The sequence below is a fragment of the Lygodium microphyllum genome, chromosome 14, assembly GCF_053477565.2.
Source record: "Lygodium microphyllum isolate KBCC chromosome 14, Lygodium_microphyllum_v1.1.10, whole genome shotgun sequence".
Classification (NCBI taxonomy): Eukaryota; Viridiplantae; Streptophyta; class Polypodiopsida; order Schizaeales; family Lygodiaceae; genus Lygodium; species Lygodium microphyllum.
In genome coordinates, this window is record NC_141148.1 from 141,304,327 (window position 1) to 141,448,505 (window position 144,179).

The 144,179-nt window shown below is 41.6% G+C and overlaps 1 protein-coding gene across 6 annotated transcripts; it reads left to right on the plus strand.

Annotated features, from left to right (window-relative positions):
- Positions 1 to 33,471: 33,471 nt before the first annotated feature.
- Positions 33,472 to 104,433, plus strand: LOC148026174 (DHHC-type zinc finger family protein). Of its 6 annotated transcripts, none has more exons than XM_087693456.1 (6): positions 33,476 to 33,781; positions 49,765 to 49,901; positions 77,713 to 77,776; positions 103,146 to 103,380; positions 103,476 to 103,774; positions 103,912 to 104,433. In XM_087693456.1, exons 3-6 carry the CDS (start codon positions 77,753 to 77,755, stop codon positions 104,404 to 104,406), a joined length of 1,053 nt encoding a protein of 350 aa, XP_087549582.1. In that variant the 5' UTR covers positions 33,476 to 33,781; positions 49,765 to 49,901; positions 77,713 to 77,752; the 3' UTR covers positions 104,407 to 104,433. The 6 variants fall into 6 exon arrangements, with proteins under 6 accessions (XP_087549585.1, XP_087549579.1, XP_087549582.1 ...); XM_087693457.1 differs by lacking the exon at positions 49,765 to 49,901 and adding an exon at positions 77,265 to 77,424; XM_087693454.1 differs by lacking the exon at positions 49,765 to 49,901 and adding an exon at positions 78,148 to 78,227 and having other exon boundaries at positions 33,715 to 33,781.
- The last annotated feature ends 39,746 nt before the right edge of the window (positions 104,434 to 144,179 follow it).

A 144,179-nucleotide genomic window follows, 5' to 3' on the forward strand; every position in this document is an offset into this window, starting at 1 on the left:
AGAAGAAATTGCTACCTCAGAGAGTTGTGGACCTCGATGGCGAGAGATCACTACATATAAAATCCTTGGGCAAGAGGAGTTGAGGGTGCCAAGAGGGTGTGCCAATAAACTCTTAGACTCCTAGGAACCGTCCAAACTCCTGTGTGACACAATATGGATTTTATGAGACCCCCATACTAGTTAGAGGTAGAAATCTTAGAGAAATAAAGGCCTTCGTGCCATTCTTCCATATGGGCGGAAGGTGAATATTTTTATAATAAATTTTTATTAAATAAATAATTGTCTTTCAAGAGGTTTGTTTCATTGTGTGTGTGTTGTGATTTTTATTTTACACAAATGAACACTATGATTAAAAGGATTAATTAAGGAAACTGATTTTATGTGATGACTTAAATGTGCTAGGTAAGCAAATAAGTAAAACTACCCAACCAAAGAAAGCGAGAGGGGATGATCCTGAATGGATCTGTCCTAAGGCAAGGTAGTCTCTCGGTAAGTCAATAGCTCTCTTCACAAATTCGTAGAGTAGAATGGATCTGAAGTAGAGTAGAAGAGGTGAAGAAGAAGAGAGGAGAAGGGAGAAGAGAACAGAGGAGGAGAGTAAAAGAGGTGAAGAAGAAGAGAAGAGAAGGAAGGGAAGAGAGATAGCAAAGAGGAAGAAGGGAAGAGATAGGATAACAAGGAGAGAAGAATAGAGAAGAGGAAGAGAGTGGGGAAAGAGGGAGAGTGAGACGAAGGAGCAAAAGGAGATCATTCCCAATCACGAAGAGGAGCGCCACTCTAACCCACAACAACCTCACCCACCTTTGTATCCTTCACACATTAACACGAGTCCTTCCTTCCCTAGGGAAGTCTTAAGCTGCAAGGAGCCACCAAATCATCTAAAGTTCAAGACTGTTAGAGCATTAGAGCCAGTACCGCGAACATCTTCTCAGGATGGCCTTAAAAAGGAAATATTCTAGGGCGAGGAGCGTGGGAGCTACCAACGTGGTGTGGTCGACATTCCATCATGCACGACACACAAGACCAGGGTCTTTTGCAAAAATTAATGTTCATTCAATACATGGCTAGGAATATAAATAAAGAGGTTGCAATATGGTAAAGAAATCATAGCAAAAAAAAGTGATAGGATAAGTAAAAACCACTAAATTAATATGGTCTAATATGAAGTTAGGATAAACTACATAGCATTGCCTTAAATAAATTGTCTTAAGTTGTTTATACGTAATCAATTGTATTAATAATAGTTCTTTTTGCATTTATAAATCATGTAAACATTAAAAAGATGAGAGTTGCATCAAGGATAATCCTCTTTTGCATTTATAAATTATGTAAACATTAATATAAGTGAATTTACATTAAGAATAATTCTTTTTACATTTACAAATCATGTAAACATTAATATAAGTGAAGTTACATTAAGAATAATTCTTTTTGCATTTACAAATCATGTAAACATTAGAAATATGAAAGTTGCAACAACAATAATTCTTTAATTTGCATTTAAAGTCATGTAAACGTTGGAAAGATGAAAATTGCATTAAGAGAAATTCTTTTTTTGTATTTATAAATTACATGAATGTCAGGAAATGTAAATGTTGCATTAAGAATAATTCTTTTTGCATTTTAAAGTCACATGAATGTTAGGAAAGATAGAAATTGCATTAAGAATAATTATATTTGTATTTATAGATTATGTGAATGTAAGGGAAGGTTAAAACTGTATCAAATATATTTCTCTTTGCGCTTAGAAAATTCTTGAATATCAAAAAATATTCCCTTAATACTTATAAGCATAGGAAAAATAGCTTTATCTTGGTATTTAAAGCAAGCTAAGATAATTAAAATACATGATCAAGATTATTAGTTAGGAATACTCTTAAGGGAGAAGAATCCCGCTATAAATTCCAAAGATCCAATAAATTCCCACAATTTGGATAATCTCTAGATTCTTAGTGAGGTTAAGCGACCAATCCTTGATAAGGACTATATTTAAAAGATTGCAAACAAAGACCAACCAAAACTAAGAAAAAGACCTAAAGAAGAAAGGTTAATCAAAGTTTTTTAAAATGAGAATCTATAAAGATCAAATTTGAAGGAAATTTAGAAAAAACCCAAGAGTTAAAAAAGAATCGAGTTGGAAGGAATTGCCTCTAAGTTAAGATCTCGCTCAATTGCATCTTTATTTGTTAGGAATATTGCCTAAAAGAAATTGCTTATATTTGTAGCAATGCATACAAGTTTGACTTGATGCACTTAGGAAATTGATGAAATAATCAAAAGTTCTAATACACTAAGTCTTCACAACAACAGGATAAAATGGAAAGCATGCTAGACCTCCCCCAAGGCTAGTTGCAGGTCCCTTTTCCAAGGGGGAAGAAATTGACAAATTGGAGAGTTGTGGACCGACCCTAATGGCAAGAGGTCACTCCATAGGAAATCATTGGATAAGAGGAGTTAAGGGTACCAAGGGAGCTATGGCATGTAAACTCTTAAGACTCCTAGGAACTGTCTCCAAACTCCTACGTGACTCAAAATGAATTTTTTGAAGCCATGGTACTAGTTAGGGATGAAAATCTTAGAGAAATAAAGACCCTCGTGTCATTCCTCCGTATGGATGGAAGGTAAACACTTGTATAAGAAATTTCTATTAAAAAGAATTATCTTTCAAAAGTTTTATTTTCTTATTTGTGTGTTGTGATTTTTAAATCATGCAAATAAACGCTATGATTAAAAGGATTAATTAAGAAAGCTGATTTTATGTGTGCAACTTAAATGTGCTAGATAAATAGATGACTAAAACTACCCAATCGAGGAAAGTAGGAGGGCGTGATCCCTAATAGAACTGCCCTAAGGCAAGAGTACCGAGTGGCATTGCCTAGAACAATCATCTCAATGGACTACTAAATCATGCTGCCAAGATGTCTTAAGCGGGCATGCCACACATAGTATTAGACGCCATCACACACAGCATAAGACCAAGTTCCTTCACAAAAATTAATGTTCATTCAATATATGGCTAAGAACATAAATAAAGAAGTTGCAATATGGTAAAGAAATTATAGAGAAAAGAAGCGATAGAACAAGTAAAGACTACTAAATTAAAAGTGTATAATTTCAAATTATGATAAACTCCATGGCATCATCTGAACTAGATTATATTAACTTGTTTATACATAATAAATTGCACTAAAATTTATTCTTTTTGCATTTATAAATCATGTAAACGTTGGAGAGATGAGAGTTGCATCAATGATAATTCTCTTTTGCATTATAAGTTATGTAAACATTAGGATAAGTGAACTTGTATTGAGAATAATTCTTTTTACATTTATAAATCATGTAAATGTTGGAAAGATGAAATTTGCATTAAGAATAGTTCTTTTGCATTTATAAGTCATGTAAACATTAGAAAGATGAAAATTGGATTAAGAAAAAATTATTTTATATTTATGAATTATGTAAATGTTAAGAAATGTGAAAGTTGCATTAAGCATAATTCTTTTTACATTTATAAGTCATGTAATTATGTGAATTTAAGGGAAGGTGAAATTTGTATCAAAGTTATTTCTTTTTTCACTTATAAAATTCTTGAATATCAAAAAATATTCCCTTAGTACTTATGAACGTAGAAAAAATAACATTATCTTGGTATTTAAAGCAAACTAGGATAATTAAAATAGATGATTAACATTATCAATTAGGAGTACTTTTGAGGAAGAAGAATCCCATTATAAATTCCAAAGACTAATAAATTTTCCCAATTTCGGATAATCTCTAGATTCTTAATGTTATAGAATCCGAGATACACGCTCGACTTTCTTATATACTTAAAATATATATGGCGAATATTATGTTAGCACAGAGGGAGGATAGATGAGAGAAAAGAAAGATGTAGAGAGAGAGGTAGAGAAATTGGCAACACACTAGGGACTAGCTAGTCCCCTTCCTTGTGGAGTTATATTATTGACAAGGAGCAAGCTCCTCCATTACACATAAGCCAATTCTTACTTGTAGATCTTGGAAACAAGATCACGGTTCCTTGCACAATATACAACCGGCTAACACTTGCACAACTTGGAAGTTAGCATCTTTTGATCCTTCTTGAGTCTCCTTCTCTCCTACACAATATGTGTAGGGCTCTCCTCTTGGTGCTTGATTTCAGCAGAGCTTCCGCAGTACTTGCACCTTCTCTTCTTCTCTTGGAACTTGATTCCAGCAGAGCTTCCGCAGCACTTGCACCTTCTCTTCTCCTCTTGGAACTTGATTTCATCAGAGCTTCCGCAGCACTTGATTTCAGCAGGGCTTCCGTAGCACTTGCACCTTCTCTTCTCCTCTTGGATACATGCAAACTGATACTTCCTTCACCTCTCCCTTACACCCAAGGAGAGCCTCCTCTTTTATAGGCTTTCAAGAGCTTCTCTTCTTGGAGAAAGAGTTGAAATGATCTTCATGCAAGATGTGGTTATTCCACTCTGCAACACTAATTTCGAGATATCTTTGTGCATTGTTTGGATTAAAAAACATCCAACACAAAAGTTGTAGATCTCACTGTTTTCGATAACCCGTGCAACCCGTTTTTAGAGATCGTTTTTCTATTGCGAGATATTTTAAAAATGGATTTTTCAAAAAATAACTTTTTAAACTATACTCTTAACTTGTGGTCCATGCAACCACCTTGAGTCATAGATAAGGAGAGTTCATTAGATTGCCTTGGGCCTCAACCTTAAGATTGAATTGCACACAAAAGCTTGTGTCATTTTAGACCTTAGAAAGAGAAAATCACTTTTCTCCTCACTTCCAGAGGATCACGTCTCTCGTCTTTCTTAGTGAGAGAATTCCCTCTCTCGTCTTTCTTAATGAAAGAAAAGACCTTAAACCTTGACTTGTAGGGGAGAGGATGACCCCAAATGAATGCAATGCTCATTACATACAAGTAAACATTCCCAGGCATCCTTGGATGCACACATAAATACATATACACAATGCTAATGCACTTCCTCTTCTTAGAACTCAATCCATCTTCATTTATGTGTAACTCCTTGGTTCTTGTGTACACTCTTACACTTGGCAGACACTTCTTTTCCACTTCATAAGTTGTATTGCCTGTACCAGATATCCCCGTCACAGTGCTCTGATCACCCCATTAAGTGATGCACTAGGAATACTGGTCTCTAAATGGTCTCATGCTAGATCATCATCAACACTTAAAGAAAAGTGAGTCATTAATTTATTGACCTGAATTTATTAAATAGAGAATGCATAATAAGCAATCAATTAAGTGGCATCCCTCTTGCTTCTAAACAGTTGACCTCAACTGTAGAAGGGATACATAGTCCTTAAGAAGATCTGGACAGTCTTGTAGTTCTCTCTCACTCATAGACTGAGCGTCCAATGGGGGATAATTCTTAAACTTAACCAGATACTTCTGTAATACCTTACCTGACCTTAGAGTATTGTCCTGATGGTGTAAAATTCTTTCAGGCACAAGGAACTCTTTTGTTTCTTTTATGTTAGGTAAATCTTCCTTGATTGGTTCCGTTGGAGGTTCTCCAATATAGGGATATAGCACACTTATATGGAAAGCATTATGAATGTTCCAATGACTTGGTAGATCCAAACAAAAAGTCACATCGTTTATCTTATCTGTGATCTTGAAAGGGCCATAATAGCAATTAGAAAGCTTAACCACTTTACCCTTTTGACCTTTCTGCTTATTTAAGCGAGCCTTCTCAAACTTAAGAAGAACATATTGTCCCAACTTGAGATCTAACTTATGATTATGCTTAGTTTCTTCACGTTTATGCTTCTCTTGTGTCCTTCGGATAGCAGTTTTTACTTGAGTGAAAGTTGTATCAATGTCTCTAACAAACTCATCAGTACTAGAGTGCACTGTATTATTGTATGCAAACTCTACTAAAGGCAAATACTTTAACCATTCTCTTTGATTATCAAAGACATAGGATTTCAAAAGGTCCAAAACAATAGAGTTAGCACTTTCACTCTGCCCATCCATTTGAGGATGATAAGAGGATGAAAAGTTTAACTTTGTCCCGAGGTTCTCGAAGAGAGATTGCCAAAAGAGGTTGTTCATGTGGGGATCTTGATCACTTATAATGGACTTAGGCATGCCATGATGCTTGAAAATATGAGCAATGAATAGCTTAGCCATATGATTGGCTTTGATTGTCTTTTGCACAGGTATAAAGTGAGCTTGCTTAATGAATCTATCAATGATAGTCCAGATTGCATCATTGTCTGCTTGTGTACAAGGAAGCTCCATGATAAAGTCCATGGCTATACTTTCCCAAGGCTCATTGGGAATAGGTAATGGCTTCAGTAGACCAAGTGGTTTATGCATGTCATACTTTACTTTTTGGCATATCTTGCACTCGGGGACATATCTTTCAATGTCAACTCTAAGAATGGGCCAAAAGAAATATATTTCCAATGCTTGAGTAGTGGGTAGAATACCCCTATGTCCAGCATATGGAGATGCATGTGCTTCGTCCATTACCTTGTGTCGCAATGGTAATGCTACACAAATTGCTTGATGATGATACAAATAACCATCTCGAATCGAGTAAGGTGTAATCGACAAGCTGATCCCATATGGTTGAGAAGTCAGAATCAGTTGCATACATTTTGGGTAAATCCATGAACTCATTATGGTAAACAGTTGTGATTGCATTCACTCGAGGTCACCGTGATAGAGCATCTATTACCACATTCTTAGTTCCAGATGTGTGAAGGATTTGAAAATGATACATAGATAAGAAATTTGCCCAACGCACCTGTTTCTCTGAGAGCTTCTTCTAAGTGAGGAAGTATCTTAAACTTTGGTGATCTATTTTAATAACAAAATCTGCACCAAGTAAATAGTGTTTCCATACTTGAAGAGCATGTACCACCACCATAAGCTCTTTCTCATATACTAGAGCATGTAGCTCATGGTCCTTGAGGTGTCGGCTCTCAAATGATGATCTTGGTAAAAGTATAGCTTAATGCAATCCCCAGAAGCATCGCAGTGAACTTCAAAAGGTTTTTGAAGATCCAAAACTATGAGAACTGGTTCTTGAGTCACAAGAAACTTAATTCTTTCAAAGGCTTGTAGTTGCCTTGATCCCCAGCAAAAAGGCATTCGCTTCTTAGTAAGGTCATGTAGAGGAGATGCAACATATGCAAAACCTAGTATGAACCTCCTATAGTATGAACATAGGCCCAAGAAAACTTCTAACTTCATGTACAGAATTAGGTGTAGGCCATTCAACAATGGCTCAAATCTTCTCAAGATCCATTCTCACCAAATTGTGAGAAATAATATGGCCTAAGTAATGAATTTCCGAAAGGAAATTTTCACTCTTCTTAGCATTGACCTGAAGTCTATGCTTGCCAAGCTCTTGAAAAACAATAGATATATTTTTTCTATGCTCTTCTTCAGACCGTGAAAACATTAGAATGTCATCAAAGAAGACACATGTGAACTTTGAGTGAGGTCTGAAAATTCTCTCCATCATTCGATTGAATGTGACGGGTGCATTAGTCAAACCAAATGGCATGACTAAGAACTCGTATAGTCCAAATGTCATACGAAAAGTTTTCTTATGAATATATTTAGGTGCTATCTGTATCTACTGATAGCCGCTCTTGAGATCAATGCGACTAAAGATACTAGCCCCTTGTAACTTATCCAAGATATCATCTATCCTTGGGATAGGAAAACGATTCTTGATTGTGAAGATCTGTAGTCTATGCACATATGGAAAGAACCATCTTTCTTTTGAACAAGTAAGACTGGAGAGAAGTATGGAGAAGCGCTAGGTTGAACTAACCCTTTTTCCAACAATTCATTTACTTGTGTTAGGATCTCCTCTTGCTGACTTGCACTTACTCGATAAGGCAATTGGTTAGGTGGTGAACTGCCTGGGATAAGATCAATTGTGTGATCTTCCTAGCGCTTAGGAGGTAACTCTCCTGCGAGTGATCATTAAAACAATCTTCATATTGTTTAACAAAATCATGTCTAGCTTGATCAATTAAAGAGAGGGGTTCTTTTAAAGTCTGAGACTTAGAAGCATTAGTTGGTATTGTGTGTTCATTAGAGGCACCAAGTGCCCTTGAATCATTAGTTTCTTTTGACTCTCTCACAAAAATCATGTACGCAGAAATAACTTTCATCATTTCTTTAGAAATGCTAACATGACTAACCATTGGCACAGGCCAATCTCCAGCATTAGCAATGCATACTATGTTCTGACCCTTGAATTGAAATACAAGGGTCTTCTTAAAAAAATCAGGAAGAGGTCTAATCTTATAATGCCAAGGCATGCCTAAGATAACATCACAATTACCTATGGGTGCAAGTAGAAAAGATTCTTGGTCACGGTAATCCCCAATTCTAAGATTCAACTTCCCTTGAATAGGAGTAGAATTGGTTGTAAGTCCTTCAAATGCCGAACTTGATCCAATTGGTGTTCCCAATCGATCCAATGGAATTTGTAGCCTTTCAACAGTATCTACTAACATAAAATTATCTGTGGACCCTAGATCAAAGAGTATCAAAACTCATTGATTGTTGAATGTCCCTGAGCCCGGTCATTTCAAAAGGCAATGTCCCAAGCTTGGAGGAGGACATTGCCAAGCACCTTTCCAAGGAACTGGATGTGGTCAGGGAGTCGCTACCCGAGGCAGAGGAAGAACCGCCTATGTTGCCAACAGGGAGATGTGCGAAGAAGAAGATCCGACCATGGAAGCAGAGTTTGAAAGGGCAACAGTCCATGCCGCTCTTCACAAGAAAGGGCCGAATCGCCAGTTCTCGATGATTCAAACACCGTCGGACTATCAAGGTAAAGGTTTCAAGACCTTGATTGATTGTGGTAGTACACATTCCTTTATCTCACTAGCTTGTGTAAAAATATTAGGAATAGCCACAGTAGAAGCACCTATCTTGCTTGTGGAATTGGCAAATGGTCGTGAGGTTACTTGTACCAAGAGTTGTCTTTTCTTCTCATTTGAATGAGTGTTAGCTTGCACATCTGGAATAGAATTTGAGGATGGAGGAGGAGGATCTTTAACCACATTTGCTTCCTTCCTTTTGTGAGGACAATCAGGCTTCATATGCCCTAACTCACCACAAAGAAAGCACCTTCCTTCCTCTTTGCACTTTTGTATCTTAGAGGGTGAGAGATACTTGCGCTTCTTCTTGTTACCCTCTAGCTTTGAATATTGGTCATGGTAAAGGTAGATCTTCTTCAATTAATCCTATCTCTTGCTTGATCATAGAGCTAGTCTTGTCTAGCTCTATAAGAACTCATCTCCAACTTTCGAGATGTACCAGGTGTATACAAACTTTCAGATATGATGGCAGACTCCATCTTACGAGATAAGGTTTCATGTGGATACACCTTCATGGTTCTGTGTAGATGAGGGAGTAGGCCAACTTCAAACTTCATTTTCTTCTCTTCATTGCTGATCTCCATGAAAGGAGTAACCTTGAGAAGAGTAGACCAAAACTTGTCCACATAACTAGTGACCTTTTCATGCTCTTTCTGGCCTAGCCAATCCTACTCCTTCTTGACATCATTCTCAAAATTAGGAGGCAAGAACTAAGCATAAAACTTCATCTTGAACTTTTCCCAAGTCGTAGGTTTTCTTCCCTCCAAAATGAGAGTCAACCACCAATTGCTAGCTGTGTCTTTCAAGTGTATGCCTACATGCCTTAGCTTGGACTTTTTTGAGAAATTACCATCAGAAAAAGCAACTTCAAATTGCCTAACAAAGGCTAACGCCTTAGCAGGATCTCTCTTACTGGAGTAAGAGTCAAACTTTATGTCCTTATCCCCAGACTTCAAAGTCTTAGTCTTCTTAAGCATGCTCCTCTTATGGTCCCCCTTTGTCCGCTTGCGGATTGTACGAGACTTAGAACCAAGAGAGTAGAAACTAGAAGATGATGAGGAGGAGGAGGAACTTGAGTAATCAGGGGAGTAGCTGGTTGCTGAGGGAGATGACTCCCTCCTTATCCGCCTCACTCGAGGTGAGGTCTTTTTACTCTTCTTGACTTGAGAATCCTTCTTCCTTCTAGTAAGCTTCTCAGCAGTTGGATACTTTGCATCTTCACCATCAACTGGTGCAATGGTGTGTTGGGGTAAAAGGCCTCTGGGCCTGCTCATGTACATTGTGACCGCCCATTCTTTATTCATATATAATATGATAGTGCAATAAGGCTGTTAGTTTAGTTGGACAGTCCCTACATTGTGTGTGCTCTTCTCTCTCGCGTCTCTTGCATCCCTTTCAACTGGTATCAGAGCAGGTCCTTCACGAGTGCTTCCATCCTACCCCGACATCTACACGAGGTATGAGAGCTTGCTTCTCATTCAGTTCTCAGCCATTCTCTGACATGAACAGTAGGGTTTCATGAAGAGGCAGCCACAGCTTCCATCATTAAAGCTTGTTCTCTTCACCTCTTGCTTAGACTTGTCCTAGGCTTGTGTAAGCCTATTATAGGCCTTCATTGGGCTCTTTCTAATCCCCTACCCACCCTGATTTGGCCCCTCAAGTACAACAGCATGCTCACGTTTTATTTGCACCTGTTTGCAAAAATGGCTAAAAAATCACTCTTTTTGTCATATCTCGGGCATTTGGAACCCGATTCAGGCAAGGTAAGAGTCTAAGTTGGGGTTTTGGCACGCTCCAAACGTGATGGTGATGTCGAGTTTGCCAAATTTTGATAACAGAATATTCTGCAACAGATCTCAGGTCTGAGATAGCATGTATTTGTATGCCTATGGCTTATGTAATGCTTCTACTGATGTCTATTGATACCGGATCACTTGTGGATGTTATGCCTCTTATGTGAGACGCATTTGGAGCTGATTTAGCTCAGCCATTAACTATTTTAAATAGTCCCAAATCTGTCTAAAATAGGGCAGCCACCTATTACTTCAATTTTATACTTACAGGTCTTGGCATTTGATTCCCGATTATGCCCGATTGGTGCCTATACATACGGGAATGTATGCCTATGGTTTGCCTATGGATTTGAGCTTGGATTGAGCACTGATTTACTCAGTTTACAGAGATTATATGCTGCTGGAAACTTCAGGATTGAAGCTATTTAATGATTTGCCAGGTTATGCCTATTGCGTACTGGGTGCTCCCGGCTACTTGGATTGATGTATTCACGCACTCGGATGATGCCACATGGTTCTTCTATGCTACGAAATTTTTTTGAGCTGAGATTAGAGCTCAATTTTATGGTTCATTATCACTTCCTTGTAGCAGGCATTTCACTATCGTGACATGGTTTATGCCTAGGCTACCCAGTGCGGGTTATTATGTCTTGGTGAATGCTTTTGGTTGGTTGTGGATGGCAGTTGTTTGAACCTCATCTTGACACTCATTTGAGTATCCCCTTGAGCAGTTGGACATTGACTCTGCTTTTTCCATTATGACATTGGATGCTATATAGGATTTGATGCTCCGATTATGGATCTTGGCTATTACTTGGATGCACTTACAGGTATTGAGCAATGAACTACTCCCTTGTTTTGGCAGTTGCCTATTGAGCTGTGATTGCTCGTTTGCATTTGATATGCGGGATACTTGCTAATCAATGGACTTGGATAGTGCTTGGGATTTACAGTTATGGCCATCTTGCTTCTCTGTTGTATGGCATCTATTCTATTTGGGCTGCTATTGCCGTGTATATCAAGGAGCAATTGATCTTTATGGCCACCCTGTATGCACACGGTTTGCTGCTATGTATTTTAAAGAGCCTCTTACCTGGATGCTTTTACACAGATATTTGGGCTTTTATTGGCGCTTGATTCTTGCAGGTCTATTTGCCACCTGTCGTTCTTGGCTGGACATGTTATGTATACTCCTATGTTTCGAGGATGCTTATACATTTATGGATCCGAGGCATGCTTATGCTTTTATGGCTGTGAGCTATAGTGGTTGGATATGTTATGCTTTTGTCTACTAGGCTTGTCCGTGTGGGAGCTTTTACATCCGTGGTTGATGCCTTTGTGTTCTCCCCTTCTGGTTTGGATGAGTCCCCTTTGCAGTATGCTATGATAACTTCCAGCTCTTCTAGTCATGCAGACAGTCCTCTTGATGAGCCTATTCTCTCTTATGAGAGTTCCCCTAATTCTTTGAGCTCCTTGGATGTATTGGATAGCCCTACTCATGCTCTTACAGTGTAGTTATCCTCTTCTACAGGTTTTACAGGTTCTCTTTGCTTTCATTGTGGAAAGACAGGGCATGTGAAGCGTAAATGCTTCAAGTGGATTAGAGAGCAGAAAAGATTGTGCCGCACTAGACATGAGAGCAGAGTCAGTGATACAGTAGGTGAGACCATTGTTGATAGTGGTATGGTGCATGTAGTTACCCATGATGATGCAGTTGAGCCTAGACTCTTGGCATCGTGTTACCCTACAAATTACTTGCTTAGTGATACGCCTACAGATTACTTGCTTAGTGATACACCTATACCTTTGATTGGCTTTTAGACAGTATGGCATCTTGTCATGTTACTCCACATAGAGCTTGGTTCTCTTACAGGGAGGTTGACGAATGTATTTCTTTGGGCCTTGAGCAGGATTGTCATGTTATTGGTACAGGGGATATACACTTGGCTTTGCCAAATGGGTCTTCTCTTATGCTCCGTGATGTCTTGCATATACCTACGCTTAGTAAGAGCGTAGGTATATGTCTCTCTTCGGGATACTTCATGGAAAATCCATCATGGTTGCTTGGTATTGGCCAGAGGTGCTAGATATGGCAGTGATAATGTAGTGCATGTCTCTCATGTGGGAGATTCTATGGTTTCAGTTACGCAAATACCACATAATTGTTATGCCATTGTCACCTAGGCCATGTACGACACACTGAGATAGATGCTTTATGCGATATGGGCTTATTTGCCTAGCTGAGACAGTATGGCATTGCCCCCTTGCTCTTCCCCATGCTCTCCATATACTCATGGTCCATGCAGAGCCTCTTTGACTTATGGCAATCATGTGAGGCATGCTCCTCTAGATCTAGTCCATGTTACAGTATATGGACCTATGCCTTCCCAGTCACTTGGTGGAGCGTCGTGTTTTGTGACCTTCATGGATCATGCTACCCACTGTGTTTGGGCTTACCCTTTGGTATGGATTGAGGATGTTTTTACTATGCTTGACAGGTTTATGGATTCTGCTAATAGCAGGCCTAGATGCTTGCAAATGGATTATGAGAGTCATGCTATCTCTCCCAGCTTACGGATCTCTTGTCAGCAATATGTCATTGATTTCTTATGCCCACGGTATTATGGGATTGTTCATGGCATGTGCCTGATTTTACAGGCAAAGATTGCTTCTATGCTTACCACAACTAGGTTGTCTTATGGCTTTTGGGCTGAGGCCCTTATGATGGCAGACTACTTGGTTAATTGGACGTCGTTTTTCTCTTTGGATGTTATTACTCTGCATGAGGCATAGAGTGGCATGAGACCCTCCTATGATCACTTCAGGATGTTTGGCTCTGCAAAGCATCTGTCAGTATGTCACCTGAGCATATGTCATGCAGATGCATACTCCTTGGTTATGGAGATGGTGACTTTATAGCCTACAGATTATGGGATTTGGATGCCCAACAGGTCATACACAGCCATCATGTTGTCTTCTATGAGGGGCAGACACCTCTCATGCCTCTTGATGAGCGTTCAGTACGCTTTATGGCTGATTATACAGCAGCTATAGTGCCATTACAACAAGTTGTTTATGCTGAAAATGAGACACTTATTGGCTCAAATGACATAGATATGCATAGTAGTCAAGGTCAGGATATTGGAGGTCAGTTGCTAGACCCCTTGTAGGCTCATGAGAGCCGTTTTCTTGTAGTTTTGCAGGCTGGATAGCCAGCCATATGTCAGTCTTCCGCTTCGCTGAGGCCACATGTAGTCTTGAGACCCTGTTGGGCGAGTGTCCATGATGTTGGCTCTCTTTTAGTGATTGAATCTAGAGACGCGAAGCATTCTTGGATTGCTCCATTGTATGGAGCTAGGGATCGCTTATCTCTTGGATGTCATGGACTCGGGGATGCTTGACTCTTCTTCTACACAGGTTCTCGACACTTCTTGCACAGCTCGCTTTTTGATTGGGCGTTGGGTGAGATGTCATAATTCCTCACCTTATCTTTTTTTTCTTTTCTTTGTTTTCACTCCCTAGCCACATTGGCCTTTTAGTGGGAGGTTGTTGGGGTAAAAAGCCTCTGGGCCTGCCCGTGTACATTGTGACCACCCATTCTTTATTCATATATAATATGATAGTGCAATAAGAGTGTTAGTTCAGTTGGACAACACCTACATTGTGTGTGCTCTTCTCTCCCGCGTCTCCTGCATCCCTTTCATGGTGTTTCCTCTAGTATCACCATCTTTTGGAGGATTCAGTCCTTCATAAGTAGCTTCTTCCCTTTCCCTTAAGGTGTCAATCAATTGGTGTACTTTAGGAATCTCCAACAAGCTACGATACTCTGTCAATTGAGCCTGTAATTGCTCACTTGTAGGTGCTTCATCAATTGCCATCTTTACCTTCTTCTTGCAAGGACCGCCTTTACTTTGAGAAAAGTAAAGAGACCTACTCTGATACAACCGGCTAACACTTGCACAACTTGGAAGTTGGCACCTTTTGATCCTTCTTGGATCTCCTTCTCTCCTACACAATATGTGTAGGGCTCTCCTCTTCATGCTTGATTTCAGCAGAGCTTCCGCAGCACTTGCACCTTCTCTTCTCCTCTTGGAACTTGATTTCAGCAGAGCTTCCGCAGCACTTGATTTCAGCAGGGCTTCCACGGCACTTGCACCTTCTCTTCTCCTCTTGGATACATGCAAATTGATGCTTCCTTCACCTCTCCCTTACACCCAAGGAGAGCCTCCTCTTTTATAGGCTTTCAAGAGCTTCTCTTCTTGGAGAGAGAGTTGAAATGATCTTCATGCAAGATGTGGTTATTCCACTCTGCAGCACTAATTTTGAGATATCTTTGTGCATTGTTTGGATTAAAAAAACATCCAACACAAAAGTTGTAGATCTCGTTGTTTTCGATAACTCATGCGGCCCGTTTTTAGAGATCGTTTTTCTATTGCGAGATATTTTAAAAATGGATTTTCCAAAAAACAGCTTTTTAAACTGTACTCTGAACTTGTCCATGCAACCACTTGAGACATAGATAAGGAGAGTTCATTAGATTGCCTTGGGCCTCAACCTTAAGATTGAATTCCACACAGAAGCTTGTGTCATTTTAGACCTTAGAAAGAGAAAATCACTTCTCTCCTCACTTCCAGAGGATCACATCTCTCGTCTTTCTTAGTGAGAGAATTCCCTCTCTCGTCTTTCTTAATGAAAGAAAAGACCTTAAACCTTGACTTGTAGGGGAGAGGATGACCCCAAATGAATGCAATGCTCATTACACACAAGTAAACATTCCCATGCGTCCTTGGATGCACACATAAATACATATACACAATGCTAATGCACTTCCTCTTCTTAGAACTCAATCCATCTTCATTTATGTGTAACTCCTTGGTTCTTGTGTACACTCTTACACTTGATAAACACTTCTTTTCCACTTCATAAGTTGTATTGCCTGTACCAGATATCCCCGTCACAGTGCTTTGATCACCCCATTAAGTGATGCATTAGGAATACTGGTCTCTAAATGGTCTCATGGCTATGCTAGATCATCATCAACACTTAAAGAAAAGTGAGTCATTAATTTATCGACCTGAATTTATTAAATAGAGAATGTGTAATAAGCAATCAATTTAGTGACACTTACAGAGGTCAAGCAACCAATCCTTGATGACTATAATCGAAAGATCACAAACAAAGACCAATAACAACTAAGGAAAAAACAAAGTCTACGTAAATGCTAATCGAAGGTTCACAAAAAAAGGGGATCTAAAAGATAAAATCAGAAGGGAAGTTTAGAAAAACCCAAGAGTTAAAAGAGAATCGAGTCAAAAGGAATTGCCTCTAAGTTAAGATGATCTCACTTAATTGCCTCTTTATTTATTAGGAATATTGCTTGAAAGATATTGCTTGTGTTTGTAGCAATGCATACAAGTTTGACTTGATGCACTTAGGAAATTGATGTAATAAGTCCTAATAACACTATTTTAAGAAATTTGAAAATTCCCATGCACTTTGGGAACCCCCAATACCTTTATTATTTCACTACATGGTCAAATCTTGTTGTCTTACTTAAAGGCGGAGCCCACCCTAAATGCTATATAAGCTACCTTTTCAAACCTCACTTTCAAATATGGATCAATATTTAGCCACGTGGTCAAATATTTATCACTTATTTGAAATTAAAACTTGAAAACTTTTCAAATTCTCTAATATGGTGGTTAATACACTAAGTTTGCAATAGGATTAAAAGGAAAGCGTGCTAAACCTCTCCCAATGCTAGTTGCACGTCCCTTTTCCAAGGGAGAAGAAATTGCTACCTCAAAGAGTTGTGAATCGACCTCGATGGCAAGAGGTCATAGAAAATCCTTGGGCAAGAGGAGTTGAGGGTGCTGGGGGGCTCTGGCTGGTAAACTCTTAGACTCTTAGAAGCTGTCCAAACTTTTACATGACTTAGGATGGATTTCCTAAGGCCCCAGTACTAGTTAAGGGCGAAAATCTTGGAGAAATAAAGGCATTCGTTCCGTTCTTTTGTATGGGCAGAAGGTAAATGCTTTTATAAGAAATTTCTATTAACTAAATAATTATTTTTCAAAAGATTTGTTTTCATTGTTTGTGTGTTGTGATTTTTTAATTACGTAAATGAACACTGTGATAAAAGGATTAATTAAGGAAGCTAATTTTATGTGTACAACTTCAATGTGCTAGATAAGTATATAACTAAAACTACCCTACCAAGGGAAGTGGGAGGGCATAATTCCATTAGCAAATCCACCCTAAGGCAAGGTAGTCCCAGCAAGCTAAGAGCTTATCACAAATTTGTTGCATTAGAGTATAGGAAAAATTGACCCTTGAATCAACTAAGACCTTTGACTTCATATCATTTTAGGGGAATGGAGTGAGACTTTGCCTTATGGGTAGGGGGGTTGACGTATTCATACTCCCCCTTGTTTCTTACTCTCCTTGAACCAAGTGCAATACGAGTCAGCTTCAGTTCTTGAGCAATTTAGCACAATCAATTGCTCAAAGACCAATGTTGATTAACTCTAAATAGGAGACCTTATCTTACCTAAAAATCAAAACTCTGGTCAATTCTCGTGGTGGGAATGACTAGGACCTTCCATTGCGAAGTGAACTTGAGAGAGTTTGGGTAGCAAATCTCATGTTATTCAGAAGAGTATCGAGTGGCATTACGTAGAACAATCATCTTGATGGACTACTAAATCGTGATGCCAAGGATGTCTCAAGCTGGTATGCCACAACATGAATATCAAGTCTTGTTGACCACATCATTCCCAAAGGGGATTTCTTGCCATATTTTGGTAATGATATGTGTGAATACATTTAGGACCACCAAGCACATTTTTCCCTCTTTAGGAGTTTTTTTCCCCTAGCCTTGTATATATGCCTATTCACTTATGGGGCATACTTAGTCTTATAGAAATTCTCTATTGATACTTCTGAATACACTTTAAGGTGTGCTCTCTCAAGCTTCTTCTTCTCCAACCTGTATACTTGCATTTTTGCAACCCTAAATATAACGTTGAATATGACCTCCAAAAACCCATGGCTCTTCCCTTAATAAATCTGATCCATTAAGCCATCACTACTATTATTGAGAATACTTATCAAACTAAGAGTATGCTTCCATTGCTTTTGGAGGCTTTCATTTGAAAAACATAATGACAACCTTAGTATTGAATCTGATGACATTTGCATGAACTTTGTTTGAGTCAAGTGTGATTTTTTCTATTGGGCCCTCAAGCTTTTCATCCATGTTCTTTTGTAGAGTAGATGCCAAGATTTCTATAATGAGCTAAGGTTTTGGTTCAAGTTGAAGCCTGTGGGTCTTCTTTGGAATTGACAAGATTTTGATTCAATTGCTCCACTTGCACCTACTCAGCATTCTACTTTGTTTCCATTTCTCACTCATGCTTTCTAATATGACCGCATCCCCTCCCTCTATAGTATTTTTTCCATTTTTATCCTCGTGTAAATGGGAATCAAGGGCATTAAAATTTAAAAATTAAAAAAATTATTTATTTTTGTTACATTAACCTTATCTTTCAAGTTGGACTGGTTGTCGCTTGCTAGTCTGTGGGACACCCATCTCTCTAGCCCATTGCCATCTCCATCAAAGTCGTTGCCTCCTCCCAACTCATGGAAGATTTTTGCAGCTCCCTCCCCCATGTGAATGAGGGAGGGGTACCTTCCCCTCTCCCCGCCTCTCCTAAGGCTATATAAGCCTTAATTCATTGGGCATATACATACATACATACATACATACATACATACATACATATATAAAACCATAGTCTCAAAGGCACACGCGAAACCACGAAAGTAAGGAATTGAATGAGCAAAGATGGAACGCAAGAGAATCAAAGAGCCAAAGAGTGGAGAATAGAGTAAGATTTATTGTTGAAATGCCACCCTTCCCTTCTCATAAATGAGCAAGCATATTTATAGTGTTATAAAGGCTACCGCAAGTGCGATCTGTGTTGGCTTCCACTTCTAAGTGGAAATAAAACTTTTAGTACAATGCCAAGTGCATGCACACCGAATAAAGGTATGCAAGACAAAGTATATGGCTACAATATAGCGAAGTGCTGAGTGGCTCTGGTACAAAGTGTCAAGGTGATTGATAAGATCTAGATAGTAGATCTGCACAAGGACATTGCCTTTTTTGGGCATGTATTCAAAGAGATGATGTCTAGCTCATCAAAAAAGAGTGATCATCGTAGGAGCCTTTTCTTGCAAATTTCTGTAGGAGCTTTCTTGGTGAGATAACCATGCACATGTTGCAAGTCAATGCGTGCAATAAAAGTTTCAAATTCCACAAACAAACAGAAAGCCTTAATAGCTTTGATGATGGCCAAGATTTCCCATTGATAGAATGGATAATTTTTTTCAGTGGAAGAAAAAACTCCTAACACATATTGACAGATTTGGAGATGCTTTGGGGATGCTCTAGTTGATGGAGAGGTATTTTCACATAGAGCAACGGCCCAACCATTGTCAGATGCATTAGTATAGATTACAAGTGGGTATCCAATAGGTAAATGTAAAGGTCAAAGCTTCTGGATGACAGCCTTAATTTGTTGTATTGCAGTAGTGCGAATGGCTTTCTAGTGCAAACCATTTTTGATATAGATCTTGTCTATATAAGGCGAGATTGGATATTGAGGAGTTGATCCAGTTAAGGCATCCTAAAAGTTGTTGTAACATTTTTACATTTGGAAGCTCATCAGAAAAAATTAATATATTTTTAAATACAAATTCCACCATACCAAGATGAATATTAAGGCCTAGGAAATCAACTTGAGTGACAAACATTATAGATATAGTATGAGATAGGACCATGCTAGCCTCTTCTACAACAAGCATAAATTGTGTGAGATTATCTAAGTGTTCCTTAATGGTTTCAAAAAAAACTAAAATGTCATCAATATAAACAAGGCAAAAAGGGAATTTAGAAAAGATGGAATCAATCCAACCTAAAAAACAAGTAGGAGAGATTTTAATCCCAAAAGGAAGAGCCATCCATTGATAGTGTACATGAGGGACACAAAATGTTGTCTTATATCGATCCTTAGTCTTGATTTGACAGTTGCTAGAACTGTGATTTAAGATCAAACTTACTAAAAAAAATTGCCTTTTTAATCTGTTTGATCAAAATATCCTTAAGAGGAATGGGGTGACCATGGCCTAGGAGATATTTGTTTAGGGATCTATAATTGATCTCCATACGCTTCTTTTCCCTCTTTTGTTCAAAATGCTATGGTGCACAAATTGGATGTTGGATGCATACATAGCGAGTGCCGGAAGGTCCCCAAGAACAAAAAAACTCTATTAAAGCTCATAAAACAAGAAGATAGATTTGCACGACATGAAGAAAAGAGATAAATTGGGTACAATCTCGCCCCATGCCTTGTGTGAGCGCTTCACAAGGCATGTATTTATCAATATATTCATGTCAAAGCTCAAAAATAGCCCAATTTTACAATTAGCATGCTTTGGCTTTTGTGTTTGCTTTTGTCCAAATAAAGAATAAAGCGGTTGGGTGCCCCAAAAGTCGGCAGGTTGTGCCCAAATATAATGTCCAATAATGAAATATTTAAACCAAGCACACATGCGCATACAAAATAATAAATGTTTGTCAAGTGCTTCATTGAATAAGCATGCGTAAATAATATATTAGTGCCATGCCTTTAATGATAAGGCACGCGCCCATCAAAAATGATAATTTCTTCTAGGTAATTTGAATACACACTATCGCCCAGTGCTTCTCAACGACACCGGCGCCTGCTCCACACATAAACTAAAGCATTCACAATTGTTAGAAAATAATAAAATTAAACCGAAAAAAGTGAATACCTAGCAGTCTTCAGCTACAAAATAAATAAATAGGTTGGAACTCTGTCCTAACCTTAATTTAATACAAGTGCACTCTAAACTCATAAACGTCCATTGATTTAAATATGTATTTTGCAGAATCACCCATTGTGAAATCACCCACGTGCACATTAAATTAACATGACGCCGAAAAAGGACAGGTGTCCCCGTCAACTTCTCGCACAAGGAATCCACCTTGTATATGAGCCCCAGCAAATAAATATAGTTTTACGGAATCCACTGCAAAACCTCAAGAAATCCACCGTAGAATAAAAAACTCACAAAATCCACCGTGGTCTCACAAAATCCACCGTGGAATATGTCTCCTGGCATCATACCCTCGAGGGATAGCACAAAGCATGCTAATTGTAAAATTGGGCTATTTTTGAGCTTTGAGACGAATAAATTGATAAATACATGCCTTGTGAAGCGCTCACACAAGGCATGGGGGGAGATTGTACCCAATTTGTCTCTTTTCTTCATGTCGTGAAAATCTATCTTCTTGTTTTATGAGCTTTAGTAGAGTTCTTTTGTTCTTGGGGACCTTCCGGCGCTCGCTATGTACGCATCCATCATCCGATTTCCACACCAGCTTATTCACATAAAATGCTTGGCATGCCCACTCAAATGTAGTGGGTTCAATTAATTGCTTGTGGAGAAGTTTTGCAATTTCAGCTTTACACAAAGCAAAATTCACTTCCTTCGTACCTTTATGAACTGCCTTTGTTGGGACAACACTCTCCTCAAGGGGTAATCCAATAGCAAATCCTTGCCTCTTTTCTTTAAACATTAGAGGATCTTCATGAATAAACCTTTGCATTCTCTTGGTAATCTCTTGAATTTTTGTTTGGTATTTTTTCATTTCTTGCTGAAGCTCGTCCTCAGTTTGTTGGACCTTGTGCGAGAAGGAGGAGGAGCTATGGAGTATACACTCCTACCAAATTTTCCAAGAGGGGTACTTGAGTCTTTTCTCCTTGATAGGAGAATATAATATGGTCCTGCCAAAAAGTATAGGGGGATCAAATGCTGCAAGATGTCAGTGCATATGAGTAGGTCATACCTCATTTGGCGCATCAACTAAATCTCAATAAGCAACTTAAATCTCACCCAAATAGAGAAAGGCTTTGATGATTTTGGTTAAAGTTAGCATTTTGTTGTTAGATAGCTCCACTGTGATACGACTGCTTTCTTGTATGAGGTCTGGAGCAAAAAGCTCATAAGGAGCTATTGTGAGGCTCAAACTTGTGTCAATTAAGGCATTAAGGAAAAACTAATTTTTTTAGTAGAACGAAGTTTGACACAGATTGTAGGGATTGATCCACCATCATCAAGGAGATTGAGAGTATGAGCATGAACAATATGTCTGGATCTGGTGGCTCGAAAGGGATTAATAGGATTAATTAGCTTACAAGAGGAATCTAAAGTTGGAGAAGAAGGAAGGAGTTATCCAATTCTTTAAGCACATCAATAGTTGCTTGAGCAATATGTTTTTGTGCTTTGATTGTGCACTTAAGACTTTTACACAAAGAATGCATTTGCACTTGCATGGCTTGGAAAGCACTGGCCATTTCTGCCATTTTATCTGTAGTAGAAGTAGTTGTTTTAGTCAAGTCATCCACAAATTATTGAACAATCCTGGGAATGTGGATTTTCTCAAGTTTATGAGGGATAAAAATATTAGCCTTTTTGAGAGTCTTTGTACTCAAAGTCCCATGATGAGGAAAATCATGTGGATTAGAGAAAAGCTCAGCTTTGAGTTTCTCCTTTTGTTTCTTTTTATGCTTTGAAGAAGAGGTTCCAGATTCAGAGGAAGAATATTGATTTTGTGCTTTATCTTCTTCAAAGGACAAAGATTTATGATGCTACTTACCCTTTCCTTTGTGAGATATATGTTTGAATGTTGAGGGTCCAAGAAAATATTCATCTTTATCCTTTGACAAAAAGGAAGAGGGAATAGTATGGGCATTTATTGTTTGCACATGCGAGATAGAGTCATCTTAGTGGTTACATTTTTCAAGGTTTGCTTGTTTAGGATCAGGATCAAAATCAATAAAATAATCATCACCTGATACAGACTAATGCCAATCACTTAGAGAAGAGTCGTAAGATGAAGAATTAGATTCAGTAGAAGTCAAGGATTCAGTATCGCTGTCTAAAGTATAGACTTCTATAGATGTGTCAGAGTCAATGGGAAAGTCATAAGAAGAATAAGTAGCTGTGTCAGATAAATAATGATGCATATTGGCAACTTTGAGTTTGTCATCCTTCCTAGGTTGATTTTTCTCTCTCTCTTTCTATGGACATTTGTTAGCCTGATGATTTGTACTACCATAGATATATCATTTAAGTGTCTTTTTATGAGAAAACCTTCCAAAACTTCAAGATTTGTAATGATCGTAGTTGTTTCTGGATTCATGAGGATATCCATTAGATTTTATGGAGTGTTGTCTCGAGTGTCTTCTAGAGTGTCGATGGTATCTATGTCTAGAAAAAGAGGTCCTCCACCAAGTAGGTGTCGAATTGTTCCAAGGGAAACAACAACATTTTTCATAGCCAAAATATTTATAATATTTCATGTTGTGCTTAGATACCTCAAAAGGAAATTGAAAGGTGAGAAGGATCGAAGCTTGCTTGGAAGAGCTATGGGAGGAGATCAACAGCAAGAAAGAGAGAGAGACTAAATGGGAACTCCAACAATCACAATGCGTGACCGGGCCTTCATTTATTCAATTTGTCTCTAAAAGAATAAAGAATAAAGTGATGGTGACGGGCGCCCGCCACCTATAGTGTGCAATGGCGGTACTCTCAGTGTAGTAATACACGAGAGGCTAGGCAGAGGCGCCTTTACCCCCAACAACCTCTCACTTAAAGGTGAATCTGCCTCAGTGAGGAGTCAAAAGAAAAAGAAAAAGAAAGACAGTACAATGTACACATGTACAACAAGATGAGGAAAAACGTCATCTCATCCAACGCCCATCAATCTCCTAAGGAAGGCAAAGCGCTCAGCAATGAGGCTTTTTGTGAGCAGATCTGCAGGATTTTCGTCAGTGGAGATCTTGACAAGGTCAACAGACTTGTCTTCCACTATCCCACGTATGAAGTGATACCTCAACTCAATGTGTTTCATCTTCGCATGGAAGATCGGATTCTTGGCTAGCTGAATAGCACTCATAGAATCCGAATGCAACATAGGTATAGAATCAATTCCAAGGTCATGAACCAAACGGTTTAACCATATGGCCTCCTTGCAAGCCTCACTGCAACATACTTGGCCTCAGTGGTAGAGAGAGTTGTACACTTCTAAACCCTGGACATCCAAGAGACAACACCTCCAGCGTAGGTGAATACATGGCCAGAAGTGGACTTCCTACTATCTGCATGTCCTACATAATCGGAGTTTGTGTACCCCACAACTCTTGTATCCTGGATGCCATAGCAAATACACATATTTACTGTGCCCTTCAAGTATCTCACGATGCCCTTCACGGCATCCCAATGTTTCTTGCCAGGTGTAGCCATATAGCGTGCCACAATACCAACTACAGAGGCAATATCTGGATGAGTGGCTATCATGGCATACATCAAACTGCCCATGGCTGATGCATAAGAGATCTTGGCCATCTCAGTCCTCTGCTCATCTGTATGCAGACAATTGGCCTATGAGACCTTCACATAAGAAGGTAATGGGTAGCCAATAGACTTCACGTCCTGCATGCGAAAACGCTCAAGGACTTTATGAATGTACTCCTCTATGAGAGGTAGAGTAGTCCCTGATTCTTGTTGTGCTTAATGTGCATACCAAGAATGTGAGAGACCTATCCCAAATCCTTCATCTCAAAGCTCTTCTTCAGCTGAGATTTAAGAGCATCCAGCTCATCATGAGCTTTCCCTGTTATCAGCATATCATCCACATAAAGTACCAAAATAAGAAATGAACCATCACGGGCTGCCTTCCTATAAAGACATAGATCCATAGCGCTCCTACTATAGCCCTGTGACTGCATAAAGGCATCAAACTTATGATACCACTCCATAAGTGCCTTCTTCAGGTCATAAAGACTTTTCTTCAACCTGCACACTAGGTGCTCCCTGTAACCAAGACACAATGCATCGAGGGCTCAAATCGATCAGGTGGACATCTAGCTCTAGTAGACCTTCTCATTGCACGCTCTGTTGCATGTCTAGCATCTTGTCAAATACCATGGCTATGTGTACCAACTATTGCTGTAAGTTGTCCAACTGGATGTGCAGGAGCATGTGACTCCTCTTGGAATATAACCTGCATATCTCTACCACCTTCTCAGGCTACCTATGCATCTTGTCTTCATGGAAAACTACATCATGGCTACGGATGACTTTTTGCACTTGCGAATCCCAAAGGTGGTAACCCATCTCGCCTACATCTCCGTAGCCAAGAAAAATGCATTTGACACTGTTAGGATCCAACTTAGTCCACTTGTCCTTGGGCACATGGCAAAATGCCTCACATCCAAAGACACATAGATGCGCATAAGACAGAGGTTTCCCAGTCCATATCTCCTCTGCAACTTGGAAATCCAAATCACTGGAAGATGATCTATTCTCCTCTCATCACATAGTTGCTCAAAGGCACATGACACATATTCTCCCCCATTGTCAGTCTTAAGGCATTTCAGTCTATGCCCAGTCTGCAATGCAAGCCATCTCTGAAACACAACCAACGCATCGGACTGACTTAAGCTTAATGGGATAAGCACAGTCTTTACACAAAAAGTCATCAATAAACATCACAAAATACTTTGCACCACCCATAGACTGACAGGGCATGGGCCCATAGACATCTGAATGTACTAATGCCAAGGGCTCACCCATGCATGGCTGGCTAGATTTCTTATGTGTATTCCTAGTCTGTCTACATATGAATCAAAACATGAATAGTCAAGGGCTGGTAAGTACTACAAACCAAAAAGCATTTTCATTAACAAAGACATATGGCCCAAATGGGCATGCCAAAGAGACACATGTGGGATGGTACCCACTGACAAAACATGGTCAACAGAGGACCCATCAACTACAAGAGGATAGAAGCTGCTAGACCTCTAGCAAACACAAGTTTGCCATGTGTGATCTTCCAGGCAGAATCCCCAAATGAAACATGAAACCCAGCATCATTAAGCTGCCCTATAGACATAAGATTGTGTGTAAGCACAGGTACATGACATACATCCTGTAACAGAAAAGTATGGCCAGTAGAGAACTACAGTCGTACATCCCCAATGCCAACAATAGCAAGTTACCTGTCATCACCCAAGCGAACTGAACCAGGGACAGTGTGATAGGAATGGAACTACTCATGGCATGGTGTAACATGAAATGAAGTACCAGAATCCAAAAGACAGCATTGCACATACATAGAGTGAACCTCGATCAACAACATAGCATCACAAGAACTAACTGCAAGTATGTACTCCCCATCAGAGTCATTAGTCTGCATGGCATTTATCTCCTTGATTTTCACATTGGATTTCGCAAGTACCATGCTACGATTAGAGGACTTTTCTTGTACTTTGTCTTTCCCCTTCTCTTTGCACTTCTCATTGCATAACTCATGACACTATGGGCGGATGTGACCCTTCTTGGCGCAATGATGACATGTCACATTAGCATTTCTCCCATGAGGCTTACTGCGCGACTTACCACACGACTTAGACCTAGACTTCTGCAAGTCTCTGCCATGGACATTCCCACGGTCATTCTTTACATTACCATCTCTACCTCCAACAGTCAAAGCATGCGACACACGAGAGGCATCCAAGTTCTTACAGTTGATCTTTTCCTGTAGAAGAGCACTCTCTATATCATGCAAGTTCAAAATAGTAGCAGGAGTACATAATGCAGTGCAAAATACATTCCATGACTTACTCAGAGTCCCAACAAAAAACAATGGAGTAACCTCATCATTAACGATAATGCCCTATGAAGTCAAGTTCCTGAGAATAGCATGGAACTACTCAAATGAGCAGACATCGTCATATTCTCCTTCATGCGCAGGTCCATAAGTTGCTTCAGCCCAATACATCTAACTTGTCGGACTTTTCTTGTCATAGAGGTTCTTGATCTTATCCCAAAGCTGCCAAGCACTTTGTGCTTCCTCAACCACATTGTAATGCACCTATTCAATGAGAGACAAGATGAGGGTGGACTTGCATAACTCATTAAGCTCATCCCATTCATCATCAATCATAGTTTCAGGCTGCTCGCCATGCATCCTTAGTGGCTTTATCTGTGATTTCTACACCAATACCTGCCAAAACTTGGCTCTTCTAGTAGGCATAATTTGTACCATCAAGCTTAATGATGTTGAAGATAGCACTATCAGTGGAAGAAGATGCCATACTACAGTCCAAAACGGTGCAGACAGTTCAAAACTACTTGCTGTAAACAGCCAAAATACCACCAAAACTAAGGCAAAATGACCATGAATTAATAGCTAATGATGCTATCCACCAAGTACCATCAAAAGGACATAAATCAAGATGTTTTAGCATGAAAATTCCACATCAGTCCATGCATAACTGCTTACTATAATAAATTACAGCCAGGTACAATGAGGGCAAATTGTAGGCAAAATGAATGCACCAAGTCAACCACTAACTGTCAAAGCATAATCGGTGTCAAGTGGGCATAAATCAGCAAAAGTAGCAGCCATACAGACATCGAGAAAACACCCAAGCATGTCAAAAAGAATCTATCAGTAAGCCAACATATCCCCTGTGTAATAGGGCAAAGTGTACACAACATTGGCAAAGACCTAACACAAAGAGGTGTATGCTCAAGGAGTGCAAAGCCCAAATTAGCCCAAGTACATTTGTGAGGACCACAATATATCAATCATGCAACATCCAAGTGAAGATCCCAATCTCAAGTATCTGAATACTCAAGTAGCATAAACCGTCTGCTCAATGTCTGTCAAGCATATCAAGATGCTCCCACTGGCACAAAAGCTGTAAATATCAAGCAAAGAAGCTCAACAAGGGCATATGATAGCACCAGTGCGCCAGAAGATCCAAGATCAAGCATCAATAAGACCTCATGAGCATATAGGCCATGTAGCATCCATACATAGCATCATCCATAGACATCAAGTACATCCAAACTATAGCTTTGGCAAGTCAAGAAATAGCCAAAGTAAGCTCCAGGCAATCAAATATCAAGCCAAAGCAAGGCTCAGTAGCATCCAACTCCAAACAACGTAATGGGCATGTAGTAGTGGCATAAGCCAAGCATGTCAAGACCGGTCAACATAAGAAAATACATGCCATAAGTACATAAGGGATGAAGGTCTAAATGCTATGCGAAGCGAGCTCAAGATCAACCAATGATTTGAGAGCAAATCCAAGCTCTATGTCGATCCCCGAGAGTCACTACATCAATGTATATATCCAAGACATAGCCCAAATACAATAGGCATATCCAAACATAAGAAAAAGAGCTTCGGCCTTGAATATTCTAGTAGAAAATAAACATCCAAAACTGAGCAAACAATGGCTCAATCCAAGCTCAAAGCCATAGACAAACCATAGGCATACTTTCCCATATGTATAGACACCAACTAGGCATAATCAAGTAGCATCAAATGACTATGTAGCATGAGCATAAAGTGTAATGACAGAGGGCTTCCCTATTTTGGATTGCATGTGGACTGTGTAAAATAGTCAATGACTAAGCAAATTCAGCCCCAAAAGCATCTCACATCATAGGCATACATTCCCCTAACATTCGGGGTGCATTCGAGACCAACCGGGCAATCAATGTCAATGCCAAAGTGGTCCAAACATAAAATGCTAATGTAGCATTGCTATGGGCTGCCTGTAAATTGTGTATAACAATCCCAAACTTGAAGTAAATCACATCAATGCTCAATGCCAAGGCTGGGGATGAGATGCCAAGCATAAACCAAGTGTATAGTGCCCAAATGAGGCTGCCAATGACTGGAATGAGCTGGAGGAGATCAAACAACTGATCATGTGTTGTAAATGCACTTGGAAAAATGGTGCAAATATACTTGAGTTACTGCTCACGTTTTTGAGCTGGGAAGAGTGGTAGGAAGCTCAAGTGGGTGCCAAAGAATGCACACAACAAGCTTGAGGTGCCCTAGTAAAGCCTATGTCAAGATATGGAGCACTGAAGCTTCAATGGTGCTACCCCCTTTCTCTTCTCAAACCTATAGACCCGTAACCAACATGAAACCCTGAAGAAAATGAATGAACACCTTTGTTGGAATGCCCTGAGAGTGTCTAAAGGGGTTGGGAAGGTGCTCGGGAAGCCGGGGAGTGACGGGAGCTCGAGAGAGTTGGCTATGGCTGCCGGGAAGGAGACCCAATGAGTGAAGGGATTCAATAGGAAGATGAAGACGCCATGAACCAAGCTCAAGTAATCATGAATCCTTGCTCTGATACCGATTGAAAGGTGAGAAGGATCGAAGCTTTCTTGGAAGAGCTATGGCAGGAGAGCAAGAGCAAGAAAGAGAGAGAGGCCAAATGGGAACTCCAACAGTCATCACAATGTGTGACTGAGCCTTCCTTTATTCAAACTGTCACTAAAAGAACAAAGAATAAAGAATAAAGTGACGATGATGGGTGCACGCCACCTGCAATGTGCAGTGGCGAGTATTGTCAATGTAGTAATACACAAGCGGCTAGGCGGAGGTGCCTTTACCCCAATAGGAATTTCTTTTGTAGAGAGAGAAGCTTCTGTTGATGTGATAGACTTCCTTTACATTTTATTCTATAGTTTGGATAATCCGTCTGATACTATTATTGAAATCACACTTTTATTCTTGCATTTTTTTGCTTGCAAAAGAAATGAATAGGCTTAGGAAAGGAACACATTAGATGTTCATTCATTGAGGCATCATGTGCACCCATATCTTCATATAATAAATCCTGCATACAAATCAAATAGTCTTTATATTGCTTGGGATCACATAGTTTGGCTTTGAAAAAAGCTTCCCTTGCTTCAACAACTTCATCTAACTTATTGCCCACAAGTTCACTAAGTAACTATTCAAAAAACAAAGTAATGGGATCAGGTTGTTGTGCAATGGCCAATTTGATCTGTGGGTGGATAGACATCCACCATTGCCTAAGTCCTCCTATGAAACCATGTGTCATAGCATTTAGCACATCAACATGGTTAGGATTTGGTTTATCAAATAACTTTTGACCAACATATGCATATATCTTGTAGATCAAAAGCTTTATTTCTTCATGTATTTTGCCATCAATAAACCATATATAAGCTTTCTGTTCATGTGAGTAACCAATAAAGACATACTTCATTGCTTTTGGATCAAGCTTTTTTTGTTTCTCATTAGGTACATGCACATATGCAATGTTGCCAAACACTTTCAAGTGTCTAATGTCAAGCTTATAGCCATAAAGCTGCTCATACGTTGTCTTGTCATGCATCACCAACTATGGATGTCCAATCTCTATCTAGATGATTTGTTGCAATCATAAGAGGCATTGCACGTAGGAGAGCATCTTCTTTTTGCTGTTGGGCTTTTGTAACGAGTTGATGAATTTGAGCAAAAGTGGCTTCATAATCACACTGTGTCCTTTTGGGAAACACCATGTTGAGATATTCATCCAGTTCTTGATCTACAAGCTTCTCATATGGATTTCAGAGAAAGGGGCACTGGTAGCATAACCTATATAGTCAGGTAACATTGGTCAAACTAGCACCATTAAGATTTGGTGAGGAAACTTGTTTTTCAGAAAGAAGTGGAACATAAATCTTTTGTATTTGATACAATAGAGATTCCATCTCATCAACATCCTTATTCATAAGGGCTTTGCCTTTATCAAAAGGATCTACTATAGTGTGGACATTTAGAGACCCCGATGTGGGAGATTGGAATAGAGGAGACCATCCTTTTTATAGATGCTTACTAGAAAAGACACCCCAAGAAATCTCAAGAGGAGACATAGCAGCTGTTAGAGTAGTAGTTGTAGAAGAAGAAGAAGAAGCTGCTTGCACATAAATTTCTATTTTTCTTTGAAGTTTTTGTAGTAAGTCCTGTAAAGTTTCACATAAGGTCAGTAATTTGTCCATTCTTTCCATAAGGTTGGTAAGAGCAAGATGTGTGCAGTTTACTGTCTGCAATTCAATAGACTAAGTCATATCATCCTGGGGGTGTAAATATGATGCATCCTTATATACATGACCATCAGACTCGAATTCTGTCCATAACATTTACAACATTGACTGCAACTTTTTCAATCAATTTATTACAATAAGCACATACTCCATTTAAGACTTGACCATGAGGATAGGCTTAAGTCAAGAACTTCAAGGAATTAGCCCATTGTGATGGAGAGATCCTTAGTGTAGGTTGTCTAAGAGTAGCAGTGACTGGGATTTTCTCTTTTTCTTTTTCTAAGTCACCATTATGTAGTAAAAGAGTTTTTCCTTTTACACTACAGACACTAATCTTATTTGGTGGGAGTAACTCTTTCTTTTGGAGTGAAGCAATATCGAGCTGCCACTCAATAGAAAGTTGTATCTCAGACCAATTGATGCATTTTGGAAGAAATCTTTGAGTTGTGTCATCAGCTTTCATAATAATGTCACTGTTGATACCTTCCAAAACTCTAGGAATTGTAAGAGACATGGCTCTAAAGACCATCCTATGTTGAATAGCAAGATGAGCAGAAGAAACTTTCATATTTAGACTTGAAGTGCGGATATGAAGGAGCAATAAATCTGGGAGATAAGGGTCCTCTATTGAAATTACATAATAAGGGCATAGTTCAAAAAAGATAGGTTCATTAGATAGGGGAGAAACAACATCACGTACTATCATGTCCATCAATTCATGATGACGGGTGTCTAACATAGTAACCATACAACTGACATTCAACCCACGATGGAAAAGAGGAATAATACCTATTGCTATATAGCCAAGATGGAGATATGGATATTTTTGGTTTTGTTTTTGCTTTTGTAATTTATGCATAACTAAGGACGGAAGATTCACATGTTGATCTTGATCAAGGGTATCTCCAACCGTCAAAATACCTTGGTTTTCTACATAGAGGGTAGAAGCTTGGAACTTAAACATGCTATTCTAGCCATCGATATTAGTAGCTTCGATTTGAGGCAACATCCACTTTGTGCTCGGGTTAGCTTCATCCATGACAATAGTCGAGTTCCCAAGTGACTTGTAGTGATCTGCCAAGGACTGAAATGCAGCAAAGGAATTTCCTTGAGCAGCCATACGGTTTACTGGACAAAATGAGGATTTAATGCACTCACTTAACAACCTCAGGCCTCATAGCCTCATACACGACAACACGATTTTATGAGTTTGCAACCTCACCTCACTAACAACCTATGAATAACTTAACACAAGGACCCCTTTCCCACCTTGTCGTATGTGATGGTAGCCACACACTTATCCTTATATTGAAAAAAGTGAGAGAAGGAAATGACATAGAATAGGGAAAAGATAGCTTGTTCTTTTTATCTCATAAATCATGGCTTTAATTCTTAAATATCTAAACCATTTTGCTATTGCTCATTCTCATGGACTATTCATAGTGATTGTTTGGATTAATGTTATGAAAACATGAACGTTTTCCTAACTGATGATGATAGGTTGGTTACCCTAGTTGTGTATTCTTAAAAGGTTAAAAATAAGGATTGCACTAGATCTCCTCTAAGGCTAGTTATGGAATACTACACCAAGGGAGTTGGTTTTATCACTTCGGATAGCTCGAATTGGCCTCATTGGCAAGAAGCTACTTCGTAGGGAGGTTGTTAAGTAGGATGTGGTAAGGGTGCAGGGGGGGGGGGGGGGGGGCTCTGGCTAGTAAATTCCTTATGCACCTAGAAATTGCATAACCCCTACGTAAACCAAGTGGTATTCCCGAGAAGCCATGATACTAGTTAAGGGTCGAATCTCAGTGGGATTGAACTTCAGGTTGATACTTCCATATGGGTGAAAGAAAAAATAGCAATACTCTTACATAGGCAAGAGAAGAAACCATAATAACAAGATGAATAAAGAAACTATTTGGAGTTGCTTGACAAATAACTATTTTATAATGTTTGAATGTTATGAGATAAATTACATAAACAAACCCAGTGACTTAAAAAGTTTAATTAACGAAGTAGCCTTTATGTGGCTTCACTTTGTTGTTGGTTCCTTCTCTTCTTGAGCCAATTTAAGGCAATCATCTTGAATATGTCCTAGCTCATTGCAAAGGAAGCATCGGCAACAAAGTAAAGCTGCACAAGTTTAGCATTTGGCTTCTCCCAAGAATCGGATAATAATGAAGACCTAGAGCCCACTGAAATCCTAGAAGATGATTAGAAACCCTAAATAGATCTTTCCAAGATGTAATAAGCATTATCCTTGTGATAAATTTGCTTCACAATGGCCATGGTATCATAAAATTTTGCAATATAATGGTCTTTGAATCCATTGTATCACTTTGAAGTTTGAGTATTTGTGTATCATTGAGTAATGCAGTGGGAGCATAGTAAATCCTAACCCCACAGATTTTACATTACAACTTACCCTAAAGGTCAATAACCCTAAGTTTATCTCAAGATGAGGACATCTCAACTCCTTTATTTCTCACTCTCTTTGAACCAATTAGTGCGACATAGATCATCTTTGGTTTCAGGTGATCTATGCAAAGTAGGTGCTCAAAGGTTGATGCTAGATCGACTAATAGGTGACCTTTGTCTATTCCAAAAATCCGAATTCGTGTTGATCCTTGTGAGTTATGGGCGAAATCTTCCGTTGTGAAGTGGATTTAAGTGAACTAGAGTGACAAACCCTGCATTATTCTAAGGAGTACAAGGTGGCCTTAAGAAATACTCTTGATGGGTCACTAAAAGCATCTTAGTGAGAGCTTCTCAACCGGGCATGTTACACCCTGAGTCTCACTTCGTGGTCAAGCTTCCATGCATTAAATCCGTGTGAAGTAAATGCCCATTTATGTGAGCGATTAATGCTAAGTAGTCCGGAAGACGATCTTAAGGCTCCATGACCCTACGCCCAGTAATGATTTTCTGATGAGTTGCTCTTCAATGTGTACGAGGAAAATTATGTGTCAGAGCGCTACAGGTGAAAAAATGTTTATATGATTAAGGGTCCAGAGATTCTTATCGCCGATCTTGCCCGGGGATTTTTGGCTGTTACAGAAGCTATCAAATCGTCAATAATGGTAAGCCACGATCGCGAGGGATTGTTCTTGTTCTTTTACTCGATGGAAAATTTGAAGAAACTCTGTGATTGAATGAATTTTGCTCGACGGAAAGTCTTTCAAGGAAACTCGTGATTGAACAAACTTTGCTTGACGGAAATTCGATCAACCTTACATGTTCTGCCAATAACTGATTTGTCGGTGAAATTTGACCACCAGTTAATTCTAGCTTAAGCAATCCACAATCTGGGTCGTACTCTGTAGTGCTGGCAATTCGATATCTTTGATGAACTGTCTGAATCGAGAGATCTTGCTAGAGCTCGGTCGCTTGCTTACAGGACCATAGGTAGCCTTGGATGAACTGTGTGTTTTTTAGATGCAACTTTTGCCAAAGGTAATTCTGCTTAAATGGGAACTGATGTCGCACTTACCGATGTTGGACTGATGGACGAATCATTGGGTAAGGTTGTTGTAATGCACATGAGGCCTGATCCTGTTGCTTACATTCCAAGAAAACTTCCATGCCCAAGGCTGTGAACCCCAGGTGTGTAGAGCTGTGATGGAATTACTGTACAAGTGGGGTGAATGCCATATATCATGTCGCCATCATTGCAGCAGCTCCATTTTGCAGTACCAGCCTGCATTTCATCATTGTGGAGGCATGCATGTTGTTCATTATCACCTTGCCACCATCCCTTGTTGCTGTTGGAGCTGCTGCCATCTTAGCCAGCATACCTGCTGTTTTGGTACTCAGAGTCTTTTACAATGTCCTATTGCCTAGATTACTGCATTGTTCTCCCTCCTCTGCCCATTGGCATCATTGCCATTGGTGGATTGGTGTTATGTTGCACGACATGTCACAAGTACATGTACAACACACTCGGAGTGTTTCACAGTATCTCCAACACCACTCTTAGTTCACCTCATCCTTGGTCCTTGAGACAAAGGTTTGAGGCCCCACATTGCATCATTTCATTCCCATGTTCATTTTTCATTGAGCATTGTCCATTCTTTTGTTTGCTTCGCATTCCTTTACAAGGTTTTTGATGGCTGATCCAAAACCTATACCTACTCTTGTCTCATGAAGACCTTAATTTTTAACTTAATGCTCTTTGCACACTAATGTTGTGACACTTAAGTTGTGCACATGTGAGGTGTGTCAGGGTGCAGCGAATGCGGAAGTGTATGGACAAGACTGAAAGACAATGAATATGAGAGAAGAGGGAGAGAGAAAAGAGATAGTGGAACATAGAAATTTGCAATAAATGAATGCTGAAATGAAGAAGGAAAATGTATGAACAGGTTGTCCAAGTATCTCCGGGAGCCAATTTCTCTCTCCACTTGAAAACAAACAAGTGAAATGGGCTAGCTGGAGGTTGTCTACAAATAGCAAAAAAGGTCAAAAACTGACCAACTATTGATCTGGACGAGTGGGCCAAAACTAGTCGACAACACAATAAACAATGCAGAAAACTTGTGATCAGCAACTGATGTGTCATGTGACATTGCTGCCTGTCCATTGCATGTCCCAACCTGCTTGGAATAAAGTGCCTGCACTTGGTGACTATGCTGGAAAAGACCCAAACTGACAAAAAATGTGTAACTATGCTAGAGAGAGCTAATTGTACAACAATAGCTTGACAATGCCAATTTAGGGGATGAATAAATCTCTTAACACCCCCTCTTAGATCCTGGACGGGGCATAAGGCTCTGGGGTCTAGAGTGTGTCGAAGAATGGCTTGAGGAAGAGCCTTCGTAATCAAATCTGCCAAGTTATTCTCAATTTATAACCCATGAACATGTTTTTTTTGGAAGCTAGCTCAAATTTATCTTTCTTTTTCTTCGGGATGTGAACATAAAAATCACACCTGAACCCTTGAAATAATGCACATCTAGATTTTGAGCACAATAAGCCTCAAAAGGTGTCATATCAACCATGGCCGATGTAGGGGATTGATTAAGGATGTGGACAACGGTGGCTATTGCTTTGGCCCATAGACATTGAGGTGTTTGCTGCCAATGCTCCATGATAGTCTGCGCCATCTTGATCATACTGCAATTCTTCTGCTCCAATATTCCATTCTCTTAAGGTGTAGTCATGTTGGAAAACTCTTGGTGTATGCACGATTTGCACAAAATTTGGCTAGCTCTTTGGAGATAAACTCCCTTCTCTTATCAGAATGCAACCTCTTGAGTTTTCTACTAGACATGTTCTCCTCGAAGATCAACCAATCCCTTAAGTGTGAGAATACTTCTGATTTTAGCTCCAAGAAATACGCCCGAGTTATCTTGCTAGAATCATCAATAATTAGCATAAAGTGTAAACTTCCCTTGGGCCTAAAAACACGTTAAATGGATAGAAAATTCTTCAAAAATCAATAACGCATGATCCGTGGCTCGGAACAAGGGGCTGTAAAAAGGAAAAGTGGCCAATTCAAAGGGAAAAAAATGACTGTAAGTTCAAATTGGAATTTTGGTAAATGTAGGGTGCATTCACATGAAAAAGAGACAAAACTAAGAAGAAAGGAAAACAAACAAGAAACAACCCCAAGACGGGCTAAAAATAGGATGGGTGGGTGGGAAAAGGACCCCATTAGGGCAAGACCAAGACATGGTATGCTCAAATCGTTCGAGAGGGATGTTTCCCCAAGGGTATGCATAGCGAACGTACATAGGGATGCGTCCCCACACTTAAGACCTTAATAGATCAAATGATCGATGCAACAAGGGCCTAACTATTGATCATAACCCATACACATACATCTCCACACTTAAAACATGACTGACTCTTGAAAGAAAAAGGGGTAGAGTTAGAAAAACTTGGCCCAATTTGCAAATGATCGAGGGAAACCGTCGCTATCTCCGTCCTCATTGGTCCACATTAGTTTGTCGAAACAAGCTTCAAGGGCTACTTAGCCCTTTGTGAAGCCTTGCTGGAAATCACATCTCTATGTTGCTTGCTATGAATGCAAGACACACATGGTAAGTGGCTTACCCTAATCTTTGGCAATCCATGCACAAGCTAACCACAAGTTGTCTTCCGAAGGTACTCATAGTTCAGGTGGTCGTGTCAAAAGTGGATGCAACAATGGAAGCATGAAAGAATGCTGAAATAAATTGTTGAACACAAGATAGAAGAGAAAGGAAAGTGAAAACACAAGAATACTGCTAAGGAGAACTTAAAGATGTATTTGAGAAATGGAATCCATATACCAAACACGAGACAATTGTGTATAATAGTGAGTTACTAGATGAGCGGGCATTGGTGTTGGCTCCCTCTCTCCAATAGGGCATGCACTGGATTTGCAAGTGATGAATGATTGAATGTGGAGGAGTCATCTGAATATATAGGATAAAATATTGCTAAAAAATTGATCAGGTTGGCCAACATAAAATGCTAAAGTAATCACTATAATGACCACTAAAAAATACCTTAAATGTCTAGCCCACAGAAACACATGCTAGACTCACTCATGAGGTGATTATATTGCTAAAATCCTCTCTCTGATCATGGGTGATTTGACATAATACAATGATACAACGATGACGACTCATTATAACAAAGGCCACTAGAATAGGACCATGGATATCCAAGCAATAGGTGATCAAGTTACCACCAAGGTGCCTTGGAGAGAACATGGATTCCCCTCCTTTGGTCAAGACCGCCAAAGTGTTGTCAAAGTGTCTCCTCGTGTGAGCTCCTACTAGAAGCCAATCTTGCTCTTTGTCAAGTAACAATTCATCATGTGAAGAATTGGGCTCAATGAATCCCATGTCCAGTAATTCTTTGACTTGTTTGGCAACTTCTTCTCTTTCACACCAACTCTAGGATTTTAAACCCTATCAGAATTTGGTCGAATGAGTCAGGAAAGTCCCTCTCAAGAACTTGTGCAATTGTATACCTGTACAGATGAGGCTCATCTATCCCATCTCTCCACTCTCTCACACTCCGTTGTAGCATTAGAGAGTTGTGACGAGGATTACATCATCTACACTAGAAAGCAATAGTAGCAGGAGGGGCTGCTAAGCCCTTCTTGCAATCCAAAGAAGATGACCCCTTTCGTGCCATGTTCTTGGCCTTGGCCAAAGGATCCAAGTCAGAGGTGGAGGAGGTGGATGACTTGCTAGAGGAGTTCGTATTTGTTGAGCTAAAAATGCATTAGCTTCATTGAAACAGTCCCAAAACATGTTGAATTAAGGAAGAAACCTTACTTATTTAAAAAGAAATGCGTTTCTAGAGATTGTGTGTATCCCATAAACACAAATCCACTTAGGAGGGCCAAACTTTCTATAAATAGGTATACTGCCCTCCATTCAACCCTAATCTCGTTTTTGCAGATTTTAAGTATTTCAGCTTGCTGCCCACACCTCGGACGCGGAGGATATCATGGTCCAAGTTGGCCATTGCTTTTTGCAAGAGTCTGGTGTTTGTTTCCAGCCTACCACACACTGTTTGGAGCTGATTTCAGCATGCTGACTGTTGTTGCTGGTTTTTCATGTGTTTTTAGTCTTTCTCTCTCCTCACATGCATTTTTAGTCTTTCTCTCTCATGTACTGCCGTCTGCATCAGATTCAGCCTTCCTTGGCTGTGTTTGTTGGTGTTCGATATTCGGAGGTTGCCTTGTTGCGATTTGGGATCCATTTAAAGTACGACACTCTCTAGCTCATTACCCCTGACTTGATGCTTGAGATACAGGAGTTTGAGGTACAATATTTATTCACTACATAGTGTGCTTGCTGCATGAGCATTGTATATTTAATAATCATATCACTTTATTCATTCTATGTGTTCATTGTCTCTGAGTTACCCTAACCCTGACGGTGTTCTTTTATCAGTCTATGCTTTGTCGTATGGTATTATTTGTGTTTTTATGTTAGGGTATTTCTTCACATGGTATTAGAGCCGAGTTCTTTGAGAGAAACCTAGACCTTGATCTGAAAGCTCTATACAAGAAGTAGGAACAACAAAAAGGCAAATGACTTCGAACTCTACTTCCGCACCACTTTTCATATCTGAGCTAAATCCATCGAGGAACGAGTTGGAGTGGGTCTCACAGCTTGCTTCACAAGCTCCCGATATGGCCGGACAGATATTGGACTATCATGGAGTACCATGACCTTATGAGATTACTACAGCTGAGGACAATCTCATTTTGATACATAGAGCCTAGTAGCAGATAGAAGGTAAGTCTGAATTTCACCCTTTAGATTCGGTGTACCAATCTATTGACCATGTAGGAAGGGTAGAATCTCGATTTAGGACTGGCAATCCACTAGTGGAAACTGACATAGAGTATACTCCATTGCCTTGATACTTAATTCTCTCCGGTGCCAGGTATGTCTACCATTTCAGATTCTGTTAATGATGATTCCCCTTCTTCTATTGGTATGGATGATTTTCATGGTGAAGGACATATGCAAAACAATTTATGGTTTATGAGTAATGAGGAAGACCTATATCTCTTTATGAACTCAAGACTAGGTAAGTGGTTGAAACAAGAAACTGTGAGTACTCCTTTCTCTTTTTTTCCTTCAAATAATTTTGTTTTCAAAGGTAAAAAAGAAGCAGGTGCATCTTTATCATCATTATTTCAATTTAATACATTTAATGGACAAAAGGAACCCACATTATTTCCCATATCTATATCTATCACAAATCCATTTGATCTTCCTTCCATCCCACTCTCTTATTCCACTACCACATCCTTTCAGCCTCCATTAAGTGCACTGCATGTTGCCTCTCATGTAGGATCACATGTGTTTTCATTCACCACACCGGGGGGTTTTTCAAACTTAGGCACAGCTGTTAGGATCTTATCTCTTCCTTAGCTGGGTGGTGTTCCACCTTTTTCTCATACACTTTCGAGATCATTACAGCATGGGTATTCCCCCCAGTCTCTCCTGAGTGTGGATCAGTTTTGGTGCCACAGTTTGCCTTCATGGCATTACCTAGTGGACCCTTTGGTCATTATGCTGTGTCCTAGCTGACATTTGGACAGGGATTACATGTCCTAGTGTCTCCATCTCCACTGACATCTTATGGAAACATTTATGTTCGTGCCTGCACATCAATCGGCACTCATTGGACACTCATAGCCTATTTTTGTCTACCCACCTCTTTTCCCTCCTTTTCCTTATTAGACATCTCCACCACCACTACTACCACCATCTTATCCTTCACATCCATTTTACCCCACATTCCCGATACCTCATGGTTCTAACCTCATCTTTTGCCAAGCATGCATTTAATAACAAGACTCGTTTTAATGGGTCAAACTTTACAACTTGGTTGAACTTGATGAGACATGTCCTTGACTCACAAAATCTATAGGATCTTGTTTAAGGATTGGAACCCCAACTTGATCTTGCACTTATTCCATACGAGGTCGTCTGCTCATGGAAGGCTAGAAATGCCTCCGCTATTGTTGAGTTGATGTAGGGCTTATTTCTTGAGTTTCATTCTTAGCTTCAACATTTTGACTTAGCGTCAGAGCGATGGATACACTTGACTGACTGCTATGCGGCTTGAGATAGGACTCTTTGAATAAATCTTGACTATGAGCTTTATAACTTCAAAATCTTCTGATCGGGATGACTTAAAAGTCAAGTTGACTAAATATCAACGTTTCCTTGTCGAATTCTCCACTACAGGGACTTCTAAGTCCTCTGACGATCAAGTCGCATTGTTTCTTAACAAGCTGCCTCGTAAATACTTTAATTTTGTGCATTAAGTGGTTTCTTTGTCTAATTTACCCACATTCTATGAATTTGAATGTTAGCTATTGCGTTATGTACGGCTATTTGATTAGTTTCATATGAATAATCTCTCAGAGAGAATTGTTGATACTCATTCTCAAAAGGGGCAGCAAGGGAAAGATAAACCAAATCAAACTTAAAATCAAATCCAAAATCAAGCAAGGGAATCACAAGGAAACTCCGGTCTCAACTCAAACCTGGGCAGAATGCATCTAAGAAAAATAGGTATTGTCAACATTGTTAAAAGATTGGCCATTTTGACGACAAGTGTCGATCAAAGGCAAGAGGCACAACACTAAAACCCAAGTCATAGACCTCGCCCCTCAGTCAGCAACCCCCATCGGGGGAGGCAGGGTGATGACAAGGGGCAGTGGAAAGGTTAGACTAACACTGCTACTGGTCAACCATCCTAGTTGACAACGTTCTCAACTCCAAATGGCTTGTCTAACTAGTTTGCAGAGGCCCACATCGTCTCCGTAGAGACATCTGATGCGAGTCTCGTCTACATCTGTGAGTTGCCTCTTGACGAGGTTATTGTAGGGGCCCACTCATCACATCCGAGCACATTAGCACCTGTTTGGATTGTGGACAGTGGAGCTACACCTCACATGACCCCTATAGTGGACATCTTTTGCACCCAAGCCCTTGTAATCAGGCGCATAGTGTCAGAGTGCAGTGATGCGGAAGCGTGGGACCAAGACTGAGAGAGAGAGTGAACGCAGAGAGAAGAGAGAGAGAAAGAGATAGTGGAAGATGAAGATCTGCTGTATAAAGTGTGCTGTATACAAAGATATGCAGATATGTACACAGGCTCAGTGCACGGGACTGCATGTCTCCACCTCGACGATGCAACCTGCTGTCCACATTGAAGTACGCTGCAGTCTGCACGATCTCCAGCTTGTAATCTGCACGAATCTCCAGCCTGAGATCTGTAATCAGAAGTGTGGAAGACTGTGCAGAATGTCGGCTATAAATAGCCGAAAAGAATGCGCCCAGAAATAGCAGGTTGGCTGCATTAAATGCAGCCGACTGGTCAGTACAGGTCGGATTGCCACGTGGCTGGCCGACTGGTCAGTCCGACCAGACTGCCACGTGGTGCCTGCACGGCTAGGATCTGATCGCTAACACCCCCTCTCAGAGCCTGGACGGGGCAAAAGCCTGAGGGATCTGGCATGTCTCCGAAGTAGAGCCTGAGGAAGCGCCTTCGTAAACAAATCTGTAAGATTGTCCTCCGTCTTGCAATACTCCACAGCTATGGTCTCATCCAGAAGCTTCTCTTTGATGAAGTGGTACTGGATCTCTATGTGCTTCGTCCGGGCATGGAAAACAGGATTCCGTGCCAAGGCAATGCAACTCTCATTGTCGCATTGCAGCAAAGTAGGACGAGTCTTGGGGCATCCAAGCTCCTCCAACAATCTCCGAAGCCACACAGCCTCACATGTGGTGGAAGACGCGACCCGATACTCTGCCTCAGTAGACGAAAGGGCTACCGTGGGTTGCTTCTTGCTACTCCATGAGATAACACCTGTACCCAAGGTAAAACAGTAGCCTGTAGTAGACCGCCTGTGGTCCACATCGCCAGCCCAATCCGAGTTGCTCCAACCTGCAAGTACAAGATCTGACCCACCTGTGCCTGCTGGATAATGAATCCTTAAGTCAGATGTCCCCCTCAAATACCGAAGTATCCTCTGGGCAGCCTGCGAATGCACCGTCTGAGGTTCACTCATGAACCCCGCCAAGAGACCAACAGCAAAACAAAGATCAACACGAGTGTTGAGGAGCCAAATCAATGATCCAATTAACTGACGATAGCGGGAAGCATCCGCCAAGGGAGAAGCTGAATGTGAAGTGGCCTTCTAGTTCGGATGCATAGGAGTAGAAATGGTCCGACAATCCTCCATCGCAAAAGAAACCAAGAGCTCCTGAACATATCTCTGCTGAGAGATGAAAATCCCCCTCTGATCTCCTCAGGGACCCCCTCGATCCCTGAATCTCGGAGTGTGTCACGGGCCCAACGAGGAGGAGGCCGGACCTCTCCTCGTCTCTCTCCATCAGCTGAAGACTCTGGGATATCCACTGGTGGTGACTCCTCGGGGGTGACCGGTGGAACAGTAGACTCTGTATCGGAATCAAAAGACGCTGGCTCCAAAGGAATTGTCTCGGGAGCCCAACTCTCCCCTGGATCTCCAAGAACGGGATGCTCCTCACCCGTTGCTATGGCCGGAACCTTCACGAACCGCACATCTCGACTGGTGTACATATCCCGCTTTACAGGATCATACAAGCGATAGCCTTGGGACTGAGAGCTGTAGCCAATAAACACCTGTCTATGGGAAGCCGCTTCAAATTTATCACGATGAGTCTTGGGAATGTGAACATAGGGATCACACCCTAAAACCCTAAAATAAGAAACATCGGGCTTAGTCCCAAAGTAAGCCTCAAAAGGTGTTATCCCATCAACGGCCGAAGTGGGGGATCGGTTAAGGATGTGGACTGCAGTAGCCACAGTCTCGGCCCACAGAAACTGAGGTGTCTGTCGGTGCTCCATCATGATGCGCGCCATCTCGATCACACTTCAGTTCTTCTGTTCAAGAATGCCATTTTCTTGAGGAGTGTTGGTGTTAGCAAACTCCTGGTGAATACCTTTATCTGCACACAAATGAGCAAACTCATTAGAAACAAATTCACCACCCTTGTCGGATCGCAAGGTCTTCAATCGCCGGCCCGATCGGTTCTCCTCAAAGAGAAGCCAATCCTTGAAGTGGGAGAAAGCTTCCGACTTCAACGCCAAGAAATAGGCCCAAGTCATCCTGCTGTAGTCATCTATGATCAACATGAAGTACGAGCTCCGTTTCAAGGACTCGTTCCTCATAGGGCCACAAAGATCCGTAGATACAACCTATGTCCGGCAACCCTCGAACAAGCTGTCCACGTGACGCCCTCCGAAGATAATCATAGTTGAGGTGACCAAACTGAGCATGCCATCGCTCTGACTGTGTCTGAGAGGTAAGAAGAAGAGTAGGGAGAGCGGTAGAAGACGTCAATTTGTAGATACCGTTCTCCTCATATCCTGATGAGAGAACCTTCCTTGACCCATGATCAAGGACTCGCACCGAATCACTATCAAACTCTACCAAAAGTCCAAGTGAACAAATCTTATGAACCGAAAGTAGATGATACCCTAAACTTGGCACATGCAAGACCTTTGAGGTATGAGTACCACTACGTCCATCGGGAATAAGCTGCATCTCACCCCGTCCTGCAATAGACACCGAAGAGCTATCTCCGATGAGAATCTGCCCACGCGAAGGTCGCAACTGGGCAACACCAACTGATGAAGGAGTCATGTGCCGGGAGGCACCACTGTCAACGATCCACTCTTGAGCCTGGGGGACTGTTATCGCAGCATCAGAAGCCTCCGGTGTAGAGTCCTCAATGACTGCTAGATGAAGAAACGCAGCTGATGAGGGTGCAGCCACTGCTCCAGAATCCTTCGGGTCCTTGTTCGTGTCCTTCTTGTCTTTGTCGGGGCAATCCTTCTTCCAATGGTGGCCGGTCTTACCACAAATATGGCATGTGGATTCTTTTTCCTTGTCTTTCTTTGACTTGTTGTCCTCCTTCTTCTTTTTTTGGTCCTTCCCCTTCTTCTGAGAGGCTTGACCTGTCAAAGCTTCCGATTTGGAAGCATGCTGTCCCTTCAGTTGTTCCTCTTGGTCCAAGACCATAGGAACCAACTCTTCCCACCGAAGAGTAGACTCTCGCCCCGAAGCAATAAGGGCGGAGTAAAAAGCACCGAATCGTGGCAGCAACTGGGACAAGAGTGTGATCGCCATGTCTTCGGAGGAAATCGGCTTCCTCGCATTCTGAACCTGCATCTGAAGCTGTCTAAGCTTGTTGATGTGCTCCCACAACGAAGAAGACTTGTTCACGGACAAGGTCCGCATCTGCATCTCCAAAGAAACCCTCTTCATAAGGGTCATCCGGTTATACACTTGGTCAAGCTCCAGCCATATCTCCCGAGCCACTGTCAAGTGCTTGATGTGGGCTATCACGGCTGTAGTACAAGACAGAAAAAGAAAAGAACGAATCCGGGCATTCAGTTTGTCCCAGTGAGACTGTGCCTTGGCCAACTCCGCACGAGCATCGGAAGAGAGTTTGGACTCGTCTCTCACCGAGGGCCGGTCGATCTCCTCCTGTACAAGCTTTGCCAAATCATAAGACTCAAGGATGGCCAACATCATCACGCGCCAAATGCGGTAATTGTTGCCATCGAGCTTTTGATCTGAGGGAAGAGCCGGTAAAACAGGCACCTTCCGATCCATGATCGTCTGGAACTCCAAGTCAATCTCTGTAGACATCTTCACCTGTAATGCTTGAAAAAACGCAAAAGCAGCCCCCTCTGACTGTGAAAACGCAGCCTGCTAGGGCTCTTTCTTCCGCGTCCCGAACCTTCTTCACCCGCCGGAGGCGATGAAAAAGTAAAACCTACACTTGAAAGCTGAAAACACAGCCTTCCTCCTCTTCAAACAGTAGCAAACAGCAGCAAAACCACCAACTGGACTCCTTTCCCTTGCGCCCACGCTCGCTTCAACCTTGTTCCGATGCGCAGCCCTCCCGCTCGCCCTCGAACGCTGGAAACGCAGGCTTGTGTCGCGATGGAATCTCCTCTTCAGGTAGGTTCTTCACTCAGTCAGCCCTTCTTCACTGCTCTGATACCATGTCAGAGTGCAGCGATGTGGAAGTGTGGGACCAAGACTGAGAGAGAGAGTGAACGCAGAGAGAAGAGAGAGAGAGAAAGAGAGTGGAAGATGAAGATCTGATGTATAAAGTGTGCTGTATATAAAGATATGCAGATATGTACACGGGCGCAGTGCGCGGGATTGCGGGGATTGCGTGTCTCCACCTCGACGATGCAACCTGCTGTCCACCTCGAAGTACGCTGCATTCTGCACGATCTCCAGCCTGTAATCTGCACGAATCTCCAGCCTAAGATCTGTAATCAGAAGTGTGGAAGATTGTGCAGAATGTCGGCTATAAATAGCCAAAAAGAATGCGCCCAGAAATAGCAGGTCGGCTGCATTAAATGCAGCCGACTGGTCAGGACAGGTCGGACTGCCATGTGGCTGGCCGACTGGTCAGTCCGACCAGACTGCCACGTGGCGCCTGCACGGCTAGGACCTGATCGCTAACACATAGGCAACAACTCCTTGGTCAAGTTCTAGGCTCAAGGTTGCGTTAGTTTTGCCACTGATAAGGGTCCGGATTTGGCTTCGCTAGACAATGTTATACCATGTTCCTCAGCTTGGGGTGAACTTGTTATCTGTTTAGTAGCTTTGCTGGTTGGGATGAGCAGTTTTCTTTAGAGCGACTATAGTCGAGCTCCTTGACTTTCAGACTAGTTTAAGTGATTGCTCGTGGTGAGGCATAGCCTAATGGCCTATACCACATGACCAATTTTCTTATTGAGCCAACAACCGAGGGCTTTGTGTTCCATAGCTTCCAGGCATTAGCAACATCTATGGAGCCTAGGAACAATGAGTATCTTTGATATTTCTACCTAGGGCATCTTGGCTATGACTCTCTTTACGAGTTGTCTCACCATGAGATGGTTGAGGGCCTTTCTTGCTGGAAGCTAGCTCGAGATGTTTGTAGAGCATGTTAGCTTGGGAAGCAGCACTGTACCCCATTTCCTCAGCAGTACTTATTTTTGTGGGCCCACATCCACTGTTGCCTTGAATGACGCGCTGTACTTATTTTTGATAGTGGATGATCATTCGAGATACATATGGGTGTACTTTCTCAAGCATAAGTCCGATGCTTTTACATATTTCTCTGCTTGGGTACTGTTGGTTCATAACCAGACGGGTCGTTGTGTTGGTTGCATGAGAAGTGATAGCAGCGGTTAGTTCATCTCCCACGAGTTTTCTGAGTTTCTACAGCAACATGGCATCTCTCACTAGCTCACCTCTACGAACTCCCCCTCTCACAATGGAGTTGTAGAGTGTCGGAACCGGACAGTCATGGAAATGTCACGCTCTATGCTGTTCCCAACAAAGCCTCTTGAGCACCTTTGGATTGAGGCTGCTAACATTGCGGTGTATATCCTCAGCTAGTGCCAGATTGCGGCTCTTTCTTAGAAGATCCCGTACGAGGCATTCTTTGGCTCTTGGTCTGTCATATTCCACTTCAGAGTCTTCATGTGTCGTGTATACACATACACACGCCTAATGATAAAATAGGAAAGCTCACTTCTTGAGATGATCTCCTTATCTTTGTCGGATATTCCTCCGAAGCGGAAGTCTATTGTTTGTTCGATCCTTGGACGAACAAGGTGATTGTTAGGAGGGACGTCATCTTTGACAAGAGGGATATCATGCAGTTCTTTGCACCAGATTTTGATCCGATTCCTCCTTCCATATCACTAGAGATCGTGCCTACTAAGCTTGGTCTACTACCTGCTCTTGACCTACCTGTAGATTCTTCAACTCCTAGGCTCCCTCTGCGAGTCCCGTGACCTCGCTAGTATCAGTAGACCATGCAGGATTCGGGGATCTTACCACCGGATTCCACTTCGGAGGGACTTAAAAGATTTGCCTAGCTTGCACCTCAGGCATCATTTGCGTTGCTGTTTACAGCTGATTACATAGTGCATTTTGAACCGGATACATGGCAAGAGGCTCTTCAATATCCTCAATGGCGAGATGCCATGGAGAAGGAGCTAGAGTGTATTGATTGAAATGATACTTGAACATTGGTGGATTGTCCGAGCCACAAGAAAGTCATCGGGACGAAGTGGACTTTTAGGACCAAGCTAAAGGCTGATGGGACTTTAGACAAGTACAAGGCTCGCCTTGTCGTGCAAGGGTTTTGTCAGAAGCATGGTATTGATTACGAAGAGACCTTCGCATCTACTGCGTCGTTGACATCTTTTCGGTTATTACTCGCGCTAGCCGCTCACCACGGTTGGCTGATATATTAGATGGATGTTAAGAGTGCCTTTTTGAATGGTTATTTGGAGGAGGAAGTCTATGTGGAGCAGCCACTAGGATTTCCTTCTGTGAACCCAAGGGATAAGGTATTCTGCTTGCAAAAAGCTCTTTATGGGCTAAAGCAAGCACCATGGTCTTGGTTCCATAGGATGGATGAGTTTTTACAGACTCAGGGATATCATTCCACCCCTTATGATCCGACTTATATGTTCCATCTACTGTAGAGAGAGTCAGCTACATCTTGTTGTACATTGATGACTTACTCATCACAGGCTCAGATTCTACTGCCATAGTGGAAACCAAGGCAAAGCTTAGTGCTACATTTGAGATGATGGACCTCGGTTTGTTGTCTTACTTCTTGGGGATGGAGGTAGTTCGATCTGGGGGTTGTATTTTTGTTCTTAAGGGTACATTGATTTTGATTAGGCAGGAGATCTTGACACTCTGCGTTCCCATGGCGGCTACCTCTTCACCTTGGGCACAGCTCCCATTTCTTGGTCTAACCGTAAGCAAGAGATAGTAGCGGCTTCCACGTCTAAGGCTGAATATAGGGCTCTCTTCGATGGCACCACCGAGGCCATCTATCTGAGGATTTCAGTGGTAGCGCTTTACTTCCCTTGTGACTCTCCCACCGTTGTCTACTGAGACAACCAGAGTGCCATTGTCCTTGTGGGCAATCCGATCATCACACCACGGATGCGGCATGTGGGAGTCTAGTTCCACCTTTCTAGAGAGAAGGTTGAGCTAGGTACTATCCATCTAGAGTTTATGCCTTCATCAGACAATTTTGCAGGCATTTTGACCAAAGCGGTTAATCCGTCGATTTTTCAGTACCTTTTTTTTAGGATCGGCTTGGGTACACCCTCCCCTACTTCTTCAGGTTGACGAGGAGAGAGTGTTTTCCTCTTGCTTTTCCTTGAAGTTTGAGACCCCGGGGGTAGCTACTTCTCTTAATAGTGACAATGATGATACTTACAAATTTTAGATATTCATTCATTCATTTATTTTTTTGTATTGTACTTATGGACATTTGTAACTTTACCCACATTATTAGGAGTATGACATGATTGTAAAAGGGCACTTGGGCAAGTGAACAATTCCCCTGCGAGGGTACTATCCAAGTGGTATCGTTTCATTGCATTTTGCGTGAGCATGGCATCTTGTAGCTCCCTTTGCATTACCCCATGCATTGGCATTATGTTCATGTAAATATATATATGTGCGTATTTATTCATTTTGGTCTTTTGGAGTGGTCAACTGTGGATCCACCATATTCGTGGCATTGCACATGGTAGTTTCCAAGGCAGTTCTCCCTAGCTTGCTTGCTTTGCTTTGTTTGTCTTGCTTGCTTAATATCTTTGCTATATTTGTGCCACCCACACCTTAGCCATTTTCCTTCTTCACTGATACCTAGTACTGGTAGGGATAGTATGCTTGTTTTGTGAAGGTCTTGGGTTTGACCATCCCTTATCACTCTCCCGTTTGGGGCATGGATACTAAATAGGACGAAAACTGATTTGAAATCCTCACTGTTAAATCTATCAAAACTACAACGCCCTTTAAAAAAAAAAGAGTCCATAACTAATTTCATCCACCTTTGTAGGACGTAGACCACTGGGCAGCTGATGTGCACCCTTTGTCCAATGCCTTGGTCTCTTTGGGGTGATCACTTGGGCTTCCTTGGGAAGATAACCATCACCTCTGTAGTTTTAATAGGCCACTGGGCAGCTGATGTGCACCCTTTGTTCGATGCTTTGGCTGCTTTGGGATGGGACGTCTTGGGGTAAAAGATAAAAGAAGAAAAAAAGGGCTTAGCTGGTCTACTTCTCGTGGCACTGTTTTGGGGCCCGAGAGGGGATGTTAAGCTAAAAATGCATTAGCTTTACTTAAACAGCCCCAAAACATGCTTAATTAAGGAAGAAACCTTGTTTATTTAAAAAGAAATGCGTTTCTAGAGAGTATATGTGTCCCATAAGCACAAACTCACTTGGGAAGGCCCAAACTTTCTATAAATAGGTACGTTGTTCTTCATTCATCCCTAATCTCATTTTTGCAGATTTCAGGTATTTCAGCTTGCTGTCCATACCCCGAACGTGGAGGACATTGTGGACCAAGCTGGCCATTGCTGTCTATAACAATCTGGCGCTTGTTTTCAGCCTACCACACATTGTTCGGAGTTGATTTCGGCATGCTGACTATTGCTGCTGGTTTTTCCTGCGTTTTTAGTCTTTCTCTCTCCTGCATTGTTGTTTGTATCAGATTCAACCTTCCTTGGCTGCGTTTGCTGGTGTTTGACATCCGGAGGTTGTCGTGCTGCAATTCGGGATCCGTTCAAAGTATGACACACTCTCCAGCTCATTAATCTTGCCTTGATCCTTGAGATATGTGAGTTTGAGGTATAGTATTCATTCACTACGTAATGTGTTTGTTGCATGAGCATTGTATATTCAATAGTCATATTTCTTCATTCATTCTTTGTGTTCATTGTCTTTGAGTTACCCTAACCCTAACCGTGTTTTTCTATTAGTCTGTGCCTTGTCGTATGGTGTCATTTATGTTTCTGTGTTAGTGTATTTCTTCACAGTATCCTGCTTCTTCTTCTTTCTCTTCTTTTTTCTTGAACTTGCTAACTCTTTGCAATCCTTGTGCAAATGTCCTTTCTTACCACAGTGGTAACCTAGGGTCTTCAACTTCTTTTTGTCACCTCTCTTTAAAGCTGCAAATGCTTCATTGGAGCCACCATACTAAGATGGAAGCCTCCCTTGTAACCGCAAAGACATCTCATGCTCAAGCAACACTGAGGACATATGTGTAAAGCTCATTGGTGTTGATGACGTCTGGGCCTGCAAAGCATTGGCTACTCCAAACTCCAGAGGGAGTTTGCAGAACACAGTTCCCACAAGATGAGCATCTAGAAGGGTGGACTGCATGTGTTGAAGTTGATATTGTACCTATGTAACATGAAGCAAGAATGATTGGATGGTATCTTTTGGCTCAAACCTCATTTGTTGGAGTTGTCCATAGAGGGTAATTGCATGTATGGTTGAGGGAGCTGAAGGAGATATGCGCAACAGGAGTGCTGTGTGTGCAGTAGTAAGAGAGTGGAGAGAGAGCAAAACCGTGAGTAGGGTGTGCACTAGTGTGGTACACACAAAGAATAAAAGAATGTATTTATACTTAAGAGTATGGTACACTTATACCTGTAAGGGCGCGTTCACATGTATAAGTAAATATATACACGAGAAGTGTAACGAAGGGCCTTTACATCCAACAACCTTCCACTTAAAGGTCTATAGTGAACCTTTAACTAACTCCCACTAGTCAAACCAACTTCCACTAGTGGAATAATGCAATGCTCATATTGAGCCTTTGCAAGGCTCTTAGTGAGAACATTTGTGGGTTATCCCGTGTTTTGATCTTAGTCAGTGTGACTAGACCATCATCTAGAACATGTATGATAAAGTGGTACCGCACATCAATATGTTTGGTACATGCATGAAACATGGCATTCTTAGCTAGGCATATAGTACTCTGGCTATCACATCCAAGTACAAGTGTTTTGGTGGGCAGCTCGAAATCCTTCACCAAACAGCCAAGCCAAATAGCTTGTTTCGAAGCACTAGTGGTTGAAATGTATTCAGCCTTCGTGGTAGAGAGTACTACTATCTTTTGCAATCTAGAGCACCATGAAACTACCCAACCAGTCAAGGTGAAAAAGTACTCTCTAGTAGACTTGCGAGTATCCAAGTCACCTACCATGTTTGCATCACAATATCCTTGCAAATCTAATGTACCCTTTCCACAGCGTATACATATTCTTTGTGTGCCCTTAAGGTACCGGAAGATGCATTTCACTACCTCCCAATGTGCTTTGCTAGGGTTTGACATAGACCTGCTCATCACGACTTCCACAGCATGAGCAATATCAGGTCTAGTGGCAACCATAGCATACATGAGTGACCCACAAGTTGAAGCATAGGGAACACCCTTCATAGTACTGGCTACCTTATCATCTTTTGGGCAATTTTCTTTCCTAAGCTTAGTGTATGGTGGTAACGGTTCACTAAAAGGCTTAGCATCAGCCATAGAAAACCTGTCAAGTACTTTGCTGATATACTTTTCTTGAGAGAAATAAGAGCTGTTGCTCTCTATCTCTCGTTACACGCATGCCTGAAATGTGTTCAACTGCACCCAAATCCTTCATGGAGAAGGCTGAATTCAACTGTCTTTTCAATGTATTAACCTGGCTCTTATGCTTACCAACAATAAGCATATCATCCACGTAAAGCACAAGAATAATAAGGCTTCCATCATCAGCCTTTTTTGTATATAAGCAGTGATCTGCATTGCTTCTCTTGAACCCATGTGAGAGCATGAAGGCATCAAATTTCTTTTACCATTGTCTAGGAGCTTGCTTTAGGCGATACAAGCTTCTCTTAAGCCTGCATACCAAATGCTCCTTTCATGTCATAACAAAGCCTTTTGGTTGCTTCATGTATAGCTCTTTTTCTAAATCACCATGTAGGAATGCAGTTCTAACATCCATGTGATTAAAGTGCGAATCCATAGATGCTACAATGGCAAACAATACACGGAGAGTGGTTATCTTGACAACATGTGAAAACACTTCGTGAAAGTCAATCCCCTCTTTCTGTGTATAACCCTTAGCCACAAGTGCCACTTTGTATTTGTGTTTGCCATCTACACACTTGATTTTATAGACCCATTTGTTAGGAATGGCTTTCCTACCTTTGGGCAATGGGACCAAATCCCAAGTATCATTTTGATACAAAGATTTCATTTCTTCATGTATAGCTAGCTCCCACTTTTTCTTTAACTCACAAGATTCTCTTTGTATGTGAGAGGCTCATCCTCATTTGTGAGTAAAATGCAGTCCAAAGAGGGATCAAACCTTTGTATAGGTCTTTAGACGCGTGTAGAGCGTCGCACCCAATGATCTATATTCTCAAGCAAGGGGTCTACATTCAAAGGAATGTCAATAACCTCATTATTTGGCTGCTGAACTACATTTTCAGGTTGTTGTAATTCATTTTGAGCATGCTGATTATGCTGCCCAAGCTGATATTTAGCATCCCTTTGCTGACCATTTTCATCTAGTTCGATAATGACACGTTGAACATCAAAACTAGCATCAAATGGGGCTGAATTTTCAGTGATTGATGGCTGTTCAAGTGACTGATCATGTTGAAATTTCACTTTCTTCTTGTTTAAGTCACTAGATGTAGCCTTTTTAGGAGCTTTGATTCATTAAATACCACATCTCAGCTGTGGATTACATTTTTCATGCTTGGAATCCAAACTCTATAACCCATTTCACCTTCATTGCCATAACCCATGAAGATGCCTCGAATGGATCTCATGTTGAGTTTGGTTCTGCTATCAACATGTACATGTACATAACATTCACAGATAAAGACCTGTAAGTGGTCATATAAGTAGGTTTGCTAGACCAAACCTTTTCAAGGATGCCACTATCAAGCGCATGATGTGGAGATCGGTTGCAAATATGCACCGCGGTTGTAAGTGCTTCCCCCCAAAATGATTGCATGAGATTAGCTGTGGACAGCATGCACTGAATCTTCTCACATAAAGTGCGATTCATCTGCTCAGGCACACCATTAGATGCAGATTATAAGGGATGGTGAGCTCCTGTCTAATCCCGTTTACATCACAAAATTGATTGAATTCTTTTGATACATACTCCCCTTCCATTATTTGCTCTTATGCACTTTAGTTTTAAACCCTTTTGAGTGCTGATGAATGCATAAAACCTTTTAAAAATGTCCAATGCCTCACTTTTCTGCTTAAGCAAGTAAACCCATAACTTTTTAGAGTGGTCATTAATAAAAGACATGAAATAATGGAAACCACTATGAGTTTTTATTGGCATGGTACATATATCAGAATGGGCTAAATTCAAAACACATGCCTTTTTAGAGGCTTCATGAGAGTATGAACTCTTTACATGTTTTCCCAAAATGCAGTCATCACAAAAGTCAAGCTTTGAATTTTTCACATCAACTCTTCCACGTGAAGAGAGTTCCTACAAACCCTTTTGGGTCATGTGTCCAAGATGCTTGTGCCATTGCTCCATGTGTTGCTGCACTTTTGCAACTGTAACAAACTTTCCAAGAAGTGCCTTGTAGTGCAGATAATACAAAGTTCCTTTTTGTTGCCTCTAGTGACAAGCATGGATCTTTTCTGCACATTCCACCACTAAAAGTAGTCAAGTGACTCCTGTTGTCTAATTGCCCAATTGAAAGCAAACTCTTCTTGATGCCAGGTATATACCTAACATCATGAAAAATTAGTTCCTGGCCATTTTCAAGAGCTAGGTGTATGGTGCCAATTCCCTCTATGTCACATGCATAGTTATTCCCTAGGTAAACTTTCCCAAGGTGACCTACTGCATAACAAGAGAAACACTCCAAATACGGAGTCATGTGAAACGAAGCACCTTTGTCAACAATCCACGATTGTGGCAAACCATCATGAGCAAACAACAAGGCATCTATCATATCCTTTTTAGTTATATACATGTCTTCTATTGTCATAGCATGTGGATTTGAAGATGCAACCAACAAATTTGCAGTGTCTTCATTTTTTTTGATCTCTTCAATGACAACCCTAGATACCACATTTTTCTCTGCTTCTTTAGGGGTAAAGTTCTTGGCCGTTTTCAAGAGCTAGGTGTATGGTGCCAACTCCCTCTATGTCACATGTATAGTTATTCCCTAGGTAAACTTTCCCAAGGTGACCTGCTGAAACCAGCCTTCCTTCTTGGAATGGGTGGTGATAACCTGATTTAAGAGTTAATTACAGCAATAAATAAATGCATATAAAATGAAATACACACTTTACCATAACATTCTTGGACAATAGATTCCCTACTGGCCCCAAAATTGGTGCCCCTTGCTGTATTTCTTTAGCTTTCATTCAATTGGAAGGAGTACAACTCGAGATTCTTCAATCTCCTCTTGCTAACCAATTGCTCTTGCTATCATAAATGACCAGCAAGCCTTTTGGGTCATTTGCCCCTTGATTCACCCATGACTTCTTCTCTAATTTGACCCTTGGCTGGCCAAATGCTGTCCCAAATCAATTTGGGATGGGCCGGCTCTTGAAATCCCTTGATAATCTTCAATTATCAGCTGCTAATTTCAGTCCCTTGAGCCTTCAATCTCTGGCACGGATCCCAAGGTGGTTGCTAAACCCTAATTTTTGCTGTAAATTAGGGTTTACTGCAGAAATTACAGATCAGCCCACCAAAAATGGCTGAGATCTCCTCCGAATGGCTAAGAATTGCTGAGAATGGCTGAGCATAGGCTTAAAGAGATGAGAGAATGGTGTAGAGAGAGAAAATTCTGAGATTTGTCGCGAAGAACTGATCAAAATCTGCTGCTGCCCTGCTGTACCAGCCCCAAACGGATGCACCAACAACAATAGGAGCATCAGAGACTGTGATCTTCAGGAGAAAGTACATCAACAGCAATTGTCAGCTTCCCAAGGTCAAGAATTTACAATCTCCATCACCAAAATGGTCTCCAATGGCTAGGAATTGGCCCCAAAAGCTGGCACCAACAGTCCAACACCTCTTCCCAATAGCTCCAAATTGAAAAAACGAGATTTCCCTCTCCCTTCAGCCCTATTTAGCCTTTCCCCCACTTGCATGGGAAAGTTTTGCCAAGTGGCAGCTTTCTTAATCCATTTTCAGCAATTTTCAGCCGTTTAATTAATTTTCAGAATTAATTAATTCTGAAAATTAATTTAGCCCTTAATCCATGCCCAGAAAATTGACCTTGCCTATCCAAAAATTAATTGGCTATGCCACTTGCAACCCAAAGTGGTCCCATGCATTAATTGACCCTTGGACATGCATTAATCCATTAATTAATGCCTAGTCCCTAGTGTCACCACTGACACTTAATGGCCAATTAATGGTCCTAGGGACAAACTGAAACCAAAATTCACCTAGAATCTAACAAGTGTAACTTGTTACAACTTTTGCCTTTGACACCCATCTTTTTCACAGGGTCCTTCGGCCTTCAACTGTGAAAAAGTAGCTTGCACTCCACATGTGCAACACATGTGCATCTTTTAATTGCACATTTGATTAATCCTTTAATCAAATGTCAATTAAACATAAGCAAAGCATCAAATTTTCACGGCCTCGTGACACCTGTTGCATAACAAGAGAAACACTCCAAATATGGAGTTATGTGAAACGAAGCACCACTACCAATAATCCATGATTGTGGCAAATCATCATGAGCAAACAATGCATCTATCATATCCTTTTTAGTGATATACATGTCTTCTATTGTCATAGCATGTGGATTTGAAGATGCAACCAACAAATTTGCAGTCTTCATTTTTTTTGATCTCTTCAATGACAATCCTAGATACCACATTTTTCTCTGCTTCTTTAGGGGTAGAGTTCCTTTCTCTCTCATAAACTAGCCTTTTGCATCTATTCTCTTTTTAAATTACCTCCAATTAGGCTTTTTATGCCCTTTGCGTCCACATTGGTAGTAACATCTTGCTGTTTTTTCTTGCTTTTGTTGCCATCCATTTTTGTGTTTATTTGCATCATTTGACTTTTTTTCAGTCCTCCTCTTACATTATGGGCTGATCCATTACTATCCCCACTTGCCTTGCATTTAATCTCCTCATTGAGAATAGAACCACGCACACCATCAAAAGTCAAGTTGGGGTTGTTACTCAAAGAGACAACCAATGCTTTCCATGAATCTGGTAAAATCATGAGCAAGAAGATAGCATTCAAATTGGGATTAAAAGACGGCAAGTTTGCACCTTGTAACTGACTCAAAATCCTAGTAAATGTATTCAAATGCTGTGAGGTAGACTTAGACTTATCAAGCTCCGGTATTGGAGTGTGGCCTACTAAGAATATCTTGCGGCCAAGCTCGAACCGTCGTGTTGCCTGCTACCCTCGCCTCCCTCACGATCGTCGCCTACGTTGGCGCCCCCTCCTTCCTCGCTTGAGCCCTCGCCTTGCCTACCCGTTGCCCCTACCAGTCTTCCGTCCTGCCCGTCGCCTGTCCTGTCTGAATGTCCCGCTTGCCCTGCCCATCACCCCCGCCCTGCACGTCGCCCTGCCCTGGCCGTCGCCCCGACCTCACCCTATCCGTCGCCCCACCTTGGCCACCATCCTGCCCGTCATTCCCCCCCCTCCCCCCCTGGCGCACTTCCCCCGTCCGCAATCTTGGACCTATCCGGAACAAACACAATAGGATTCCCCTCCCTCGCCATCGATTCCCCCATCCTCCAGTTGCTCCCTCCATCTGCAGCAACCCAATCCCCCCTCCCCCTTAGGTAGCACCGTGACATGATTGTTAGTCCTCTTAGTAGGGACGCGCAATGGAAACCCCTGGTCAGACGCCCGCGCACTCAGCGAGTGCCCCCCAGTCAAACACCTTGCGCGTAGTCCTCTCTGAGGAACAACTCTTAGCCGTCCGAGCTAAGGAGCTGGAACTAATGGAAACAACAATTTATGGTCAGGTAGTAGAACATTCCCTAGCCAGGGCCCAGCTTCGGGACTGGGTATACTCCACGCTACGCATCGGGATAGTGCAGATTGAGGAGGCAGTCCTATTGGGCCAAGGGATCTTCATGTAACCGGCCTGTTCACTGGGAAGGGCGGTAGTGTACAACCAAAATATATAAATGCTTTCACCCAATTAATAGCCGCCCATAGCACCTGAACTTAAAGACACAGAATCAAAAAGAAATACAGGAAGCTAGAATGCTCCTGTTGCAACACAAACACCCTGTTGGCCCCTAAGTCAGGCGCCCCTTGCGGTATTTCTTTATTTTTAAAGAGAGAAAGTACAATAGGCTGTCTTTCACCTATTCTGAGTGAAATTTGGCAGCATAACAGTACAATTACTGACCCAAAACAAGCTGACCAGGAGGGGAAACTCTGCCCCAATCTGAAACTTCTGGTTGGAATGCAGAATTGACCATTTCAGCTTGCTGTAGTTACTGGTTCAGACCTGTTTTCAATTCATACTGTCCTGTACTGTTCAGCCCACTGTAATTACTGGTTCAGACCTGTTCTGAAACCTGTTTTCAGCTCATACTGATCCCTGCACTGTCTTGCATCATCTGGGTCAAGTGCCCCTTGATTCTGACATCAATTGGGCTCTAAAATAACCTTTGAACAGTCCAGAATCAGTTCTGATTTAGTGCTGTTTCAGACACTTGCTTGGTGAGGTTACCACCCTCACCTATTCCTGCTTGTGGGCAGCAAACAACTGCTCCTGTTCCTGGAGAAAAGAGGCCCTTGCCTCATGCAAAAACAGCATATTCCACACAGCTGTACCTGAATCAAAAGAAAGGCCCTTGATTCTGCAGCATAACCATACTGTCAAGGAGAGAAAGAGAGAGTAGGAAGCAAGCTAGCCCTCTGTGCATCATAGACAAGGTAGACCAGCTCTCAAGAGCTTTCCATTTGCAGCAATCCATCTCCCTTTCACAAAATGAGCCCCCCATGCATTGAAACTCGTTTTTTGTGCTGCCCTCTCTCTCTCTTTTGGGAATTTATGCCCAAATTGTGACACATGGCATACATGTAACAATTTTCCTGTTTAAACCTTTCGGTCTAAAATTCTCCATCCTCGGTTCAAAATTTGACCTCAGCATAGACCGAAGGATTAATCCTCGTATAAAAACGAAGATAATGACGCGAACAGATTCTGAGGTCCAAAAATAGTAACTCTCTAAATTTTAGGAGTTGCTTCCATTGCATCCCCACTAGTCTTCTGACCATCTTTGCAGACTATGGCTACATCCTCGTACAAAAACAAAGATAATGACGCGAACAGATTCTGAGGTCCAAAAATAGTAACTCCCTAAATTTTAGGAGTTGCTTCCATTGCATCCCCACTAGTCTTCTGACCATCTTTGCAGACTATGGCTACATCCAAATCTGTAATGTAGTACAACTGAAAGTGAATTTCCACTGATGACCCCACATGGACTAATCTCTTGAAGATTTGTCCATCTTCACTTTGAACTAGTCTCTTCCAGGCTAGTTCTTCAACATACTTGTCCATATACACTTTTACAAGTCTCTTCCAGACTTGTCAATCTACAGTGCCATCAGTCTCTTCCAGACTTGTACAGCCTGCGTCTCAGACCCAGCCTCAGCAATAGGGAGCAGGCGGGCGTGCGACACCCCCTCGGTAGAGCAGTCCTCAGCCCCCTCTTGTCCCCCCCACCTGGCAGGACTGCAGCCCCCCACATCCACCACCTGCGCTACAGACTACCTCTGGAGTCCCCATAGCCCCCACACCCACCTTCCCCCACATCCCAGGCCCCCCCTCACTCCCCCCCCCACTGACCCTGGCCCACTGCCCCCCCACTCCCAAGACCACTAGCCCCCCCCCACACCCGCCATGTACCTCCGTCCACCCCACCATCCCTCGATCACCCTTCTCCCCATCACCTCCCGTACCGAGTACCTCCCCTGATCCGCACCTGTTTCAGGTGACTCCCCCCAGTCCCACCCCCTGTCACAACTCTATAGAAACAGAATTTGTATCCTTTTTCATTAATTTGTCTATATAATGATTTATTAAATTTATTTCCTTTGCACTAATTAGATATAAAGAAAAGTGCATTGGAGCTGGCCACTGATGAGTGGTCACAGGTTATGGTGGACCCACGCGGTGGGTTAGAGAAAAGATAGTTCACACTTCCACCTATATGACCCGATTGGGCGCCTGTGACTAGAACTCACGCATATCAGGGTTAGACTCGCACACAGAAAGGATTGATGCCTTGAAGTGTGGGCTAGATCCACCAGAACAAACAGTTACAATCAACAAGATGGCATGATCATGAAATGCTTGTATAATGTGCATGTGTGGGCTGAAAGCTTGAAATGCACATTTCTTTGTATAGGAAAGTCACATGAAGATTCGGATACCATTTTTGCGATGTACACAGAAAAAGCTTTCATATGACACCCATATTGGGGGGGTCCCTAAATTTTAGGAGATCCCTAAATTTTAGGAGGTCCCTAAAATTTAGGAGCCTCAAGTTAGCCTAAAAATGCTAGTCCTAAAAAATAGGAATGTCATTCTAAAAATAGTAAGTTCTGTACTCTGACTGTGCTTACTAAATTTGGTTGTTTCTATTCTTGACAGTATTCAACCCAAAAAGGAAGGCCATAGAGAAGAGACAAGTGTCAAGACACTTGTCACACAAGTTCCAAGTGTCCCACCACTTGTCACATCTCATGACATGTGGCTGGACACTTGTCTTGTGCTACTCCACTTTCCCCTTTTGTACTAGCTCTCCCCTCTCCTATAAATAAGAGCTCGTTTTTCTTCATTCATCATCATTTTTCTTTGCTGTAAACTCATGTACAGCACCCACAGATAGCCAGAAACTGGCCCCATCCATCCCCATCATCATCCCCCACTTCTCCATTATCAAATTCCTCCATATTCCCTCTTCTATCACTGCTGTTTTACAGGACAGCAAGCCTGTAAATTCATTACAGCACCTCCTTCTCGAGCTCTTTCTTCCATTTTAGCAACAAGAAGCAAGCCCTATCCATGTACTGCTGATCAACGATGGAGAAAGGCTGATTTCCCCTTTTTCTTCTCTCATACTGTAAAGAAATCAGTTCTTATCATTGCATAATAGATAATGCATGTGTGTTTGTACATCTTTGCATGATCTTGTGAGAGTGAGAATTACTTCTTCTCACTCTCAGGTTGATTGTAACTGAGCTCTTCCCTAAGGGACTTGGGTTGAGCAGAAATACATTCCTTCGGGGGGGGGTTGCCCATCTTCAACCCTCAATCTTGTCTCCATTACTTTTACATTTTCATGGCTGTAATTTTGTGAGTAATTTTCATTCTCAGCTTTAAGTGTTCATTCTCTTTTATATTAAATCTCGAAAACAAGCGAATATCATAATTGTTAAGCATACTACGTTGTTCGGGGCGTTTACAGTGGTATCAGAGCTTTGGCTCGGTCCTCACCCCCAACACTGGTAGTGCTTACAACTATAAGTTTGTTTGTTTTCAGCCCTTGCATTGAGTGCTTGAGCATTTTTTTTTTTCTTTAGTCTCAATGGATCAATCGAGTGCTATCCTTCAAGCCATTCAAAGTCTTAGAGAGGAGAATCAGCAAATTCGTGAGCAACTTCTCAAACTAGAAAAAGTTGAGAATCCCAAAGAATTCAAGGAAAGAAGCCCATCTACTTCAAGGAGACAAAGCCATACCAATGAAAAGAGCCGATCAAGAAGTCCAACTACTTCTAAGAGACAGTCCCATTCTACTTCAAGACAAAGAAAGAGATCGCGTCGAAGCTCATCCTCTTCTTCAAAGTCATCTGGTGCCTATTCTGATGGATCCTCTTCTAGTAATGAAGAGTCACACCCTTCTCGTGGAAGACGTTATCATCGTCAAAGGCGTCGACATTCTTCACCCTCGTCTCCATCTTCATCCCCATCAAGCACTTCATCATCTTCAACCTCAAGATCTGAGCATGGACGAAGGCATAAGAAGAAGAAGAAGACTAAGTTACTATCTCAACTTGAAAAGAAGATCAAGTTCAGTATGTATGATGGTTCCCGAAATCCTGATCTTCTTCTGAAGTTTATTCGTCAATTTCAAATTTTGTATGGTCGTGACAAGTATAAAGAAAAAGAAAAGATTAAGTTTGCAGCTTTACATTTAACCGACTTAGCCCATACTTGGTGGACGGGGTTGGAATATGATCATGCTACCCCAAAATCATGGCGGTCCTTTGTTCGCATGATACAAAGCCAATTTCTTCCTGTTCATTTCAAAAGAGATGTAAAAATGGAATGGGATCGGCTTTGGCAAAGGAAAAATGAGTCACTTGGTGACTATACTAAGAGATTTTGGGAGCTACTTTTGAAGGTCCAACATTTCAAGAAGATCAGCAGTTCGGAAAAGCTTAGGAAGTTTCAAGGAGGTTTGCATTTTAAACTTCGTACTGCTCTTAATCATTATCATTATTCTAGTCTCAGGGAACTCATTGACCATGCTGAGACATGGGAAATGGAGCACAATGGCAACAAATCATTCCAAAAGAATGATAAGAAGAGAGTAGCTGATGATGAGGAGTATTTAGCCCCAAATGAAGGACAAAAACAGTGGCAAAAGCAGCCATCAAATCAAAAGAAGATGAAGCCCTATGCACCTCCTAATGCTCCTCAATTTCGCTCCAATCTATACCCACAAGCAAAGCAATTTTCCGAAGAAGAAAAGCAACGCTTCATGAAAGAAGGGAAGTGCTTTAAATGTGGACAAACAGGCCACATAGCGAAGCAATGTCCAAACAAGGGACAAAGCAAGGTTTCTGACAACAAGCCTAAGTCGCCAGTGAAAATCAATGCTATCAGTGATGTAGTTGCAAACACAACTCACACTCCAGAGACGCGCAAATTATTAAAAGCTTGGGGACAGTTGCAAGGTAAGCAAGCACTATTCTTGATAGATCTTGGGGCGAATGAAAATATCATTTCCTTGCAATTAGCTAAAGAGCTTGGATTAAAGAATGAAGAGATGGACACTCCGGCAGAAGTTCGCCAAGCTTTAAATGCTGATGAAGGTGACACAGTGAAGACTGTGATACCCTACATTGGCAAGCTCAAGTTTCAAATTCAAGGCTACAGTGACGAAGATACCTTCTGTATCGGAGACCTTGATGGTTGCGATGTGATTCTTGGCATGCCTTGGAATCATAGAGTAGATTCAACCATCTTCTCTCAGAAAAAGAAGGTAGAACTCACCAACAAAGGCAAGAAGTACGAGATCCAAGCTGGAGTTTCTGGAGACACCATACCTATGGTAAGCCATATGCAAGTCTCTAGAGCAATTAAGGATTGTGTTCAATGTTGTCTGCTTTATGTCACTGATGTAAAAGATAATATGAATGCTGAAAACCAAGAGCAACTTCAGCTCTTGGAAAAGTATAAAGATTGTTTTTCGGAAGATCTTCCTTATCAGCTTCCCCCAGAAAGGCCAGAAGACCATCATATTGATATTATCCCGGGCAGTTCTCCTCCTAATATAGCACCATACCGTGTGAGCCGTCCTCAACAAGAAGAAATCAGAAAGCAAGTCGAAGACCTACTCAACCGTGGGCTAATTAGGCCAAGTAGCTCACCATTTTGTTCACCGGTTCTTCTTGTTCAAAAGAAAGATGGCACATTCAGGATGTGCATTGATTATCGAGCCCTCAACAAAATCACTGTGAAGAATCGGTTTCCTATTCCCAGAATTGACGACATTTTGGATCGTCTAGGAGGCTCAAAGGTTTTCAGCCGCATTGATCTAAAGAGTGGTTATCATCAAATTAGGGTAATAGCACAAGATGTACACAAAACTGCTTTCCGCACTTCATACGGTCTTTATGAATTCTTGGTGGTTCCTTTCGGATTAACCAATGCACCAGCCACCTTTAATCGAATGATGGAGCGCATCTTTAGAGAGCATCGACAATATGTCGGTACTTTCTTTGATGATATTCTTGTCTTTAGCAAGAATGAAGAGGAGCATCATCAACACTTGGAAATTGTTCTACAATTACTACAACAAAATCAACTCTTGGTAAATGGTAAAAAGAGTGAATTTTTCATGCATAAAATAAATTACCTTGGGCATGTCATCTCTTCTGAAGGGATTCAGATGGATCCTGAAAAGATCAGGATAATCCAAGAATGGCCTCATCTTCGTGATGTACATGAGGTGTGATCGTTTCTTGGCTTATGTTCTTATTACCGCCGCTTCATCAAGCATTTTGCACATATGGCTTCTCCACTTCATGACCTTACAAAGAAAAAGATCTCTTTCCAATGGAAGGAAAAAGAGAATGCAGCCTTCACAAGGCTGAAAACAGCTCTTACTTCTGGACCTGTTCTTATCATTCCAGATCTGGTAAAACCATTTGTGGTGGAAGCAGATGCTTGCGGTGATTGTATTGGTGCAGTGCTAAATCAAGAAGGCCATGCCGTAGCCTTTGAAAGCCGCCGTCTAAATGATGTGGAGAAAAGGTATGACATTTATGAAAAGGAGCTCTTAGCAGTGGTTCATGCTTTAAAGATATGGAAACATTATCTTTTAGGCAATGAATTCCTTATTAAAACCGATCATCAAAGCTTGAAGTATTTCAAGACTCAAAAGCATTTGCAGGAGAAACATGCAAGATGGGAAAATTTCTTGTCTATGTTTCATTTTCAAATTATGTACACTCCAGGGAAACAAAATATAGTTGCTGATGCACTTTCTAGAGTGCCTCGCATTGCAACTATTACAGTGGCTCATCATGAAGGTTTTCAAACGATGAAGAATACTTATGATGAAGATACTGATTTTGCAGCAATTTGGTCAAATTTACAGCAAGGAGGTTCTCATCCAGATTATTCCATCAAAGACGGTTACCTTCTCATGAACAATCGCCTTTGTGTCACTCTTCCTGTTCGACAAAAGGTGCTTAAAGAAAGTCATGAACCCCCTTATGCAGGGCATAGAGGGAGGGCAGCCACTCTAAGTGCAATTGAGCGCTACTTTTATTGGCCAACATTACGAAAAGATACACATAACTTCATTGAGGCTTGTCTGGTATGCCAAAAATCCAAATATGATAGGCAGAAGATTCCAGGATTGTTGCAACCTCTTCCAGTGCCCAAAGATCCATGGGAATCTATCACAATGGATTTCATCTCAGGTATTCCAAGAACACCTCAAGGTCATGATATGATTTGGGTCATAATTGATAGATTCAGCAAACAATCACATTTTATTCCATGTCATAAAACATTGAAATCCGCACAAGCTGCAAGACTTTTCATTCAACATATCTTCAGATTACATGGTATGCCTTCTGAGATCATTTCAGATAGAGACTCCAAATTCACAAGTAACTTTTGGCGTGCTTTATTTGAGAATTTGGGAACCACTTTAAAGTTCTCCTCAGCTTTTCATCCTCAAACTGATGGCCAAACAGAGGTGATGAATCTCACTCTTTTGGATATGTTGAAAGCTTATGTTAGTGAACATAAGTCACAATGGGAGAAATATCTTCCATTATTGGAGTTTGCTTACAACAATACAGTGCACTCATCCACAGGGAAAGCTCCAAATGAAATAGTACAGGGTAAAGTGATTCCTTCTCCAATTATTCGCACTAAAGATAAGATTTTTGCTGCTGATGAGTTTGCTTCAGATTTAAAAACTGCAATGGATCAAGTTCGAGCCACTATCAAAGTTGCCCAAGAGCGACAAAAGAAGCAAGCAGATAAACGAAGAAGACCTTTGGCTTTTGAAAAAGGTCAATATGTCTTGCTAAAGTTTGATAAAAGCAAGCTCAAACAAGGTTCTGGTCAAAATTCATCTTTTCCAAAGCTCTCCAGTAGATACTTTGGACCCTTCAAAGTGATTGAGAAAATAAATGAAGTTTCTTATCGACTTGAGCTTCCTACTCATTGGAAAATACACAATGCTTTTCATGTAAGTTTGCTAAAACCTTACATAGGACCAGAACCAAAGGAACCCATTACTGAAGATCCCCCAGAAGTTGAAGAAACAGAGCAACTCTTGGAACCTGAAACGATTTTGTTTCTCAAGGATCGAACCACGAGAAGTGGCCTTGTGACACGAAAATTCTTACTAAAATTCAAGAATCTATCCATAACAGATGCATAGTGGGTAGATGAAAAATTCATGAAGGATTACCCAAATATTCTACAGCAATATCAAGAAGCTTTTCAGCTGAGGACAGCTGAATCACAACTCTATAGAAACAGAATTTGTATCCTTTTTCATTAATTTGTCTATATAATGATTTATTAAATTTATTTCCTTTGCACTAATTAGATATAAAGAAAAGTGCATTGGAGCTGGCCACTGATGAGTGGTCACAGGTTATGGTGGACCCACGCGGTGGGTTAGAGAAAAGATAGTTCACACTTCCACCTATATGACCCGATTGGGCGCCTGTGACTAGAACTCACGCATATCAGGGTTAGACTCGCACACAGAAAGGATTGATGCCTTGAAGTGTGGGCTAGATCCACCAGAACAAACAGTTACAATCAACAAGATGGCATGATCATGAAATGCTTGTATAATGTGCATGTGTGGGCTGAAAGCTTGAAATGCACATTTCTTTGTATAGGAAAGTCACATGAAGATTCGGATACCATTTTTGCGATGTACACAGAAAAAGCTTTCATATGACACCCATATTGGGGGGGGGGTCCCTAAATTTTAGGAGATCCCTAAATTTTAGGAGTTCCCTAAAATTTAGGAGCCTCAAGTTAGCCTAAAAATGCTAGTCCTAAAAAATAGGAATGTCATTCTAAAAATAGTAAGTTCTGTACTCTGACTGTGCTTACTAAATTTGGTTGTTTCTATTCTTGACAGTATTCAACCCAAAAAGGAAGGCCATAGAGAAGAGACAAGTGTCAAGACACTTGTCACACAAGTTCCAAGTGTCCCACCACTTGTCACATCTCATGACATGTGGCTGGACACTTGTCTTGTGCTACTCCACTTTCCCCTTTTGTACTAGCTCTCCTCTCTCCTATAAATAAGAGCTCGTTTTTCTTCATTCATCATCATTTTTCTTTGCTGTAAACTCATGTACAGCACCCACAGATAGCCAGAAACTGGCCCCATCCATCCCCATCATCATCCCCCACTTCTCCATTATCAAATTCCTCCATATTCCCTCTTCTATCACTGCTGTTTTACAGGACAGCAAGCCTGTAAATTCATTACAGCACCTCCTTCTCGAGCTCTTTCTTCCATTTTAGCAACAAGAAGCAAGCCCTATCCATGTACTGCTGATCAACGATGGAGAAAGGCTGATTTTCCCTTTTTCTTCTCTCATACTGTAAAGAAATCAGTTCTTATCATTGCATAATAGATAATGCATGTGTGTTTGTACATCTTTGCATGATCTTGTGAGAGTGAGAATTACTTCTTCTCACTCTCAGGTTGATTGTAACTGAGCTCTTCCCTAAGGGACTTGGGTTGAGCAGAAATACATTCCTTCGGGGGGGGGTTGCCCATCTTCAACCCTCAATCTTGTCTCCATTACTTTTACATTTTCATGGCTGTAATTTTGTGAGTAATTTTCATTCTCAGCTTTAAGTGTTCATTCTCTTTTATATTAAATCTCGAAAACAAGCGAATATCATAATTGTTAAGCATACTACGTTGTTCGGGGCGTTTACACCCCCCCGCCTCCCACAGGAGGTGATAAGTCACACACGCCTACATCTTTGCACGAGCAGTCCTTCCCCTCCCATACAGCCACCAACTCATCCACCCCTGCCGCCCGTTAGACCTTCCCGAGACAGGCACACCTGTTGCCACAGGAGTTCTTCCACAGTGGCCCATGGCCCTACTTGAGAGTTGTGGAGCGCGGAGAGTTCCCACTACCTCTAGAGGTGGGGATCTTCGTGGTTTGTAAGTCAAGGAGGGGCAAGGTCCATCTACTAGCACCACTGGATGGACCAAACTACGCCTTCTTTCTTCAGTCCTCTCACTCAGGGGAGTGGACGACGACACAGATAGAGGAAGAGTTGAAAAGTCAGGTGGCGGACCACACCTCCTAGTGGATGGGAGAAGAAGGACTAGCACAGTTTGCACAGTAGTGGCCTGGTTGTATGATGGATATTAACTGGTGGGCTGGTGCCGAGGTCCCTCACCTGAGCATTATCTTTCGAGCCCCTCCACAGTGGAGAGCTCGGAGGGATGTGATTGAGTGGCCCCTGGCGTAGGCGGCCCGTTTCTACCATTGCACAGAGGCTCGACTCTTAGCATGGTTGATAGATGCATTGATAGTACCACTTGGAACTTCTATCACCTCGTTGGTTCGGCCAAGGGCCACCATGGGGGAATGGAGCTTGCCATCCAGACCGGCGGCAAAGCGTACTTGCATGCCTCATAGCTCCTCGTCATTAGCAGCCTCCACACCGAATAGATGCCTGTTCGGGTAGTCACAGGTTTCCCCATGAGCTTACATCTTGCATCCTGGAATGTGAATAGCCTCCACTACAGTGGGATATGTTGTTCCAAGAAATTGATTGTTCGGCAGGAGTTGCAGTCTGCCCTTGCTGGACGGATCGACATCTTACTTCTACAGGAGCACAAGCTCACCCCCACCCAGGCCCAACGAGTAGGGAAGGTACTCCCAGGCAGCTCGCACACTTACTGGGAGCACGCCATAGGTGCCCATGGTAGGAGTGGAGGCGTATGAACCTCTATTGGTCCGAGTCTTACCGCTTGTGTTCGAGACCACGGGACGATAGTGGCAGGGAGGGTGCTATGGATCGGATTGGACCTTGGGGACTCGTGCCTTGGAGTCCTTAATATCTATGCCCCTACGGAGAGTAGGGCACGCATCAGGTTCTGGGTGGAGATCGCGGAAGGACTCCCAGAGGTGGACTTCTGGATTGTTGGAGGAGACTTCGACAACCTGGAGACTTTGGAGGGCCAACAGGGTAGAGGGAGAAACTACCAGGGCATGGCCGGGGAGGAGCAGGAGGCATGGGAGGTGTTTCTACTGGCAGTAGGAGCACGCGATGCCTGGAGAGACCCTGCCTTCCACAGGAGGGAGAGGTCGTTGGACTTCTCTTGGGGGTATAGGCGGCTAGGTGGAGTCCTGCTGGAGCGGTTGGACAGGTTTTATATGGGAGAGTGGGGTGGCTCTCGGGGAGGCCAGATTGGGCTGTTGGCGGGCACCACGTTGTCCCCGATCATTGCCCCGGTTCTCTTGATACTAGATCCCCCAGTATTTGTCCTAGACTCACGATCTTGTCGGATCCCTGACTTGATCTACAGGAGGGAGGAGGTGACGAGACAGATAGAGCAGATTTGGACCAGAGAGTGGGGCAGAAGGGGCCAGATCGCTGAGGAGATTGTAAAGGCCCTAGCTGAGTTGAGCAGGATTTGCCAAGAGGCGACCATACAAGCCAGGCAGCAAAGCTGGGAGGAGGAGAGAGCACTTCGGCGGGACCTTGCAGCCATGCAGAGATTATTACAGGTGGCACCAGGGGATCCCACTCTCCACGCACAGGAGGTGTGTGCACGAGCAGCCATTGCTGGCCTAGAGGACAAGCTCTCTGAGTTCTCTTTCCGCACCTCAGCAGCTTTCTGGGCGTAGAAGGGGGACACGATGTGCAGGGAGTTTTTTCAGGTGCAGTAGCCTCGCACCTCTGGAGATTAGATACGCAGCCTCCGAGATCAGTATGGGAGGACCCGTTCTAGCCCAGACGAGGTGATGGAGATTGCTACCGATTACTATAGTCGCCTCTTCCAGCAGGAGACAGCCTCAGCTAGAGGACATCGTAAAGGACGACGAATTGATGTTGGAGAGAGTGAGGTTGGCTCTTGAGGTGTTTTGCACTGCAGCGGGAGCAAAAATCAATTGGCGAAAGTTGGTTGGTTTTCTCACGAATCCGGACTCTAGCATGGAGTGGGGTGTCCACCTGGGATTTAGATGGGTGAGCAGAGGACAGACCGTCCGGTACCTAGGGTTCCAGGTGGGACTCGACATCACTCCCGCCCAACAGTTTCTTCCAGTCCTCGATTCTATTCGGAGGAAGCTGACCTACTGGAGCACGGCTCGCCTCTCACTAGCCCGAGCCTTGGTTGTTAACCAGGTCCTCTTAGCGACGGCCTGGTACATCGCCTCGTGTTGGTGCTTCTCCTCCTCTTGCGTAATACAGCTTTGCTGCCTAGTGCGGAACTTCCTTTGGTCTGGGTCAGACGGCTCCAGGGATTCCAGGGCCAAGGTGGCGTGGGCGACCATTATACGATATCGGTCAGAGAGAGGGCTTGGGATCATAGACTCAGAGTATCAGAGTATGGCCCTCCTGGGCAAGCTATTTGTCCGCGGCCTCACATTGGGAGGGCAGACCTGGAAGGTCCTATTGCAAGAGGGTCTTCAGGACTGTAGACCGAGGCTTGGCGGTGAGTGGAGGCCGTCCCTGAGATGGATCTTCACGACAGCCCAGATCACCCCCTCGAGATCACCCTTTCTACGCAGCTTGCTCCGGGTGTGGGAGGGCCTCCGTAAGGCCCTTATCCAGAGCCCCCCAGGCTGCCAAGAGGAGATAGACCGTCAGCCGGTAATTTGGAACCCCCAGGTCAGGGATCGGGAAGGGGCACAGATCGGCGAGTGCCCCCACATCCAGTGGGCTGGTTGGGAGGTTGGCCCGGCTCGTACAATCAGGACATGGCGGGAGGTGTATAGGATGGCGGACGAGGAGGTGCTGAAGCAAGCATCAGGTTGCCAATGAGGAGTGAAGCTGAGGAGAAGGGAGATAGATGCAACGATACCTCAGGAGTGGCTTGCTTCTCCGATCCAAGAGTCGATAGAGCCTGGGGAGGTATGGGCCGCTAGGTTTTCACCAGCAGGCATCCCCTTACAGGTGGCAGGAAGAGTGGGTGACGCTCCACCTGGGACCTTTTTCACAGTGCAGGAGGGGGGGGCGTCTGGCTCTTGACAGAGGGCAGCAGGACGAGGGGATAGTTGTCCTTTCATGGAAGAGGATCCGGGTAGTTGGCCTTTAGGGGAAGATATGGCGGCTGGACCCTTTGGTCTTTTGGCAGGAGCTCAGGGAGTGGCGCCTCTAGATTTGGGAAGGAAGGCCACTTGTTGATGAGCTAGAGTGGGATTCAGGAGAGTGGCTTTGGCCGGCCACTGTGATCGCCAAGAAGCCACCGAGGTTCCTGGAGTACACCGCCAAGATTGGCAGACACGTATTGATGCAGGAGGACATGGATTGGGCGCCGTTACGTAGCAGGCACTAGGCGGAGCACAGCATCACGGAGCTGTTCCGATGGGCCTTTTGGAGTCGCCTATGGGACAGCTGGAGGCCGAGGAGGGTGTCGTACTTTTTATGGCTGGTGGCACATGGAGGCTTTGCGGTGGGAAGCTGGCTTGCCCAGATGCAGAAGGAGGGAGTTTGTAAGTGTTGCACACAGTAGTCGATGGAAACCCCAAAGCACTGCCTTTGGTCGTGTGAGGTGGCACAACTCATGTGGAGAGGAGTATGCCGCATCCTGTGCCGCATAGCACCCAGCCTTGGATGTATCTCTTGGGGTGCTTTCTGTTGGCAGGCGGTCAGCCAAGGCCGTCACCTTCTGTATGAGGCCGAGATGCAGGACACAATATTCATGATCGAGGCAGGGTCGTGCGCAGTGGTGGGTTTAGAGGCTCTACCCATCCGCCAGGTACTGGAGCCCACAACAGACCGCTCTGAGGTATGGGAAATCATAGGGAGTCTCACTGATTGGCATATCTAGAAGGCCGTGTCAGGTGGCTTTCGGCGGAGAGAGACCTTTAGTACAGGCGACCCTAGCGGAGCTCTGGACCTCCATCATCCACTTCCTTCGAGGCCGATGGGATCAGGTGCAGGGCGAGTCAGGAGCTCCGTGGTCATTTCATGCGCACTTGGGGTGGCCAGGACCTGTTCTTCGTGATTCAGGCAGGTAGCCCTAGATGGCGATACACTTCCCTCTCTCTTCCCCCCCCCCCCCCCCCCCCAATGGCTTCTTGCCCCTATCCCCCCCAGACCACCTTGAGAGGCTTGTATGTATGATGTATCTATGACTTTCACCAGCTCCAGCTTGGTCTGTTGAGCATGAACACTTCTTTGTATTCAGGTTTTTTCTAGAGTAATATAATTAGCCACATTTTATTTGCAAAAAAAAAAAAAAAAGACTTATCAAGCTCCAAGTTAATCAACTTCTGTATGAGATGGACCTGATTAACAAGAGTCATATTTGTCAAAGTGGAACGAATGTGGAAGCGTTTTGACAAGATTGAAAGAAAATGAACACAAGAGAAAGGAAGAGAGAGAATAGATAGAAGAACACATAAATCTATAGTCAATGAATGCTGAAATGAAGAGGGCAGATATACAAGGACTACAGACGTATCTCCTCGAGCCGAATCTCTCCCACCAGTACCTAGAAAACAAGTATGTGGTGTAGGGTGCCAAGTAGCCTAAATAGGAGAAAAGAATGCAATAAAATAATGCAGTCAGCCAGCAAAAAACTGGCTGACCTGATCAGAAAACTACTGACTACAACATAAATGAATAAAATAATCAGCGATCAGTCCTCCAGCTGCCATGTGGCACCATCACCTGCTTGACAAAGGCCTGTACATAGTGTTTGTTGAAAATGTCCACTGACTAATAGAAATAAAGAATAATGCCCTTTGAGAGTATCTTCGAGAGAATTGTCATGGACATGCCATGATCAAGTGTATGGATTAATTCTTGCCCATGCCATATGAATCCACACCCCATGTGAATGCACCCTTAATAGGACATTCTCGAGCCAACCATGCGAACCCATCCTTGCCATGTCATCATAGAACCTTCTAGAAGATATGCCATGTCATTGCCTACATCATTGATGATGTCATCATGGAACATTCTAGAAGATCTTTAGCCGCCCTCCAACACCTATAAAAGGAGGGGCTTGCTATAGAGCTCCTCATGCTTGCCAATGCCAGTCTTGGGAGCTCAAGGAGTCGAGACCTCCAAGTAAGTAACTTCGAGTTCTAGTTCTAGTTCTTGTCTAGTCATAGTATCTAGTCTTGTCTTGTCTTCCATTATACTCCTGTTGTCTTGTTACCTTGTAATCTCGTAATACGAGATATTGTCTAGCACTTCAAGGGAGATATTGTAATTTTGATATCTTGTATTCATACCTATGGTCCCAGGTTGTGGGATCCTTCATATCCTATTGAGTCCTATTGTCTATACCTATGGTCTTGGGTTGTGGGATTTTCCATATCTTGTTAAGTTATCATCGTACCTTGTGCCCCTATATGGGATTATCTTGTAATCAAAATTTTTGTAACAAATCTTGCATCTAGTCTCATCTCTCGAGCATAATCTAGTGCTCCTATAATAGTTTGGCAAGACTACTTTCTAGGTGTACTGAGCACCACATGGAGGTGACCCTTGAAAGACTCATGGCCTCCATTCAAAATCTCCAACAACAAATTCAAGACTTGAATGAACGACAAGCACAACTTCAAATAGAACACCCTATGCATCTAGGCCGTGTGCTTCAAGAGATGCAAGACCAGATTTGAGACTTGTAGAACAACAGAGGAAGTGATCAAATGATTCGGCGTGTTTATCAACTCCCAACAAGAGAAACCAAGATTAGTATGCCAGGGAAGTTCAATGGTGACCATTTGAAGTTCAGGGGATTCCTGCAACAAGTAAAGCTCTATATTTGCATGCAATCGGATAGGTATCCAGATGATGCTTCCAAGGTGGGATTCATTGGGACTTTGCTGTGGTCAAGCTTTATCATGGTTTACCCCAATCTTGGAAAAGACTATACCAGTACCTTATAACTATGAGGCATTTCTTTGTGAGCTCACTTCCATATTTGGTGATGCAGACACTGGTCGAGTGGTAGAAACAAAACTTCGGAAGCTATGACAAGGTAACTGCCTTGCCTCTACTTACGCATCTGAATTTAGACAATTAATGTGTGACCTCACTTGGCATGAGAAGTATTTTATCAACCAATTCAGATGGGGTATTCGAGATGACATCAAGGACCTCATGCTCACTATGCCTAAGGCAAAAACACTTAACGATTATATCATGCAAGCCATTTAGTGTGATAATAGGTCGTTTGAGAGGAAGCAAGAAAAGCAAGAAGAATTAAGGCCTCGCCAATGGAACCCAACCCCAATCAAAGACCCAATCAGAGAAGAAACCAAGTCGAACCGATGTAAATAGATAATACCAAATTCCAGTCCTTGATTCCACAAGAAAAGCAAAGATAAAGAGAGAATCATCTATGCCTATATTGTGGAAACCCTGGAATCATAGCTGTAAATTGCCCAAATAAGAGAGCAAGAACTCCAAGAGTTGTTACAACCATCCTCGAGTAGGAAAACGAGAATGTCTGGTTGTAAATGAGACCATACAACCGGACCTTGATATAAGAAAGAGTCTCTTGATCCCATCCACACCCATGGAAACTTTCCTTGTCACAGTCCATATGATCTTGTTGAGAAATACCCTTTTCCTCAAAGCCTTGGTCAACTTTGGGGCCTCTGCATGTTTCATTGATGATGGCTTTGTGACCAGCCAGAGTCTGAGGATGAGGTTGAGGTTGCTTCATCAACTTTTTGATCAGGGTCCTTGGAGTCGGATGAGGAGATGGTGCACAGGTCCTCAGAGTCCGGATGAGTCATGAGTCATGAGTCATGACTCGTGATATATAGGAGTCAGTTTAGCAGTGCAAAGTCCGGACTAGAGTTGCCAGTTGTTCATTGATGTTGATACTTATAGCCTCACTAGACTTTGGAGTTTTGACAGATTATTCACATGACATAGTTACATGTATCATTGTATCTTGATCCCACTTATTATGCATCTTGATTCTTGTTCCATTGTTCTTGATGTTAGTCTTCACTACTTTTTAGATCATAGATTATTTATGAGTCATAAATTCTAATTTATTTTGTTGCCTTAAGTTTTGAAAATTGAGTCTTAATTGTGTTAAGCTGTCTTAAGTTTCAACCATTGAGTCCTCAGTCTTGACTTCTCAATCTTTACTCGTGAGTCGTAAGTCGTGAAATGTGTAATGAAGCATGATTTCAATCATATGACATAAATACTCAAAGTTTTGTATAAAATTTGGGTACATGTTGTTGTAGGCATTGGTATATTTACATACCCACATAATACTGTATTTTTTTTAGTGTACAATCGGAAAGGCCATTTGCCCATTTCCAAAATTTGGCTGAAACTCCGAAACTCAGGTTTTTTCCATTTTCGTTTCCCCCATTTTTGGAACTCCCCCGTGCTGTGCTATGGACCCAATGGTTAAGATTTGCTGGCTGGTCAGCTTGCACATCTGCAGGTTTAGCATGCTATACAGCTGGTTCTGGTTGTTCCAAAGGTAGTTGTTTTTCCTGAATTTGTGGTACATCATAGGCAAGATCTTGCTGATCATTTTCAGCATTATTCCTTGCATTTTCAAGGACATTTGCAGCAGGTAATTGCTGCTATCTAACGGGCATTCTTTACTGCCCTATTGGTACATCCTCTTGGAATACAACCCTTCTAAATTCCTCTATCTTTTCAGGCTGTTTGTGCATGTGATCTTTGCGGAAGATAACATCATTGTTGCATACTGCTTTTCTTTACTCGGGATCCCATAATCGATGCCCCATTTCACCTTCATCACCATATCTTAGGAAAAGACATTTACAGAACTTTGGCTTAAGTTTGTTGCGTTCTTCCTTGAGAATGTGCACAAATGCTTCATAGCCAAACACTCTCAAGTGAGCATACGAAGGTGGCTTGCCCGACCACACTTCTTGAGGGACTCCCCCTTGGACCTGGTTGGTGATCGATTGATCAAGTGTACGATTGTCGTAACAGACTCTGCCCAAAATCCATGAGGTAAAGCAGCATGTGACAACATTGTACGGACCTTGTCTTAAATGGTGCTGTTCATATGCTCTGCAACACCATTTTGGGCTGGATTGTGAGGGGCATGAGCTCCCTTTTAATCCCTTTGTTGTCACAAAAGTCTTGAAAGGCTTTGGATATATATTCCCTACCATTGTTAGAGCGAAGACACTTTAAGGTTTTGTTGGTTTGACTTTCAGCAAGTGCCAATAATTTTTTAAATTGATCCAAGGCCTTGTCTTTATGACAGATTGGATAAACCCATATTTTGCGCGTGACATCATCAACAAAAGTGATGAAATACTTCTTTTCCCCTAGAGATAACCTTGGCATTCGACATATATCTGAATGTACCAACTCTAAGAGTGAAGACTTTAGAGAAAGAGATTTTTTATGTGACATTGAGCATGCTTACCATAAATTCAATGATCACATTGTTCAAAATCAGCATACCTTAAAGACGGAAAATAACCCAAGCGAGAAAGCACTTTCATTTCAATTGACTCATATGTCCGAATCGGCTATGCCACAAAGAAACACTTGGCTGCTCAGTTATGGCGATTACATGGTCACGCTCGCTAGATATATGTAAAGGATACAAAGTATTACTTTTGGAGCCCTTGGCAACAATGCGAGAGCCCTTACAAATTTTCCATTTGCTATTCCCAAAGGGGGTGTGATAGCCTTTATCATCTAGCTGCCTTGTGCTTATCAAGCTTTTCTTGAGCTGAGGTACATGCCTCACATTATGCAAAACAAACACCGAGCCATGCTGAAATTCCAATTTCACAATGCCAATGCCTGCAATTTTACATGCATAGTTATCCCCCAAGTGGACAACACCACATGCAGCACCATTGTAGTCAGAAAACCGCTCATGATGTGGTGTAATATGCAAAGATATACTTGAATCAAGGATCCAAGTGTGCATGTCATCCACAGAATCTGCAATCAATGCATGTGCACTCAAAGAAGCAAGAAGTACATCACGGTCAATGTCATTCTCATGAGTGACTACATTTACCTCTTCTATCTTCACACTGCTCTTCTTTGCAACAAGTTGATTGTCCTTTTTCTCAGCCTTGTTGTCTTTAGTGTTTTTGTTTTTGCCTTTCTCTTTCTTAAATTGAAAACAGTCTCATTTGTAGTGCCCTTTCTTGGCACAATGATGACACTCCATATTTTTTGCCACGAGACTTGCTGTGTGCTCTATTTTCAAAACTGCCCTTTTGCTAAAATCTGTACCTAGTGTGCAATGTATTAGAAGACTCGTTTGTTGAATTGTTTGCCTGTTGAGTTCTTCCATCAGCAAAGAACTCTCCACATTAGAATATAACAACTGAGCATTTGAGTTACTCAAGGTTGTCTTGAAAGTATCCCATCTTTTAGGCAAAGTGCATAACAAGAAAGTAGCTTTGAACTCATCATCAATATGGAAGTCCAAAGCAATCAGCTGATTGAAAATGGAATTGAACTCGTTCAAATGTACAGATAGGCTAAAGCTAGATGTTTCCTATTTTAGGGTGTTTGGATGTGATGCCTATGTTCACATTCCAAAGAAATAGAAGGCTGGCCTCCAAGAAACATGTGTTTGTTGGCTGCAACTCTCAGTCACATGGGTACAAGATTTATGATCCCATCTCATGGGATATCTATATGAGTCAAGATGTGTAGTTCATGAACTTTCTACCTTTAGAGGGGGGTGAGGAGCACCCTATTCTTGGAGATCCATGATGTGATAGTTGGGCACTTGAGCCAATTCCAGTGGAGTCTATGCCTCTCCAGGCTCCATCTATAGATGAGGAGATTGTTCTCCATTGACTTCCTCATCGGTGGATGTTTTAGAGACTTTGGTAGAAGTAGAGTGGCGAGGGGAGTATGGACCTCCTACTTGTTGGGCTCGTGAGACGCTCTGATGTATGGATTGAGTTCTCACTAGTGTCCAAACCATTTTTTCACAAAGTTTGAACTTTTGTATTGCTTAACTGATGGGCAGATTTTAGATATTCTCACTAGTGTCCAAATCATTTTTTTGCAAAGTTTGAAATTCTTCAGATCTATGATGGGACTGAAAGAAAAAAAGCTAATCATTTAGGGGAAATTTAAAGGATTTAATGATTATGTGTGTTTTTTATCAACAATAATGTGTCCTGATTATTTTAGATTTGTTATTTGTGATGATTTTTTGTACTTTAATTTAAAGCGCTCTCTCTCTCTCTCTCTCTCTCTCTCTCTCTCTCTCTCTCTGAGACTACAGCAGCAGTTGATTATGTTCGTGAAAGGGTCTCAGGACCTTTGTTTGATACCCATATTACTTAGACATTATGTATGTTGGTGAAAGTCATCATAAGGATGATTAACCTTAGGATTATTAAAGGAAATTATTCAGAAAATATAAAAACTTGAAGAGGTACGCTATCAACAAAGTCATGCAATGTAAAATTCATGAATAAAGAAAGTGAATAAAAATCAGGGATAGAGATTGCTTGTTGTCCAATTCTTCGTGCATCCTTTCTATTGTTGATTTCTCACAAGAATTTACTGATTTATCTACATTAATGGTGCTGGATTCGATCTCCATATATCTGAAAATTCTACATTTCCAAGTTGCTATTAGTAGGATTTTCTTTTCTTTGAAAAAAGATTGTCATTTGCTCATCCAACAACCTAATGTGTTTTCTACGTATTGTTTGTGCAGTGAAGTTTGTCCAAGAAGCAAATTTATATTTTGATGCCTGATGGATGCCAATGAGGATCTTGAAGTATGTCTCATTAGATCTGGGACTAATGTCATATTTATTTTTGTCAAAGCTTTGGGTTGAGTAGCTCATTGTTGTTGTGTGAAAATCATATACCTAATTTTTCAAACTTTCAATCTAAATATCAAGCATGTATTGGAAAAGATTCATATTGAATCCAATATTTTTGATGCCATAGGGAGGGAGGTGGGCTCTATTAACATCTTTGAATGGCCAAAGACCTTTGAGAATGTAGTTGGAATCATACTAAATTTGCTCAAATGTTTAAAAAGCGGAAATAATTTTTACAATGAAAAGAATCAAGGGATTTGCCAGAAAAGATTACTCTATGCGTAATGTGAAATGTGATATACATGTGTTTTTACCATTTTTAGATCATGGAATCATGGCAAGTAATTTTGTGAGCAGCTTAGTTTGGACTCAAAAGGGCATTGTGTGTTCAACACACAAGCAGGTGAGGTGACGAATTTGGATATATGGCTTAGACTTACAGTTGTCCCTATGAGTAGGTTAGGGCCATTGAGTTTGCTGTGTGGACTGAGCTCAATGAAGGGATGATTTGAGCATTGATAATCAACATTGTGTGATGACATATGTTCTTCTATCAATTTAGTATATAAGCAAAAGTATTTCATTGAGAAACATGACAACCCATGTCCCAAAATACAGAGGAAAAATTGGTCTGTTTGGTTATGTGGAAAGTGTGGGGACAAGTGGGCTAATCAAGTGCTATGAACAAACTGGTTGCATAACGAATGAATACTTAGTGCTATATGTAAAATAAATGTCCAATGAAGTTGCAAATGCAGTAAAGGGTATAATGAACCTCTGTAAGGGTGAAGGCTTGAAGTAGAGTAGTAGCATAAGGAATGGTAGTGAAGATGTCTACTGTTGTGGAAGCTTGAAGGGTGAAGGATTGAAGCAGAGGGTAATAGTAGGTCACGTTGAGAGAATGTGCAAATGAAGTAAAGCAAGAAAACACAAAGACACTGACACAATGAACAATGAGAAAGAAGAACACAAGAACTCAACAATGAATCATGGATGGACAGTGAAATCCATAAATGAAAGCATGAGAAGAATACGATACCACCAAGGTATTAACGCACAGTGTGACCAGTAGTGCCTCTAGCCTCCCTCTCTTGGTGTTGTGATACAATGGGAATGGAGGAGTGGCTATAAATAGGCAGTTGTGGAGCGAGATCCAAGAGGATTAGTTTGCTTGGTAGCCAGCCATGGCCAAAATGTGGTGCCTAGTAATGAAAATGAATAGCGCACTAAATACCCATGATATATACCATTAACACCTCTCTCTCTCAGATCATGGGTCATGAGTACAATAGAATATACAATAATAATAACATACAAATCCCGAGGAACCCCCACCATAGCCCATACCACAATAGTAAACTTGCCAAAAATCTTTAACAGCATAGTAGATACAAACACCAGGGTATTTTAGCATAGCCCAAATGCTAGATGCACCTTTGAGCACTGATATATGGTAATCATACTTGAACCCTGATTATAGATAGTGGAAATAGATGAATCTTGTTGCCTGTCATGAATAGATCTACACAAGCACATTGGGAATAGACCTACACATCATATTTCCTTGTCTTCAGCCATCTTGCCAAAGCAGTCCCTCATGTGAGAACCAACAATGAGCAAAGCCATCTCATTGTTGTATCTCCTATCATGGACCTTAAGGCATGTCAGCTTCCAGTTTTGTCAGCTGCCAGAAAAGTGATGCTTGTTGAATGTGATGCTTAGGGTCCACTGCATCCTATAGATGTATATTTGGCTAATTCATGAATTTTTAACCTAATGCTCTTGGGACACTTTAACTTGTGCACAATTGTTATGCACATGTGTGAAATTAAGTTGAATGTGAGTCATAGTTGCAGAAAATCCTAGCTTGGTCAATGGGGGATATTGATAAGAAGTTGTATGCACAGGTACCAGTGGGGTACCTAGGACCTTTGTCAAAGGCATTAAATAGCCCCTTTGAAATGACTTGTGGTGTCATGGGGGCTAGGGAACTAATTGATTTAATATTTCTAACCAAGGTTTGTAGAAAATCTCAGCACTTTCAGGTTCAAAGAGGCTAGGAATTTAAACTTGGGACTGGGCATGGCCACAGTTTGGGCATGGGCCATGTATTTTTCATTTAAGTGATGTAACAACCATCAAGATTTTGAAGATCTGCATTAGGACTGCCGAGATTGAGATGATCATTGCGAAGATCTCCATGATTGGGAAGATCGAGAGAATTGAGCAAAGACCAAAGAGACCAGAGATAGAATCATGTTTCAGATTGCTCCATCTCCATCCTCTAGCTATTATGGCAACATGAAAGGAAGAAACGTTGGATGGCTCCAACTATTTCTTATGTGTGGATCCCCACAATGGACCCACGGTCGATTAGGCTGCTCTCTGGGACTTAACTCTTGAGCTTGATCTTTTCTATTTACAATTGCCATGATTTAGTTCAACTTGATGCTCCTCCTTTCAAACTTAAATCTCTTTTAGCATCATTTGCTTTTGTTAAAAGCACCTTTGGACATTCAGTTACCATGCATATAGCTAGTTTTTTGACTTTTTCCTTATCCTTTCCCATTTAGGGCTTTTTGGGAGGCGAGAATGCAGCTTGTATATGATGAGACTTTGCAGTTAGAGCTTGGGTGGATCCTTGAATAATAGGTGATGTGTTAGCCTTCATAGACTTTGATACATACAAAACATTGATGCCTTTGATGCTAAGATAGGCCTTCATAGCTGTAATATCATCTTTCTAAAGTTTCTTCTCTTTAATAAAGTCTTCAAAGATCTTTGTTTTAACTTTTGCTTTTTCCCTTCTCTCCATCAAGGTGTGAGTATTTGGATTGGTTTTCAGCTTCTTGTATCTTTATGTTTCATAAGTAGAGAAGCATATAGATATAGAGTGTTGAGAGCCTTTTGGTGGTTGGCCATAATTCTCCTCTCCATCTCTTGACATAGTGAACCACAATGAGAATGTTGAGTCCAAAGATGATGTTATCCGAGAAAAATCTAACAAGGAAAAAGCCCTTGTTTCGGTATCAATGCAAAAGTTGGGAAGAATGTGAGAAAAAAAATATTTTGAGCTATTAAACTTGATTAATTATCACAATAAACATCTACTCAAGGCCAATGTGGCTTTTGAGACAAAATCCAGAGTACATCCATGTCAAATGTCATCTCATTAGTAATGTGAAGATAACATTAAAATAAGTAAGTGGCTTATGAAATAATTAAAACAATGTCTAGTGTTATCCCATCGGTAGAAAGGAAAGTAAAACCTAAATTGACAGGACTATTTATAGAAACTTAGTAGAGACTATAGGTTGTAGTTGATTTGAAGATCTACACAACTCAACTATGATGCGGTTCATGATTGCTCCATTGATATGCTTGGTGGTGAGTCTTCGATGTCTTGTGATAATGGCTTTGATCGACTGTGGTGTGGCTGTGAAGAAATCCTCTAAACAGAGAAGACAAAAAACCAATTGTATGACAAAGCACAAATTAATAGAACATAGTTAGGGTTAGGATAACTCAGAGACAATGCATAGAGAATATTGAAGTGAATGTCTACTAAAAATATAGTGCTCATGCAGCGAACACACTATGCAATGAATGAATACCGAACCTTGAACTCTTGTGTGTCAAGGATCAAGGCAGAGGTAATGAGGTGGAGAGTGTGTCGTACTCCGAAGGGATCCCAAATTGCAGCAAGGTAGCCTTCGAGGGTCAAACACTAGGAAATGCAACTATGGAAGCCGGATCTGATGCAAACGGGTAGTGAGGAGAGACAAAGACTAAAAACGCAGGTACTTGAAGAGAGAAAAAGCTGCAGATGCAGCAAGCTGATGATGTGGCAAACTAATGGCAACAAAAATGCAAGTATGATGATGTGGCAGTCCGTACAGTAGCCGTAGATTACAAACACAGCAGTTTGGCAGTTTGCCAGCTGTAGATGATGTGGCTGCTCAGCAAATGTAGCAAAAATTGATGTAGATTGCGCGATGGAGGTTGGAAACATGCGGCAAACTGATATAGACAGAAATGAGAAGCTTTGGATGAGATGCCCTCCGTAAATGGGGCGTGGGTAGAGCGAAGCAAGAGGGCATGAAACTTGCAAAAACGAGATTGAACTGAACGGAGGGTAAGCTACCTACTTATAGAAAGTTTCGGGACCTCGTACCACACACTGTCATAAAACTCTCTCAAACCGTGCACCATTTTAGGGTTTTTATTAATTAAGCATTTTTTGGATTGTTCAAGTGGCTAATTCAGCATGTAATGCGTATGTTAGCTCAACATCTACTCTCGAGCCCCAAAATTGAGCTAGAAAGAAATGTCAACCCAAATTTGGAGAGTTTTTTTTTTTGGGTGTTTTTACTCTAAGGCGCCCTATTTCAAAGTAGCCAAGGTATCGGACAAAGGGTGTACAGTGGTTGCCTAGTGGCCTAGCAAGACTACAGAGGTGATGGTTATCTTACCAAGGGAGTCCAAGTGGTTACTCTAGAGAGGCCAGGGCATTGGACGAAGGTTGTATGTTGGCTTCCCAGTGGCCTACCAAGTCTTGGAAAGGCGGATGGAACCATAGTAACTATGTGTTGTTTTTTGTTTTTGTTTGGCTGTTTGATAAGTATTGTCTCAAAAAGTAGAGGTGGCGGTCGATTAAGTAATGAATGGGAGACTAGTAGCCAGACCCAAAGACTTTCACAAGATAAACAGGCTATTCCTACGGCTATTGGATGTTGATAATGGAGGAATAGGCTAGTGGAATGTGTAGCAAATATGGGGGGTATGTGGAGAGGCAAAAAAGATGGGTGGAAAGCAAGCTAGCAAGGCTAAGCAAGCAAGGGAGACTACCTTGGAAATGCCGTGAATATGGTGGATCTAGAGTCGACTACTCCAATGTGATCGAAAAGGGATAAATGCGCATAGATGCATGTTTACATAAATAGAATGCCAATGCATTGCAGTTATGCAAAGGGAGATACAAGATGTCATACTCACACAAAATGTAATGCAATGGTGCCACTTAGATAGTGCCCTTGTAGGGGAATTGTTCACTTGCCAAGCGCTCTTTTGCAATCATGTCATCCTGATAGTATTACTATCAAGAGAAGAAGTCGCCCCCTTGCATGGTGGAAGGGAAAGCTATAGATTGTCCCCTCTTACCATCGGACGATGGAAAGAGAAGTAAGTACCCCTTCTGTCCCCAAGATGTTGATGTCGAGTGGGGGAAAGGAGTAGCACCCAAAGAAGAAGAGTGAGATACATGCCCAACTAAGAACCTGTGAAATGAATAGTCTCCAAGGTGGCCTCCAAAGAGGCAATGATGAATTTTGAGAAAGAAGCACCACCAAAAAATGCAACCATGAGGAGTGTTGTACGATCCAAGTCTTCGCTCTGAGATAGGTGGTAGATCTTGTAGAAGCAAATCAATCTGCAAAAGGAAGCAAAAACAACGACATAAGATCATAAAACATGCAGATCTCTATCAGAGTGAAGCAATGCAGAAGAAAATGACCAAGACAAAGAGTGAACAGAGAGAGAAGAGAGAGAGAGAGAGAGAGAGAGAGAGAGAGAGAGAGAGAGAGAGAGAAAGAGACAGTGAAACACAGAAAATCTGCAATGAAGAATGTTGTATAAGAATGTAGAAATATACATGGGTGCAGAGAGAATATTTTCGTATGTTTCCACCTTGAAGATCTTAGTCTCTGTCAGCCCCAAGGGCAGTCTCCACAATCTCGAGCTTGGAATCTTTGAAAACAATTGTAGGAGACTGTTGAAATTAGGGCCAATAAATAGGCCAGCAAAAAAGCTAAAAATAATGCAGGTCGCCTGCATTTAATGCAGCTGACTGGACAACAATTGTTCGACCTACACTAGCCGAGTGTAGGAAATCTGGGGCCGATTGTGCCATGTGGCACTTGGCTCCCTTCCGCTTGCTGTACGGATTGACTACCACATGGATTGCCTGGAGAAACTGTAGAGAAACTGCTCAGATCTGGATGTGTCCAAAGGAATGCTAGTCTCTAACACCCCCCTCTCAGGTCTTGGACACGGCAAAAGGCTAAGGGATCTCGAGTGATGTTGAAGGAAAGCCTAGGGAAATGCCTTGGTAAACAAATTTGCAAGATCGTTCTCTGTCTTGCAATAGACCAGGGAAATGGTCTTATCCAGGATCTTCTCCCGAATGAAATGGTATTGGATCTCAATATGCTTTGTTCAAGCATGAAACATAGGATTCCTAGCCAAGGCAATGCAACTCTCATTGTTGCATTGTAGAACAATAGGACATGTCTGCGGGCAGCCAAGCTCCTCCAGGAGTCTGAGAAGCCACACTGTCTCACATGTAGTAGAAGACACCTCTTGATACTTTGCCTCAGTCGAAGAGAGGGTAACCGTGGGTTGGTTCTTGCTGCAAATAGCACCAACAACCAAGATAAAACAATAACCTGTCGTGGACCTCCAATGATCCACATCACTAGCCCAATCTTAAGCACTCCAATCTGTAAGTACCAAGTCCGTAGTACCTGTACCCACGGGATAATAGATCCCAAGATTACGAGTCCCTCGTACGAATCACAAAATCCTCTGAGCAGCTTGCCAATGGACCATCTTGGGTTCACTCATGAACCCGGCTAGCACACCTACTGCATAACATAAGTCAACACGGGCATTAAGAAGCTAGATCAAGGAGCCAACCAACTGCCTATATCGGGTAGCATCCACCAAAGGATAATCAAAATGAACTGTAGCCTTTAAATTCGGGTCCATAGGAGTTGTAAGAGACTTGCATCCCTCCATCTCACACGTAGCCAAGAGCTTTTGTACAGACCGCTACTGGGGAATAAAGATCCCCCTCGAAGTTTGATAGATCTCATGACCTAGAAAGAAGTGAAGAAGTCCCATATTTGTCATCTCAAACTTCTCATGAAGTGCTGCCTTCGTCTACTCGACCATATGAGTATGGTCACCTAGCATAATCAAGTCGTGCATAAAGGACAAACAACACGATCTCCACCTGAGATGTGTATACGACTGGGGGTCGGCTTTTGAATGCCGAGACCCTAATTTCTCTTGGAGGAACAAGTCAATCTTCTCGTTCCAAGCACGAGGAGCTTCCTTAAGGCCATAGAGAGCCTTCCGCAACCTGTACACCTTACCATTAGAAGAACCGAAGCCGGGAGGTTGCTTAACATAGATCTCCTCCTTCAACTCCCCATTCAAGAAGGCAGACTTCACATCCAATCGTAGTTACCTAGAACATGGAACGAGAATGGGACCCAGGAGAATGGAGGGAACTTTCAAGGTCGACGTTCAAAGTTGGGGAATGGGAACGGGGGGAACGGCACATGTCTTAAGTGCCCCAAATATGCCATGCATGACCCAAATTGCCCCAAAGAATGCCCCAAAGAATGTCCCTCTAATTGCCCTGATACCCCTCAATGCTCCAAATCGTACCAAATGTCCCAAAATTGATTTGATTATCACCATAACTCCAAATTACCCTGAATTGTCCCAATTATCCCAATTTCCCTTGAAATTAGACAATATAAATGGATGATTACCTTGGAATTGAGGATAGGCTGAAATTTGATTGTGATTTGTAAGAGTTGATAATGCATCAAATTTGAACTTTGCATGGACTCCTGATTGGCTTGTGGGTTGTCTTGACACTTTGAATCTTCAACCAGAGAAAGAAAGAAAGAAAGATATATTAACGTCTACATAAGGCCAATGTGGCCTATGAGACAAAATCCAGAGTACATCCATGTCTAATGTCATCTCATCAGTAAGGTAAAGATAACATTACAAACAAGTGGATGGCCTATGAAACAATACTGAAAATATACTAAAAATAACTATACGATGGGACTATACTAGGGTTGAACCATATGTAGTGTTGTTTCATCGATAGAAAAGAAAAGGAAAGGAAAGGAGAACCAGATCTGATAGTGCCATGTACAAAAGTGTGGTGGAGACTATGGGCTGTAGCTGATCTCAAGATCTGCACATGATCTGAGCTATGATGTGGTCTCTAGCTGCTTCACTGATATGCTTGGTGGTGAGTCTTCGGTGTCTTGTGATAATGGCTCTAATCTGACTATGGTGTGGCCTCCTCGGACGTGGTCCTGGTAGACGGGGTCGTCGTGCTCGAAGAAGGGAAATGGCTCTATCCAATGTGACTCCACGGCCTGGCCTGTAAGGTGTCTGGCAGGGTGGCTCTGTCTTTGCTAGGCTGGTAGTGTTAGTAGGGTCGGCTCTGTAGAAAAAGTCTGTCACTGCTCTCTGTGTGTGTCCTTTTGGATGAGCTGGCCTCTTGTCTCGCAGTAGTGCAGTTCGGCGCCTCTCGAGCTCTAGGAGAAAAAGACCTAGGCATCTCTGGTCCTCATACTCCATGACACGACGAAGAGGTCCAAATCCATCACGGAAGAGGCAATGGTACTGTCCTCGTATGTCATAGTATACTGTGCGTTTGCACATGTAGTGCTCCTCCGTCTCAGGCTCTCGACCACAAAGCTAGCAAGTCCTATCCTCTGCTAGGGTATTTGTCCATCTGCTTGTCTCCATTTGAAGCCTATGTGAGGAGGTGCAAATCTGTCCGATAGCAACCCGTACGCTATGGGAGAGATGGGCGTCCATATATGCTGGCCGAATAGTGAAACCATCATTAGAGAGAGAGAAGAAATTACTCCTGTAGAACTCCATCCTCGATCCTAGAGGGAGTGGTGGATGGATCCATGTCCTTGCTATCTCAATCCTCAAGATATCAGCTCTGAACACCTGGTTTAGCTCTGATCGGCTGAGAGAAAGTGTAGGGCAGTCAATGGTATAATCCAAAGGTGGAAGACGGTCAATATCCAAACCATGTAGGCTCATCCAAATAGCCATATGTGAAAACCAACAGTTCTTCTCGCCTCTTGCTGCTAGTTGTCCAGATGAGGTTAGTGTCAATCTAGAGTATCTATGGCGTGGAAGTTCCCATAGTCTATGCCAAAAGGTCACTGCCCTGAAGAGTGCCTCCCTAACTATAGGTGTTGCCCCTAGCTCTGCTTTGACAATGGGATGTGGGGTGGAGGGCTTACTCCTAATCATGTGTGCTATCATCATGATCAATGGCCTTTCCATGCTATCCCAACCATCATAATAATCCCTCTCTACTCCAATCTGATCAATGAGTGGGCTAAGACGTCTGTGGTACAAGTTGCAACCCCATACCTCTGCTTTATATAGTAACGTAGGTGTGACTAGGGTGTCAAACAACTAGAGTTTGGTGCGGGGCTTCTGGAACTGTATGTGAGCACATTGACTCTTGAGTGTCCCTAGTGCTGCGTATCCACGTGCTAGACGTGCCTCTGATGCCCCTCTCAACGAGAGAGAGAGAGAGAGAGAGAGAGAGAGATTAGTAGAGAAGAGAGAGAGAGAGGAGAGACGGATGGCGACTGCGTGCCCTGCGCTGCCGACTGGTTGACAGTCGTGACCTCCCTGTCGCCATCGCCATCGCCTGCGCGACCTCCCTGTTCGCCATCGCCTGCCCTCGTTCGTCAGCGCCTGCGAAACCCTGCTCTTACCTGTTTGCCCTCGCCACCGCCTGCGCCCCGTCGCCCTCGTCTGCAGGCCCCGCCGCCTGCGTCTGCAGGCCCCGTCTGCAGGCCCGCCGCCTGCGTCTGCAGGCCCCGTCTGCAGGCCCCGCCCTCGTCTGCAGGCCCCGCCGCCTGAGCCCCGTCGCCCTCGTCTGCAGGCCCCGTCTGCAGGCTCCGTCGCCCTTGGCTGCGTGTCCGATCTCTTGTCGCCCCTGCTTCGCAGCGAGTCTGTGGCTGACGGTTCAGCCCTGCCGTTGCCTGCTAGCCTTCTTCCTCGTACAGCTCAGCTTTTATTAGCTGTCTTTGCAGAGTACACCCCTGGACAGCGCATCTGTACAGACCAGCGGGCGAGAGAGAGAGCGGGAGAAAGACAGGGTCAGTCCTCTTTCACGATCAAATTGTCATACGATGGCTGGTTTGGATCTGGATTTCATAGACCAAACAGTGGCAGCACTTGGCCCGGATTCTGATGCCGAGGAACCTGAGGACATGGTTCCGTGCAACGAAGAGATGCTCCCTGGTCCCGACATTCAGCCTGCGGGTAAACGTACCAAGCATACTCCGGAAGAGATAGGTGTTCCTCAGGATCGTTCCTATGCTCAGGTTGCTTCGGATCCTGCGGACTCCCAGGATGTTGACTGGGAGCATTTACTGGAATTTGCCAACACGTTGCTTGGCGATTACGTTCAACATAATCAGGAAGCCTTTTCCGACTCAGCGCCTGACGATGTTCTGGAGGCCACCGTTGACCCAAAAACTGTCCTGCGCTCCTTTTCAGTATTTTATGATCGCGCTGTGATACTCTTCTTCACTGGTCGAATCCCGCTGCTTTCCCGTATTCGCCAGTGGCTGCACAGTCTGCTACAAGGGGAATGTGTTGAAGAGATTTTTGTTGGCTCCCGGGGGTTTTTTGAGGTTCTGTTAAAATCAGAGACGCATCGTGCTGCTCTCCTGTCTAAACTGCCTTTATTTTTTGAACGCCGGTTGGTTCATGTGGTTCCATGGCGCCCAATGGCAGATTTTCAGCGTCTGCTGCAACGTGAATGCCCTGTATGGGTGGAAGTGGAAAATTGCCCGGCTGTTTATTGGCCACTGTTGAAGGATGCTATGGCCGCGGTGGGCACTGTTCTCGTCCCTCCCAGTCTCCGGACAGTGAATCGCAACCGCTTGTGTATGCTATGGGACACTGCAAGAAAAAGGCCTGCTTGGTTGCGCCTTAATTGCTCGGGCATGCATCCGTTACACTTTAGATTGAAATGGGGCAATTTTGCAGGGCATTGCTTTTCCTGTGGACAGTTGGGGCATTTCATGGCTGAATGCCCGGAACAGCAATATACCTCCGATGTTGGTCATGCTGCGCCGCCCACGGAAGATATGGTGTGTGATGCCCCGTCGCTGGATGCTATCCACCAGCCCCAAGTTCTGGCCAAAGGTAAACAACAGGTTTCGGGTCTGGATTCCCGTGCCACTGATTGGGTGGAAGTACGTGCAAAAAAAGGCAACAGGGTTGTTGCTGGCATGGAAAATACTGTGTCTACTCCCTCACAAGATTCCATGCGTACATATATGCGCAGGAAGGAAATGTTGTCTTCTGAGCACGCTGCTCCTGCTATGGTTTCCTCTGCCCCCCGTCATCAACCCGCCAGAAAAATGTATTCAGATCGTCCAAAGGGTCCCCCTGCTAAGCTGGCATTTGATACCAGAGCTAATGTCATTACCCCATGGGACCGTCGTTACCCCCGTTTCAACCCCAAGCCAGCAGATATGCCGTCTACTTCCAAATCTGGTCCTCAGAACTCTTTTGCTGTGTTGGCGGATTTCTTGGATGAGGGAGTCCTGGACATTCTTGCTGACAAGGTCAAATCAAGGCAAGCTGTGCCTCGTACCTGATTTGGTTTTAACTACACATGAAAATAGCCACGTGGAATGTGCGAGGAATTTGTTCTCGCCACAAGCAACATGCCATGTGGACGGTATTGCATGAAAATCAGTGGGATGTCCTGTGCGCTGTTGAGCACAAGAGTCACGGTGAAGCCGGAAAAGTAGTGGATTGCAATGGCTTTCGACTGTTCTATGCAGGGACACAGGCCATGCATTATTCGGGAGTGCTCATGATTGTACATGACAAATATCAGCCTATGCTTATTAAAAATGATGTTCATGGCCGCTTTTTGGTGATTGAAATTTTATTCGAAGGGGAAATCTTATGGTTACTTGGCCTCTATGCTCCGAATGATTCGTTATCTCGTCGGGAGCTTTGGCAGACTTTGCAGACCTCCTTGTCACTTGGCAGACGAGGCTTCTTCATGGGGGATTTTAATATGTGTGTGGATTCTTCCCAGTCCACATCGGAGCATTCGGTGATGGACGCGCCTGAAAGTCATATGTGGCATGAGTTGGCTCTTTCTGTTCTTAAGCAAGATCTCTGGTCCTGGCTACACCCGTCTTCTACAGGGTTTACTTTCCATTCGGCTCAGTATGCAACAACATGGTCGCGACTGGATCGTATGTATATCATGCAGAATGATGACTTTCTTCCCGAGATGCTCGACATTAAAGTGTTGCAGCAATATGCTTTGTCAGACCATTTTCCTCTGCAGCTTGAGCTGCTTGCACAACCCATTGCACCTTTCAAGCGATTTCTGGACCGACTCCCTTTGCGCTTCAACTCATCTTACCTGAAGCATGCACTCTTTCAGGGCTATATGCAGCAATTGATTGACAGATTTGTCTTGGACTTCTCTTCTCAGGGCACTGCGTCTTTTGAAAGATTGCTCTCTAATGTGCAACGGGTTGCTCGGCAGTATGGGATTTATCATGCCTCTCTTTGTCGGCAGCGTCGCAAGGCAGCAGAGGATCTGCTGGCTTTGGTTCGTTCTCTGCTGGTCGACACTCCGGATGATGCATTTCTGCTTGCACTAGACATGCGGGTGGCTGATCTTATTAAAGCATTCCAGTTAAAATCATATCAGCAGGCCACATTGCAACATCTGACAGAAACTTTGCAAGATAGTGCATGTCAGACCCATAAGTTCTTTCGAGCGCTCCATGCCTCTCCTGCTCGAGAAAATATGACCAGACTCGAGGATGCAGAAGGCCACCTTATCCTGGATCCGCAGACTATTGTGCATATGTGCAGGAATTATTTCCATGACCTTCTCGGTTCCACCTCTCCCCCTTCGGCCCAAATTACTCAGGCCCGTTCGGCTTTTTATGACCTGGTCCGCAATCAGCTTCCGCAGGACATGCAAACTACTATGGAGTCCGATATTTCTGAGACAGAGGTTATGGACGTATTGTTACACTTACCTAAGGATAAAAGCCCGGGTTGGGATGGTCTCACTAATGAGTTCTTTGAAGCTTTTGCTACCCAACTGGTGAAACCTTTGCAGGCTTTGTTCCAGCAGGTGTGGGAAACGGGGATCATGCCTTCCTCATGGAAAGAAGGCCTCATTAAACTGCTTCCAAAAGCTCCTTCGCCATCTAAGTTGACACAGTGGCGCCCAATTTCTTTGATGGGTTCAATGTACAAAATCTTTTCCAAAGTAATGGCGAATCGGCTCCATAAGCATCTCCCGGCCATTGTGCACCCTCTACAGTATGGTTTTATTCAGGGCCGAAATATCCTACACAATGTATTGAATGTTCAGCTGGCAATTGATTATGCCAGGCATTCCAATCAGGAGGTCGTACTGATTCAACTGGACCTGGAAAAGGCTTTTGACTATCTAGACTGGTCTTTCGTTGCTGAACTTATGTCTGCTATGGGCTTTGGTCCGCGGATGTCTAGTCTCATATACACTATTAGCGCTGCAGCGTCTTCGCGGGTCATGCTGAACGTGTTAGCAGATATTAGTCAGCTCATGGTGTGAGTCTGTGTGCAGAGGCTGGGCATTTTATGTAGCATTTTATGCAGTATTTTATGGCACATTTTTGTGGCCATTTATGATGTACTTTTAGCATTTATTGCTGGCCGACCAGCATTAAATGCTGGCCGACCTGCATTTTATGCTCCCCACTTTTGTGGCTATTTATAGGGCTCCTCCTCCACAGTCTGTGGTGCTTCAGCCATCAGTGGAGATCCTTCTGGGAGAGAGGAGCCGGTGCTGAGGAGCCCACGCAGCCAGTGACTCACCGTTGTATGCTGCTGTCTCGTGTTCGATATGGATTCTATTTCCCGAGCATACATCTGAGTTCTCATCTGTCTACTGTGTTCATTCTTTCTTTCTATTTTCTGTCTTGTGTTTCAGCATTTATTTCAGCATATTCTTTACGCTTCCATTGCTGCACCACTTCTGACATGGTATCAGATTTCAGGCTGTAACCTATTTGTGCTGTGTTTTCTTGCTGATTTCAGGATTTACACCCTTCTTGCTGATCAGCCAGCTGTCCTTCCTGCTGGCGACTGCTGATTTGCTGCTGGCGACAGTGTTTCAGCATTTGCGTTTTGCGTTTTTCTGGACAGATTTGCGTTTACTGCTGTTCCACTCTTTGCTGCCCGTGTTTCCTTCATCAAACTGCTGGCAACAGTCTTTAGCCCCTGTTTCTTCAGTTTGCAGCCTGCGTTTTGCTGTTTACAGCATTATTTTTGCCTGTTTTTCTGATTATTCAGGCCGTTTTTGCTGTTTTTGGCAGTTTTAACCTGATTTTTTTCACTTTGTGCAGCAGCTTTTGGCTTATTCTGGTCAGCCTTTGGGTTATATTGCATGTGAACTCACTATTTTTGGTGTTTTTGGTTGCGTTTTGGCTGTGCTCACTCTCCAAACGACCTTCTTTTCTTCTACTTCTCTTTTCTACCTCCTCCAGATGGCCCCTCCGTGCACCTCAAGTGAAGATAAGTTACATGGACCTGATTATCTTACATGGAGTGCTGTCATGAAAGCTTGGTTTGTGCAGAAGCGGCTATGGTACATCGTCTGTGGAGCTCTTGCTCGACCTCTCCGTCCTTTTCCTCTTCCTGAAGACTTTGATGAGGACAACCATGAGGAAGCGGTGCTCACATGGGACTCGGACGATGCCCGTGCTTACTCGGCGTTGCTTCGGTGTATTTCTAAAGCGGTCTTACCGGCGGTTACCTCCTGTAGGACATCTCCTGAAGTATGGCAGAAGTTGCAGCAGATGTACGAGGCACCTTCCACCATGCGGGCCGTCACACTTTATGGCCAGCTCCAGCAGATGAATTTTGAGCCGAAAGATACTATTCAGTCTTTTCTTCTTCGTGTTACGCAGGTACAGGACCAGCTTCGGCACATGCAATCTGCTCTTCCCGAGGTGCATCTTGTCGGGACGGTCCTCTACAAGCTCCCCCCGGAGTTTGATGGAGTGGCCAATGCTTTGCGGGCGCAGACATCATCGTCTCCTGTCAGTTTTACACATATGATCTCGATGCTTCTTGAGCATGAGGCATCCTTGAGATTACAGGGGCGGCTTCCGGCACATTATGGAGGTGAGGCTTATGTAGCTTTAGAGAGGGGTGACGGGAAGAAGAAGTCGAAGGCCCAGTGTTACCACTGTGGCAAGAAGGGACATTTGCGGAAGGACTGCAAGAAGTTAGCGGCTTCCAGGAAGAAGGAGCCGAAGACGAAGCGGGATGCTGACTCTACCGATGAGTCCTCTCCTTCATCAGACTCTGACTCCGATCCTCCGACCAAGGAGAAGTCCAAGGCGCGGAAGGGATCCTCTTCTTCGGATTGCGGGAAGGGCTTGGTGGCCCCTTCCTCGGCTGCTTTCTAGTGGTGGTGATTCGGTCATCTCTCACGACTCTCTTGTGCCAGAGAGGGAGTGTGAGCGGGTGTTGGTGGGGCTGCAGTGCCTCATCTATATTTTGATATAGATGCACAGGATCCAGAGAGGGATGTCCCTGACGCATCGACGGTATCTGGCAGTGAAATCCTAGAGACTGGAGTTGATTTCTGGGTTCATGATGAGCTGTTCCTCTTGATAGAGAGCGAGAGGCTTTCGTCTGGAGCTCACATGAGGGGACACTTTGGTGGTTTGGCCAAAGGCGGGGAATCCATGGTCACATGTTCAGAGACATGTTTGGCAGATTGGCTTTGTATGTCCTGAGTGACATAGGTGACATTACACAGAGAGCTGCTATGAGTCTTCTCTATTTTCAGGTGTTGTTGGTATGATTGACATCGACATCAGATACTCTCCGAGGCATCTTGGTGGTGGGCTGGCCCCTCACCGCTTGGACATCCATGGTCCTTCTGGTGTTTCTTTGTTGTGTAGTTTATGATTCTCCATCATTGTACTATTTCATTGTATCCGATCACACATGATCTGAGAGAGGGTGTTAGCAGATATTAGTCAGCTCATGGTGTGAGTCTGTGTGCAGAGGCTGGGCATTTTATGTAGCATTTTATGCAGTATTTTATGGCACATTTTTGTGGCCATTTATGATGTACTTTTAGCATTTATTGCTGGCCGACCAGCATTAAATGCTGGCCGACCTGCATTTTATGCTCCCCACTTTTGTGGCTATTTATAGGGCTCCTCCTCCACAGTCTGTGGTGCTTCAGCCATCAGTGGAGATCCTTCTGGGAGAGAGGAGCCGGTGCTGAGGAGCCCACGCAGCCAGTGACTCACCGTTGTATGCTGCTGTCTCGTGTTCGATATGGATTCTATTTCCCGAGCATACATCTGAGTTCTCATTTGTCTACTGTGTTCATTCTTTCTTTCTATTTTCTGTCTTGTGTTTCAGCATTTATTTCAGCATATTCTTTACGCTTCCATTGCTGCACCACTTCTGACAGAACGAAGGTGTTACTGAGCCATTTGTCCTTGCCCGCTCTGTCAGACAAGGATGCCCTTTGAGCCCTCTATTTTTTGCCCTTGCCACACATCCAGTTCTTTCGATGTTATCTCATATGGCAGCCTCTTCTCAGTTGGCAGGACTGTCGCTTCCTACAGGACAGCACTTCATTGGCCAATCCCTGGCGGATGATACTTTTATGATTTTGCGTGCAGACAGGGATAACCTTCGAAGAGCATTGGATGTTTGGGGCCTCTTTGGTCAGGCGTCCGGCCTTCGCATTAACGCCCTCAAATCAGCCATTCTCAGCTGCACGGAGTCGGATTTGCAGTCCTTGGATTGGCAGGGTCTGGTTGTTCCTCGTGGCTCCATTGTCAGGCACCTTGGGTACCCTTTGGGTGTTGATGTTCCCCCAAAGCAGCTGCTGCAGTGGATTTCTCAGAAAATGGTGGCTAAGTTTATGTATTGGAAATCTCAAGCCTGGCCTTTCCATGTTCGTCTCAAAGTGGCCCAGACTATTATGTTGCCAATGCTCACATATTTCTTACCATTGTTGCCCTGGACTACTACGACTCTCAATGCTCTTACTCAGTCCATTCGTTTCATGCTATGGAAGAAAGACTCATTGCACGCAGGTATTTCCTGGATCTCTTGGTCGCATGCGTGCACTCCTAAACGCATGGGTGGCGGAGCTATTTTAGATGCCCAAACTCACATGCAGGCACTCCGTTGGTCGCTTTTCCGCGCCATGTGCTCGGATCATCATCCATGGGTCGATATAGCCCGTTATTTCCTTGAGGGCCAGGGGCTTCAACATGGCAATACCCAGATCCGGAGTTCTTGGTGGCATGTTCTTAATGCTGATTCGCGGTTCTCCAGCTCTTCTTCGTTGCTGCTCACTCATTTGGTGTGTTCCTGGAAACACGTTCTCCAGAAGGCCCAGTGGCATCCAGGGGAGGATCGCTTAGCTGCTAACTCTTTTCAATTGGAGTTGCTGGCAGTTTCCCGTTTACTTGCATGGGACGGTAAATAGGACCTCAGACCACAATTCAACCGGATGGCCCGTTTGGGTTTGTCTTCAGTTGCGGATGCCACCCTTGCCAGTCGCAATGTGCTTATATCTTTTCGTACAGCCAGGCGGCTTTTCAGGATCCCTCGTGGTTACAGGCCTTTATGGGAACAGCTTTTGAGGGTGCTCCAGAGCAGACAACCCTTTCCTGCCCTTGCTTCGGATCATCCCTGGCAGGATTGGGACCTACAAGGCCGGCTGACCTTAAGCAAAGCTTCTGATAACCAAGTGTATCATATTCTGATTAAAGATCATCAATGGCTCGTCACCAAAGTGAATGCTTTATGGGGATTACGTAAATCCCGGTCATGGTGGAGGGAAACTGTGATGGCGGGCTGGTTGAACAAGACACCCTTCAAATGTAAAGTTTTTCTTTGGAGAATGATGGTTGGTGGTCTTCCGCTTGCTTCGGCTCTCTCCAAGCGACGAATCTCCAATGGCCACTGTTTCTTTTGCACCACTGCTGTGGAATCCGCCCGCCACCGATTTATTTCTTGCCCCCTCGCAAAGAAAGTCTGGTTATTTATGTCGGCTGTTTGGCAAGGAGTGGTTGGTCCCACCCTGCGCCCCTTTGATTGGGTTTTCGGGCAGCCCAAATACCCCGCTCCTGCACAGCCACATATGAAGCTCGTGTATCATTTTCTTCGATATTGGGGCTGCTGGCATAACTGGACCGTCCGGAATGCTTTTCTTTTTGACTCCGCCTATAATATTCAACGGCATATTGCCAGGCTTAAGGGCCTCTTGTATTGGCAGTTGGATCTTCTCCGGCATTCTGATTTGCTCTCTAGGGAGGACTTACGTCCCTGGCATAGGGCAATTTCCTCTGCATCTTTGCCATGACGTTGTAACTTGTAGCACTTAGAATCTCTTCACATGATGACTTAGATTGTCGTCATGTATCTTGTAATCAAGTAATCTTGTATTTTTTTCGTAATTAATACAATTACCTTTTACGAAAAAAAAAAAAGAGAGAGAGATTAGTGTATGCACATTAGACAATGGAGATGGGTGAACATGTGGTAGGAGTGTGACACAAGCAAAAAGAAAAAACTGGAAAAAATGTCAATTTTTGGTCAACAAGCTTGGAACGACCGTTTCAAATAGGGAATGGCAGGGAACGGCCTTGGGAATGGCAAGGAACGTTTCCTGGCCATTTCACCTCCTTGGAGGGCTTGGAACTTGTTACTCCATTCCTACAGGCCGGAACGACTATTCCCTGTTTCTATGCATCCAACTGATAGACCGGGCCATCTCCTATGGCTAGCCAAGGCAAGAACTACGCGAATAGTGGCCATCCGAGTTGTAGGGGAAAAAGTATCATGGAAATCAATGCCTGCGCGCTGTGCAAAATCTTTAGCAATAAGGCGGGCCTTGTGCTTGTTCAATGTGCCATCACTACGGTACTTGGGCTTGAAGACCCATTTGACTCCAATGATCTTCTTATGAGGAGGCTTTGGCACGAGATACCAAGTGCCATTCCTCTCAATCGACTCCAGCTCTTGTCCCACTGATAGACCGGCCATCTCCTATGGCTAGCCAAGGCAAGAACTACGTGAATAGTGGCCATCCGAGTTGTAGGGGAAAAAGTATCATGGAAATCAATGCCTGCGCGCTGTGCAAAATCTTTAGCAATAAGGCGGGCCTTGTGCTTGTTCAATGTGCCATCACTACGGTACTTGGGCTTGAAGACCCATTTGACTCCAATGATCTTCTTATGAGGAGGCTTTGGCACGAGATACCAAGTGCCATTCCTCTCAATCGACTCCAGCTCTTGTCCCATTGCTTTTTGCCAATGATCATGCTGTAAAGCCTTCTTGATGGAAGTGGGCTTCCAATCCAACATGACACGAGGCATCAAATAGTAATTAGTGTAAACAAGCTCAATGTGGTGTGCTTGGTTTCTCCGAGAACGCCGTGGGCCATTGTGCAGTTGCCACTCCTCAAGGATCCCCTCAATCCTTGCACCACGAAGAGTGTCATGAGCCCAACGAGGAGGAAGCTGGATCTCGCCTCATCGCTCTCCGTTTGCTAAAGTTTCGGGAAGATCCACCAATGGCGGGGAAGCAATCAGTGAATTCAGTGGCTAAGAACTAAGCTCGTCATCCAAAGAAGAGTCCTCAAGAGGCATTGGTTGCAGAGGAACAATTGCTGGTGCCCAACTATCACTGGGATCTCCAAGAACAGGGTGTTCCTTACCTCCTTTTCAAGCTAGAACTTCCACGAATTGAACATTACGGCTCGTGCAGACATCCCTCTTAACAGGATCATATAATCAGTAGCCTTGAGATTGTGAGCTATAGCCCACAAGCACTTCTCATTTGGAAGCTGCTTTAAATTTTTCACGCTGTGTCTTCGGGATGTGAACACAGGCATCACACCCAAAAACCATGAAATAAGAAACATTTGGCTTAGACCCAAAGTACGCCTCATATGGAGTCAGATCAACAACGGAAGTAGGAGAATGATTAAGGATGTGAATTGCGGTAGTCATAGCCGCAACCCATAGACACTGAGGTGTCTGATGGTGCTCCATCATGGTGCGGGCCATCTCGATCACACTGCGATTTTGTCGCTCCAAGATGTCATTCTCCCGAGGGATGTTTGTACTTGCAAACTCTTGGTGAATACCACGATCTGTACAAAAACGAGCAAGCTCATCAGAAACAAATTCTCCGCCCTTATCGTATCGTAAGGTCTTCAGCTTCTGGCCCGAGCGGTTTTCCTCAAAGAGCACCCAATCCTTAAAGTTGGAGAAAGCCTCTGACTTCAACTTCAAGAAATAAGCCCACGTCATCCTACTATAATCATCCACAATTAGCATGAAATACAAGCTTCCTTGAAGGGACTCCGCCCTCATTAGTCCACAAAGATCGGTGGAAATAAGCTTCAAGGGTGCCGAAGACCGCCTCAAAGCCTTGCTGGGAACAACATCATGAGTTTGCTTCCCATGGATGCAAGGATACACAAGGTTGTTGGCTCACCACAATATCTGGCAAGCCTTGAACAAGCTGTCCCTTGGACGCCTTCTGAAGGTAATCACAATTGAGGTGGCCAAAAGGAGCATGCCAAAGATCGGACTGAGTTTGTGAGTAAGAAGAAGAGAAGTCAAGGCAGCAGGAGACCACAACTTGTAGACTCCATTTTCCTCATATCCTGAAGAAAGAACTTGTCTTGATCCTCGATCAAGAATCCGAAAAGAATCCACATCAAATTCAACCAAGAGACTGAGGGCATAAATCTTGTGTACCGAAAGAAGATGGTACCCCAAGGCCGGCACATAAAGTGTTTTGGATGTATGGGCACTACCTCGTCCATCTGGAACAAGATGCATGTTTCCATGTCCCTGTATAGGAATAGACGAACTGTCACCAATGAGAATTTGGCCATGCGAAGGCCGCAAATGAGCAATACTTGCTGAAGGAGTCATATGCCGTAAGGCACCACTGTCAACAATCCACTCCCAAGTGTATGGGGCCGTCAACGCAGCATTAGAAGCCATCAGGTTCGAATCCTCAACCACCTCCAAGTGGATGAAAGCAGCTGATGAGGGAGTAGCCACCGCTCCGGAATCCTTTGAAGATTTCTCCTTCTTCTCCTTGTCGGGGCAATCCTTCTTCCAGTGACTCATTTTGCCACAAATGTGACAAGTAGATTCCTTTTCTTTGTCCTTCTTAGATTTGTCCTCCTTCTTTTGGTCCTTCCCCTTCTTCTAAGAGGACTTACCAACCAAGGCCTCAGATTTAGAAGCATTGGTTCCTTTCAATTGCTCCTCTCGGTCCAAGACCATAGGAACCAACTCTTTCCACTGAAGAGTCTCACACCGCCTTGAAGTAATCAAGGCGGAATAAAAACCATTGAAATGGGGTGGTAATTGTGAAAGAAGAGTTATTGCCATGTGTTTAGAAGTGATCACCTTCCGGGTTTTGAACTTGTATCTAAAGCTGCCTCAGCTTGTTGATATGCTTCTGCATAGAAGATGACTTGTTGACACTCATGGTCCGCATCCGCACTTCCAAAGAAACTTGCATCATGATAGTCCTCCGATTGTACATCTGAACAAGCTTGAGCTATATCTCTCAGGCCACCATCAAATGCTCAATATGAGAGATAATAGCTGTAGTACATGAGAGAAATAAAAATGAGTGAATGTGAGCATTGAGTTTATTTCAATGTGCTTGAGCCTTTGCCAATTCCACCTTATCACTAGAAGAGAGTTTGGACTCGTCTTGCAAACAAGGATGATGAATAGCCTCCTTAACAAGCTTCGCCAAACCATAGGACTCCAGAATGGCAAGCATCATGACCTGCCAGATGCGGTAATTCTCGCCATCAAGCTTTTGATCTGATGGAAGAGCCGGTAAGACGGGTACCTTCCGGTTCATGATCGTGTGAAATTCTATCTTGGCCTTAGAAGACATCTTCATCTACAATGCCTGCACAAAACACAAAGAGCAACCCTCTCTGATTTTGAGAATACAGCATGCTAGGGCTTTGGTTCACTCGTCCCACTCCTTCACCCGTTGGAGGCGATGGAAAAGTAAAATTTGCACTTGAAGGCCCAAAATGCAACGTTCTTCCGTCTCTAATAGCAAAAACCAGCAGCAGCTTCAGCAAAGCTTCTCCTTTCTCGCATGCCCATGCTCACCTCAGCCTTGTTCTGATGCACAACCTCTTTCTTGCTCACACTTGAATGCTGAAAACACAGCCTTGTGTCACATTGAAATCTCCTCTTCAAATAGGTCCACCCTAGGTCGGGGTCCTTCAATGCTCTAATGCCATATCAGAGTGAAGCAATGCGCCACCGAATGACCAAGACAAAGAGTGAATAGAGAGAGAGAGAAAGAGAATGAAATACAAAAAATCTGCATTGAAGAATGTTGTATAAGGATGCAGAAATATACATGGGTGTAGAGAGAATATCTACATATGTTTCCACCTCAAAGATCTCAGTCTCCGTTAGCCCCGAGGGAAGTTTTCACAGTCTGTAGCCTGAAACCTATGAAAACAACTATTGGCGATTGCTAAAATTAGGGCCGATAAATAGGCTAGGAAAAATGCCAAAAATAATGCAGGTCACGACTGGACAGCAGTTGTCCGACCTGCACTGGCCGATTGCAGGAAATCTGGCCGATTGTGCCATGTGGTGGCACCTGCTCTTCTTGCCGCTTGCTGTACGGACTGAGTGCCATGTGGACTGCATGGAGAAACTGGAGAGAAACTGCTCATATCTGAATCTGCGTGTCCAGGGAATGCCAATCTCTAACAACCTCAAGTTCAATAGAAAGTGCAAGTGGGCGCAATGTAAAAATGTGAAAAGACTTCCACTACCAAAAGGTAGGCACATGAAGAATGTAAGAAAGTAAAAGGAGAAATGTGTAGCAGAAAAGAGAAGACAAACTAGAGCATGCTCTACAAGGATCAAGTGATGTGTAGGTGGGAAGTGGAAAGGGATCACGGTCAGTATCACGGAGATCTGAATTGGAGGAAGGCTCCACAATCTATTGGGTGGTAAGGGTCTCTAGAGAAAGTGGGCTCAAGTGCTTTTAGTTGCGAACTCCAAGGAGAGGGCAACTTTGAGCGGAAAGGGAACTTATCAAAGTCTTTCCTCAAGAGAGAAAACATGTGCCTGAGGATAACTGAAGTCCACAACAATAGGATAGGCAGTCTCGATTGCATTGCAATGTGCCAAAGCATCCATTGCCACTATTGGAAATACATGTTGGCATCGTAGTCAGAGGCTCCAACAGCCTCTAATAGCCTTTGGCATGGACAAGTATTGCCAAGTGGCAGCCTTCTAAATGCATTTTTTCAGTAATTCTCAGCCCTTTCGGGATATTAATTCTGAAAATTAGTTTAATGATTAATTCTTGCTTAAGAAAATAATTGTGCTAGCCAACAATTAAATTGGCTATGACAAAGGCAATCTGTCATCCAAGTATTCATGAGCATTTATTAGCTAGCAAATTGACATTAATTAATTAATTAATGCCTAGCTCCTAATGTCACCACTAACATTAATGGCTAATAAAATGATCTAGGCCAAAATCTGTCACAAGGTACCACCTAGTACTTGTCAAGTTACAACTCATTACAACTTTTGCCTTTGACATCCACTAACTTCTTAGGGTCCTTGGCCCGTCATTGTGAAATAACTTATTTGCACGTCACATGTGCACCTCACATTTACACATTTGATTAACAATTTATGCAAATGCTGAGCAAAGCATGAAAAATTCATGTCCCTATGACAAGTAGGATGCTACAAAAATACTGTAAATTTGAGAGAGTAAATGTGTGAATTGCTGGGGACATGGCAGGCTGGATGAGGCAACAGCTAGATGTGGGGCGGGGGACTGCCAAATTGGGCAGCCAGCGGTAAGTGATGGCGGAAAGGCTAGGAATAGGTGTAGGCTAGGCTATGCTAGGTGTAGGGTGGACTAGGTGTAGGCTGTTGTACATTATTTTTGTTATTCATCCTCTCACTAATCTGAATGTGATTTGTTTCTGTAGATATTCCCTTGTTTTGATATACATGTTGATGTGGTGGTCCCCACAAAATCTCAACCTTGATGTTCAGAGAGAGATTCCAAGCCGTGAGTAGTTCATTGTGAGGGTGTATCTTTTCTTTGGGTGTCCTCACCCCATTCCAATGAGTTCTTCGTAAGGATCGGCCAAAAGTTGCTTAAGCAAGAATGTCCTGTTTGGGGGGAGGTCGACGAAGGATGCCTGATAGTGTATTGGCCACTTTTGGCAGATGTGGCTGCCAAATAAGAAGGGCTTGGCTCTCCCTAGTGTGGAAGCAGCAAATAAGGAATGACTTTGCATGCTTTGGGATACTGCTAGGAGGCATTCCAACTAGTTGCAGATTAATTTGACCTGTATGCATCCTTTGAGGTTCAGGTTGAAATGATTTACATTTGCTAGTCATTGCTTCTTTTGTTTGGGCAGTTGGGACACTTAATGCCAGAACGCCCTTCCAAAAGGATGGACAGGATTTGATTGATTGTATTGGGATGCATGATGGTTGTCTTCTTGAAGATGCACTGACAGTTGCTCCGCCTTTAAAGCACGACTAGGATAAGGGAAAACAACTAGTTCAGCCCTCGTGTGCTGCCCATTCTGAATGGCAGGAGCTCCATAATAAAAAGGGGAAAGTCAGAGCTGGTAAATCTTGCTGGTAGTAATGTAGATCATAATAAAGTGCTCTGCACTCATGCAAGGATGATGAAACAAGCCCATTGGGGAGCCTGTGATAAATGACAAGGGGTCATCAGGTACTATGCCCTGGTTATAATTTGTGGCCTTGAGTGGTTAGGTTGCATGATCCATCTGCTCGGCATGCCTTTGACAAGGGAGGAAAAGTGCCTCAGGATAGCAGATTCTCCCATCAGAATGCTAAAAACATGGATCAGCCATCTACTTCAAAGAGAGATGGCTGTGGGAAAAGTACAGTTGTACTGCTGGCTGAGGTTTTGGATGAAGAGTTGCTAGCTCCATTCATACTCCACATCTGAAGGCCCAAATATCATCCCAAATACAAATAATACATGCTAGCTGATCTATTCATTTTACATACAAATGATGCAATCAGCACTACACTTTCTTAGCATTGAAACCAATCTGCAGGTCCCACTGCGTGTGGACACATTCTTTACAAATGTGCTGCCTTTATACCTCAATTAAAAAATGCTGCCTTAGATTTTCACTTATCGTGCATGTGCATTGCTCTTCAATAGTCAACTAGCAAGCATGAAAAGCAACTGCAAAATAGAGATTGACTTGGGAGAAATTCTTGACTTGGAGAGTCCCATTTTCAATGTAACTTCAGGCTCCTCTCATTTTGTTCAACTGATTTGGGAAACTTTATCCCAAAAATGTTTTTCTAGAAAATACCCGTGGTTTGTGTGTTGACTGCAGTTTCAAAAGTGGGAGCAGAGGGAAACACAAAGTGAAGCTTATGAAACAGAGTGCTGGGGTTGTGGGCTCCGTTTGCTTCTGCCTTCGCAAGTTCCCGTGTTCAAATGTGGGTGGTGTGGAGCTATTTCAAGCCATCATGCGAAGGCAAAGAAGTCCGGATGCTGCACAAAATTTTCTCGTGCTTTGGATTGTGTACTTGTTGCTACTGTTCTTGTGTTGATATCTCTGATTATTGGTGAGTATAATGTTCTCCTAATATTGGTTGCAGAGCTGGAAAGTGTTATGACCATGCTGCAAACAGTGTTCACATAAATAGTGCATTTGGTGCAGGTGGAGGATCATGGGCAGTTTTTCCTGTATTGTTTCCTGATTTCACCTTTGGTTTCTGGACTCATCTGATTCTGACAAGCTTTCTTTCTTTCAACACACTATTCAACTACTGTGTGGCAGCTATTGTGCAACCTGGACCCTTACCAGAGATGGTCTGGGGAAGCTATGAGTCAATCACAAAGGGTGCTCTAGAAGGACACCGATTCTGTCATGCCTGTAACAAGCCAAAACCACCACGGGTACACCATTGTCGAGTTTGTAAAGCTTGTGTGCTTGATATGGATCACCATTGCCCCTTTGTAAGTGAGCTTTTGAACTAAATTCACCATTTTCTTTTGTTTTAGACATCAATGTTCAGGACAGGACCTGTGTGTTAATCTGCTCCTGTATAGAGTTGTTTTTTAGAATGCTTTAATCATTGCAGTGTCATTTCCAGATTGGCAACTGTGTGGGAGCAGCAAATCATCGACCTTTCATCCTTTTTCTTATCTTCACTGTGATCAGCAATTTATATGTACTGGTTATGTCCATTCTTGCAATCATAGAGTTATGGAGTGCTGTAACGATTACCACTGATATGTTGGTAGTGCCATCTACTAGTTGGCACCTGGTGATGGTATTGGTGTCGTATTTGCAAGTAATGCTTGGGAGCTCAATCTCAGCTTCTGCAAGGACCATCACACTTCTGTATCTTGTCGCTGTTAGTTTATCTGTGGCAATTGGTGTTGGACTCCTCCTCTATCAACAGATCCAACAGCTACAAGATGGTTACGGGTTCATAGACTCTCTTCAATCCGAAAATAGGGTTCTACGAGATGTTAAACCAGGGTGGAGAAACTTGACGCGAATTTTTGGATATGGACACCCCCTTTTTTGGTTTCTTCCAAGGTCGGGTTTTGTAACCAGTGGGAAAAAAACACACGAGAAGTAACATGTTTCTTTCACCTGTTATCCTCTCCATGTGTTGTGACAATTGGAAGTGTTCTGTTTAGGGGTGTTGTCACTGAAGAGCAGGCTCACACAAAAATCTGTAGATTGCTCGTACAATGGGACTCTGTAAGAAATGAGACATAGCTTGCCTGCAGATAAACTTAAATCAGCATGATTTGAATTAGCTGAAACCAAAGAAAGAATTCTGAACATCCTCATACTACCTTTAATTGCTGTGTCAAAAGGGGTTGGCTGTATTCTGGTCTGGTGACAACTTCTTGGCATGCCTTGTGATATGCTCCTATTAACTATAACACTCTGTAAACATGCAGATCATGCAAAGATAGAAAAACTTTTTGGGCTCCTGTGTATGGGCACATTCTTCTCTCAGTTTTACTGTGCTGTGGTATCAAATTCACTCGTTTCATAAGCTGCTGCCAGGGGCCATGTATATATCTATCAAAGTAAAGTAGGGACTATGCATGTTGTCAATTTGTTGTTTTTGCTTGCTGATGCCGACATTAATTACTAGAGTGGGCATGTCTGTTAGCAAGCATTAGATTGCTAGACTCGCTCGTCAGAAGTGACGCATTATCGACTAGCATGAACAGCTCAACAGGTTGAGGCTAACCTTGGGGTGCTTTGACATTGCTGGCGTTGGCAGAGGAGAATGGTAGCTTAGGATTGCTCTTGATTTCACATATTCTAGATATGTATTGACAAGAAGCGGATGTTGGCCATCTCACAGATTAGGACATCAAAACAGATTGCAAACATTTGGGTGGCCTAAGCCTGCAGTAGCCAAGGGACGCTACTGATTATTACTAGCATTCATACCACCCTTAGACAGGCCAAGGATCCGTTGCCACTGAGTGAACTAGTAAACAAGCGGACTCTGTCCAACTAAGAAATGAGTGGTGGGTACCCAATAATTGCAAACGCCAGTGCTGTTAAGAGTAGTAGTGGGTACCCAATAATTGCAAATGCCAATGCTTTTGGAGTTAGATCAGCTGATAAGGCATTTGTGTGTTGCATGAGAGGCGAGGTTTGATTCCTAGGGCCGACCTTGTGGATTTATGGCTCTATCCACATTGGGGTCTGTGATTAGTGCTAGAAAAAACCAAAATCCTGAAAAGCAAGAAAATGGGGCACATCACACCATACTCAACAACCGAAGAGCTCACGAAGCTGAAAACCACTGCTTTTGAAGTTGTGTGAACATCAACTCAAAGGAAAGACAAAGCATTAACCAAAGTAATGTGACATGCTGCCCTGGCTGACCATGTAACACGCCCATGCAGAGCCTGCCTGCCTGCCCGCTTGGCCACATGCCCCACTATCTGCCTGTTGTAACAAAATTCCGGATACCTACATCTCTCTCTCTCGTGTCATATTTTACATCGTTTCGCGGTGGAGTGACATGCTTGTTCAGCCTCCTGCTGAACCTATGCAATGCTCTTTGATATGCTATCCAAGCGCCTATTGGATTTGCCATGCTCTCTGACCACAATGTCTAGTTGCCTTCTAGTTTTAACAAATTATTAACAAACCAATTCTACTTGTGCGTATTGTGATTAATCGATTCGAACAGATAGTACATCTTATACTACAACTAAACTTAACATTTTCCAAAAATTCACACAATACGATAGATTTATCAAGCTCCAAATTTAGAGATTATTGTCTAATCGATGGAAGGCTTTAATGAAAGAATGTAAGAAGAAACTAATCATCTTTCCTTTCAAGAGTAGATAATATAATTCGTATATACAATAATGATTCAAATAAGCAATGTTGATGAGGCATTATTGTCTTTGTTAGCAAATCCTAAAAAAGCAAAGCCGCCCTTGGGTCATTGTATCATTTGAAAGCTCAGAAAATAATACCTCAAATGAAAGTACAATTGGATTTAATATTACACACAAATAACTATAGAAACTCGCATCTATGGATATAGATATATAAGATGTTTAATCTCTATACATTAAAAACTTGTTTCAACGAGAGTCGAATATATCCAAGATGCCTTAATCGTAATGCGTTTGAACATGTAACTAAGCATGTTATTGCACATCAAAGAGACCAAGAACAACTAGATTTCAAATTATGTGAACTAGACTCAATATAGTTGCAACCTTGGAAGTAGTGTCGGGAAACCAATGATTGAGTGGATAGGGGAGGCAATCCACTTGTAAGTTCAAGCTGACTCATCATCAAATGGCTTAAGGCATACATGGATTTGCATTAATAAATATAAGAAGAATTGTCTCTTTAATCAACAAATGAATAGTTCAATGAAGTTAAGAGTACACCACGAATTTCTATTCTATTTGGAGGTGGTAGAAATTTATGTATCGACACTAGTTGCTTTCATGAGTCGTGTGTGTTTCCATGTTAACATTTCCTTAGAACTTTGGGTTGTGGTTGGTTAAATAGAGTTAAAGGAGACATTGAGTTCAATGACAAAAACCTCCAACTTTTAGAAGAAAAATGGATGGAAATTCGCACCACCAGGTAACGGTCTCAACTTGTTTTTAGTTGAAACATTATATTAATACATCAAACTATACACCAATTAAGATGGCACAATAGAGAGGATCATGAATCAAACAAGTAGTTCAAGAGATACTAAAATAGGGGGTTAACATAGGCATTTGAAAGCCCTTGGATAGTTGGTTAGAAAATATTCAAGCTTATTGTTTTTGTGTTGATTATTGTGTGCTAAACAAACAATTAATATGGTGTCTGTCCAATGCCTAGAATAGATGCTTTAATAGATGAGTTAGGACAATCAAAATATTAGCTTCTAGTTATTAGTACATTTCAACTAGTAAGAAGATAAATGAAAAACAAGATTTCACATAGCAAAAATGACTATATGAATTTAAGGTAACGGATCTTGTACTTTTTGATGCTCTAAGTTCCTTCCAATGATTAGATGATAAATTCTTTGTCCATGTAATTGATAAGAGAATATTATGTACACAACATTTTGATTTATAAAAAGTCATGGGGATGATATCTTAAAAGTGATAGAAGAAATATTAGCAATTTTAAAAATAATTTAATCTCAAATTACAACTTAAGAAGTACACATGGATTCGAACTCAATTAAAATCTTAAATTTTCATTAAAAAATGAAGGAATTCAAATTGATTCAAAGAAAATGGCAAATAATAAAGATGTTTTCGAAACAACAAATATTGAATATTATAATTTGTTTTGGGAACGATGAATTTTTCGGGTCACTTTTAACATGAATTATTAGACATGCTCGGTTTAGTTTGACAATACTAAAAAAATACAAAAACTTGAATGGGCAAACACATGCAAAAAAGCATGTGAATAACTTGAGCATTAGTCTTTAACACAAGTATATAAATTACCCAATTTGAGAATACCTTTTCTTTTGGGAACAAATGCTTCAAAGTTCAAGATAAGAACTACATGATTAGCTTGTAGCTATAGTTTGATTATTACAATAACTACACCCAAGCATTGCTAGAGAAAAATTACTACCAAAATATTTCGTTAACCTTTAATAGCATTAATTAACAAGTGATATCCATCAAGCCATCTACTTCGATGGATCCTTGCAATTCATGTTTATAATTGCAAAGTAAATACAACAAATACACAAAAAATAATATTATGCATGCACTTTGTAGAACACCACACATTTAAAGTATAATAGTAAATCAACTTAATATGGAAATTCAATTAAAAGTAAGACTTCAATAATAGGATCAAGATATATAAAAGATTATCTATGAAATTTGAAATAGCATTTTAAGATTAGAGAAAATATTTTAATATACCATATTATGTAGATTGACAATAAGAAGCTAAGATTGTGATCCCAAAGGCATAAGCATGACCAAAACGATATCACCACAATAATAAAATATAGAAAGAGTATGAAACTAGAGGCAATGTGCTAATTTTCTATTTGAATAAAGAGAGATTGAAATTAACTACTCCAACATCAATGGACCAATCCTTGTAGTATCACTAAGAAAATAAGACTAAACACCTATGTAGCAAATATGATAGAAAAAAACATGAAAACAATGACGAATGCAATAAGAATTTAGAAATGTTTTCAATAGATTGATAATGATGTGATGCGGGGTATAGAGATGGAGCATTGGAGACTTGAGAGAGCCAAAAGAATATAAGGTACTAAAGACATTTCCACAAGAACTCGAAGACCATGAAAAAGACAAAAAAAGAAGTCAAACTTCACAAATCTTATATCACGTGGACTAGGGAACGACCTTTGTAAAAACCAATAATAGCTCACACAAAATTTCAAAATGAGAATTCTTTTTCATTGCTTCATTTCAAGGAGGGATGTATAGGAACATGCTTTTACAAAGATGGTTCATCTCAAGTGTTTCTTTCAATTAATGCTCTTGAGGGTGTTGTCCATATCTACATTATCTAGAGGTTGTAACATATATTGACAAAGCGTAATTGCAAAATAACTTTCTAAAATTGTACTCCCCTTGAGAGAATCAATCTCTCTATCAAGAAGAAAAGGAAGTAACGAATCTTGGGTGGGTTGAGGTGTGAACTTTGTAGCTTGGTCAACTTGTGTTGATGTAGTATGGAAAGAAGAGCAAAGGCATTAGATGGTTGCTCATAGAGGTCCTCCTTGCCCACATCTACATTACTAGCATCTTTGTTTAATTCCACGATGGTATAAAATGCAGCTTCGGTGGTAAAATCTTGTACTATAAAGGAAAAAGGGGATAACGAGAGCGCTTACATTGTATCTATGTTTGCAAGTATTTGTGATATCCTTTGTCTTGCTATGGATACCCTTGATTCTTTGCCGCCACATGATGATTAATTGTACTCCATATTCATGTTCAGATATTGAGCTCTATATGAGCTAGCATCCACTACATGCCCTGGTGATATGGTAAGATATTATTCATTGGTGTGTTAGGTGACCGATATGAGGATATGCTAGTGATTCTACAGCTGGACTACACCTGGGTAGTCCATCCTTGGTTATGGCACATTCATTATGCCACCACTTCTTTCCATAGTGGGTTCACACTTAGTGAATGCATATACATCCACTGTGGTACTTTCATATTAGTTTTTTATCATGTTGTAGAATGAGTTCTTTTGTATGGAAGAAGAAGAAAGAAGAAGAAGAAGATTTTAGCTCTATCTCTCTATGTTCTCCATTGCTTTTGTGTGTGTGCTCTTAGGTGCTTCACCTCTCTCTCCCCTCTTGTTTGTTTTCATGGTATCAGAGTTGTCCTACAGTTACATGGATCTCATTTCAAGGTTGAGGTGAAGGCGTTGGAGTACAAAAGTAAGCAAGCAACCAATGAGTAAGAAGCTCTTCCACCTTGCTCAATTTGCCTTGGGTTATAGCCATCGGAGGATCCTGAGGCTGGCATGGTTTTAGTCTTGTAGTGAAACTTGGTGAGCAAGAAGAATAGTATATATACTAAAGATCGGTCCTTTAGAACTAGCTACTATAATTTTCGGCATACGAGGTCATTCCGACCTCCGTTCTGGACTTGCAAGTGGTCCCAACAACAGTTTTTGGGTATACTGCAATTTCGATTGTGTCTGCCGTTTATAAGTGCACATGTTACATATCTTAAATCTGTAAGGTTTCAGGTGTTTGCTAGGTTGAAAAAACTAAAGACATTTGCATACAAATTGTAGATTATGGTTATTATTGTGCAGTCAGTGTAAAAGCATGTGTGTTTAGTTGCGATACACTTGGTATCAACTTGCTTGTAGATTGCAATTTTTTGCAAGGTTTTTTGTTTTGTTAGTTGACTGACAACTTCAACCAGATTGTTAGCGAGAAGCTTGATAAGAACAATTATCCTACATTGAAGTTCATGATAATAAATTTCTTAAAGGGCAAAGGTGTTTGTAATTACATTGAAGGAGGCATAGCAATAGCACCTGAAGTTCCTACACGAAATGCTACTCCAGAATAGGTAAAAGCTAAGAAAGATTAGGAGTGGACATGATGTGTTGCATTGTTGATTGCCAAGAAGGCTCCCATACCCAAACCCTATACTCTAGAGAATAGGTAGCCCAACTTTGGAAGAGGACTTCCATTAGCTCTATTAGCGCCCAATGACTCAAAGCCAATCTCATCTAGGATGGACATAAATCCCGCGGGAATCTAAAGGCCACCTTGACCCATAGTGACCCATCCATCGAGCAATGCTCCTATACACTTTGTAGAGGAGACCTAGAGGATGAAATGTATGTGAATCCTTATGTCTCCTATAATGAGGAGACGGTAATGCTATATTGATGGACTTTAGACCATCAATACTGGTTATGGCTTTAGGTAGGGGAAGAGGTAGAGGTCTAGGAGGGGGCCCAAACCAAGAGCCACTAGCATGTTGGACTTGTGGACATCCCATGCACATTTTGTCTCGTTACCCTAAAAAAAATGAAGAAAACAGGGACAAGACCGATTTGAGATGTCTAGAGTGTGGAGCTACGCATTTGTATGCTGATTGCCCTAGACGAAAGCCATCCGCTAGTACAACAATTGTGCCCTTAGTACCGCTTGGACCCTTTAGCATTGAAACACTTGATGACGAAGCCACACCAATCCCACTCAATGCCATGATGACCCGAGCTCAAATGGAGCAAGCTAGTATCTCATTACCTAGACTTAGGAATTTAGATGCAGCATTTGAGGAAAAAAAGATCCAGAGAAGGAGAAGAGGATGGATGCCAATATAACACTCAAAACTGATAATGCCACCACATTGACCAAAGGGAAACATGTTACGGACATAGAGGCATAAACATTTTCTCCTAAGACAGTGGTTAAGGTTGGAGAATACCCTACCCCAAAACACCAATTAGAAGTTCTAGAAAAAGTCAAAGAGTTGGTAAGAGAAGCTCAAGCATACCTGTAGGACGTAGAGCCTGTCATGGAGGATGAGATTAATGAGCTCTCTAGCATGGGTCCACCAGTCTCCCCTATGCACTCAAGATCAAGAGGCACATCAATACCCTGTGTAGCACCACACAAGTGGAATCTAGATACCACAGACATACGAACTGTCCAACAGCATTGGCAGAAAAGCCTTGAGTTAGAGGAAAATAAAAATGTTGGTAAATTTTCCACAACACTAATATCAACTCATGTAACCTTGCCAATAGGAGAATTGCTTAGGCAAAACCCCATGCTATGGCAAGTGTTGAAGCAGTGGGTAGAAAGACTTGATAGACATGGAGTGACCGACTTGCTGGATCATGACGTAGAGACACATATACCAAGCTTAACCTTGAACCCATTATCTAGATCTCTACAAGTGAATGTCTTTTGCGAGGGCATGAAAATGCATATAGTCTTACCTGTTGTTGCACTAGGTGATGCCACACGGAAAGGAATTGTGGACACATGAGCAGGACTTAGTGAGCTTAGCCACATAGTTCTGCAAGCTTGGGAAACCCACTAGTGGAAATTGCACAGTTTAATGTTACATTAGCGAATAAAAGTGAGACCATTTGGAGTGCTAAAAGATTGGTCTCTAAAGATAGCAGGAATCCAATTCTTGGTTAACTTCAAAGTCATGAAAGGAGTGGACTACGATATTCTATTAGGTAGGCTATGGATGAGAAATGCTCGAGTAATAGAGGATTGGGGTAATGGCCTGATATTATTGGGCAATAGAACATAAGCTATTTGAGTAGAGATGGACACTTTGAAAACCTCACCAGTTGACCTTGACGCTATCTTTGCAATACTAAAGGGTGACTCACAAGGGAAGTGTAGACATGGACACTAAGTATATTCCTTTCCCTGAGGATGAGCATGATTGGATACACGTATTGGCAACCATCGACTTGCCATTCTCAAATGATGAGGATTACTTAGACAAGCTATAGAAGTAGCTAGTAAACCCAACAGAGTCATAACTTTTGAGTTACCCAATAATGATTCCATATTGTTAGTATTTCTCTGCATGATGGCCAGGAGTTCCATCAGTCGACCAATGCGTATCACTCACCATGTATTAAATAATAAACTTAAACCTCATGGGATTCTTGAATACCTGACGAGAGAGCTAGCCATTAGGGGAGTTTTGAGGTCTCAAAAATGCCTTGTAAGCAATCCTAGAGAGAGAAAATATTTTAGGAAAAAAAATATTTTTAAAATTTTAAAAACTTTTATATTTTGGTAAGTAATTATATAAAAAATATTTAATAAGTCATTGCCGCGATATTCTCATGGTCACATCAAACCTAGAAATCTAGGCCACCATAAAGGTGACAAAGATTGTCATAATAAAGATCTTACTCATCCTCATTAAACTAAAAACTAATATTCAATTTGAATTTTGTTCGAAGTTTGATTACTTCCCTCCATTCTCACTCTCTTCTTTCTTTCCCATCCTTATTAGTTTCTTCTTCGTTTTCCTTCTTATTTCTAATTTGCAAAGTTTTTCAATCTAATATTCTAATCACATCCTTAGCTATGGATCAGTCATCTAATGATCTCTGTAGCTCTAGTAAAATGCCTCTCTGTCATCTTCATATTCAGTTGGCTAGTGAGTATGAACCAATAAGGAAGACAACAAAGCCCATTATGATTACAGAGTCTACGAAACATATACTCAGGTCTGAAGGAAAGAAGAATCTTGATCTTTGGTTAGATGGCAGTATGTATCCCAAAGATCCTAGTAAAAATAGCACTCCGCTTTTCTAAAATAGCTCTTCATTGTTGAGGTTCATTAGTGATGGTCATAATGGGTTTCTAGGTTATACACTTAGCTTGGTTGCAGAAAAGAATGTCCTCAAATTGGAGAACCATCTTTTATCAAAACATAGCAATGAGTTATTGTAGAAACTAGAGGGATATCAATAGAGGATTCATTCGTTGGAGAAATGCATCAAATCTTATTACCAAAAGCAAACTATTTTAGGCCTTCAAAATCGACAAAAGGCTCTTAGAAATATTGAGTCTCAAATGAGGAGGTGGTGGTTGTAGTAAAAGAATCCAAGCAGCAAGGTACATTTTTTTCCACTTTAAAATATAAAATATGAATTTGTTTATAATTAATTGTATTGATTTGCGATGTTGATTTTTTTTAGGTCTCTTCTTCAACCGAATGCAAGTGAAAGAGATTCTTTGAAAACATCTCAATTTTATTATCATCTTCTTCCTTCAGTAGTTTCAAAAGATATTTTGGAGAGGAAGAAATTTAAAAAGGCAAAGAAACAATGCTTGGAGTCATTTATAAAGGTTCATTCTTTGGATACTGAGTTAGTACAGAATACACTAGATAATATTGGTATCAATCGAGATGCTTATATACAACTTTTTCAGCTTTTATAGTCAAATATGAAGCAAGGACAAGTACGTAATTGCATACTTCCAAGGTCATCTGTGGTTAGAACGATTAGACACAGAGTGAATAACAAAGTGATGGAGATTTTGGGTGAGCCTATCCATATCAAGGCTAGCTTTGAGGGCAAGAAAAAGGAAGTTGTATTCAATGAATTTAACAATATTTTCCTTGACTTGCCCACCCTACAATGTTTAATTAGATTATATGACGTCACTAGAAGAGGCACAAGGAGTGGCTAGATTTGTGGTTAAACTTGATGAAAGTGAGATTCTAAAATGTACAAAACTAGAGAGGTCTCTATAACCTTGATGAATAGAGCACTTTCATCAGATCATTGCAATCACTCAATGTCATTTAGTGTTCAATCAGAACACAACATCTGGTGGCTAGGAGCATTCGAAGCAGATATAGAGGATTATGATATATTGTATTGGGATTTTCATCAAATACCAATACCTGATGTTATTAAGAGACAACAAGCAGGAGAAGAGGTATTTGTTGAAGGATTTGGGAACTATAAGATTGAGTGGCACATATTTGGTGACTTGAAGATACTTAAATGTATGTATAATGTATCAAAGGGAGCCAACTCTAGTTCTCCTTGCCTGTATTGCATGTCCCTAGCCATAGAGTTGAACTCAAGCAATTGGAATAGAGCTCCCTCTAGGCACAACAAGGATTCACAATTTAAACCAGTCCTAGATATTCCTTTAGTGAATGCCCATATCTGTACACTTCATGCACTTTGTAGGATAATTGAAAAGCTTTTCATCTTTATATACGATTTGCATGGAAGTTGAAGCCATTATCAGCTAGAACAAATGCTATAACAAAGATTGAAAGAGTATTATTTGCAATTGGTTTGTATGGTGGTAATGTTGTTATTGAACCAGATCTTAAAAAGTGTAAGGACGGCAATTGTGTCCCCAAAAATCCATCTATTGTTGGTGGAGTGAAGGCTAGAAGGTTCCTAGACTTTCATGGGAGACTTGGTAAAATAAACTCTAGGAATGGTAGCTCAACTATTAGATACAATTAGTAGAAGTGCCTACATAATGCAGTTAAGGATCATGCTGATAATGGACAAGCTCGGAATAGAAAAGCCAATGTTTGGAAAACACTAGACAAAGTATTATTTTATTGTGATAAAACTGAGTGGAATGATGATGATCTCAAATACTTAAAAAACCAATTAAACCTTTTTAAAAAGGCAATGACAGAAGCTTGGGGAAATCAACATTTCACTCACTATATGGTAAGAAGTTTACATATGTATGTCTCTTTATTGTCTGACTCATATAGGGTTTTCTGATTGAATTTCTTTATTTGTTAACCATGCATCATATTTTATACAACAATGCTCCATATTTTATCAAGAAATATGGATCTCTATCTATTTGGTCAACCCAAGGTATGGAAAAATCACATTATCAAGTAAGAATAAAATAGTTTGGACACACGAGACATGGAGGTGGAAGATACAAAGCAAACAGTTTATTAGAAGTCTTTCAATGGTTCTACAAATAAATTTGGCACAAATTCAAGCTCTAAGACACAACCACATCATGTAATACATCATCTTTGGCAAGGACTATATCCATTGTTACTACCCAAATAAGAAAAGAGGGATATTTAAAGTCTTGTGTAAAGCAAAGATATTTAGAATGGTTACAAACTAGACAAAGAGATGGGTTTCAAGAAACCCTTAACATCTTTTAGTTTGACTCTGTTGTTGCAGAAGAGTCTTTAGTTTTAGGGAATTCACTAGGTTCTCTAAAGGAATCTTTTGTTTCATCCCACTCGATGAGATCTCTATATTTCAGGAACTCTTGTTTCCTATAGCCTGGAAGAAGCTTCAAATTCTTGGCATCTCCTACATGGGAGAGCAAATAAGAGCCAAGAACTCCAACATACCCTGCCCTAGATCCATTGTATCCAAGCATGAAGCCAAAAATTCTTACAACTTCTTTCTCCACCAAAATTATCTTGTCTAAACCTTTATTGAAAGCTTGGGATTCAATCACCTTGGAGATAACTTTCAAAGCCATTGTTGGTAAGCTTGGAGAGCTTGATAACCTGCTATGATAAATTGCAACTGTTTGATTATTTAGGCTTCCAATATAATGACCAAGGCCTTAAGCTTGACTTTTGCCAGCTTCAATGGCCTTAAGCCCTTCGCTCTTCCAAGAAAGTTGTATGTGTCTTCAATTTCTATCTACACAATAAACCACAATAGTATAAGATGCCAGTAGATAAATATCCAATAATATTTGTCTATAATGCATAATATACTCTTATATAAATCACAATGGATATCTTAGAATTATCTTTCATACCTTAGGTTTTTCATCTTCTTCAAGAAGACTATCATTGTATAGATTTATTGAATTTTTTGGTTTCTCCTCTAATGGAGACTTCAGTTTCTCTTCATACCCCATGTTATCAATATCAAGTCTCTTCTAAATCTATAATAACTCTTCCTCTATAGGTTTCCCCCCTTTTCATACTCCACGATCTGATTAATATAAGAATGCAAGGCTATAGAGCTGTCTTGAAAATTCTCTCCCTCAACATCAAGAGTTGCTAGCAATTCCTCTTCATAACCTATAAAATTCTTCTCATTGTGACCCCATGCTGCAAGGATTGCCAAGTAGTAATCTTCTCTAAGATCAAAAAGGTGTTGAATATCATTTAGCAATACATATCTCTTTTTGTTGATGAGATAACTGGAAAATGTTGAGACACATGCAAGAGGATGTGTTTCAATCTCTGCACTCAACTCTATCTCCTTTTCTTCCACTTTTGTAATGTTCTCACTTTTAAATAAAGCAACATCAAATCCTTGCACTAACTGGTTCTCAATATCCTCTTGAAACATTCCCCCCTTCTCTTCAACTTCTTTGTCTTTGAATGCAATATCCTCTATCTACTTCTCTTGTATTGTATCTGAAGAACAACTGTCCATATATTGAAGATATAGAAGAAATCCAACATCCTCCTGTACAAGAAGACATTGATGCTGATTCTGATGAAAAGGGCAATCTACTTTCCACTTCTTGAATTCCTCATCAATAAGGCTAAACCTTATTTACAAAGTTGTTCTAGCAGCATTGGTAGCTTCCATTACATCGCTATAATGGACAAATCCCTCAATCTCTAAGCCTTCCACATGTCTATCATAAAACTCCCTATAATCCTTCAGTTTATCTTAAAGATCCTTCAAGAGCTCTTGCAAATCAAAGGGAACATTGAGCATATCTCATTTTTAAATAAATCTATATGAATTTCCAGTTGCATGAAGAAAATCAAAGAGCTTTTCATCACAAGTATCCTCTAGATCCTCCTCCTCCATTTCCTCCAAAGAAAACTTCATTTTAGTCATCTTGATCACTCAAAAAAAAAAAAAAAAACTAGGGGCATAATATACCAATCCACATCTGCTCATATCCAGAAGACTAAAAGAAAGATTGCTAAAAAATTTAAGTCCAAACCTACAAGGCACTGCTTTTGAATTTTGACATTTAACATGTTTGTCATACTAGAGATTTAGAAATGCAAGATGAATGAAGTGAATTCAAACTTTATGCAACAGAGAAAGCCAAACTTTTTTTGCATCTCATCGATCAAATTGTGTTATACATCCATGACTCATAAAACGTGAAAACAATGATCCAAACCACTTTGTTTGCATGCACATTGAGTCCTCTTGATCCCTTATTGCTTACTCTGCCATAAGCATCTTTGTATTCTCCCTCTTTAGTGAATAGAAAGTCTAGGGAAGACTCCTTATATTCTTCCTCTTTAGCGATGGCAAGTCTAGGGAAGCAAGGATACACATCTAGTCCTACTCATGCTTTGGGTAAGGGATATAAGTGGTCTAGGTGCAAGTACACAATATATCCTTGTAACATGCTGGAGATGACATCTAGAACCATATGTGTTGTTTTCTTTTTTTCCACCTCTATTCTCACAATATCTTTTTGATTCACGAGGAAGACAAAACCATTTTCCTAGTCATCAATAAGATGTGAATTTGCATCAAAGGTCAATTGAGCAATAAGTCATAGTCAAACCCCTTCACAACCAAAAATTTGATTGAGAATGGGATTCTAGCTAGCTTGTGTCGATGCTCTCAAGAGCACACCGCCAAGACCCACGGACCACTTATTTCTTCAAGCGTTTCAAGCCGAGAGCTATAAAAGATCCAAAAAATTTGTCCAAAACAATGCATCTAGAACATCAAAATCCCATCGTTTGATGGAGACACTATCGTGAATGTCATGTTGCCTCTTATTTTGTCCCTCAAGGTGAGCTCTTGATAATTTCAATGAAGTATTTGACATTTTCCAATGTGGGAATATCCTTGTTTTTCCCCACACTATTCAAAATCATGAACTCTAAAGGAAAGACCTAGCTAGGGGCAATTGTGTAAAACTAGTTTCATAATGTGAAATAAGTTTCATAATTCCTAGTTCCATGAAAAACGATAACAAACTTTCGAAATTACATAAAACTAGGAAAAACCAATTTCTAATTTTTATTTTTCATGAAACACAAAAATATACCTTCAAAACAATTAAGAAGTTGTAAAATCACGTTTCATGCATCTATGAATCATTTGATCATCTTCAATACCTCAAAATTCAGGGTAAGAGGGAAAAAATGACAAGAAAAAGTTTGTTACCTGAGATTTGCCATCCCTGCTGCTGAGAATAAATGGTCTATTGTTAAAATATGCTTGGTAAAGCTTACTATGCTTACAAGATAAAATAGCTCATCGAAGATAAGACAAAATACATCGAAGACCTGGCCTCGAGTGTCATGCATATATATATATATATATATATATATATATATGCCAACGGTCATCGCACGTTTGTCCAAGATGTACTAACTTGGAGAAGCTAAGAAAATAACATATAAGATCTTTTGTTAATATCACCAGGTAAAAAGCAACAAACATTAAAGCCCTTAGGGTCAACCCTTTCAAGAAGGGTAGATAACTCCTCTTCAAATGATGGGAGTTCTACTTCATTTTCTTCTTCCTTCTTTCTTTTATACTACCTCCATTTATCTGCCTGCTCTTCTATGGCCTTTTCCTCTTTCTCATGTTGTCTTGTGTCCTTTTCATGGGTGACATCTTCAACCTTAAGACCTAGACCATTTTTCTTCTTTCTATATGGAGGGACATTTAAAATATTGAAAGCCTTCACATCAAAAAGGGGAACTAGCTCAAGGACCTTTGAAAACATGTATCTCAATATCCTGAGAATTATCATTTATTTACCCATAAGGATAAGCTTATGTGCATGAGCAGACTTTGATTGTGTTCAAATTCTCAAGAATAAAGTGAGAGAAGTGAATGACTCTATTCTTCTTGCTGGGATGATGTATAGTATACAAAAATTTATTTTTACTCACTATATTTTTCAAGCAATAGACTTTCATATTGATGCTTACTATCTCCATTCCTTTGTTAGGTGTGTAATGCATGAGCTCCCCTTTGATATAGAATAAAAGATTAAGGTTCTTGATCCATCTATCTCATACTATATGAGGAGTGAGCTTGATGCAAGTGCATTTGACCATTGGTTCATTTCAATTGACTTTGAAACTTTGGAGGTTCTTCTAATTTCATACAATGAAAAGTAAGTAATTTGATATTTTGTTAGATTTTATGAGATCTTGTTTTGCTAGATTATTGAAATATTTTTCTTTTCAGTTCTCATTGGAGCCTAATTGGAATAGACTATGTGGAGAGGCAATGTTTCCTCATGAATTCTATAAAAGGAAGCCATGGAAATGCCAAGTTGTAAGTTATATAATCTAAGGTCTCCTTGATATTTTGATATTTGTTTTTTGTAGGTACTCTAAATATTTTGATCTTTCTTTTTTAATTACTCTAAATTTTATTGCTTTTTTGGTATAGAGCTATAAAAAGATTGGTTGAAGTGCTAGAGAAAAAGCCTCCCATGCCTTCTGACTTACTTGCAACAATGCAATATAGACAAGTTGCGGTAAGTTCTTGATTAATGTGGTTGGAGCATAATATGAAAATTTATTCTAAAAACTACCATAAATAAGTTTCATAGTTTTACTTTATATTGTTGATTGCAGTGTCCTCATCAGGATGATAGTTATGTTTGTGGCTAGAGAGTAATTGTGAATGCTAGAAGATTGGTTCAGTTTATTCATCTCAATGATGATAAACTTATAAAGGTAATCTGAAACATACTAAACTTTAAGATAGAGGTTTATTGCAAAATAGTCCATTGTGAAAAAATAACAATGAACTAAAAATCTTTTCTTACAAATCTATGACAGTTTACAAGGGATTGCTATACCAGTGAGCATGTTTGGTATATACGAGCAAAGCTCATGAAGTACATAATGGTCAATTGTATACAATCGACAAGAATTGACAATAATGGGGGCTTGGGCATTGAAGGAGAGGAGGTACATGTAACTACAACATGTGAAGTTATACCTTCAACACCTAAGGCAACCAAAGCATCAAAGATAGGCAAAAGAACTCCTAGAAAGGATGTCCCTTCTCCAAAGAAAAGTTCTCAAAAAAAGTATCTTTGCCTCATTGATTGTAAGCCCTTGTGTATATAAGTCATGGAGATGACTAACAAAAATTTGCCACAAAATTTGTATATATTATTTATATTGATAGTAAAGAGATCTTTTCTTCAATATCCTTGCATTGTATATTCTTCTTTCTCCTCATTGATATCTATTAAAAAAATGTTACAAATGTTTATTAATCAAGAAGTGAAATCAGATATACACCTAAGTGGATATAATATGATATAAAAGCTTACTCGTTTGTTATTAAGTTGGAACACAAATGAGTATGGTAGTTCAATATCTTCATTTTATAAATCCATTCTCACTTGATGTAGCATACATGAGGATCTAACCTTTAGGATTGCAATAATGTTCTCATTGTACCAACATCAAGATCCACTATAAGATCTTTGCTAAAATTATCAAGATTTTGGTCTAAAGCAACCAAACTACCACCAACATAATGCCATCTACTATAATAAAAACTAAGGATGAAATTTTGAGTAGCAATCATATATTTACAAGCTATAAAGTCTTGATCTATCTTACGTATAATTTTTCCTTCTATCCTAGTGTCACATCCCTCATCAACAAATTGTATAACATGATCATATGTTAGTCTCTTCACTGAAAGCATTGCCTTTGATATTCTTATCTCAGCATTAGAAAAGAAGTCAAAAAATATATTAATAAGCATGAACAAAGTAACTTTTCTTAACCTACTTGAGATACTAGGTTTTAATGCTCTCTATATCTCAGAAAATATTTTACATCTTTAGCCCTCACTAGTAGCTGGACTTGGAAAATGCCACTCAAAGCTTGAAAAATCAGCAAAGGAAGGGGGGAAATTGATCCCCATTGGCTACGCTGCATGGGGACAATATAAGAATGGTCACAAAAGAATACTCCATTCTCTACAAGCTCTGTCTTCTTTCTACCTTTGTACATCTCTTCTCCAATCCAGCCATGCATCACATCAATCACATCAACAATAGACTCGAGCGGTTGTCATTCCTCAAGATTAGAGGGATAGACATCTACAAGACAAATGAAAAAATGTTATAATGAAAAACTTTAAACCAAGTCCAAGAAAAGAAAGATCTTAAGAATCAAATCCTTACAATTTGGTTCATGCATTGGAAGATTTGAACTTCCAGGTTCCAAATATAGCTCTCTATGCATAAACACATGTTGCACAAGAACCTCTTTTATGCTATTCTTATTTACTCCAAGCTTGAAATCTCGGATTCTACCCTTCCAAGAAAAGATGAATGAGCTCTCATATCTTCGCCTTTTCCCACGTTTTTCCTATTGCATGGTGATCCAACCGCCTTTGCTAATGATTGTAGGAATCCATCTTCCATCTTTTTGGAATGAGTTGAATATTGATATGGATGTGATTTGGGAGCTTGGACGCCATGTTGAAGGTCGAATTTTTGTATCCATGGTACACACAGAGAGAGAGAGAGAGAGAGAGAGAGAGAGAGAGAGAGAGAGAGAGAGAGAGAGAGAGAGAGAGAGAGAGAGAGAGAGAGAGAGAGAGAGAGAGAGGACTAGGCTACCACAAAGGAGGAAAAAACACGAGAGGGACAAAAGAAAGGAGGGAAAAAAATATGTGCCAAGCTTTTTTGTAATTTGAATTTAGAGTAAACATGTCATTATCATTAATCTAGACATATCATTAAATAAAAATGGTTGGGACTATATATCATTAATGCAAAGAATGTTATAATCACGAATATAATAACTAAAAATAGATATTGATAATACAAATTTGTAATATTATATATATATATATATATATATATATATATATATATATATATATATATATTTGTACATTTTTAAAATTAGAAGTTCCGTTACGGAGGTTTTTCTCCTATTGGTCTAGAGCACTCTCTTTCTATCTTCTAAAAGGCATTTTAGAGACCTCAAAACTTCCCTAATGTGGTAACCTAGCTACAAACTTTAAACCTCTTAAGGATCTCATGAAGAATCTAGAGTGACAATGGACTAAGGTGCATGACCTAAATCCGTTGTACAACTAGACCCTCATTGTGGATGAGAAAAGTCCTATGAATGGGAGCCATTGAAACGATGACCAATCTGAGTATGAGGATTCAGAGGATGAGTATGAAGACTACTACTCCAGTGGTGAGGAAAGTGAGGAAGAAGCCAAGACCAGAGAATACAACATAGAGGGACGAGTGATTGAGCAGATAAGAGTAGACTCTAAACCTCGATAGGCTAGTGCTTTTAGAATGGGAAGAGGAGTCATCAAGGTCAATTATGATTGTACCTGGTTAGAGCACCTGGACATAGTGGACCAGAAGCGAGCTGGATTAGTTCAATCAGGCACCACACCACTACTTAGAGTGGAGTCGGCCTTGGAGCTACAACCACCTGGGGAAACTCCTTTAACTGAAGGTTGCGAGTTTAACTCTGAGTTAGAAGTTGGCTCTGAGATTGATCCAAGAATTCCATGACCACCTAAGACCACCAAATGCACCAAAGGGGACCTCCCAGTCCATCTAAGGCACAAAAAGGCTCAAAGAATAAAGAAGGAAGTAGTCCAAGTCCTCTAAAGCTGAACGAAAAAACAAACCACATGACTTACCTAAACACTTTACTAAGTATAAGAAGGGCGACCGTATAGTGATGTTAATGGGAGCCAAATGAGTAGGACAAGTTAGTGAACCCATTGAAGGACCCACTAAAGTTAAAGAAGTCAACCTGGCAAGGATAGGGGAAAAGCCTCAACCCATGCACATAGCCAATGACTTAACTAAGCAAGAGGAGCACAATCTCATTAATCTCTTACAAGAGTATGTAGATGTATTCGCTTAGTCCTTAGAAGAGCCGAAAGGAATCGACCCAAGTATTGTGACTCATAACATTCCTATGACCCCCAATGTGACACCAATCAAACAAAGACTGCACACAGTGAATCCAAAGCATGCTCATGCTATGAAGGAGGAAATAGATAAGCTGTTGAATGTTGGATTCATTTACGAGATTGAGCAGAGACGAACTTGGTATCATCAAACATGTGCAATAGCAAGACACAAAACCATACGAAAATTAATTCTGAAAAATCTGTCCTCCAAAATGAAGTGCAGAAAGATGAAAGAGTGGGCAAGACAATGTGCTGGACATGCTTATCACATTAAAACGCCGTTTTGATAGAGATAGGACCCATTCACGTGGAAAAAACTGTAAAAACACACTCGAAATTGGAAAGAAAAATTAATACGAAAAGATAAAGCAGTCAAAACCTGATGAGATGAACACAAAAAATGTGCATAGGAATAGGTCGGATAGGATAGGTAAGGTCGAATGTGGTTCTGAGGACGGTAAGGTGCGTTGGCATGGGAAAAACAACAAAAATGTCAATGAAAACAAAGTAAAAAATTAATACAAAGAAATCCGTGCATCGAAACGGAGGGCAACGAAAAGAAAAAATGTCAAGGGAAGGCTGATGGGACAAGGTCATTGGTCAAAACGTAGTGTCGATAGTGTTACAGGGCGTTCACATGGAAAAAACTATAAAATAGAGCCCAAAAACACATATATTAATAACAAAAATTCATAGGTTGGAACAGGGTGGAGAAAAAGGGAGAAATGTGTAAGAAGGCTAGCCAAACAAGGCTATCAACTCAAATGGGAATTCTGAGAAGAATAGGACAAGTTCACATGGAAAAATGATAAAAATAAGCACGAAAAAGACATGAAAACCCACAAAAATGAATAACAAACAAATCATGTAGTGAAATGATAGACGGTAAAAAGGAAAAATGTCAAGTGGAAGGTGTAGGTCAAGTTGGTCACATCAAAGGACTGTTCTGAAGCGGAAAAGGCACGTTCGCATGGAAACATGTCAAATTGACAAAAAATTCTTCAAAAATAAATAACTTTGGAATCGTTGATCGGAATAGGGGGTTGTAAAAAGGAAAAGTGTATTAGTTGAAGGGACAAACAGGGCTATAAGGTTAAATGTGGGTTCTGGTGAACATAGGATGTGTTTATATAGAAAAACCGCAAAACAAGGGATAAAGGGAAATGAAGAAAGAACAACCTCAGGAGCGGGGTAAAAGACAACAGGTGGGTGGGAAAGGGACCCCATCAGAGTAAAATCAGGTCATGGCATACATGAATGAGTAGACCATGGTATATGCATGAGGGTATGCAAAGCGGACGCGTAGGGATGCATCGCCACACTTAAGACCTTAGAAGGGTGAACTGAGCAACAAGGACCTAGGACTTGACAGCATACCAAAAGTTGACATCCCCACACTTAAAACATGACCATCACTGATAAACAGAAAGTGTAGGGTTAGAAAAACTTGGCCCATGTTGTAGAGAGTCGAGGGGGATTGTCAATGTCGTGTGCTGTGTTGCAATCGACTGTAGGAGGTACCAAAGTGTCATCACAACACAGTGTCAAGTGTGGCAGAGACCACATAGTAACACCCAGGGAGGTAGCATTGTTGATAAAGTTGCGAGAAACCGTCGCTCGATGGCGAATCATGTAGCAATCAACTCATTATCACTCAAATTGGAATGAAAGAGTAGTCACTCGCCCCACAACGGACATCACTCGATTGAATAATGATGGAAACCCAGTTTCACACCCATCTTAGAAATCAACAAGGGAGATGGTTCAGAGGGAGTATGCCAGTGTGCACAGTTGATTGTGTATTAGTGCGTCCAACCCTGTCTAGCATAGGTGCAAGCAGGAAGGCCAGGGAGCCTTGTAGTGCAATATATAGAACAGGGCGACATGTCCTATGGTGATGGCAGAGAACCATCCCGTGTGTGCATAGAGAAGTGAGAACATACTTGACTCCAAGTGTCGTAACGTCCCTCACTCGCACCTCTCATGAGGAAACATCAGTCATGCTCAGCCCCCCCTTTGTCTCACAGTCTATTAATAGATACAAGAGGACAACCCATTCTTGAAACCCATTGATGTTATCCTCACTCTCACTTGTGTGTAGAGGTTGTATGCCTTGTGCACAATTGATGGTGCAACTGTGCATCCCGCCATGTGTTGGTATACGGTGCGAGAAGGAAGGCCAGGGAGTGTTATAGTGCTGTGCACACGAACAATTTTGTGCTTTGTGCATTGAGAGGCCTATCCCGCGCGTGCAAGTTTCCATTCACTCATCTCACCTCTCTATTGAATATAAAGGGCAAGGACTGGTCACTCACCTTACGCTCTGTGTCTCACGCTCTATTGAGAATACATAGTGTAGTCCATACTCACATCCTCATCCAATTAGGATGAAAGCTCACATCACTCTAGGTTTGTTGATGAAGATCGGCTTCAGCTAGTTGATAGTGTCAATGTGGATTAGTTGATGAAGAGGCATACCCATGGAGGAAGCCAACGAGTTCAGTGCTTGGATTGCATAGGAGAAGTATCATCTATTGTAGAAATCAGAAGCACCGATGAGGTTATAGGATTCAGCGCACCAAGGGAGGCGGCTTGGAAACTTCTACTGTAAGAGTTTTTCTAGAGATTTGGCTATCCTAGACTGTGGGGTGTTACCATCTTTTCCACAGCTAGCTTCCCATCCAATGGTGTGTGCCACCTTCTTGGAATGAGGCCTGTTATGACAAGGAATTTCTTTCTTTTCTCCCATAATAATATTTATTTATTTATTTATTTATTCTTTTCTTTCCTTTTTCTTTTTCCCTATTTTTGAGGGTGTTTTCACCTTTTCTTGAAGAAAAGGTTGGCATGACAGGGACCTAAGTCATTTTCTCCCATGACCGATACATATTTATTTGTTTTTTTTTCTTTTTCCTTTTTTTTATCAAAAGAGGAGAATGGAAGGAACCCCATATGTCAGAACCATCCTCTCTACAACTATCGAGTGAAATTTTAGAGTGAAAGAATAGGGGCGGGAGGTTGAGATGAGGGGACAAAGGGCTGCATTCGCCTCATCAATAGTAGTAGAACATCTATCAGAAGTAGCATTAGAAGAGTTAGAGTGTAATGCCAAAGGGGAAGAGGGTCGGTCGACTATGATTATCAGGATTCCCAAGGAGGAAAGTACTTCTTCAGGCGATAGCCATTGATTAGGAGGGGACCTTCAGAGACATCAATGGTCTAGACTTGGATAGAGCCATTAGGGTTGACAGCAAGTACCTTATAGGGGCCCATCCATTGCCATTGAAGCTTTCCTGGAAACTTCCCAAATTGGGATTCATAGGCTAGGACTAAGTTACCTTCCTTGAACTCATTGTGCTTGATGAAGCTGTCATGATAGGCCTTTCTACGAGCTTGCATGCCTTACATACATTGTAGGGCCATCCTACGAGTCTCATCTAGACATTCCAGGTGCAAGAGACAGCAATGCAATGACTCGTCATCTCCCAAGCATTCTTTGATGGCCACATGCAAAGAGGGTAGCTCGAGTTTAATAGGAAGGATGGCTTCTATTCCATACACCAATTGGAATGGGGTTTGTCCTATAGCAGCCTTAAAGGAGGTTTTGTATGCCCAGAGGGCCTCTATAAGTCGATCATCTCAATCACGACGATGTGCGGCTATCGTTCTTCTCACCATCGAGTAGAGAATGCAATTGGTAACTTTGACTTGGCCATTGGCTCTAGGTAATAGGGTGTGGACTTACGATGGTGGATCTTGTACAACTCTGTCAACTCTTTCATAATCTTGTTAAGGAAGTGAGTACCTCTATCACTTACAAGCTCTAAGGGACTGCCAAAACGGATGACATATTCTCGTACAGGAACAGGGCCAAGCTATTGCCATCATCCCGCTTTAGAGCTTTGTCTTCACACCACTTTATGTCACAACTCTATAGAAACAGAATTTGTATCCTTTTTCATTAATTTATCTATATAATGATTTATTAAATTTATTTCCTTTGCACTAATTAGATATAAAGAAAAGTGCATTGGAGCTGGCCACTGATGAGTGGTCACAGGTTATGGTGGACCCACGGGTGGGTTAGAGAAAAGATAGTTCACACTTCCACCTATATGGCCGATTGGGCGCCTGTGACTAGAACTCACGCATATCAGGGTTAGACTCGCACACAGAAAGGATTGATGCCTTGAAGTGTGGGCTAGATCCACCAGAATAGACAGCTACAATCAACAAGATGGCATGATCATGAAATGCTTGTATAATGTGCATGTGTGGGCTGAAAGCTTGAAATGCACATTTCTTTGCATAGGAAAGTCACATGAAGATTCGGATACCATTTTTTCGATATACACGGAAAAAGCTTTCATATGACACCCATATTGGGGGGGTCCCTAAATTTTAGGAGATCCCTAAATTTTAGGAGTCCCTAAATTTTAGGAGCCTCGAATTAGCCTAAAAATGCTAGTCCTAAAAAATAGGGATGTCATTCTAAAAATAGTAAGTTCTGTACTCTGACTGTGTTTACTAAATTTGGTTGTTTCTATTCTTGACAATATTCAACCCAAAAAGAAAGGCCATAGAGAAGAGACAAGTGTTAAGGCACTTGTCACACAAGTTTCCAAGTGTCCCACCACTTGTCACATCTCATGACATGTGGCTGGACACTTGTCTTATGCTACTCCACTTTCCCCTTTTGTACTAGCTCTCCCCTCTCCTATAAATAAGAGCTCGTTTTTCTTCATTCGGCATCATTTTTCTTTGCCGTAAACTCATGTACAGCACCCACAGATAGCCAGAAACTGGCCCCATCCATCCCCATCATCATCCCCCACTTCTCCATTATCAAATTCCTCCATATTCCCTCTTCTATCACTGCTGTTTTACAAGACAGCAAGCCTGTAAATTCATTACAGCACCTCCTTTTCAAGCTCTTTCTTCCATTTTAGCAACAAGAAGCAAGCCCTATCCATGTACTACTGTTCAACGATGGAGAAGGCTGATTTCCCCTTTTTCTTCTCTCATACTGTAAAGAAATAAGTTCTTATCATTGCATAATAGATAATGCGTGTGTGTTTGTACATCTTTGCATGATCTTGTGAGAGTGAGAATTACTTCTTCTCACTCTCAGGTTGATTGTAACTGAGCTCTTCCCTAAGGGACTTGGGTTGAGCAGAAATACATTCCTTCGAGGGGGGGAGGGGGGGTGCCCATCTTCAACCCTCAATCTTGTCTCCATTACTTTTACATTTTCATGGCTGTAATTTTGTGAGTAATTTTCATTTTCAGCTTTAAGTATTCATTCTCTTTTATATTAAATCTCGAAAACAAGCGAATATCATACTTGTTAAGCATACTACGTTATTTGGGGCGTTTACAGTGGTATCCGAGCTTTGGCTCGGTCCTCACCCCAACACTGGTAGTGCTTACAATTATAAGTTTGTTTGTTTTCAGCCCTTGCATTGAGTGCTTGAGCATATTTTTTTTTCTTAAGAGTCTCAATGGATCAGTCGAGTGCTATCCTTCAAGCCATTCAAAGTCTTAGAGAGGAGAATCAGCAAATTCGTGACCAACTTCTCAAACTAGAAAAAGTTGAGAATCCCAAAGAATTCAAGGAAAGAAGCCCATCTGCTTCAAGGAGACAAAGCCATACCAATGAAAGGAGCCGATCAAGAAGTCCAACTACTTCTAAGAGGCAATCCCATTCTACTTCAAGACAAAGAAAGAGATTGCGTTGAAGCTCATCCTCTTCTTCAAAGTCATCTGGCGCCTACTCTGATGGACCCTCTTCTAGTAACGAAGAGTCACACCCTTCTTGTGGAAGACCTCATCATCGTCAAAGGCATCGACATTCTTCACCCTAGTCTCCATCTTCATCCCCATCAAGCACTTCATCATCTTCAACCTCAGATTAAGTTTGCAGCTTTACATTTAACCAACTTAGCCCATACTTTGTGGACGGGGTTGGAATATGATCATGCTGCCCCAAAATCAGTCCTTTGTTCGCATGATACAAAGCCAATTTCTTCTTGTTCATTTCAAAAGAGATGTAAAAATGGAATGGGATCAGCTTTGGCAAAGGAAAAATGAGTCACTTGGTGACTATACCAAGAGATTTTGGGAGCTACTTTTGAAGGTCCAACATTTCAAGAAGATCAGCAGTTCGGAAAAGCTTAGGAAGTTTCAAGGAGGTTTGCATTTTAAACTTCGTACTGCTCTTAATCATTATCATTGTTCTAGTCTCAGGGAACTCATTGACCATGCTGAGACATGGGAAATGGAGCACAATGGCAACAAATCATTCCAAAAGAATGATAAGAAGAGAGTAGCTGATGATGAGGAGTATTCAGCCCCAAATGAAGGACAAAAACAACGGCAAAAGGAGCCATCAAATCAAAAGAAGATGAAGCCCTATGCACCTCCTAATGCTCCTCAATTTCGCTCCAATCTATACCCACAAGCAAGGCAACTGTTCGAAGGAGAAAAGCAACGCTTCATGAAAGAAGGAAAGTGCTTTAAATATGGACAAATAGGCCACATAGCGAAGCAATGTCCAAACAAGGGACAAAGCAAGGTTTCTGACAACAAGCCTAAGTCGCCAGTGAAAATCAATGCTATCAGTGATGTAGTTGCAAACACAACTCACACTCCAGAGATGCGCAAATTATTAAAAGCTTGGGGACAGTTGCAAGGTAAGCAAGCACTATTCTTGATAGATCTTGGGGCGAATGAAAATATCATTTCCTTGCAATTAGATAAAGAGCTTGGATTAAAGAATGAAGAGATAGACACTGCGGCAGAAGTTCGCCAAGCTTTAAATGCTGATGAAGGTGACACAGTGAAGACTGTGATACCTTACATTGGCAAGCTCAAGTTTCAAATTCAAGGCTACAGTGACGAAGATACCTTAAGTATCAGAGACCTTGATGGTTGCGATGTGATTCTTGGCATGCCCTGGAATCATAGAGTAGATTCAACCATCTTCTCTCAGAAAAAGAAGGTAGAACTCACCAACAAAGGCAAGAAGTACGAGATCCAAGCTGGAGTTTTTGGAGACACCATACCTATGGTAAGCCATATGCAAGTCTCTAGAGCAATTAAGGATTGTGTTCAATGTTGTCTGCTTTATGTCACTGATGTAAAAGATAATATGAATGCTGAAAACCAAGAGCGACTTCAGATCTTAGAAAAGTATAAAGATTATTTTTCAGAAGATCTTCCTTATCAGCTTCCCCTAGAAAGGCCAGAAGACCATCATATTGATATTATCCCGGGCAGTTCTCCTCCTAATATAGCACCATACCGTGTGAGCCGTCCTCAACAAGAAGAAATCAGAAAGCAAGTCAAAGACCTACTCAACCATGGGCTAATTAGGCCAAGTAGCTCACCATTTTGTTCACCGGTTCTTCTTGTTCAAAAGAAAGATGGCACATTCAGGATGTGCATTGATTATCGAGCCCTCAACAAAATCACTGTGAAGAATCGATTTCCTATTCCCAGAATTGACGACATTTTGGATCGTCTAGGAGGCTCAAAGGTTTTCAGCCGCATTGATCTAAAGAGTGGTTATCATCAAATTAGGGTAATACCACAAGATGTACGCAAAACTGCTTTCCGCACTTCATACGGTCTTTATGAATTCTTGGTGGTTCCTTTCGGATTAACCAATGCACCAGCCACCTTTAATCGAATGATGGAGCGCATCTTTAGAGAGCATCGACAATATGTCGGTACTTTCTTTGATGATATTCTTGTCTTTAGCAAGAATGAAGAGGAGCATCATCAACACTTGGAAATTGTTCTACAATTACTTCAACAAAATCAACTCTTGGTAAATGGTAAAAAGAGTGAATTTTTCATGCATAAAATAAATTACCTTGGGCATGTCATCTCTTCTGAAGGGATTCAGATGGATCCTGAAAAGATCAGGATAATCCAAGAATGGCCTCATCTTCATGATGTACATGAGGTGTGATCGTTTCTTGGCTTATGCTCTTATTACCGCTGCTTCATCAAGCATTTTGCACATATGGCTTCTCCACTTCATGACCTTACAAAGAAGAAGATCTCTTTCCAATGGAAGGAAAAAGAGAAGGCAGCCTTCACAAGGCTGAAAATAGCTCTTACTTCTGGACCTGTTCTTATCATTCCAGATCTGGTAAAACCATTTATGGTGAAGTAGATGCTTGCGGTGATTGTATTGGTGCAGTGCTAAATCAAGAAGGCCATGCCGTAGCCTTTGAAAGCCGCCGTCTAAATGCTGTGGAGAAAATGTATGACATTTATGAAAAGGAGCTCTTAGCGGTGGTTCATGCTTTAAAGATATGGAAACATTATCTTTTAGACAATGAATTCCTTATTAAAATTGATCATCAAAGCTTGAAGTATTTCAAGACTCAAAAGCATTTGAAGGAGAAACATGCAAGATGGGAAAATTTCTTATCTATGTTTCATTTTCAAATTATGTACACTCCAGGGAAACAAAATGTAGTTGATGATGCACTTTCTAGAGTGCCTTGCATTGCAACTATTACAGTGGCTCATCATGAAGATTTTCAAACGATGAAGAATACTTATGATGAAGATACTGATTTTGCAGCAATTTGTTCAAATTTACAGCAAGGAGGTTCTCATCCAGATTATTCCATCAAAGATGGTTACCTTCTCATGAACAATCGCCTTTGTGTCACTCTTCCTGTTCGACAAAAGATGCTTAAAGAAAGTCATGAACCCCCTTATGCAGGGCATAGAGGGAGGGCAGCCACTCTAAGTGCAATTGAGCACTACTTTTATTGACCAACATTACGAAGAGATACACATAACTTCATTGAGGCTTGTCTGGTATGCCAAAAATCCAAATATGATAGGCAGAAGATTCCAGGATTGTTGCAACCTCTTCCAGTTCCCAAAGATCCATGGCAATCTATCACAATGGATTTCATCTCAGGTATTCCAAGAACACCTCAAGGTCATGATATGATTTGGGTCATAATTGATAGATTCAGCAAACAATCACATTTTATTCCATGTCATAAAACATTGAAATCCGCACAAGCTGCAAGACTTTTCATTCAACATATCTTCAGATTACATGGTATGCCTTCTGAGATCATTTCAGATAGAGACTCCAAATTCACAAGTAACTTTTGGCGTGCTTTATTTGAGAATTTGGGAACCACTTTAAAGTTCTCCTCAGCTTTTCATCCTCAAACTGACGGCCAAACAGAGGTGATGAATCTCACTCTTTTGGATATGTTGAAAGCTTATGTTAGTAAACATAAGTCACAATGGGAGAAATATCTTCCATTATTGGAGTTTGCTTACAACAATACAGTGCACTCATCCACAGGGAAAGCTCCAAATGAAATAGTACAGGGTAAAGTGATTCCTCCTCCAATTATTCGCACTAAAGATAAGATTTTTGCTGCTGAAGAGTTTGCTTCAGATTTAAAAACCGCAATGGATCAAGTTCGAGCCACCATCAAAGTTGCCAAGAGCGACAAAAGAAGCAAGCAGATAAACGAAGAAGACCTTTGGCTTTTGAAAAAGGTCAATATATCTTGCTAAAGTTTGATAAAAGCAGGCTCAAACAAGGTTCTGGTCAAAATTCATCTTTTCCAAAGCTCTCCAGTAGATACTTTGGACCCTTCAAAGTGATTGAGAAAATAAATGAAGTTTCTTATCGACTTGAGCTTCCTACTCATTGGAAAATACACAATGCTTTTGATGTAAGTTTGCTAAAACCTTACATAGGACCAGAACCAAAGGAACCCATTACTGAAGATCCCCCAGAAGTTGAAGAAACAGAGCAACTCTTGGAACCTGAAAAGATTTTGTTTCTCAAGGATCGAACCACGAGAAGTGGCCTTGTGATACGAAAATTCTTACTAAAATTCAAGAATCTACCCATGAAGGATTACCCAAATATTCTTCAGCCATATCAAGAAGCTTTTCAGCCGAGGACAGCTGAATAAAAGCCAGAGGGCTGTCACAACTCTATAGAAACAGAATTTGTATCCTTTTTCATTAATTTATCTATATAATGATTTATTAAATTTCTTTCCTTTGCACTAATTAGATATAAAGAAAAGTGCATTGGAGCTGGCCATTGATGAGTGGTCACAGGTTATGGTGGACCCATGCGGTGGGTTAGAGAAAAGATAGTTCACACTTCCACCTATATGGCCGATTGGGCGCCTGTGACTAGAACTCACGCATATCAGGGTTAGACTTGCACACAGAAAGGATTGATGCCTTGAAGTGTGGGCTAGATCCACTAGAACAGACAGTTACAATCAACAAGATGGCATGATCATGAAATGCTTGTATAATGTGCAAGTGTGGTCTGAAAGCTTGAAATGCACATTTCTTTGCATAGGAAAGTCACACGAAGATTCGGATACCATTTTTGCGATGTACACGGAAAAAGCTTTCATGTAACACCCATATTGGGGGGTCCCTAAATTTTAGGAGATCCCTAAATTTTAGGAGGTCTCTAAATTTTAGGAGCCTCGAATTAGCCTAAAAATGCTGGTCCTAAAAAATAGGGATGTCATTCTAAAAATAGTAAGTTTTGTACTCTGACTGTGCTTACTAAATTTAGTTGTTTCTATTCTTGACAATATTCAACCCAAAAAGGAAGGCCATAGAGAAGAGACAAGTGTTAAGACACTTACAAGTTTCCAAGTGTCCCACCACTTGTCACATCTCATGACATGTGGCTGGACACTTGTCTTGTGCTACTCCACTTTCCCCTTTTGTACTAGCTCTCCCCTCTCCTATAAATAAGAGCTCGTTTTTCTTCATTCGGCATCATTTTTCTTTGCTGTAAACTCATGTACAGCACCCACAGATAGCCAGAAACTGGCCCCATCCATCCCCATCATCATCCCCCACTTCTCCATTATCAAATTCCTCCATATTCCCTCTTCTATCACTGCTGTTTTACAAGACAGCAAGCCTATAAATTCATTACAGCACCTCCTTTTCAAGCTCTTTCTTCCATTTTAGCAACAAGAAGCAAGCCCTATCCATGTACTACTGTTCAACGATGGAGAAGGCTGATTTCCCCTTTTTCTTCTCTCATACTGTAAAGAAATCAGTTCTTATCATTGCATAATAGATAATGCATGTGTGTTTATACATCTTTGCATGATCTTGTGAGAGTGAGAATTACTTCTTCTCACTCTCAGGTTGATTGTAACTGAGCTCTTCCCTAAGGGACTTGGGTTGAGCAGAAATACATTCCTTCGGGGGGGGGGGGGGGGGGGGGGGTTGCCCATCTTCAACCCTCAATCTTGTCTCCATTACTTTTACATTTTCATGGCTGTAATTTTGTGAGTAATTTTCATTTTCAGCTTTAAGTGTTCATTCTCTTTTATATTAAATCTCGAAAACAAGTGAATATCATAATTGTTAAGCATACTACGTTGTTCGGGGCGTTTACACTTTATCACATAGTCTGTACAAACCAAGATGTATATGTTCTGTTTCCTTCTAGTTGGTGGATCAATGGGGGCCACAAAATCAATTCTCCATTTCTCGAATGGTTTTAGGGGAAGGATGGGTTGCAATGGCATGGCACTAGATTTGGTAGGCTTTCCCATTCGTTGACAAGCATCACAACGTTTGCAATAGTCATAGGCGTCCTTAGGTTGGCCACCAATATCCTGCGAGCAAGGCCTTTCTGACTGTCGCTTCTCCTGCAAAGTGGCTGCCACAGGGCTTGTCATGGCATGCTTTCAACATGATTCCAATCTCTTCTCTTGCAACATATCTTTTTAAGACCTCGTCTTTTCCTTTCTTGTATAGAGCACCACATAATAGGGTATAGGGGGCTCATTCCAACAGAAGCTTCTTCTTCTCATGGCTCAAGATACTAGGAGGATATTGTTGGGTTGCCAAGAGGATGGCTACTTTTTTGTACCATGGGTTAACAGTTTTGACTAGAGACAAGGAAGCATAAGGAAGGTCTAGATCATCCTGCTCTTCATCATCACTTTGAAGGATTCGTGTCAGATGATCAGCTAGGACATGGGAGCAATCGGGTTTAGTCACCACTTCAAAGTCAAACTCTTGAAACAAAAGGAGCCATCTCATCATTCTTTCCTTCACATCGGCCTTGTTCATTAGGAAGGACAAGGCCTCATGGTCTAGTAGAATTTAAAGTGCATCGAGACAACAAATAGTGTCAGAACTTCTCCAAGGTAAACACCATTGCTAGGCACTCCAACTCTGTCACTGTGTAGTTTCGTTCTCTGTCGGTTACTTTCTGGCTGGCATAATAGATAGGTTGATCTAAATTTGAGGGGCCTTTTTGGCATAAGATTGCACCTAGGCCTTCGATTGATGCATTAGTATGCACATGGAACTCTTTCATCTAATCAGGAGGTTGCAGAATGGGTGCCTCAATCAAACACTGCTTCAGGGTGTTAAATGCCTTGTCACAATCAACGGTCCACGAGAACTCTACATCTTTTCTAAGGAGTTTATGGAAAGAAACTTCCTTTGTCGCAAAGTGTGCAATGAACCTTCTATAATAGGCCACATGGCCAAGAAATCCCTTCAATTGTTTGAGGTTGGTTGGCATTGTTAAAGCTGCAATATTCTCAATCTTGGTAGGATTTATTGCTATCTCTTGTGTAGAGACAATGTGGCCTAATAGGCTATAGAAACATAAGTCATCTAGGTACACCTCAATAAAGTCATGCATATGATTTTGGAATGCAGCCATTATCACTCATTGGAAGGTAGCAAGGGCATTATAGAGCCCAAACGGCATCACTCTATAAGCATAGGTTCCCCATTTTATTGTGAAGGTCATTTTGGATTGATCTTCTTCTGTGATTTGGACTTGATTATATCCCGCTGAATCCATCCAAGAGGGAATAAAGCTCATGGCTTGCCACTATGTCCAACAGTTGTTCTATGAAAGGAATAGGGAAATGATCCTTCTTTGTCTTAGAATTCAACTTCCGAAAGTTTACACATATTTGTGGCTTTTCATTCTTCTTGGGTACTACCACAATGGGCCAAAACCCATTTACTATTAGCCATTGGATAGATAAACTCAACTTCAAGGAGCTTCATTAATTCGGCTTTTACTCGGGCCGAGTAATTTTGATTCATATGCCTCTGTCTTTGCCTCATAGGTTTGGCATCGTGCTCTAGGTTGATGTGATGTTGGCGCACTGTGGGATCAATCCCCTTTAGATCTTTGTACGACCATGCAAACACGTCCAAGTTCTCCTTCAGTAGGTCATAGAGGGCCGATAGTTTTTCTTCTGGAAGATTTATACCCACCTTCAGGTGACGTTCAGTACCTTCTACATCCATGAATGCTAGTTGCTTTTCTCCTTCCACTTCATGGATGAATGTCCCTTTGGGAAGCTGAAAGGGTATCATTGTGGTTTCAGGTTTGGTTTGGGGATTAGTTACTTCTTGGCTTGAGGACTCATCTTTTGAGGATGCATCCAAGAACGTCACATAACAAGAACCTTTTGCGTTCTGTTTGAGTTGCCAAACTGGTGGTTGTTGGCATGGTGCATTGTCATCATCCTCTTCTAAAAGGATGTATTAGGGCGGCAAGAACCACTATTGAAAGAAGGCTTATTCTTATTAATCTATTTTTAATAGAGGTTTTTCATATGATGTGACTCATTAATCATTCCAAAGGGTACCAGAGTCATTTTGTCGAATAGCAAGGGATCTTTGGCTTCTGAGGCTTTTGGAACTCTGCCTTCTACGAGGAGGACAGACTCATCTAGCTCGCTTTCATACTCTTCTTTTGTATTATCACTTTTGTCCTCTTTAGATTCTATTTTTGCATCTATGGAGGCTCTGCAAGAGAAGAATAGACTCTCTGTTATGTCCTTTGCTTCTGCTTCTGTCTCTGTCTTTGTCTTTGTTTCTGCTACTGCCATATAATAGGGGGACAGTACATCCATGCTTCTATCTCGCTATATCAGAGTTTATTTCAAAAGTCAATTCGGGTTCAATCAGGAGTTATTCGTCCATTGACAAAGGCTTTGCTTCCTTTGGCAGTTGGCTTACAGTGCCCACTATCAGGGACTGTGCCTCTGTTTTCCTAGGAAAGATATGTTTGATAGCTTCTTCATCTCCTAATGTACCATTTGTTACTTTGTTAGAGGAGTCTCTATTACAACTTCGATGGAAGTGGATCCATTGCCTTTTTGAGATCCATACAACTTCAACACCACTTTATTGGGTCCTCTGCCTAGGGTTAGGGTTCCTTTGAACCAATGTGTCCTTGCTCTTACTTCAAAAAGACAAGGTCTTCCCAGAGTAGGAGAGGGTATGAGGTCCCATAGGAATTTGGTTTGACCACCAGATATGTTAGCCAATAATACCTTCGTGCGAGGGTTTTCTTCACGTACGGGAGAATGTCCAAAGGCTTGATTCTGATTTGGTATGCCAGTTTGATAAGCCACTACATAGGTTGCATTCCTTGCAATCCTAGATCCTTCATTGTCACATCCATCATTATGTTCACTGATGAGGCTCCATTAATCAATGCATTTGCTATAAAGCATCCCTCAATCCATATGCCAATCTCTGGGGTTCTAGGATCCATGAAGGCATTAGTCACATCCACTTCTTTTACGAGTTCCACCTTTGACCTCTGGCCACCACCAAGTTGTCGTCCTCTGTAACTCCGAGAGGGAAACCTCCTTAGAAAAAAATTAGGACCGCTAAATTCCCTAGGATTTGGTCCAATATCTTGCTTGGTCATCTTGGATTTGAGCAAGTTGAATCTTGCTTCTTCATCTTTCTTTCTTCTTTCGTGTATCCTCTTCAGAGAGAAAATATCCTCTGTATGATTCTTCCTCAAACAATATGAATAGAAGGCTCCAAGAATGGTTGGTTTTCAAGTACATTCAGTGGCTAAATTTTCTGCTTGATGGCATTTTCCACACCATGTATTAGAACACATCACATCTCTCCCACCGCCTGCAAGAGTGGATATATTGGTGGTATTTACCTTCAATGTGTCTGCAGCTATTCTGTAATCAAATCTGTAAGCTTCTTCTTGATGCTTGCGATGATTGAATTGGACAAGTAGTTCTTCAAAAATTCACTTCCTAGAGTACTTGCAGTAGGGTTTTGGGAAGCTTTTGTGATCACTGCATAAATTGGTTGAGTTAATCTAGAGGGTCCTATGTTCTGATTCTCATTCAGAGCTCCTGTTGAGATTGGGGTTTATTGGTTCCAGTTGGTAGGATTCCACTATTGTTGAGTCACAAAACATTGGGGTAACTGTCTGAGGCCACTACTGTTGTGGTTGAATCATCATTTGAGGCACTGTCATCTGCAACCATTGTGGATTCGGTGCACTATACTGCGGCACTATTTGCATTTGGGGGTAGGGGTAGGGACTCTTCTTGAGGTCATTGTTAGTCTTGCTTCAACTTCATCATACAGTCTAGCACCTTCCACTGCAGCTTGCAAATTGACTAGTCTTCTCTATTCCACAAACTTACAAACTTCTGGTTGTAGGCCTCTAAGAAAAACTCCCTTCTGGATACTTTCATCCAAATGATGGTTGGTCCATCTCTTCAATATGGATTCCATTCGTGAGACATAGGCTTCTACTAATTCACCAGCGGATTGACTTAGGTTCATGAACTCCTCTTGCATCCGCTCTTCAAAACCTTCACACTTGAATTTAGTGAGAAAGGCCAACTTCAGGTCGTCCCATGTGCCAAAAGTTCCTACTGCTTGTCTTTCATATCACTGAAACATTGTGCCTTTGAAAGTGGCGGGGAATATCACCAACCAATGCTTAGGGATTCTGGCATTGTTAGCCACAAATGCTACCATAAACTTTGCTACATGAAGATCAGGGTCTTCATTGTACTCTCCCTTAAAATGGGAAATGGGACTACATTTATCGGCCTATCATCAAATTTCCAAGACGGATCTGATTAGGAAGGGGACCTTGATTTGCCATGGGGACTTCTGTAAAGAGTGTCGCTAGGGCGTCAAAGGAGGCTTTTGCTGCTAGCTCGTTCTCAGCTTTGATTTTTGCCTTCTCTCTTCTCACGTACCTTTTGACTCGTTCTAGTGCTTGCCTCTTGATTGCTTCATTCATCAGGGAGTTAACTCCACCTAGTTGTTCTATACTTAATCAGAATAGAATCAGAGGGGACTTTAGTCTCTGGAGGACTCCCTTGCCAACGTTTCTTCTACTTTCTTCTTTTCTACGTCTCTAAATTCAGCTTTCAGTCCATTTGTAGAGGGGAAGATATTCGGTTCTGAAGGTGTCAAAACTCATTATTCTAAGGATCACCGTGGTGCCATCATCATAGTAATGCCAACTTCTGATGGTTTCAATAGTGTATGTTGTGAAGAACACTCTATCCACTAGCTTCTGATGGGTTGCCAATTGGACAAATAGAAGATTTTCAATGCACCATGTGTCCCACATATCTTGCTGTTGAGCATCCATGAATAAATTCCAACTCTTTTCTTTCTTTTTTTTGTGAAGCTCCATTGACTACGACTCTTGAAGCTTCTCCACACAATCTCCCACTTGATGATGTCTAGAAACTTCTCAATGAATACCAAATCTCCCATGGATGATCATTCTCTCTGCTTCTGCACTTCAATTTGCTCCCAAATAGTTTGCTATCAAGATGCACATCTCTGTTGCTTCTGTAGGGAGAGGAAACAGTCCACCATATAGAGCTTGCATCATGATGATAATTTATTTCCACCATTGTGGAATGAACTTCTTGTAGAAAGTAGCTTTGGCAATGAGAATCTCCAATTCTTCAGTGGTAGAAGGAACTTTGTAAGCTTCCATTGAATTCTTCTCTTCTTCGCAATGTCATTTCCTTCATTTTCCACCTCTTCTGATGCTTGTTGATGGTAATTTTCCTCAGCTGTGCACCAAAAACATGGAGCCCCAAGAGGAACACCAAGAAAACTAGGGTTTTTACTCAGAAAATCTATCTTGTATCACCAACAACTATCTTTTTCATATTTGATATGATCTCAACAAACAAAACAACACCAGGAACAAGAAATCTTCATGCAACTTCATAGAAACAATTCTCCCACAGCTTTAACTTCAACAAAATCCATCATTCTCTTCACATTCTTTATAGAATTCTTTGATAGACATTGAAAACACAAAAGAATACTCCACTTTGAATGGAAAGATCACATATTATTCATCTTCAAAGTTTCCATAGCTTTCTCTCACAATCTCTCATAGATAAATACATTGTTTTGCATAGAATTCTCTCTCTCTCTCTCTCTCTCTCTCTCTCTCAATAGTACATCATCTCCTCACTACAATAATCAATAATTACTCAAAATAAGCCTTCTTTGGTCATGGATATCCCTCCTAAGAGGTGTGTCTGATATGAAAGGCCACCAGAGCCACTACAATGGCTCTTCACTACTCACTACTATCACTTCACTCTAGTCTTCTCTTGAGTCTTCAACAGCCCAACTACTTCTTCTGCTTCCTTGATCTCTTTTGCACTTGAATTCACCTCTTTCCAAGGCTAGAAATCTTTCCCAAAGTCACACATACATTCCACAAAACACTTATAGAGGCATACAGAATAAAACAAAACAGGAACAAAGACTCTACAGAAGCTCAATAGAGAGTTATAGAAGGTCAAGAGAAGGCATCAGAACCACATAACTCATACTAAAACCATTCAATGATATTTCAAACAACCGCAAACTTCATCAATCATTACTCCATGCTTCCATACAGAAGAAAAACAAAAGTAAAATAGAAGCAAAACAAAAGCTATCAAAACCAAACAGAACCTCAACAGGACCTAACAGAACATCATATCTCTACTGAAAAACATCATGAGCTTATTAAGACCATCATATAAAATCATCCATTCAACCCTCAAAAATCAAACAAAAAACACAAGTCATTTTAGCATTCAACAATTATAAATGACCTACTCAACACACATCTATTTAGAATGTCGAGAAAAAGAGATTTGTTTAGAGCAAATCATATACCTTATTGGATAGATGATGTATTCCACATCCTAGAATATGGATTGCATGAATATCCAAATGAGAAGACTAGGCTAAAATGTCTCATTCTAAGGATTCAACCCTATCAATTGATTGCCGGTCAACTCTATCGATTAGGACAAGATGGAGTGTTGAGGAGATATGTCTATCAGCATGAGAAACATGATGTGCTTTTAGAATCTCATGGTGAAATTTCCAAAGGATGCTTCAATGGGGATGTTACAATATGTAAGGTGCTCGAGTCTCAATTGTAGTGGCCTATACTATTCCGCAATGTAGCCAAGTTTGTGAAGCAATGTGACGAGTTCAAAACAACAAACTAAGGTTCCTACTCGTAAGGATAAAATGGAGTTCACCCCAGTAATAGCATGCCAACCATTTGAAAAATGGGGGATTTGTTTCATCAGTCCAATCAACATTTTTAGCACAATACTCACAGGCAAGGTGCATAATCATAGCCACAGACTATCTCACCAAGAGGGCTAAAGCTTGGGCAGCTCGTAAAAATGACACTAGGACCATTATCAAATTTCTTTGGGAGCAAGTGATCTCATGGTTTGGATGCCCCATAGAATTAGTCTGTGGCACTTCATCAATGAAGCAATTGCCCACTTATTATCTACCTTCTTGATAATCCATAAAAAATTCTCACCGTATTATCCTCAAGCCAACGATCAAGTTGAAGCCACAAATAAAGTCCTAATGATTGTCCTAACCAAGGTGGTCTCTACCTCCCATAGTGACTAGGATAGTAAGCTAATGGCAGTATGATGGGCTTATAGGATAGCCTATAAAGTGGTCCTAGTGATTGTCCTAACCAAGGTGGTCTCTACCTCCCATACTGACTAGGACAGTAAGCTAATGGCAGTATGATGGGCTTATATAGGATAGCCACAAATAAATTCCTAGTGATTGTCCTAACCAAGGTGGTCTGTACCTCCCATAGTGACTAGGACAGTAAGCTAATGGTAGTATGATGGGCTTATAGGATAGCCTATAAAATGACCGTAGGACAAACACCATTCAAGCTAACCTATGGAAGTGAAGCAATCTTACCAGTAGAGTTTTTCATTCCAAGCTTGAGAATAGCAATCCAAGAGAGATGGGATGGCAAGCAAGCATGGACAAATCACTTGTTAGAACTAGAATACCTATGTAAAACCCAGCTCATTGCAACCCATGCCCTAATCTGTGAGAAGACATGATGCAAAAATAGGTTTGGAAAGCATGTCAAACAAAGCAACTTTAAATGAAGAGACTTAGTATTGTTGCACTCTGTAAAGGGTCACAAACAAAAGATGAAGTTTAGGGGTTGGGACCTTTCAAAGTCTACAACATTAGTAGAATAGGCAACGTGGAGCTTGAAAACCTAGAAGGAGAGGGTATAGGCTTTTTCAATGACAGTCACATCAAGATGTACTACCCTCCATCACACCCACTACACGAGCCTCCAATGATAACACCACCCATGAACGTTAGAATGGCAACAATCACAAGCACAGAAGATGAGGATAAACAAATAGTAGCACCACGCTACTTGTGCATAATAGTAAATGCCCAAAAAGTACATACTTTTGATGCATTAATCGAGGAGGGAGCTAACAACAACATCCTCACATATGATCATTGGACCCTCATTGGTTAGAGTCCCAAGTGCAACTGACTAATGCCAAAACTCAGTCCATTTGGGGGGGCATTCCTATCCACTACTAGGGAAGTGCAAAACAAGGAATCATTTTTGGGTCACGCTTTCAAGAAAGAGACTCACTACATGGGGACTATGACTCTCAATGCATCCAGCTTGCCATAGGTAATGTTAGGACAGTCGTAGATTTTAGCAAGGCTACTGTGGTTTTGCCAAAGCCCACAGTGCCACTGATAGTTAAACTTAGTGCCATCCCTAAGGAGGTGGTAGTGAACCCGCACAGACATCCAATGGGAAATACTCGCAACACTCGAAAGCCCAAGAGCATGTACACAATATGCTTAGCCATGCAGGCCTACCACAGAGCTTTTGGGCTAAGGCAATTAGTACAGCAAGAAGAAGCTCTAGAAGTAGACAATCACTTCTCCAGAAGGAAGTTCAGATAGATTTTTCCTGTGGAGAGAGATATGAGAGCTTCAAGCTGACAGGGTGCTGCTGACTATGGCTACCATGGAAGCTTCATTGAAGGTATAGATGTAAATGAGGTTGAGGATGGGGTCCAGTACTCAAATTGGGATGAGAAGAGATGGAGAGGAGCTATGCCATGCTCGACTGGGCTCTGAGACCATGTGACAATTGTGGATCTAGAGCATGGCAAGAGTTATGGACGATGGAAGATGAAGGCTAAATTCATATTGACATAACAATGTAGAGCAACTATTACACAAGTGAATTCAGGACACTCTTCATTGAGCATACATCATTTGTAATTTCTTAGCAGAAATTCCTTAGGACAGATAATGGGGGTGAATATGTATCATGTTCTTTTGAGAAGTTATGTGATGAGAGGGGTATTAAGCATCAATTGATCGCCCCTTACACCCCTCCCCAGAATGGTATGGTTGAGCAGATGAATAGGACCATCCAGGAAAGGGTTCACAGTATGCTTAGCCATGCAGGCCTACCCCATCACTTTTGGGATGTGGCAATTACAAATGCCTTGCATATCATTAATAGATCACCTTGTAGTGGCATTGATTTTCAGGTTGTAGATGAGGTACGGAGAGGAAAGCCTCCCTTTTATGCCCATTTACATGTCCTTAGATGTGAGGCATTTTGCCATGCGCCCAAGGACAAGCGTAACAAGCTAGATCCTAAGAGTGTTAAATGCATATTCCTTGGTTATGGAGATGCAGGAGAGATGGGTTACCGTCTATTAGATTTGTAGGCGCATGGAAAGTCATCCACAGTCATGATGTAGTCTT

Excerpts from the sequence above, each read along its gene's own strand:
- LOC148026174 (XM_087693453.1), top strand. The coding sequence starts at position 33,698 with ATGATTAAGGGTCCAGAGATTCTTATCGCCGATCTTGCCCGGGGATTT. Across the intron at positions 103,381-103,475 it reads GTTGATATCTCTGATTATTG|GTGGAGGATCATGGGCAGTT; the intron begins GTGAGTATAATG and ends CATTTGGTGCAG. Across the intron at positions 103,775-103,911 it reads TGGATCACCATTGCCCCTTT|ATTGGCAACTGTGTGGGAGC; the intron begins GTAAGTGAGCTT and ends TGTCATTTCCAG.